Below are 144,179 nucleotides of genomic sequence, written 5' to 3'. Positions count from 1 at the left end.
TATTGAATAGAATTGGGGAGAAGAGGAGTTTGTGGCACAACTTGACTAGAAGAAGGGATCGGTTGGTAGGACATGTTCTGAGGGAAAAAGGGATCACCAGTTTAGTATTGGAGGGCAGAGTGGAGGGTAAAAATCGTAGAGGGAGACCAAGAGATGAATACACTAAACAGATTTAGAAGGATGTAGGTTGCAGTAGGTACTGGGAGATGAAGAAGCTTGCACAGGATAGAGTAGCATGGAGAGCTGCATCAAACCAGTCTCATGACTGAAGACCACAACAACAACATTTTTTTGGAAGTGTAACAATGTGTGATTTACTGATTTTCCTTCAGAGATGGAGAGCATACGTGTTCGTAAGAAAATAAAGAGAACTTTTTCATGTTTTTGCACTATTCACGTAAAGTGAATTTTTAGTATTTCAAGTGTCAAAATATTTTGTCTCAGTGATGTAAAGCCTTGCTAATACAGTTACTTTATTGTTTATCCACCTGTCAGCATCTGTCTTTGTATTTCAAGTGTGGTCCTCACGCTATATATATGTTGGAGGCAACAGTGTCGTTCTGCAGCCAGCTTCACATGCCGCTTCCCTAAATTTTCTCAATAGTGGCCCTCGAAAAGAATGTCGCATTCCCTCCAGGAACTCCCATTTGAGTTCCTGAAGGATCTGCGTAACACTTGGGTGTTGTTCGAACCTAGCGGTAACAAATGTAGACAGCAGCCCGCCTGTTAACTGCTTCGATGTCCTCCTTCAGTCCGGCATGCTATGGATCCCAAACACTCGAAGAGTACACAAGAATCTGTCGCACTAACGTCCTATGTGCGATGTCGTTTACAGCTGAGTCGCAGTTCCCTTAGAATTCTCTCAATAAACTGAAGTCGACCATTCGCCTTTACTTCCACAACTCGAATGCTCGTTCCATTTCACATGGCTCTGCAACGCTAAGCCCAGATATTTAAACGACATGATTGTGCCAAGCGGTATACTACCATTGCTGTGACGGAACATAAAAGATTTATTTTTCCTACTCATCCGCATTATCTAACATTTTCTATATTTAAGTCAGTTGGGACTTTGCGCTGGAAGAGAGATTCGCGATGAATACAAGCCAAATAAGGTGCGAATGCCACAGAGTACTTTTTGTAAATCCAAATAAGGATACCACCCTGACCTGATGACTTAAATGTTTTGAACTCCTTCAGTTGTTCCTCCATACTAGGAACGCTTTTTACTAAGCCGTGCAAACGGGAGTCTCTTCGATGGGCGAACGACAATATGTTTGTACGTTTCTCTTGCATGAACGATTTCTTGAACGTGAAATTTATAACTTCGGCTTTCGTTTTGCTGTCTTCAACTGCCAAACCGGACTGGTCAACAATCGACTGAATGAAAGTGTGAGTCAATGGGTACCAAATCGTGGCGCCAGGCACGAATATGAAAAGTGGCGCACTTCCACGACTTCCACGGCCTAGCACGAACTTGCGTGTTATTCGCTAAATACTTGGGTTCTGTATGCAGTCAGCGCGTTTTTTCTGCGGCTGCCACAGTGCGAAGTCGCCGCCTGCCAGCTGGGTGTCACCCACCGGCTGCCGGCCCTGCTGTCCTGTCGACTGCCCCTGCTCTCACTGGCGACGCCCTCCTGGCAGATACCGCTGCCGAATCAAGCTGCGGACCACGACCAACGTCGTGCAGCCCCATTTCGCTGCAGCCCGCAGCCGTGTAGGCCACCTGCAACACATCCGTCCGCGCTGCTCACCTGCTCTGCCCGCGTGTCCTGCCGTCGCCATGGGACCACAGCTTGCCTCGCCTCCGCTGTAGCGGCGGCCGCAGAGTCCACACTAAATAAGCTTCGCTGGTGCCACGTGTCTGCAGCACGCGCCACGCTCTGCTGTCACTCACACACGCCTAGCTGCACCTGCCCACACTGGGTCGATCCTCAATTGGGTAAATTCGTTTCAACTTCTGTTTACCGCAAATAAGTAGAGACTTTTAGATCAGAGATGCACACTCATGAGCCAAAACATTATGACCATCTCATTAATAACTTATTTGTTCGTCTTTGAAACGAAATACATCACTTATTCTGCGTATCACGGATCCGACAGCTTGTTGGTAGGTTTTTGGAGTTATGTTGCATTAGATGTCTACGCTCAGGTCATGGAATTCGCTTAAATAATGGACCGCCGATTTGCGAACTCGATGATGAGCGCGACAGTCATCCAGATGAACTCCATAGGATTTACGTCAGGGGAATTTGGTCGCCGAGGCATCAAAGTGAGTTCATTACAATGCTCCTCGCACCTGTGCTCCTGTAGCCCGGCTCTGGTTCCAAAGACGGACAGCTGAACTGCTGAAAGATGACATCGCCATCGAGAAAGACATCAAGCATGAAAGGATGCAGGTTGTTCACAGCTGTCAGTGTGTCTTCGATTACTAAATATCTCCAATGCAAGCGCAGGAGAATGTCTCCCACAGCATAACACTGCTTCCACCAGCCTGCGTCCGTGGTGAGCTGCACATTTCGAGTCACCGTTCACCTCGACGACGTTCTTTGTGGAGACGACTGGCGACTTAGTGTAGCAAATATGTAATCCACCCGAAGAAGCAACACGTTTCCATTGATCGGTTGTCGAATCCTGAGGGTCCCGTGCCCACTGAAATCATAACTGACGATATCATTGGGTCAACATGTCAACAGGGGTGGTCTGCTGCGGAGCTGCATGTTTAACAAAGTACGATGGACGGTGTGCTCCGAGACACTCGTGCTTGCACCGGCATTGTGCTCTTTCACCATCTGTCTTACTTCACAGAGCAGACAAGCCCCAGAATCCCACCTTCTGTGAATGGTCATGTACATCCAACCATTTAGCGCCTAGTGGTACTTTCGCTGTCCTACCCATTTCCATAGATGCTCACAACAGTAACACGTGAACATTCGACCAGCTTCGCCATTTTCGAGGTACTCGTCCACAGGATCTGTGTAACAATATCTCAATGTATTTCTCCATTTTATGCCCATATCTTCGATAGTGTGATCCTCCGTCCCTGTCTGCCCGTCCTACATTCTTTTGTAACCACGTCACGTCCCCTCTGCGACACCAGGCGGCATCCAACATCGTCGTGTGCAGCAGTCACAATGTTTTCAATTATTAGCGTATATGCTTTTAAATGGACACTATCTCACTAGAATACAGACAGAGTAGACTTATGTTAATGGAGACTAGACTGGCACTTAACTTTATTTTATGGTATTAATGATTACATTCAGCGCCTTGTAGTGCTGTCATTAAAAAAAAAATCATCCGAACTCGTTAAGAATCGTAATTTTCTAACTAGAACATTTAATTTCTTGATGTAATAAGTTATTGTTAGGAAATGTGGGAAAGACGCTGCCATGAACAGCGTATGTGCTTTAAGTTTTACTTTTAAGTTCGTTTCTGACATCCACTTTTGATGCTTAGTTGATGTTTGAGGTGCAGAATATGAGGAAAAATTAGGAGACGTATATATTTTAATGTTTCTTGTTGAAATAATTAGAGGAGAGAGCGTTGAACTAATCAGCAGAACATTGCACCTGGTAAGATGTGGCATGGCGACCACAAAGAGTCCATGCTGAGGTATCGCATGTTGCTCCGCTTCACTTTTGTGCCACGATACATCCGATTTTCCGTCATCTTCCCTATAAATTCCATTCTGTCCGCACATAGAAGGTAGGTTTATTATCTTGTAAACAGACGTGAGGGACGCCGGGCTCAATCTTCCCATCTGCACCGAGTCTACGGAGAGATCAAGATCATCCGTGTGCCCCTGTCTAAACGCTAATTGTCGATGGGAGTGAGTATTTGTTTTAAAGCCACATACAGACGAGACAATTAACGTCTAGTCTCTGAAAAAATGTTCAAATGTGTGTGAAATCTTTTGGGGCTTAACTACTAAGGTCATCAGTCCCTAAGCTTACACAATACTTAACCTAAATTATCTTAGGGACAAACACACACACCCGTGCCCGAGGGAGGACTAGAACCTCCGCCGGGACCCGCCGCATAGTCAACGACTGCAGCGCCTGAGACCGCGCAGCTAATCCCACGCGGCTAGGCTCTGAATCTCAGTGGGGTCTATCAGATTACCAGTGGGATCATCCGATTTTGGCCTGCAGCTAACTGACTATACAGTCGCTAAATGCGATCAGCATTTGTTGTTGCCGAAACCCCTAGGATGTTGAGTGACCTACCCTACTGAGGAACGAAAGAGTCATAATTTCTTCATCCTCACTGTCGTAGTTCTTTCTCTTGTTTCTGCCTGTATTTGTTCGATGTAACGTCTCTATTTTGTAAAAATGACTTCGTGGTCTTGCCACTTCCCGTGTGTACACGACAGGCACCTGCGTCCGCCCCTACTTTAACCATTAGGGTACGTGACGATCGTGCCACGCGTGTGTTCACTGGAGGGTTCAGGAGGGCAAGAGCAGCTTCTTCGCTCTCTCGTGTTGGAAACTCGTTCATGAGGGCCAAAAACCATTTTTGAAGATAACGGCGCACGCTGAACCAAACGCTCGCAAGTAGAAGTAGGATGTCAGGAATCCTTCCTCTCACAAAAGAGGACATCAGTTGGTTTGACATTATTGCGAAATTGCTAACGTAAAAATGTACACGTCTGCTGCTGGTGATCTGCTGATACGACTCCACATTAACATCTGCGTTAGAAAATCTGTATCGTCTCTTAGGACTCATGAATATAATTTCACATTTCGTTTTAGATTACGTCCTCCTGCATCAGCAACTTTCTGAGCAAATCAGGACAGCTCTTGGGAGTACGTGATGCTGTCTCTATGAGCAACCGATCCAGAGAAAGTGAGGTACCGGACACAGTTAATATAACAATGCCGCATGTCGTAAATCACAAATAAATAATCACACAACAAAGGAAGTTACGAATTTTTGTGTAATGGTTTGGCCTATTTAATGCCAAATTCTACAAACGTAACAAGACTGAAGTTGCTGAAAGTGCTGATAGTTCCTTGGTTCAAGCCACATCGTATATCTGGAAGCTATTCCAATTTAAAATGTGGAAATTATGAAGTTTGTATCACGCTCTGTGCAGACCTACGGTGAGGTGTTTCTCAAAAAGGATATCTATTAAGCGGGCTTGAAACAATAACAGTAGTAGACGGTACCGCAGAGGGAAAAATGTAAGACTTGAAAGGGGAACAAACGCTTAATGGAGCAGCACCCGTCTACGTTAGCCACCCGAGGAAGAAGCTGACGGCTGTCAACTTGCTAACAGCCTCGGCAGAGGCGCCGTGACAGAATCCTTTCATCTGCAAAAGGAGTAATAACGAGGCACACATTTACGAGTTGGTCTGTAGAGACGTTCCCATGTTCGCATCCGATGGGCATTTACGGTGGAGGGTCATTAACTGAGGGCAGCAACCGCATCCTGGTGTAAAGCCGAGCAAAGCGTCAGCAGAGGTGGCCCACGCCGTGCGGCGCTTTTGACTGCCCAGAGTCGGGGCCATAGCAAACGGCCCGTCTGCGGGGCAGCGCAAACACGCTGCTCTGTTCAAACAAATTTCGGGCTTCCGCCGGTCGTCGTTCAATACTTCGCACGACATTTCAACTGGGCACCTGCCAGTCATCTCCAGGTGAGCCGTCGAGACTGGCGGAAACGTCCGCCGTTCCGCAATATATAGCTTACTGTAACTATTCTGCGCATGCTTCGTAAACTTGATAGATGAACCACACTGCCCGCCGGCAGCGCCCTCGCTGGTGGAGTAGCGGAACTCAGTCGCCCTCTGCGTTGCTGTTTGCCGCGGCCGTCGACACACTCTGTCGTCTTCGATTAGAGCAAATTGTGGAGATGATGGGATTCCATGCACTGTGCAGCTGGTAGCCGCTGTCACGGTTTAACAGATTTTCCGCCAGTCGTATTTCTACGGATTCTTTAATAATGGAGTCCCAGAAAGACGTTGCTGTGGACAAAATAATTGTTTTCTCATACTCCATTGAATATCCAGTAGAAATACAATGTTCAGCAATAGCGGACTTGCTTGGCTGCAAAAGGCGGGTGTAACGTTGATGTTCAGTGCAGCGTTCTTTCACGGTGCGTGTGGTTTGACCTATGTAATCCATACCACATTGGCACGGCACCTTGTAAATTCCGGCCTTTCGTAGTAACAGACTGTCCTTAACTGGTCCCACAAGGTCCGCAATCTTCGATGGTGGGCGGAAAACCACTTTTACCTGAAATTTTCGGAGGATTCTTGCCATTTTAAACGAAGTGTTGCCAACGAAAGGAAGAAAAGCTAAAGATTGCTCCGGCATGTTCTTCTCTTTATTCACTTCCTGCATCTTAGTTTTAACTGTTAGTGCCCTGTTCATCTGTCGGATGGAATACCCATTATCGCTGAATACTTTGATGGGCGAGTTCTTGAGGTAAGATATCTAGATCTGAGACAGTATGAACTCTATGAACAAGTGTTGTAAGCAAACTCATGCTTTGCGATGGGTGATGACAAATCGATGCTTGCAGGTACAAATCAGTATGAGTGGGTTTCCGGTAAACTGACTGCCCTAGAGAACCATCATTCTTCCTTCGAACAAGGACATCCAAGAAAGGCAAACAACCATCTTTCTCTATTTCCATGGTGAACAGGATGTTGCTATGAATGGAGTTGAGGATGTAGAAACTTCATTAATTTATCTTCCCCATGAGGCAACACTATGAAAGTGTCATCCACATACCTCCAAAAAACTGTTGGTTTCAGGGCAGCTGATTCAAGTGCACTCTCCTCAAAATCCTCCATAAAAAGTTTGGCCACCAAATGAGACAGGGGGCTACCAATGGCGACACCGTCAGTCTGTTAAAAATATTCTTGATTAAACATGAGGAAAGAACGTGCCTGAACGAAGCAGTGATATCAACAGGAAACATGTTACTAATCCGTGTCAAAGAATCTGCAAGAGGAACTTTTGTAAAAAGTGAGACCACATCAAAACTTACTAGGAGGTCTACACTGCTAAGACGAAGAGCCCCCAGTCTGTTGATAAAATCAGCTGAGTTTCGTATGTGATGTGAGCACTTGCCCACGAAAGGTCTCAGTAAGGAAGCGAGATGTTTAGCTAAATCATATGAAGGAGCTCCAATGTTGCTCACTATTGGTCGCAGAGGAAGACCCTCTTTATAAACCTTTGGACGGCCATACAGTCTTGGAGGTACACAACCATGTGGCCTTAACATCTTGATAGTCTCTTGCGGTAAGGAGGAGGAATTTAATAGTGCTGAGGTTTTCCGTTGCACGCGTCCTGTAGGATCGTAATCAATCCTCCTATAGGTAGAGTCACTTAGCAGACCATACATCGTATCTTTATACACACCACGAGGTAACAAAACAGTTGTATTACCTTTGTCAGCTTTCAATACCACTACGTCACGGTCCTCTCTTCTCTGTCTAGCGCCTTTTCTGGAGACATGCGAGATTTCGCCAGACACGGCTGTCACAATTCTATTCGGAATCAAATTCCACTTCCCACTTTCCTGGCGACCTGGTGAGTTTGCAGCACTTGCGAATACTCAGAAGCTGCAACGCAGATCGCAGTCACAGAAACTAGCAAGTGCGTGGCGTGTTAACTGTGGTGGACCCATACTGGCAAGAAACTGCATGTTTGGGGAAGCTGCAGTAGTGAACTGATTGTACAGACTGTAATAGGAAATCGTTGCAAGTACAGTAATTATAGCACAAACAGGGCAAAATAATATCGCTGAAATACAAAAACCATTAACATGTTTTTTTGAATGACATCGTCGACTACCTTGCTAAGAAAATGTGAGCAGATACATGAAAAAAAAAAAAAAAAAAAAAACGAATACAGTATACAACTGACGATGTGGGAACGCGAGCAATCGCTGTCTGCTTCTGCTTGTTACCACCGAAGCATTTCTTTGCACATCAACAAAGCTTCATGGGTATTGCTCCACTGCAATCTTATAAGTTGCAACATTTGTGCTGCGCGAAGTTGCCATGCGGTTTGAGGCGCCATGTCACAGACTGCGTGGCCCCTCTCGCCAGAGGTTCGAGTTCTCTCTCGGGCATGGGTGTGTGTGTGTGTGTTGTTCTTAGTTTCCGTTAGTTTAAGTAGAGTGTAAGTCCAGGGACCGATGACCTCAGCAGTTTGGTCCCTTAAGAATTCACACACATCTGAACAGTTTTTTTTTTGCAACATTTGTAAGTAAGAGCGGTTTATCGACTGTGATTTCGCTCTTTCTTCGTATTTATTCTTCACTAAACCGTCGGTGTTTTCACGTGGGTGTTAATTAGAGTCATTACATCTAAGTCTAAATCCTTACAGCTCACTGATGAAAACTTATCTGCCATGGGAGTATGTTCGATGTGTGTGTATAGCGTACTGGGTCGTGCGTTGGTCTGTGGGCCTGGTACTAAGATCCGCTTTAACGGCGCTAGAATATTCTTTTGTATTCGTAACACGTGTAACAGCTTGTGCAGCGTATGCGAAGTCCTCCAAGAAGAATATATTGCCTGCAGACAGCACACTGTTCAACAGCAGCGTCCTAAGTACAGTCGACAAACTAATATTAAACACGTAAACGGGTGCAGCCATTTAAAGATGGGCTCTGAGTCTGGTATGTGGCTTAATGCAGGGTGGGGCAAAGAGGAGGAAAAGACCTACAGTTACTTCCAATAGGATGGGACAACTGCCCATACAGCCGGCCGACCCATGGAACACATTTCCACGATCTTCACGCCTGAAGTCGTGGCCGTAGTTCCGCCTAGGTCATCTGATCTATCAGTGTGCGACTACAAGTGTAAGGTGTATCGCAACAACCCTCATAGTCTTCAAGAACTGCAGCAGAACATTTCGCATGAGGTTGCAGCAATTCCAGCAGTCCAACTTCTACCTGCATTCAAGAACTTGCTGACCAGGGCCAAGAACTTTTAACATCTACTGTAGTCACGTTAGTATTGTATTTACTTTTACCTTCTGTGTTTAATTATGTTTCGGAACTCCGTTCTCCGAACCACTGTTATTTGGACCACCCTGTATTATGTCACTGGCGTTGAGTGGATTCAGAGAAGGTGACCAACATCTGACTGTGATTTTAAGGGAGGTGTAAGGAACATTCAATCGAAATACATTTCAACTGCACAATTACTTCGCATTTTCTTGGAATCGATGACACAGAGAAATTTTCATATATTTTCAAGACCAACATTTCTATCACTATATGTAATGTTTTCTCGCATTAGGCAGTATCTGATTTCACCAAATCCTTGTCTCACTGAAGCAGCTTAAACAGAGAACCATGCTTCCCGTAATTTACATTTGCATTAACTGCACTGTGTGCTGCCATGTTCTTTACATTCAAATTATGAAAATTCAGTAAATGCTTGATCAGACTGAACACAATTGGCTATCTCATCAACCTGGTCAATGAAGTCTATAAGCCTATTTCTTATTATCTTTTCAGGATCAGGATCTTACGACTGGAGGGAACATCTTGCTCTTTTTGTGATTAGAGACCCTGGTTGCAATAGAGAAAAACTTGGTTGATTTAGCTGGATCTTTCAAGACATCAACGAAGTTCTGTATACTTTTTGGATCCAAAATGTTTTTCTCAATCCCTTATGCCTCAGTATGACCACATGTTATCAACTTAGACAAACGAAGAGCAATTGTTTGTAATTGTAATGTAATCCACTTCGATGATTTAGTTCCACAATTCATACTTCTGTAGATGATACGGTGTTTGACAATATGAAAAATTATTGCCAGCTCATCTGCAACGTTTCTGAGGTCTTTGCCTCCATTAACAAAATACCTGAATAAATTTGAGGATATCTCACTTCGCTTTCGATCCGATTACGTGATTCTGTACAAGAATGTTGGCTACATTCGGCATTACCTCTACGAGCAATGATGAAGTCGCTATTACACAGCGTGTGCGTGTCAGCTACGAAGTAAATAATGTAGAGAGTATCCTTAGACATGAATGTCTCTATAATCGACTTCCACGAGTCCTTGTTACTTCCGAGCATTATTTGCACCATAGCTGCTGATCGGTACGAGGCAAGCGCATCTGTGGGTTACCAGTACTGCCTGAGAAACAGAAACATTCCCCATCTCACGACAACTCTAGAGCCTCTCTAGCGAAATCCTCTTTTTTCCGCAACAACATGAACAGAAAAAAGATTGTATATCGACAATAGTATCAATTACTATAAGAAAATATTTCGAGATTTATCAGTCCTGAAATTTGAACTATCGGTAATACTTTGATGTATCAATATTTATAATAGTGATCACTGACGAAATATATGGGCGAAAGGGGGTGTTAGTAACAGAGCCGGGAGGATTAAAGAAAAATTTCTGTAATACGGGAGATCCGAGGAAAAACGATAGAGTTTGTCATCCTAGTTGAGAGACAGCTGAAATAGCTAAAACTGAACAAAGCTCCCGACCCTGATTAAATTTCTGTTAGATCGCGTATCGAATTGACAGCTGAGTTAGCTCCTCTTTTAACCACGGTATATGCTATATCCCTCGAACAAGAAACCACGTCGAAATATTAGAAGAAAGCTCAGGTCGCAGACGAGTAGAATAAGGGTAGGAAAAGAGATCCACAAAAATACCGCCCAGTATCCTTGACGTTTATTTGCTGTGAAGCTCAAACGTAACTGTGTTTGTAAAAACACATAAAGTCCTTGGAAAAGAACTGGAATCACACACTTTTCAAATGACCGGTTTCGATTCAACACGTGCCGTCTTCGTAGAAGTGTATATAACTAAAATAACTGATCAACATATACTCTACGAAATTTAACTTTGTTATTGTATCATACTACCCTTCACCTATCAGTAAAAAGCAATAGCAGAAGTAAACCGGGACTGTTGAAACCACTAATATCTATCAATTCCTTCACTATTCGACAGGAGCATGAGCTGGCAGTGGGTATCAGTATAGCTGAAATCTTGGAAGATATCTTCGCAAATAAATTGGAAACAAATTCTTTGACGAAAATTCTGATTTTAAAGAAAAAATTACCGGAGGTATCTAGAAGATTAGATTTTATTATACCAAGGGGACATCAGCGCCATTGAAAACATAACACAAAAACTGAGTTCTCAGCACCGAAAGATTATATTCGCAGCGGAATTTGAGGATGGCAACTGCAGAAATTACAGAGAATTAGCAAAGAAAGACGCAAAACATGAATGTAGGGTATTTAGGCAACCTATATGTACGGGTGTTGTTATCAATGGGCGCAAGTGCCACTCTCGACTATAAAGGTGAGCGTATTTTAATGCAGTGGTGTGTAGGCTATTAAGATTGCCGTTACGTCAGCTGAAGTTGAAAGAGAGCTGAGTATTTTCAAGTAAGTGTTTGTGGCGACTGAATATAAAGGTAGGGACGTAATGGAAATTTATATTGAGACATTGAAGAAAGAACTAAAATAAGCACAAGTCACTTCGCAATTCAGAATAACAGCAATAAAAATACTTGGTAATGACCTTCAACGGGAAGACTTCCTACAAAACCGAGAGATGCTTTCGTAAAGCAAAGTAAAAATTGTTTTTCGTAGAAGTAACATGTTACGATTCAGGCCCCGCCATAAACTCTACAATTGTACGAACCAGTTTCGGGATTAAGGCGTGTATTGGATCAAGCGCAAGTGGAGAACACGTAGGACAAACGGGGCGGAGTTTCGAAACTCGATTCAGGGAGCACACATATCCAAACAAAACGGCTTTGGAGCACATACGGCAACTATGAAAGCACTTAATCGCGAACATGGATCATAATGTCGACACCCCGCACAATGTTCAAAGGAATGATTCCTTAATGTCCTGAAGGAAGTCTCAATTGACAGCCAAAAAAAGTACGATCCGCACCTGATTTTGAGTGAGCAAAGTGAATTCAATCACAATGCGTATAGCGTATTTTAACATTCATGGCGACTTACTAAAAAGTGAAACTCCCCATCGCACCCCCCCCTCCCTCCCCTATGTTTAGTGGTAATATGGTCGAATGGACGAATGGATAGTCCGTCAAAAACTGAAAACAGATAAAGCGTCAAAACAGGAAGAAGGTATACTAAACTGTGAAAAAACAGCAAAAATAGAAACAGTGAACGGTTCAAGCTTTTTTTGTGTCATCAGTCATCTGACCGGTTTGATTAACCTCTTCAACTCAGAGTAGCATTTGCAACCTACTTCCTTTGTTATTTGCTGGAAATATTATAATTTCTGTCGTCCTCTACAGTTTTTGCCTTATACAGCTCCCTCTAGTACCATGGAAGTCATTCCCTCGTGTCTTAACAGATGCCCCATCATTCTGTCCCTCCTCCTTATCATTCTGTCCCTTCTCCTTATCAGCATTTCTCACATATTCCTTTCTTCTCCGAATATGCACAGAACTTCCCCATTTCTTACCTTATCAGTCCACCTAATTTTCAACATTCGTCTGTAGCACCACATCTCAAATGCTTCGATTCTCTTCTGTTCCAGTTAACCCCCAGTCCATGTTTCACTACCATACAATGCTGTACTTCAAACGTACATTCTCAGAAATTTCTTCCTCAGATTAAGGCCGATATTCGATATTAGTAGACTTCTATGTTCCAGGAATGCCCTTTTTGCCATTGCTAGTTTGCTTTTGATGTCCTCCTTGCTCCGTCCATCACTCGTTATTTTACTGCCTAGGTAGCTGAATTCCTTAACTTCATCTACTTCGTGACCATCGATCCTGATATTCAGTTTCTCGCTGTACTCATTTCTGCTACTCCTCATTACCTTCGTCTTTCTTCGATTTACTCTCAAATCATACTCTGTACTTATTAGACTGTTCATTCAGTTCAGCAGATCATGTAATTCCTCTTCACTTTCACTCAGGATAGCAATGTCATCAGCGAATAATATCATTGATATCCATTAACCTTGAATTTTAATTCCACTCCTGAACCTTTCTTTTATTTCCGTCATTGCTTCCCCGATGTACAGTTTGAACAGTAGGGTCGAAAGACTACACCCATGTCTTAACACCCTTTTTAATACGACCACTTTGTTCTTGGTCGTCCACTCTTATTACTGGCTGTTGTACATATTGTATATGATCCGTCTCTCCCTATACAGAATATCGAACATTTTGCACCATTTTACATCGTTGCTTCCATATTAACCGCAACGTCAGAATTGCCTGTCTCGTGCCTTTACCTTTCCTAAAGCCAACTGATCGTCATCTAGCGCATCCTCAAGTTTCTTTTCCATTCTTCTGTATATTATTCTTGTCAACAACTTCGATGCATGAGCTGCTAAGCTGATTATGCGTTAATTCTCGCACTTGTCAGCTCTTTCCGTCTTCGGAATTGTGTGGATGATGTTTGTCCTAAAAGTCAGATGGTATGTCGCCAGACTCATACATTTTACACACCAACTTGAACAGACGTTTGGTTTCCACTTCCCCCAAGGATTTTAAAAGTTCTGATGTTAACTATTTCTTCTGCCTTGTTCGATCTTAAGTCCACCGAAGTTCTTTTATATTCTGATTCTAATACCGAATCTCCTATCTCTTCTAAATCGACTGCTGTTCCTCCTATCCGCAGCTCTTGGTCTCACGGTCGCGGTCTTGCTTCCTGAGCACGGGGTCGCGGGTTCGAATCCCGGCGGGTCACAGATTTTCATCTGCCTCGAGATGACTAGTTGTTTGTGTTGTCCTCATCATTTCATCTTCCTTCATGGCAAGTTTGGACTGAAAAAAGAGGTTGGGAATTTGTACGTGCACTGACAACCGCGCATTTGAGCGCCCCACAAACCAAACATCATCACCATCAAAATCCTGTTCCTTCTTCTCTCACATTAGAAAATCGGACTCCTCATAGAGGTTTTCAATGTATTCTTTCTACCTATCCGCTATCTCGTCTGAATTTAACTGTGGAATTCCCGTTGCACTCTTAATGTTGTAACACTTGCTTTTAATGTCACCGAAGGTTATGTTGACTTTCCAGCATGCTGAGTCAGTCCTACCGACAATCATTTCTTTTTCGATTTCTTCACATTTTTCATGCAGCCATTTCGTCTTAGCTTCCCTGCAGTTCATATTTATTTAATTCCTCAGCAACTTGTATTTCTGTATTCCTCAGTCTCCAGGCACATTTATGTACTTCCTTCTTTCATCGATCAATTGAAGTATTTCTTCTGTTCCCATGGTTTCTTCGCACTTAACCTTCTTTGTACCTATGTTTTCCTTCCCATCTCCTGTTATCGCCTTTTTGAGGGATGTCCACTCCTCTTCATCTGTACTGCCTACTGAGCCTTAGAGAACTTCAAGCATATCTCGTCATTCCTTAGTACTTCCGTTTCCCACTTCTTTGCGTATTTATTCATCCTGACTAATGTCTTGAACTTCAGCCTACTCTTCTTCACTACTATATTGTGATCTATATCTCTATCTGCTCCTGGGTACGCCTTACAATCCAGTATCTGATTTCGGAATCTCTGTCTGACCATGATGTAATCTAACTGAAATCTTCTCGTAACACTAGGCCTTTTCCAAGTATACCTCCTTCTCTTGTGATTCCTAAACAGAGCATTCGCTATTACTAGCTGAAATTTATTATGGAACTCAGTTAATCTTTCTCTTCTCTCATTCCTTGTCCCAAGCACATATTCTCCTGTAACCGTTTCTTCTACGCTTTCCCCTACAATTTCATTGCAGTCCCTATGACTATTAGATTTTCATCTCCCTTTACATACTGTATTAACCTTTCAATATCCTCATACACTTTCTCTATCTGTTCACCTTGAGCTTGCTACGTCAGTATGTATGCCTGAACTATCGTTGTCGGTTTCGGTTTTCTATCGATTCTCATAAGAATAAACCTATCACTGAACTGTTCACAGTAACACACACTCTGCCCTATCTTCGTATTTATAAAGAATCCTTCTCCTGTTATACCATTTTGTGCTGCTGTTGATATTAGCCTTTACTTATCTGACCAGATATCATTGTCTTGTTTCCAGTTGACTTCACTGACCCCTTCTATATCTAGATTCAGCCTTCGCATTTCCCTTTTCAGATTTTCTAGTTTCCCTACCGCGTAAAAGCTTCGGACACATCACGCCCCGACTCGTAGAGTGTTATTATTTCGTTGATTATTCAGTCTCTCATGGTAACCTCCCCCTTAGCAGTCCCTATTCTGGAATCTTTTGCTAAAGAAGAGATCATCATGACACTTCTTCAATTACAGACTACATGTCCTGTGGATACACGTTGTGTGCCTTTAATGCAGTGGTTTCCATTGCCTTCTGCATCTTGATGCCGTTGATCTTTGTTAATTCTTCTGCGTTCAGGGGCAGTTTCCCACCGCTAGGACAAGAGAGTGCTCTGAACCACTGTCCACTCTTCCGCCCTCTTTCACAAGGTCGTTGGCAGAAAGATGTTGACTTCTTGTGCCGGAAGTCTTCAGCCGCCAGTGCTGATTATTCTTCAAAATTTAAGCAGCGGCAGGATTCGAACCCGCGACCGAAGACACTTTGATTATGAATCAAAGATGCTCCCCAAGACCACGGGTGTCCAAGGTAAACAAATGCAATTTCGAGGGCCCCTGAAAAGCAGAGTGAAACGATCATCAACGAACTTCAACGGACGTCACGTGACGTTCGCTATGACCAAATACAACGAACGATACGGAACTACGGAACACACACACACACACACACACACACACACACACACACACACACACACACACAAAAGTTGTCACTTGACGGACTGTAATTCGGACGAGCCATGTTCGAAATTCTTTCATGCCATTAATTTTTTTTTCGCAACATTATGAACTGTCCGTCCAGTCATTGAAATGTTTCTTCTCTTTCTGCTGTCTTTGCAGTTGTCGTACTATACATTGGTTATAGAATATGAGTCATGTGGTATGAATACGTTACTATTGCAAGTAAATGTGGTGAATAATGAGAGCAGGCGAGGTACCACACAGACGTGTCAGAGAAATGAAAACAACAAATAAACGGGTGTGAACTACGTTACAACAAAGGAATTGAAGAGTCAAAACTTCCAAATCGGAATCCAACTTCAGAAACGTTAGAACCATGTGTTTCGACAGAGCACAGAGAAACTGTGTGGCTATGAAACTGTTGCGTTATTTGTTGCAGCTTATGTTTTCATCATTTCCTAGCGAGTCGTATCAAATGATCCAAATTCTAGTCCTGTTGTGCCACAAATTTCTTTTATCCCCTGTTCTGTTCTGTTCAAAAGCTCCACAGTAGTCACGCGATTTACCCACCTAATTTTCAGCATTCCTCTCTAGCACCACATTTCAAAAGCCTCTCTTCTCTTCTTGTCTAAACCATTTATCATTCATATATCACTTCCACAAGTGGCTACACTCCATAAAAGCCCTTTCTGAAAATACTTCCTAACATTAAATCAATATTCGAAGTTAACAATTTTCTCTTCTTCAGAAACGCATTCCTTGCCATTCCTACGCTGCATTTTAAATACTCTCTACTTCGTCCACCATTAGTTACTTTTTTGCCCAAATAGCAACGCTCATCCACGACTTTCAGAGTCTCATTTCCTAATTTAATTCCTTCACCTGACTTAATTCGACTACATTCCGTTATCCTTCTTTTGCTTTTCTTTATGGTCATATTTTATCCTCCTTTCAAGACAATATTCTTTCAGTTTAACTGCTCCTCTCAGTCCTTTGCTGCCTCTGACTGAATGATAATGTTATCGGCAAACTTCAATGTTTTTATTCCTTCTCCATGGACTCCAAATCAAATTTTTCTTTTGTTTCCTTTACTGCTTGCTCAGTATACAGATTGAATAAGATCGGTGATAGGCTACAACCCTGTCTCACTCCCTTTCCAACCACTGCCTCCCTTTCGTGCACCATGAATCCTATAACAACTTGTAAATATTCTTTCGCTCGATGTATTTTATGCTTGCTACCTTCAGAATTTTAGTTCTTTTTTTTTTTTCAATGTTCAAATGTATGTGAAATCTTATGGGACTTAACTGCTAAGGTCATCAGTCCCTAAGCTTACACACTACTTAACCTAAATTATCCTAACGACGAACACACACACCCATGCCCGAGGGAGGACTCTAAACTCCGCCGGGACGAGCCGCACAGTCCATGACTGCAGCGCCCTCAGGCCGCTCTGCCAAACCCCTCGCGGCAGAATTTTAGTATTGGAGAGCAGCGTGGAGGATAAAAATCGTAGAGGGAGAGCAAGAGATGAATACACTAAGCAGATTCAGAAGGAAATAGGTTGCAGTACGTACTGGGAGGTGAAGCAGCTTGCAGAGGATAGAGTAGCATGGAGAGCTGCATCAAACCAATCTCAGGACTGAAGACCACAACAACAACAACCTTCAGAATTTCAAACAGAATATTCCAGTCAACATCATTAAAAACTTTTTGTAACTCTACAAATGCTATAAACGTAAATTTGTCTTTCCTTAATCTATCTAGTAAGATATGTCGCAGGGTCAGTATTTATATAATATGATATAACAACAGCGCTGAATGATGTAATTTGTTGATTAGTTCTTTTAATTTTACCTAACTATCTGAGGATGGTTGACGTTCAACCAAGACTAGAAATTTAAAAGAAAAATTAAAGCAATCAAGGTGGACAAAAAGAATCTGTAATGAGGTATCTCAAACAGAATGATCCCTTCCATGCCAACGAGTATGGACTCTGTAGACATCGATCTGGCTTTTTTCTCACACGACATTGAAAGTTGTCCGCTGTTAGACACACTTCATTGCAAGTATTCATGCGGCCACCGATAAACACTTGTCTGTCTCCAAGACCTTTCGCCATAGTAGCTTATCTTGGATGGCAACTGCAAGACAGGTCTTAAACTAGTCGTCTAAGGTGAGCCAGTGAGCCAGCTGGTCGAAATGATTGGCGCCAGAATGAGATAGCGAGGAGCGCACGGTGAGTGGACAAAGCGACACACACTACTCCTTCTCCGCTTTGCGCTGTGAGGAGGTGCCGATCTCTTCAGTGCAGACACCTTGCGTTGTGACAAAGAAATAGGCATGTTGAGATAACTCTGTTCTTCATTACGGTCAGCTGGTTGGCTGCTTCCGCTGCAGTTGGATGGTTGGGATCGTTGGAGCATCAGATGTTTTTATATGAGATACTTTGCAGTTGCATTCGACACCAGCAAGATTAGTTCTTTGCTCGAGGTCACAGTTCCATTATAACACTTGAAAATTAACATTGAAAATTGGCGTCAAAGTCTCTCTTGAAGTGACAGGTATTCCACAACGTAGTAACAGGCTAATGAGACTCAAAACCAACTATCAGGGCCGTGAAATAGATTCTGTAGTATTTGGATTCCAAAAAAAATGTAACTCAGTACCACACGTATGATCACCGTAGAAACTACGATCGTATGAAGTATCAAGCAAAATTTGCTGCATGACTGAGGATTTGCTTGTAAGGAGAATGCGGCACGTCTGTGGAGGGAGACTCACTGACAGATTTGGAAGTAGCACCAAGTGTACCTAAGGGATGTGTACTGTTCATGTTACGTATGTATGAGCTTGTAGACAATATCGGTAATCAGTTCAGGTTTTTCGCACATGATAGTGTTAGCTGTAATGAAATGCTCTTTGAAAAAGCTGCATAAAAATTTTCTCGGGGACTGATAAGATTTACCAGTGGTGGAAAGCTTGGAAACTTACTTTAAATCTTCAGATATGTAAAATTCTGCAATAAACAAAACTAAAACAAGATGTTATAATATGAATAAAGTATCAACGAATGACAACCAGAATTGGTCAGTTCATACAAATATTTGCGTGTAACAATTCGTAGAGTCATAATTTGCAATATTCAGATAGGCTTAGCCAGCCGATGTGGCCGAGCGGTTCTAGGCGCTTCAGTCTGGAACCACGTGACCGCTACGGTCGCAGGTTCGAATCCTGCCTCGGGCATGGATGTGTGTGATGTCCTTAGGTTAGTTAGGTTTAAGTAGTTCTAAGTTCTAGGGGACTGATGACCTCAGATGTTAAGTCCCATAGTGCTCAGAGCCATTTGAACTAACTTAAGAAAAATGGCAGGAAGGAAGAGGCAGTTGGCTGCCTCCACTAACCTAATTCACCTCTTCCTAGGAACTGGACATGTCATTATTTAAGCAATTAGATACAGTACCACCATAAATTGTGTTAAGCATCCTCTTGGAAAATTTTGCTGAGGGGAGTTGGCATGGTGTCGCCCTCACTAGAGGCTGCTCATTTATATCGAATATAATTTCTATAAATGTCTTCAAATTTGTACAAATTTCTTTAAATATCTACACTCCTGGAAATGGAAAAAAGAACACATTGACACCGGTGTGTCAGACCCACCATACTTGCTCCGGACACTGCGAGAGGGCTGTACAAGCAATGATCACGCGCACGGCACAGCGGACACACCAGGAACCGCGGTGTTGGCCGTCGAATGGCGCTAGCTGCGCAGCATTTGTGCACCGCCGCCGTCAGTGTCAGCCAGTTTGCCGTGGCATACGGAGCTCCATCGCAGTCTTTAACACTGGTAGCATGCCGCGACAGCGTGGACGTGTACCGTATGTGCAGTTGACGGACTTTGAGCGAGGGCGTATAGTGGGCATGCGGGAGGCCGGGTGGACGTACCGCCGAATTGCTCAACACGTGGGGCGTGAGGTCTCCACAGTACATCGATGTTGTCGCCAGTGGTCGGCGGAAGGTGCACGTGCCCGTCGACCTGGGACCGGACCGCAGCGACGCACGGATGCACGCCAGGACCGTAGAATCCTACGCAGTGCCGTAGGGGACCGCACCGCCACTTCCCAGCAGATTAGGGACACTGTTGCTCCTGGGGTATCGGCGAGGACCATTCGCAACCGTCTCCATGAAGCTGGGCTACGGTCCCGCACACCGTTAGGCCGTCTTCCGCTCACGCCCCAACATCGTGCAGCCCGCCTCCAGTGGTGTCGCGACAGGCGTGAATGGAGGGACGGATGGAGACGTGTCGTCTTCAGCGATGAGAGTCGCTTCTGCCTTGGTGCCAATGATGGTCGTATGCGTGTTTGGCGCCATGCAGGTGAGCGCCACAATCAGGACTGCATACGACCGAGGCACACAGGGCCGACACTCGGCATCATGGTGTGGGGAGCGATCTCCTACACTGGCCGTACGCCACTGGTGATCGTCGAGGGGACACTGAATAGTGCACGGTACATCCAAACCGTCATCGAACCCATCGTTCTACCATTCCTAGACCGGCAAGGGAACTTGCTGTTCCAACAGGACAATGCACGTCCGCATGTATCCCGTGCCACCCAACGTGCTCTAGAAGGTGTAAGTCAACTACCCTGGCCAGCAAGATCTCCGGATCTGTCCCCCATTGAGCATGTTTGGGACTGGATGAAGTGTCGTCTCACGCGGTCTGCACGTCCAGCACGAACGCTGGTCCAACTGAGGCGCCAGGTGGAAATGGCATGGCAAGCCGTTCCACAGGACTACATCCAGCATCTCTACGATCGTCTCCATGGGAGAATAGCAGCCTGCATTGCTGCGAAAGGTGGATATACACTGTACTAGTGCCGACATTGTGCATGCTCTGTTGCCTGTGTCTATGTGCCTGTGGTTCTGTCAGTGTGATCATGTGATGTATCTGACCCCAGGAATGTGTCAATAAAGTTTCCCCTTCCTGGGACAATGAATTCACGGTGTTCTTATTTCAATTTCCAGGAGTGTATAAATTTGTTTAAATTTATTATCTACCTACAGCATTAGAGTTGTGTTACCGCCACAAGAGGCTGAGATATCAGTTTCTCAGTCTTCTAATATTTTTATTACATGTACTGGACAAAAGTCATTATTTAAACAATTACAAACAATACCACCATCAAGTGTGTTCGCTATCCTCTTCGAATTTCGAAATTTTTGCTCTGAGAGCTTACATTCAATTCCGATATCATTTCTATAAACTTTTTGTCACCACCAAAAGAGGCTGAGATATCGATAGCTGTATTACATGCACTGGACGTAAGTCTTTATTTCAACAACTACACGCAATACCACCATCAAGTGTTTTCGCCATCCTCTTAAAGTTTCGAATTTTTCGCTCAAAGAGCTTACATTCAATTCGAATATAATTTATTGAAATCTATTAACTACATCATTAGTTTTGTGTTATCATCACAAGAGGCTGAAATATCGATAGCTGCGCTTCGCGATATGCCACGTTGTCGTCCGGCTGTATGTGTGTGTCGTGCGCTGATAATACGAACGACAGTCGACTAGCCAACTTTCACACCCACTGACGTATGCCGGACACAAACATTCTCACTTTCTCTCGCCTGCCTGCGTCACCCAAAGGCTGTATTACATGCACAGGACGTAAGTCCTTATTTTAACAATTAGAGCCGCTACAACCATCAACTCTGTTCACGAAATTTACTGTAACAGCTGATACGTTTTTATCCTGTTTCCATTCAATTCTTATATAATTTCTATGATTTTTTAAATTTATAAATGTCTTTACATTTGTATAAATTTCTTTAAAATTGTTTTGATTTGTTTAAATTTATTATCTACCTACAGCATTAGTGTTACCACCACAAGAGACGTAGGCTAGATACCCGTTTCGCAGTGTTGTAGTAGCTATTTTACATGCACTCATTCAGCTCTGGTGATAAGTTATTATTCAAAAATTTGACCCACCACTGCCATCAAATGTGTTTGCCATTCACTCGGAAAATGTGTATGAATTTTGCTGAGGGAGGTTAGTATGGTATCGACCCCACTAGAGGCTGCTCATTCATACAGGCAACAAAAGGTTTTTGCTCATTTTTCAGCTACCTAGTTTCAACTACTTTTCGAGATCATCCAATGACATTTCCTACATATATCGAGGGACGTATGTCACCTAGTTTATTACGCTGATAAAAAAACACTCACCCTGCCGGCGGTCTGTAGGGAGGGAGAATAGGTGTGCTAAACGAACCAGCCTGTTATGGGCTGCTGGAGAGAGGAAGGAGTGTACTTTATTCATTTTTTGGACAATTTATGTAGCTACTGATTTCACCTGATTTATATATTACACAGATGCAAAACACTCACTCTAACGTGCTTGGAGTCACAACATACAGTTTACAGATATCTACAACCCTCCTAAATAATGCATTGCACTGATGAGCAGAGACGCAAACAACTCGTAAATTTCGAGGTAGCGCAGTGGCTAGCATAACGGGCACGCATTCGGGAGGACGATGGTTCAATCCCGCATTGGACCCCATCCTAATTTACGTTTTCTGTGATTCCCCTAAATCGCTTCAGGCAAATGCCGGGTTGGTTCCTTTGAAAGGACATGGCCGACTTCCTTCCACGTCCTTCCCAAATCCGATGAGGCCGATGACCTCGCTGTCTGGTCTCCTTCCCCAAACAACCCAACCGAAATAATCCAGTACACACAGTGCACATCACTGAAATAAGGAATGCAAACACGCGCACAACGCTTAATCATCCAAAAATAATTCAATGCACAAACACTCAGTGCAAGTAAAATTTATCAGCTACTCGAACCCTGATTCTACTGCATGGAAAGCCTACGTGCACCGTCCCTAACGCATGGAAACTCTCCAGATGCAGGACAGGAAGGTTAGGTTAGTCTGCATTACTTATTTTGCTCGGGAAACTGACTCAAATATCCATTCTAATTACATAATTAAACACAAAAATCCGTCCTAATTACACAACTATATGCATAGCGCTGCCTAAGGACGGCTTAAAATCGCAAAAACTAGCTATACAACTCATCTTATAAAGCTTTAATTACACAACTAAAAGCATGGCACTGCACAAGAACCGCAATACTCCACAAAAACTGACAACACGTGTTATCCTGACTGGGAAAAAATTGTACCACTCGAAACCAGCGACAGAAACTCTCAAACTCTACCCTACACCTACAAGCTAGGGGAAAAACGCCCAACTCACTAGATCCTGCTGTTCACAGAGATGAGTTTAAAAAAGTTTATTAGCCCCAAGCATATACCATGTATCCCTGTTTAACGTCAGAGTTCACTACACACGCCTACTAAAATATCACCCTAACCCAAGACATTGGGAGATCCTTGTCCTAAAAGACTTCCTTCTGATCCATATACAATCACAAACTATGAGATCGAGCTACTACGCGGCACCTGCCTCGCCAAAACGCCTCACCGCAAAAGCCCCGCTGTTCCCTTCAGATACATCCTGTTCGTCCCTAATGCCTACGATCATCGCTGGAACAGTCCTACAACGCCTCGCGTTCACAGACTTTGTTTTTATGTCACGTAGTACGCTCGAGCAGGGCCAGACGAGATCCACCGTTCAGCGTTCGATTATTATTTTATTTAACATCAACTTCTCTCCTATAATAAAGCAAATCATTTCCGATCACAATAAAAGCCCTATTTTTCACGAAAATAGACAAAGTCCAGATTTATGAGCAAAACTCATGTTCGACTTAGAAACGTATCACCTCTCCTAACACATTTACGTATAAACCGATATTTCAACTCACGAATACAGATTTCCGTGGTTTAACAGATTGCAAATCACGCTCTGTAATTTACAGAGTCAAATAACATCTTTCTCATATCTAAAAAAATGGGTCAAATGGTTCTGAGCACTATGGGACTCAACTGCTGTGGTCATAAGTCCCCTAGAACTTAGAACTACTTAAACCTAACTAACCTAAGGACATCACACACATCCATGACCGAGGCAGGATTCGAACCTGTGACCGTAGCAGTCGCACGGTTCCGGACTGCGCGCCTAGAACCGCTTTCTCATAACTAGACAACCGGCAAACGTGTCTCCCATCTGCTAGATGCACACACCACAATCGACCTCCCCTCAACTAAATAAAGAGGTCAAATGCGAAGAAGCACTCGACCGAACAATTTACATGATAACAGATGGTTCAAATGGCTCTGAGCACTATGGGCTTTAACTTCTGAGGTCATTAGTCCCCTAGAACTTAGAACTACTTAAACCTAACTAACCTAAGGACAGCACACACGTCCATGTCCGGGGCAGGATTCGAACCTGCGACCGTAGCGGTCGTGCGGTTCCAGACTGTAGCGCCTAGAACCGCTCGGCAACTTCACCTGGCTATGATAACAGAATAATGACCCAAGGCAAACACACATCCATATTCAATCTTATTAAATTCCCACTTGATCACGAAAGCTGTCCAACACATACTAAGTATCAGTTCGCTATTGGGTCGTGTAGACGACTACACGGTTAAGTCAAATACATTCCCACATCGCAACAGCCCTCTCCATTCGGATGGCCTTCCACTGTTAGCGGAAAACTTGAATCATTCCCACCACAGGCCATGCATGGACAGAATCATCCTAGCAAATCGAGCACATATATATTTGATCACTATGCTTACAATTGAATGACATTCGACAATGAGCGAAGTATGCGAAATACACCCTGATTACTGCTCTGGAATTAGGAATATCTGTTCCATTCTTATCATTTGACATACTCTCCCCTTTGCTATCACAGTATTTCACGTCAAATCCAAGCCTTCCCTAGCACTGGACATAGTCATCTTCTTTAAATATCTCAGAGCACAAACATATACTCTATAAATAAGATGCTCCCAATATAGAAAATTATTCTGCTATGGAACGTGTTATGAAACCAATATTTTCAACCCCCTCAAGCCACCACGGCTAGATATTCATCCAGTATTTGTAAAGCATTCTCTCTCTCTATGCTATGTCAGAGGTTCCGTGATATACCGACTGGGCCATAGGCGATACTTGATTGAGAAAAATCACAAACAGTGCTTGATGCCGTAAGAAATGTACACTAGCTTTTCAGATCACTAGTGGTACGCTATCCGCTAGAAATGCAGTATCTGATTTTGAATCAAGTCCTTGCATTCAAGCACATACCTGCATAGGATTCAACGCAGAAGTCCTTTATTACAGCCACTGTTGTTGTTGTTATGGTCTTCAGTCCTGAGACTGGTTTGATGCAGCTCTCTATGCTACTCTATCCTGTGCAAGCTTCTTCACCTCCCAGTACCTACTGCAACCTACATCCTTCTGAATCTGATTAGTGTATCGATCTCTTGGTCTCCCTCTACGATTTTTACCCTCCACGCTGCCCTCCAATGCTAAATTTGTGATCCCTTGATGCCTCAAAACATGTCCTACCAACCGATCCCTTCTTCTAGTCAAGTTGTGCCACAAACTTCTCTTCTCCCCAATCCTATTCAATACCTCCTCATTAGTTACGTGATCTACCCACCTTATCTTCAGCATTCTTCTGTAGCACCACATTTCGAAAGCTTCTATTCTCTTCTCGTCCAAACTGGTTATCGTCCATGTTTCACTTCCATACATGGCTACACTCCATACAAATACTTTCAGAAACGACTTCCTGACAATTAAATCTATACTCGATGTTAGCAAATTTCTCTTCTTCAGAAACGATTTCCTTGCCATTGCCAGTCTACATTTTATATCCTCTCTACATCGACCATCATCCGTTATTGTACTCCCCAAATAGCAAAACTCCTTTACTACTTTAAGTGTCTCATTACCTAATCTAATCCCCTCAGCATCACCCGATTTAATTTGACTACATTCCATTATCCTCGTTTTGCTTTTGTTGATGTTCATCTTATATCCTCCTTTCAAGACACTGTCCATTCCGTTCAACTGCTCTGCCAAGTCCTTTGCTGTCTCTGACAGAATTACAATGTCATCGGCAAACCTCAAAGTTTTTACTTCTTCTCCATGAATTTTAATACCTACTCCGAATTTTTCTTTTGTTTCCTTTACTGCTTGCTCAATATACAGATTGAATAACATAGGGGAGAGGCTACAACCCTGTCTCACTCCTTTCCCAACCACTGCTTCCCTTTCATGCCCCTCGACTCTTATAACTGTCATCTGGTTTCTGTACAAATTGTAAATAGCCTTTCGCTCCCTGTATTTTACCCCTGCCACCTTCAGAATTTGAAAGAGAGTATTCCAGTTAACGTTGTCAAAAGCTTTCTCTAAGTCTACAAATGCTAGAAGCGTAGGTTTGCCTTTTCTTAATCTTTCTTCTAAGATAAGTCGTAAGGTTAATATTGCCTCACGTGTTCCAAAATTTCTACGGAATCCAAACTGATCTTCCCCGAGGTCCGCTTCTACTAGTTTTTCCATTCGTCTGTAAAGAATTCGCGTTAGTATTTTGCAGCTGTGACTTATTAAACTGATGGTTCGGTAATTTTCACATCTGTCAACACCTGCTTTCTTTGGGATTGGAAATATTATATTCTTCTTGAAGTCTGTGGGTATTTCGCCTGTCTCATACATCTTGCTCACCAGATGGTAGAGTTTTGTCATGACTGGCTCTCCCGAGGCCATCAGTAGTTCTAATGGAATGTTGTCTACTCCCGGGGCCTTGTTTCGACTCAGGTCTTTCAGTGCTCTGTCAAACTCTTCACGCAGTATCTTATCTCCCATTTCATCTTCATCTACATCCTCTTCCATTTCCATACTATTGTCCTCAAGTACATCGCCCTTGTATAAACCCTCTATATACTCCTTCCACCTTTCTGCCTTCCCTTCTTTGCTTAGAACTGGGTTGCCATCTGAGCTCTTGATATTCATACAAGTGGTTCTCTTCTCTCCGAAGGTCTCTTTAATTTTCCTGTAGGCAGTATCTATCTTACCTCTAGTGAGACAAGTCTCTACATCCTTACATTTGTCCTCTAGCCATCCCTGCTTAGCCATTTTGCACTACCTGTCGATCTCATTTTTGAGACGTTTGTATTCCTTTTTGCCTGCTTCATTTACTGCATTTTTATATTTTCTACTTTCATCAATTAAATTCAATATTTCTTCTGTTACCCAAGGATTTCTATTAGCCCTCGTCTTTTTACCTACTTGATCCTCTGCTGCCTTCACTACTTCATCCCTCAGACCTACCCATTCTTCTTCTACTGTGTTTCTTTCCCCCATTCCTGTCAATTGTTCCCTTATGCTCTCTCTGAAGCTCTCTACAACCTCTGGTTCTTTCAGTTTATCCAGGTCCCATCTCCTTAAATTCCCACCTTTTTCCAGTTTCTTCAGTTTCAATCTGCAGTTCATAACCAATATATTGTGGTCAGAATCCACACCTGCCCCTGGAAATGTCTTACAGTTTAAAACCTGGTTCCTAAATCTCTGTCTTACCATTATATAATCTATCTGATACCTTTTAGTATCTCCAGGATTCTTCCAGGTATACAACCTTCTTTTATGATTCTTGAACCAAGTGTTAGCTATGATTAAGTTATGCTCTGTGCAAAATTCTACCAGGCGGCTTCCTCTTTCATTTCTTCCCCCCAATCCATATTCACCCACTATGTTTCCTTCTCTCCCTTTTCCTACTGACGAATTCCAGTCACCCATGACTATTAAATTTTCGTCTCCCTTCACTACCTGAATAATTTCTTTTATCTCGTCATACATTTCATCAATTTCTTCATCATCTGCAGAGCTAGTTGGCATATAAACTTGTACTACTGTAGTAGGCATGGGCTTTGTGTCTATCTTGGCCACAATAATGCGTTCACTATGCTGTTTGTAGTAGCTAACCCGCACTCCTATTTTTTTATTCATTATTAAACCTACTCCTGCATACCCCCTATTTGATTTTGTATTTATAACCCTGTAATCACCTGACCAAAAGTCTTGTTCCTCCTGCCACCGAACTTCACTAATTCCCACTATATCTAACTTTAACCAATCCATTTCCCTTTTTAAATTTTCTAACCTACCTGCCCGATTAAGGGATCTGACATTCCATGCTCCGATCCGTAGAACGCTAGTTTTCTTTCTCCTGATAACGACGTCCTCTTGAGTAGTCCCCGCCCGGAGATCCGAATGGGGGACTATTTTACCTCCGGAATATTTTACCCAAGAGGACGCCATCATCATTTAATCATACAGTAAAGCTACATGTCCTCGGGAAAAATTACGGTTGTAGTTTCCCCTTGCTTTCAGCCGTTCGCAGTACCAGCACAGCAAGGGCGTTTTGGTTAATGTTACAAGGCCAGATCAGTCAATGATCCAGACTGTTGCCCCGGCAACTACTGAAAAGGCTGCTGCCCCTCTTCAGGAACCACATGTTTGTCTGGCCTCTCAACAGATACCCCTCCGTTGTGGTTGCACCTACAGTACGGCCATCTGTATCGCTGAGGCACGCAAGCCTCCCCACCAACGGCAAGGTCCATGGTTAATGGGGGGGATTAATGAATCATGTTTCTAGCATCCTCATATCTCGAAACGACTCACCTTTCTCGAGCCGATTTGCTACAGTAAAATTCCAACCTCGTTTTAGTTGGCCCCCATGCAACCGCTGCCATTTCTCAAGCTTTACAAATCTGATTGTTCCAATTTAAATCGCAACTGAGTAGGCGTCAGGGGAAAATATATCTACCACCTTCTGCAACCCATGTAGAAATAAATTAAGCTGCGTTACTGCGACAGGGCTGTGTTTTGATCATTCGACGGAAACCGGAACTGCTAGAAGGACAGTGATTTTTTTCCACCATACTGCAGTGTGCCCCCAAAACTACACACAAGTACTACAGATCCGCGTCCATTCACGTCTATCTTCGTTGTTCTGTACCATCCAACAGAGAAATACTACCAAGTATAAAGGCTCTACTAGCTTCAATCGATAGACAACTCGATAAAATTTCCACCGCATCTCTCTCCTACCATGTATCGAAAACAAAATATCGCATGCGTGCAGGCATCGAGCACATGTGACAGTCCTATAAAATACACACGTTATGATCAACTGCACACCTCAGTTTAAAGTTTCATCACCTGTACAGCAGGACAATGATAGTATCCAGAGGACTATACTGTAAGTCGCAAGAGACGTGCCCTATGACCCTGGCTCGTTGTTTGAAACATTAATTTTTCAGCTCTAACACGCTTTGTACACTGTCAAACATTTTATTTATTTTCCCCCGCCACGACTTTGAGGTCTGTGTCAGGTTCTAAACTGACATTAACACAGCCTGTCGCAGAAAAATAGACCTCGTACAGTGAGGCGATTTACGTCAGCTGATGACGCGAGTACAGCTAACCTAGATCGCGGGAGAGTGCCGCGCCTCTCTGCCAAGCCCTCCCTTGCGGGAAGTTTGAATTTTGGCTTCGCACTTTGTGACTGCTGTTACTATAACACACACTCGATGATTTTAAATAAAATTCACTTACAAGATAACGAAATTGGTATAGTTTTACCACGTTCACGTGGGTTTCCAAACTACAGTCCGAATCTGATTGCTATGCATTCCGTTTCGACTGATTCCTTATACTGCAGTCAAGTACATGATCACTGTTTCAGTGCTAACATCCCCTCAACAAAACGGTTTCTCCTACTCGAACGAGCGTTGTCAGTCAGTCATTATGTGGTAACCAACAACGTGCCAGTGGACGGAAAAGACACCTCAAATCTACAGAAATAATAAGCATTACAATTGATTAAATGAACAATTTTACCCATTCTAAATTAATTTCAACTCCGACTGATGTGAGAGCACGTTCCCCAATTTCAGTATCATAGCTAAACCACTCCTTCTCCACTATGCGAATCTGGACATATGACTGTGCAGTATGTCCATTCATTGTTAATTCGCGGACACATACATCATCAAAGTATATTAGACAGTTCTCTAGATATTTCTACACCATATTGCTTAATTTACGATCTGTGTCTATGGTTACGGGAGTCACCGAGCCTCCACGCAGTCTTATGCTAAAATTAGAGACTGAAAGACCTCTTTCACACTGTTATTGACCAACCCGCTCTGGAGCATTGGTACCTATTTAATATGCAACTGACCCGAAATAGCCAGCTACATTTCACGTCTGGCGAATGATGGATGGAGCTCGCTGAGGGTTCGCCCGTCCAAGTGTACAAGATTTCTCGAGATTAACCCATGTCGAGGAGGTTAGTACTCCTTATCTATGTATAGTAACAGATTTGAAAGTGCTGTGACCTAATAGCAGACCGTTAAGAAGAAGAAGAAGAAAAGGGTGATGTTTAGGCACGATGGAGCTTCAGGCAGATGGAGTTAGAGGCATTTTTACGTAAATCAACCAAACCATCAATTTTAAACTATTACTCCAGAGTCTAGGAAGGTATTGTTAAGAGAGACAAAATAAACAGACACACTCCTAAGGCTACAACGTTCCTCACTTAAAATGCGCTATAATGTTAGATTGCTTAAGTTTCCAACTTACCACTCGTATGGAATGCAGCCCTGTTGATATACCAATGTAAGAAATATATTTCAAGTGCATGATATACACCCTTCTTCGCTGTTTCCCTGGGACAAACTATGTTATCGAACCGTAAAACGAAAGATTTTCTTAAACCATTTTCTCTGTCTGAAACGAGCACAATGTAGTTTCCAGAGATGTATAACGATACATCTATATGTATACTATGCTTTTATCAAGCCTATATATATATATACAGGGTGAGTCACCTAACGTTACCGCTGGATATATTTCGTAAACCACATCAAATACTGACGAATCGATTCAAAAATGGTTCAAATGGCTCTGAGCACTATGGGACTCAACTGCTGAGGTCATTAGTCCCCTAGAACTTAGAACTAGTTAAACCTAACTAACCTAAGGACTTCACAAACATCCATGCCCGAGGCAGGATTCGAACCTGCGACCGTAGCGGTCTTGCGGTTCCAGACTGCAGCGCCTTTAACCGCACGGCCACTTCGGCCGGCGAATCGATTCCACAGACCGAACGTGAGGAGAGGGGCTAGTGTAATTGGTTAATGCAAACCATAAAAAATGCACGGAAGTATGTTTTTTAACACAAACCTACGTTTTTTTAAATGGAACCCCGTTAGTTTTGTTAGCACATCTGAACATATAAACAAATACGTAAGCAGTGCCGTTTGTTGCATTGTAAAATGTTAATTACATCCGGAGATATTGTAACCTAAAGTTGACGCTTGAGTACCACTCCTCCGCTGTTCGATCGTGTGTATCGGAGAGCACCGAATTACGTAGGGATCCAAACGGAACGGTGATGGACCTTAGGTACATATTAGACAGTTCTCTAGATATTTCTACACCATATTGCTTAATTTACGATCTGTGTCTATGCTGACATATATATATATATATATATATATATATATATATATATATATATATATGTATATATATGACCGTCACTAACGGACAAAGCCTCTTACAAGGGAACAGATACGCGTAGCAGAAAGATGTGACAGGGGGGATGGAGTACATTACATAACTCATAGGTCATTTAAAGGAATGTGTCTTGTTTCAACACACATGAGATGGAAATCATTGATGCAGGAGAGGTTTACAGTTAACGATCGCAAGTAGACAGTGATTTAAATCATATACAGAACACGCGGCTGTATGCGAGTCGAACGCGGGCTATGTCACGTGACCGCAGATGCAATTAACTTTATAGACGGATGGTTCTCTGCCTTCCTGAAAAGTGTCAAATACAGTAGGCAAATCGCGTGCATCACTGAGACCCCAATAGACGTACATTATAATGCTGCCTCAACGGACAAAAATTGACTGCTTCCCTCATTGCCTTCGCTTCCATGTCGACGTTTTCTCCGATTCCTCTTGCTGAAGCATACTTCATCCCATGTACAAACTGTTCTGCACCAACCAGAAGATACTGAAGTTCTTGCTGTTCTCTAAAATTAATTTTAAAATTTAGTGCAGCTGCCAACACCTATACCAAATACAGTGATCAGGGGGGTGGGGAGGCGTAGTATAGCGCTGTACTCGATTGTATCCGGTCACCCACTCATTTGGAGAGCGTTTTCTGATGCCTATGTATATGCAGGCGTCGCGGAAGGTCCCCAGTAGAGCCGCAGTAGAGCCGAGTTAGCATTCGAGTGTGGACCCGCTTCACACTATATACACTACTGGCCATTAAAATCGCTACACCACGAAGATGACGTGCTACAGACGCGAAATTTAGCCGACGGGAAGAAGATGCTGTGATATGCAAATCATTAGCTTTTCAGAGCATTCACACAAGGTTGGCGCCGGTGGCGACACCTACAACGTGCTGACATGAGGAGCGTTTCCAACCTATTTCTCATACACAAACAGCAGTTGACCGGCGTTGCCTGGTGAAACGTTGTTGTGATGCCTCGTGTATGGAGGAGAAATGCGTACCATCACGTTTCCGACTTTGATAAAGGTCGGATTGTAGCCTATCGCAATTGCGGTTTATCGTATCGCGAGATTGTTGCTCGATTTGGTCGAGATCCAATGAGTGTTAGCAGAATATGGAATCGGTGGGTCCAGGAGAGTAATACGGAACGCCGTGCTGGATCCCAACGACCTCGTATCACTACCAGTCGAGATGACAGGCATCTTATCCGCATGGCTGTAACGGATCGTGTAGCAACGTCTCGATCCCTGAGTCAACAGATGGGGACGTTTACAGGACAACAACCGTCTGCACGGACAGTTCGACGACGTTTGCAGCAGCATGGACTATCAGCACGCAGACCATGGCTGCGGTTACCCTTGACGCTGCATCACAGACAGGAGCGCCTGCGATGGTGTACTCAACGACGTACCTGGGTGCACGAATGGCAAAACGTCATTTTTTCGGATGAATCCAGGTTCTGTTTGCAGACATAGCGGTGAACGCACATTGGAAGCGTGTATTCGTCATCGCCGTACTGGCGTATCACCTTGCGTGATGGTATGGGGTGCCACTGGTTACACGTCTCGGTCACCTCTTGTTCGCATTGACGGCACTTTGAACACATTTCGGATGTGTTACGATCCGTGGCTCTTCCATTCATTCGATCCCTGCGAAGCCCTACGTTTCAACAGCATAATGTACGACCGCATGTTGCAAGTCCTGTACGGGCCTTTCTGGATACAGAAAATGTTCGACTGCTGCCCTGGCCAGCACATTCTCCAGATCTCTCTCCAACTGAAAACGTCTTGCCAATGGTGGCCGAGCAACTGGCTCGTCACAATACGCCAGTAACTACTCTTGATGAACTGTGTTATCGTGTTGAAGCTGCATGGGCAGCTGTACCTATACACGCCATCCGAGCTCTGTTTGACTCAATGCCCAGGTGTATTAAGGCCGTTATTACGTCCAGAGGTGGTTGTTCTGGGTACTGATTTATCATCTGTATTTCTTCTTGATGTAGCGATTTTAATGGCCAGTTGTGTATATCCGGACCGGTGTTACGGTGCGTATCCACAATATGGGTGGATCCGCTTCCCAACATCGGTCCGGATGTTGGATTCGTGTTGGTACGGAGAAAAGAAGATGGCACATTAGGTCACGCAGTGTACCGTAAACCAACGCACACGGACTTATACTTACAGGCCACAAGCTGTCACCATCCTTCGCAACGAAGTGGCGTACTGAGGACGTTGGTACACAGAGTACGAGCCATATCAGACTCAGACAGCTTATCCAATGAGCTACTCCATCTGCGTACCATTTTCCAACAAAATGGATACTCCGAACGGGAGATTCGCCGTGCCTTACAACCAAAGCGGGTTACCCAACGTGAGGAAGTGGAAGAAGGCGAAGAACAAAGGGGAACGGTCATCTTGCCATACATCGGCGGTGTCTCTTCAAAAATAGGAAGACTATTGAAGAGGCACAAAGTTAAATGTGTTTTTCGTCCGCCAGCAAAACTCGGAGCTCTCTTGGGCGCATCTAAGGACAGCCTTGGCCTAAGAAGATCCGGTGTTTACGAGATTCCTTGTAGCTGCGGCATGTCGTACATCGGACAAACTTGTCGCACTGTAGAAGAGAGATGCACTGAACACCGACGCTACACTTGTCTAGAGCAACCAGAAAAGTCTGCAGTGGCCGAGCATTGTCTCAGTACAGGACATTCTATGAATTATCAACATACAAAAATTCTCGCATCGACGAGTTCGTACTGGGACAGTGTTATTAAGGAAGCAGTGGAAATACGTAGCTCGACGAATCTTGTAAACAGAGACACGGGCTTTCAGCTTAGTTCAGCATGGGATCCTACACTGGCCATATTGAAGTCGCTTCGAGCAGAGAGGAATACTATTGGTCATAAGACGGACGACATTTCGCCAGCAACATAAATATTCCGTTGACAACGGGAGGATAATCAAGGCGCCTACGTGGACGCGCAGTTTTGCTTGCGGCTTCCGACAGAGGTCGCTGGGGCGGCCGATGGCAGCGCGGAGTAACAGCGGCAGCCTCCGCCCTTGCGGCTTCCGACAGAGGTCGCTGGGGCTGCCGATGGCAGCGCAGAGCAGCGGCGGTAGCCTCCGCGCGTGCGCCGAAGTATTTGGTCCTTCATCCTGTAGGTGATGTTACTGTCCTTCCAGCTATCAGTTGATATCGTCGCTATTGGCCATCGAATTTGGCGCCTCCACGCATGCGCACTTCCTGCCTAAAACTGGCATAAACAGGGGGGCCCTGGTGCTGCCTTAGCTCCCCTCTCCTCTATCTCCTGTACACTGCTGATATGCCCAAACCTCCCCCTCCTGTTCATCTTCTCCAGTTCGCTGAAGACACCGCCTTCCTAGCCCTTTATCCTACCCTTCAACGGTCCCAACGCACCCTCCAAACCCACCTTGACCAATTCACCGCTTGGTGCAACCAGTGGTTCCTCCGTGTTAATCCCTCCAAGACCCAGGCGATCATCATAGGCCGCACCACCCGCTCCTTCCGCCTCCATGATTTCTCCCTCACCATTTACGGCCGTCCTATCCACCTCACTCCTACCCTCAAATACCTTGGCCTCACACTCGACCGCCACCTCACCTGGACTCCCCATCTCCTTACCATCCAAAACAAAGCTCACAACCGCCTCCGCCTCCTGAAACTCCTGTCCGGCCGGACGTGGGGTCTGCATCCTTCCACCATCCTTCACACCTACAAATCCATGATCCGCCCCATCCTTTGTTATGCCAGCATCGCTTGGATTTCCGCCCCTCCCCTGTTCTATAAAGCCCTCCAAATCCTCGAACGCCATGTACTCCGCCTCGCCTTCCGCATCCGCCTTCCGTCCCCCACGCACATCCTCTATGACCTCATCCCCTTCCCCCACCTTCTCCTTTTCCTTGAACACATCCGCACACTATATATTGTCCACCGCCTTGATCCCCCTCACCCCCTGGTGTCTCCCTTCCTCTCCACTCCCAACCAGTTGCCGCGCCTTTACCGTTGTGTGCCTCCCTCTCTCCATCTCCACACCCTCCATCTCCTTTCCCAACACAACTTCCACCATCTACCACTTCCGGATGATGAGCTTCGCCCTGACATCTACCCTTCCTACCAACTCTAACCCCCTCTTCCTGCCTCCTCCTCAGGGCTCCCTCTCCTCCCCCTCCCTCCTTCTGAGCGGATTTCCCCTCCTACTCCTCGTCCATCTCTTGTGCCTTCTTTCAGTGTCTCTGCGCTCCCTCCTGCCCTGTCTTCCCTTTTCCTCTCCCGCCCCATGTGTCTCCTGCCTCTTCGTGAACCCACGGTTGCCCCTCCTCTCTTCATCCCGCCGCTTCCCCAGCTGCCCCATGCTCTCCCCTCCTTTTCCATCCTCTCTGACATTTCCCTCGGCAGGTCCCGCCTGGTAGTTTTATTCTTCGTCGTGTGTGCTCCAAGTGGGTTTCAAGTGTGTTGTTTCGGAGTGTTTTTAATACTGTGGCCAACTTTTAACCTGTGCATACGCATCCAGTGTCTTCTCTGTGTTTTAAGAATCGCCAACTGTGTTTTTTAACTTTCTGGTGACTTTTTTAACTGTCCCCAATGAACGTCTACATGTCAGTGTATTTTTACCTCCATTTTCTCCCCTTACTCTGTTTTATGTTCCCCTTTTTTACCTCCTTATGTATGTGTTATTTTATTCTTGTTTTAGTTGTCATGTCACTCGGCTGAAGAGCGGCGGATTGTGCTGCTGACAGCCCTCCCCTGCCCATATGGGGCAGGGGCATGAAATCACAATATAGTAGAAAAAAAAAAAAAAAAAAAGCTGCCTTAGCAGTGTGTTCGTCGCACCTGAAGATGTCGGCCAGTTGCGCTGATGAAATATTGTGGAGTTTTCACTATGACATCCGACGTCTCGCCCGAGAACCATACATACGGATGTATATAGTTCGCGGCAGATCCGCACTCCTGAAAAGCCATGAGACAAGCAGAAGTAAGCTGATGGCTCGCAACCAACAGCCGCGAAACATCTGTAGAGATCCAGTGCCATCACACCAGGAGTCCACACTTCCACGTAACACGTAACTGACTCTGCAGTGTCTTCAGACAAAGTGACTAATCCCTCCACATTTCTACCCCCACTCTTACACTCCCAATTATTGGACTTTATCTGTGCCCAGTGAAACAGGCGCTGATTTTACTTTCGTGTTGATCATTTGTGAAAATTATAATAATAAATATAAATATTTCCTTGTTTACCAGTAATTTGAACTTTTATTACGTTCTGCACCCAGCATGTGGCCATTGGCATTTATTAATTTCTGAAATCATTACAATTCGAAGCCTAGCATGAGGCTCTGCAAATTTTTTAATTTCTGTTTCATTACACTTTCAGACCGTCGTACTTTAGGTTTTTGACGTCCAGCATGCTCTAGGTTTGATTTCATCCTCATTTCATTTCCACTGTGATGATTAGAAACTATTGGACTTGGCTCCCCGTATATTAACTTTCCGTAAATACGCAGAAGATCGTACTCACTTTTTACATATTCAGGTACACGAAATACTCTCCAGTATACTGTGATATAGCTTTGTACTTACGTTAGAACGTGCAGTTCATTGCCCTGTTAGAACTTTCTTTTAGGTTTCCAATGATCTGTCTCCTGCTACCAGCAATGACATCGGCGTTGTTTTGGCTCAATCACTTGATTTCTACAGAAATCGCACTTTCTTTGCACCCAAGATATGGGAATTTGAAAGACTTAGAAGTCGATTAGTAGGTCGAGAAAATTTTGAGGGTGAATGGCGAAGCACAAGGCACTTCTGTGGAGGTATAAGTCCACTGGATGGCGTACTCCAGCAAACTCCGGAGAACAGTTGATCGGCAAAAAATATCACAAATATCACCGCAGCTCTGTTAGCTACCTGCAACAGCTCACGTGGCTGAACTAAGGTACCACCGTAGATAAAGTAGACAGGAGTCTCTGCTCTCGAGCAGAGATGTCTGCATGTGACGAGGTAGGGTTCTTCCCACGCAGGTCCCGCCAACGGGTGCACGTGCTGTGTTGCTTGCTGATGCAGGCAGCAGAGCCTCCACTCGAACACGTAATTAAAGGATTTAAACTCTTGTCCTCTTCCGGAGGAAGTGATACATTGCACGTTGGGCGTCGGACTCTTGACCAGATGAAGCTGCCTGGTTGGATGTGACAGACAGCGAGCGCAGTACGAACAACGATTTCTGCACCCAGTTTCAGGAGATGTACTGGAACGTGGCCGCAAAGGCGTATTTCGGGAACAGCACGTGTTACAGCAGCGGCAACCCATGCAACGTACATATAATATCGTTCTTGTGAAACACAGGTAGCTCTTTGTTCTCGCACTGTAATGAGTGCTATCGATAGCAGATGTCATATTTATTCAATATTTTTATATTACCGGAATGCTCTTGACACCATTTTCACAAGCGTCTTCTCATGAAACTACGTGCCTCCGGAGTATCGTCTCTGTTGCGTGACTGGATTTTTAATTTCTTGTGAGAAAGGTCACAGATCGTAGTAACTGACGGAAAGTCATCGAGTAAAAGAGAATTAATATCAGGCTTCCCCAAGGTGTTATAAGCTCTCTGCCGTCCGGAGTGGCCGTGCGGTGCTAGGCGCTACAGTCTGGAACCGCGGAACTGCTACGGTCGCAGGTTCGAATCCTGCCTCGGGCATGGATGTGTGTGATGTCCTTAGGTTAGTTAGGTTTATGTAGTTCTAAGTTCTAGGGGACTGATGACCTCAGAAGTTGAGTCCCATAGTGCTCAGAGCCACTTAACCATTATAGGCACTTGCTGTTCCTGACCTACATAAACGTCATAGGTGATACAAGCTAAGCAGCCCCCTTAAATTGTTGTAGATGATGCTATCATTTACCGTGTTCTAAATCCGTTACATGATAAAACCATTTTTAAAATGGTTTAGGCAAGGTGTCTGTATGATTTGAACATTGTCATTTGACTCCAAATAACTAAAAGTGTGAAACCATCAACATGAATACTAAGAAAATCCGCTAAATTTCGGCTACATGATAAATTACACAAATCTAAAGACTGCGAATTCAACTACATACTTAGGGATTACAGCCATGAATAATTTAAATTGGAACGATCACATAGATAATGTTGTGTATGAAGCAAACCAAATACTGCGATTTACTGGCAGAACACTTAGAAAGTGCAAAGGTCTAATGAAGACACTTCTTACAATGTTTGTCCGCCCTTTTCCTAAGTTCTGCTGTGCGGTGTGGGAGCCGCGTCAGGTGGAACTGACCCAGAATATCGAAAAAGTTCAAAGAAGGCTATCTCTTTTCGTAGTATCAAAAAACTGTGGAGGAAGTGCCACGGACATTATACATGAATTGGGCTGGCAATCATTAATACAAAGGCGTTTTTCGTTGCAGCAGGATCTTCTCGTGAGATTTCAATCACCAACGTTCTCATCGGATTGTGAAAATATTCTGCTGCCGCCCGCCTGCAGAGAGAGAAATAGTCATAATGAGAAAATGATAGAAATCAGAGCACGCACAGAAAGATTTAAATGCTCAATTTTCCCTCGCGCCGTTCGAGAGTGAAACGGTAGAGAAATAGCTTAAAGGTGGTTCATTGAACCCTCTGCCAGGCACTTTGTTTTGATTAGCAGAGTAATCACGTAGATGTAGATGTAGATGTAGGCACAAATACTATCCGTCACACCGCCACAGTCCTATGATTAACATTTTTGCACGGACTACTCAAGTCCAATGCCCTCCCCAACACAAACTTCATATCTTCAGCTTATTTTTGTCTTCTTAGATCGTCACTATTGCGAGGCTGTCATGCATTGGAACAGCAACCCAGCGTTGGACGTAATGGGGAAATATAATCTTATAATTAACTTATGAGATATGTAGATCTACACTTAAGTAAGGGTTTTCCCAAATACGTCCAACGCTGCGATGCTATTCCAATGCAGGAGAACCTCGGCAATAGTGGCGATCTAAGAAAGGGAAAATAAGTTGAAGATATGCATTGCAGTTTGCTATGGGGAGGGCTCTGGGGTTGTGTAGTCCGTACAGCATTGTAACGAACGTACTGTGGTGGTGCAATTATTAGTAGTCCTTCATAGTAAGCAAGAACGCGTTCAAGTCCTGGCTGTAGCCCAAATTTTAATTAATTTCTTCAGATTCCATCACTTAAGTACATTATTGTAAATCGGACTGAAAGTTAACTCACGTAGAAGCGTCACGTTGTTTTCAAATGCAGCCGTATGCCAAGGCCCTGTATAACTATACGGCACAAAAATGTAGCTCATGGATGCTTCGATTTTATACATGTTTATCCCTTTAAGCTTAACGATGTTCTTCTCAGAAGGTTTGAGGAAGTTGTCAACAGCTTCTTTCATGTTGAATTTTGCGATAAACTTGGAGTAGCGAATAAATTAGAACATCATATTCGTTTGACTGACAATATTCCGGTTAGGCAGTCCCGATATCGTCTCTCACCACCTAAGATGAAAGTATTGCTGGAGAAGGTACAGAAGATGTTAAATCAAGGGGTTATCCTTGCCTGGACTTCTCCGTATGCCTCTCCGATATTCAGGGAGGTGGTTGCTTACCGTCGTTTGAATGAGAAGGTGGGGTTGGAATCAGTTCCGTTGCCTGGTCTACACAATTCCTTTACTTGGTTTTAAGGCGCGTCTTGGTTTATTGTTCTTGACTTAAATCAAGCTTATTATCACATTCCGTTGACCGAGGAGTGTAAACATGTTACAGCGTTTTGCACCAACTGGAATCTATTCGAATTTAACCGGGTCCCATTTGGGCTGGCTACCAGAGCTGCTGTGTTGATTCGTTTATTAGATAGTATACTGGGTGAATTTAAATTGCGTTTTGTTTGTAACTGTTTGGATGACCTTGTGATATATAGTAAATCGTTTGAAGAGCATTTGAGTCATTTATATCAAGTATTTACTAAGCTTCAGCAGGCTGGTTTAACCGTTAAACTCTCGAAGGTCACACTTGTGAGGCCACAGATTTCCTTTCTCGGCCATTTTGTTTCAGGCGATGAGGTTCGGATCGATCAAGAGCGCACTAAAAGCCTTGCGCGCACTCCCACCTGCTACTGATAAGCGGGGAGTCGCTAAGTTTATTGGTATGGCAAATTATTTCAGGAGGTTCGTTCCGAATTTTGCGGCTTTAGCTGCCCCTTTGAATCAGCTTCGTAAAAAAGGAGATAAATTTACTTGGGGTCCCACCCAACAGGTGGCGTCCGAACAGATCAAAACCGCCATTGCAAATCCACGTTGCCACTCTTATTACAACAATGGTAAGGTCATCGGCAACCTTTGGCCTATGCCTCGCGCTGTTTGGATGATACTGAGGCAAAATACTCAGTTTACGAATGTGAATCCTTGGCGGTCCTATTTGCATTAGAAAAATTCCGGTTTTACCTTGAGCGCAAAACTTTTTTGCTGGAAACGGATAACCAAGCCTTAAGTTGGGTTTTGGCTATGCCACTCAAGACCGGTCGAATCGCCCGTTGGGCCGTGAGAATCTCAGCCTTTAAATTTAGGGTCAAGCACATCAGAGGTTCTGAGAATGTGGTGGCTGATGCTCTCAGGCGTATGTTTGACCCACCATCTGATGGTTCGGAGAAACAGCATCAGGGTCCACTTCAGGGTCAACTTTTGGTTTTGAGGGAGGTACCTCAGTTGTTTAGTAATCTTGAAGAAAACCAGAAACAGGATGAGGAATTGGGTCCCATCAAGCAGCGCATTAGGTCAGGTGAGGTTATTGGAAATTACAGCTTGAGGAAAGGTATCCTATGTAAAGCAGTGGGCCGATAGCGCCACCCTCGAATTTGCCTGCCACGAACATTAATCCAGCCAATATTTCAGTTTTTTTTAATTACTCTTCGGTGAGAGGTCACTTAAGGACATATAAAATGATTCACAAAATTAAGCAGTACGTGACTTGACGTCATCTGGAGCGCGACTATTGTTTGGCCAACCTTGTAGAATTTTATATAAGATTGCATTTCATGGGCTTTTATTTAAAAGATCATTTTAGGATATAAAGCTGACACCCTTTCACCGTAAGACTTTTCTTAGAAGTTGAAATCAAGTTGCACCTTCGGTGAAAAGTTTAATATTTTAATTGTTAGTGTTTTGTACCATTTCCATCCCTCCTCCAGGGGGGGAGGGGGGGGGGTGCATAGTTTGTGTGCTTGTGTAAATTTTTAAAACTGTTAGTTTAAAGTAATCTGGTGTGTTGCAGATTTGCACCAGTGTAGTCTTCCAGAGGCTGTTGTGAGCGGTCGTAACTACGGCCGTGTCAAAAGGGAGCGGGAAGGTTCTCTGCCCGAAAGCTCATACAGTCAGAACTTGTTTGTTTCTGCCTCTGAATAAACTGTAACTTGATATTTGGAGGGTGCTTTCTGATTATAATTTTAAATCTGTTTCTTTTAAAAAATGCTTTTAGACACTATTAAAGTGAATAAAATTCCAATTTGTTAAAAGGTATTTGGTTATGATTTCATCAGTTACTCACTGGCAACTACTTCCATGCTTATATAGTGTGATGAAATGCGTTAATGTTCTTGATGAATGGCTAGTAAATAAAATAAATTCTTAAGAATATTCTTTGAAAATAAATCACTATTCAGTCCCTCATACTTACATACAAGTTATGTGCCAAGAAGAACAGAGTGGTGCGCGGCGTGATGAAGCAGTCATACCACCAGCTGACGAAGTCACCGATGAGCAGGCCAAGATGAGCACGCCATCATGACTCTAAAGATCCGAAATGACTTCCCCACACAATCAGAGAGCGTATGTGGAGCAAAGGTTGCAACGCGGAACAGAGAGACACTTTGAGGCGTCTGAAAATTGTAGGACGTGTCCACCAGCCGGTATTAGGAGTCAACTTCGTTCCGTCCACGAAGCTTAACTTTGCCAAATTTAACCGGTTGTTCGAGAACTCTAAGTGCTTACATGCGTCCGAGTTAATGGTATCAGTGTACTAGCGATCAGTCGGAGGGTAGCGGTGGAGATCATAGATGCAGATCCGATCGTGACATTTGGGAGCAGTATCCACACGTTGCTGAGCCAAGAGCAGAGACAGGAGTTGGAGAAAGTGAAGATGGAACTCAGACAGACATTCTCAGTCCTACCGGGAAGAATTCGGGAAGCGGTGTGCAAGTTTAATAGCGACGTGCGGTCGGCCCCGGATTATGAGAGCTTACCCAGCCGCCTGGTAGCTCTGCAAGGCCACGAGGAAAGCCGTAGGCACAGGTGGCGGAAGGGCGTGGAACCACATCGCGTACGACGTACAAATATGTAAACTTACCCGTTGTTGTGCCTGAGAAAGACGAGACGATCCGTTGTTGCCGAGATGCGCTGACCGTAAATGAGCGCCGTGACGCACGCGGAGCAAGGTCGGAAACGATACAGGTCATCCTGCGCCGCCAGTTGTGCGTGAAACTTGGTGTTCATCTCATCTGTTGACGAAACCGCGACTTTTTTTTTTTTAATTTAGTGGCTTTCAGAACTTCGCCTTGTAGCCATGTCAAAAGTGGAAATGTTATGACACGCTGAACAATCGGTATTTCTGCCGGATGTTCCCGCTGTTCTCGTGCGATACTTCGACTGTGTAACTCGCCGTCTTCTTCAGGTGCTACCTTTGGTGGAGCGAGTCCATTATTTATGGCTGGCTGGTGCTGGGCGCTCTGCAACCGGTCCGCGCCGCGTCAAGGGCTGTGCCCGCGGTCCGCGCCCACCAGACGCGGCCCCAGTGGTCCTCCCTGGACGCTGGTGGTCCGACTGCTGTTCGTGCCCGCCTCGGCCGTCCTCTGGGGTCGTCATCCCCATCTGACGTTTGTCAAATACGATATGTAATGACTGATGCTCTGCCTCATGGCCGTTTTCTCTGTCTCGACGTCTGCTTCTTGTGTAATCTCCAAGTGTGCTCCGTTGATTTTTCAGAAGCTGAAGAGCCTTATCCCAGGCAGTGCTGAGCTAGTATCCAGTGACACAGTTGATGAGATTCTCCGTGACCTCAGTCTCGACGGTTGATTTATGACTCTGTCCAACTATCTCGGGATCTGTGTGTCATTATAGTTCATCAAAGTGACCAAGTTCTAGACAATGGTCAGCTATGGCAGATTTAGTTGCCTGTCTGAGTCTGGTGTGCCTCTAGTGTGCTTTACATCTGATCTTCAGGTGGTATAACCGATGTATGTCATCCCACACTGGCATGGGCTGTTGCAAATACCTGCCTTGAGTAGCCCAGATCATACTTATATTCCCCAGCATTGTCCCAATTGCAGTGGGTGGGAAAAATACCCTCTCGATGTTATCTTTCATGAGAATTTTGCTGATCTTGATAGAGATCAGTCCAGAAGGTATGCCATCTTCTTCGCCTCTTCTGGAACCATTTAACAGTACCTCTGTCTTGTTCTCAGTGCAGCCTAGCAGCCGGCCGCGGTGGTCGTGCGGTTCTAGGCGCTCCAGTCCGGAGCCGCGCTGCTGCTACGGTCGCAGGTTCGAATCCTGCCTCGGGCATGGATGTGTGTGATGTCCTTAGGTTTAATTAGTTCTAAGTTCTAGGGGACTGATGACCACAGCATGTGAGTCCCATAGTGCTCAGAGCCATTTTGCAGCCTAGCGTCAGACATGCTGTGACCGTGTTGCATGGAGGCGCAGGACAATTTATAGGCAGATGGCGAGGAATCTGCTGGCGCGGCGTTGTCTTTGGTCAGTGCCGCGGCTCCTTCGTAGGAGGGTGCGGCAGTCGGCGCGTCTCTGCTGCCATTCTTAGCGGGGCACGTATGTCGATGCCTCAGCGCTCTCATCGAGTGTAGTTGCGCTTAAGAAAGGCTCGGCGCTAGAAACCTGCATGCTCCTATTGTTTGTTGTTGAGATGGCGTGTAGGCGGAAAACCCAACAGCGACAGCAGTCTGAGGGATGCTCCGTAAGGTGGTATTTGTGCTGCCCAAGAGTCACGAGACAGGTGCCCTGCCACTAAGCTGAAGAGCTCACAGAGAGGCAGACCGGTTCTTCATCCACAAACATAGGCATGGCTCTCATCCTGAGCCTCCATTGTGACCGGCTGGATTGCAGCTCACAGAGTAGAAGTTCCCTCCACAGCTGGACGACTGCAGGCTCGTAGCAGTGCACTGCAAGATGGCAGAGGGCTTGGTGAGCCCTCTCCATATTCCCAAGGTACTCCCGCAACTAGTTGCGCTTGCCTTCCATCGCTTTCCGTGATGCAGATTGAGTGGCCACACTCTGACAATGGTTGGAGGAAAGGCGAGGATTTATAACGGTTGATGGCGTGATGGCACCATACTCGCGACGGAAAATTCATTTTCTGAGACTGTCGGCGTCCTTGGAAGGCCTAATGTTTATTTGTGAGCTTCGCAACGTTGTTTTAAGAACGCAGCCTGAAAGACGTTCTTGTGGCGTCCCTAGAGGTAGTTACAACACATAACTCCGTTTAAAGAATAGTGTTGTATCTGATGCGTACTGCTGTGGAGGTTCTGAATTAGCGGTAGACACTCTCTCTCCCGCAGTCTGTAGCAATTAGTTACCTCCTTGTCTGTAGTTCGTCACTTCTGAGTGCTGACATTGGTCACACCATTGTTGCATGTTCGACGAACGTTCTCCACTTAGCGTCGTCCCAGTTGGTTTCAACGAAATGCTGCTGTGCAACAACGCTACGGGAATGTTTACTCGCCATGCAGCTGTGTTCAGGGAAGCGTAGTCGTAGCACAATGGCAGGAAATTTCATTACGACTTGGACAACATTTCCACTTGCTGTGATGAACGCAGCGCTCCTTAATTGTGTATAAATGTAATTTAGTGCCTGAAACAAAGAGAACGAATAGCATAGCGTCTCTGATTCCTAGGTTAGTGCTGAACACGTCCACTACGTCGTGTCTTGTAAGTATGTAGATGCAAATTAAGTGGGATGATCAATCAGTATTTGAGATGATGCATAGAATGCTCGTTGGAAGTGTTCTGGGATAGTGCAGTGACTCTGTAAAGGAAATCCAATAGAAGACGATAATTGGAGCTATTGCAGAACATTATTCCAGAGTTCTGAATCTTTATGTAGGCGGTATGACGACAGACATCGAAGAAATTCGGTATCATTACAGATGGATTGTATAAGAGAAAGGCTGGAGGTTAAACAGGAATTCTCGGAAGAGACACGACGTATTTCTCGAGTAATCCTGTTCTATAAATGTGGCAAACCTGTATTCGGAAATGACTGTGCGATCATTATGCTGGTATATCTCGCTTAGGCATCAAGAGCTAGAAATAAGAGAAATAAAGACGCTTACAGAGACATACAGACTGACATTTTGCTCAACGAATACGTAAATGGAATGGAAAAGAGAACTCGTAATGTCGGTACGATGTGCCCACTGCTAAGACTGTACAATGGGTTACAGTCCAGTACCCATCGAATGTGAGAAGTTTCCTCTTGTTCATTGCGATGCCGCTACTCACATAATTTACGGCAGTGGAGTTGTGTCCCACTTGTCGACATTTGCAAACGCCTCGGCGGATGAAGCTTTTCCGCAGGCAGGAGAACGGCAGGTCTTGGGAGAGGGCGCTGCCGCCGCCGCTCCTCCCCCTCCTGTCACCACCTCGCAGCTGTTCTCAGGCGTGCTCTTCTGTCCCCATCTAATGCAGTGGGGTCCGCCCACTCTGGCTTTCTGTCAAGAAGTTTCGTGCCCAGGGCGCTGTCATCAAACTTAACGACAATGCGACCAGCCAATTTGGCGACAAATGCAGGGTGGAGCAAACAATAGCGGCGCAGAGGACAGAGTTCCAGAGTGCAAAGAGACACGCAGAGACAAGGAAATGTAGGACTAACCCGACCATAGCAGATGTTGAAAGTGACCACTATTCATCTCTTGGCATTTTTGGGCCCTGGGCAGCAAGTTGATGAAGGCAGATCGAAGATGGACTGCTGGAATTGCTGTAGCCTTATGCTAAATGTTCTGCAGCAGTTCTTGAAGACTATGGGCGTTGTTGCGACACACCTTAGACTTGAGGTCTAAGGTGACCTGGGTGGCCAGCGACGGCCGCGACCAAACTGACATCTGCTATTTCTGTCAGGCGGGAAGATTGTGTAGTTGTGATCGAAGGCTTGGCCGGCTATATGGGCGGTTGCTCTACGCTGTTGGAAGTGACTGTAGGTCTTTTCCTCCTCCGTTAATGCTGCCACAGATGTCTATAAAATGTTGGCAATTTAACATGAACATGCCGAGGTCAGCAACAGAAGATATGATCAAAAATGCAGCGTGAAGACACTGCACACCAAACCCCAATTTCTGATCATTGAGTGGTGTTTCATGGAAGTTGAGTGATTTCCGTGCTGCACATAACCTGTGTTTCTGTTAGGTGACGTAACCATTCTGGTGAAACCAGGTTTCATCACACATAAGGAAAAGATCCGTGTTCAAGCCATTCATTGTTACCTCAGTGAAAAGCCACTAACAACATTGGAGCACTGAGGAGCATCTGGTGGCTACAATCCATGAACAACACTCGGCAGGGATTGATGTGCTGTTGCAGGTGGAGTATTCGTCCGAATGATTGACCTTTTTGTGTCGTCTCGTTGTCACTGTAGGCAAGTACCAGGGGAAGCAAGGAGAGGATGTTGTTGGTGGCCAGTATCCTCTGTCTACAATACAAATTGCACACATGTAATAGCAGGTTTCTTTATTCATAAGAACAAGATGTTACTTAAGATAGACCAGGTGTTGTGGTGCAAGCTCTTCCGTAGTCTATCTTAGTCTCACTGTTGGTGAAGTACAAGTCCCACTGTGTACACTACTCTGGTCGCTAGGTACTGACTGAGCTGGAGACTAACTGCGACTGTGACTCCCATTGGGCTGCGATTGATAACTCGACTCGTCGACTCACTGGATGACTGACTGACTGGGCCCTCTGTTCTGCAGTGGCGTTGTAAATACTGTCGGTCGAAAGGGCGTTGAACGCTCTTTCCTTGAGAGTTAGTCTTTGGCCTCTCTCCTGATAGGTATGTTACTTCTGCCTACTATCGATCTCCTCCCAACCTCTTTCCTGACTAGCGTGCCGGCAACATCTTACGCTAGCACTTCCCTCCCCCCCCTCCCCCCGCCCACATCCCGCACTGTTGTCGTGTAGTGAGGCTGCATATGACGGTGGGGAGGCAGGCAGGATGCTGGATGTAAAAATGAGCTGGGAGCTGTAGCTGTGGAGGACCAGTGTACTCATGACCGTACCCCACCATCCGGGTTGCGGCAACAGGAACATCCTCTGGAAAACTGCTGCCAAGGCACATGTTCAGGCTGAATGTGCGTTCTGGGGCAATGAGGGAGATAGCAATGGAGACAGCGATGGCGGGTCCAAGTGTGTCGGGTCAGTGAGGGGGACGACAGGGGCGAGGACGTATCGTCCATCCGCTCCTCCTGGGGTGCCCTGGTGGCACCAGCAGGCGGCTGCAAAGGCCAGGCGGTACCAGAGGCTGTGATCTAAATACTGACAGTCGAGTGGGCGCTGGTGGCACGCTTCTTGCGAGTTTGTCTTTGGCCTCTCCCCTGATATTCGCGTTGCTTGCGCCTACTATCGATCTTCTCGAAACCTCTTTGCCGCCTGGTATGCTGGCGACAGATTATGCCAGAACAGACATGATATGCTCGTCCCTCCCAAAGAGGCTTAGGGTTGATTTAGCAGGACTTTGAAATATATTCTAGTGAACTACAGCCACATTTTCTGGTGCGTGGGCGTGTTTCGGAATGTTTTTTAACTTGCTCAAAACAGATCCCGTCTGATGCCGTTTACGGACGAAGCGTTGCTTGGCACTCTTTGCTGTCACCTTGACACTGATAAATTTCACAGAAACAACGGACCACACTTTTTCCACGACTTTTTTGTCACATAACTTTGCACAACGAACACCCACTGCTCCACTGTATCATTGGCCCTTTGCACTGCTCCACTTACACTGACACAGCCCACACTGTGCAAATACGTGGTGTGCCTGTGATGGAGTGTGGTTGTGTGCATACATTCACGTCCAACTGTATCCACTCATCTGGGCCACTTTTATTTGCCTCACCCTATATTTATTTATTTTACACCAAAAAACCAATCCATACACTTGCATTGTTTAAACTGTATATTTTATCAAATCATACATATTTTATTCCACGTCTTAGCTGCATAACTTTAGAACATATTTATTCTTTAAGGCACAAAACGCGGAATGTTCTCAATCAAACGTTAATTGTAAAGGGTTGCCTGAAAAGGAATATATTGTTATGTAAATCTTTATGGTACATCCCTGGAAGCAAACAGTGTCAAAAGGAAAGTTAATAATTCACAGTTAAAAATCGAGGAATGTAATTTTTTAATTAACTAGTTCCCACTGACAATTTTGTGTTTAATTATTTTTTTGTCCAAATGTAATGATTGGAAATTAGATTAGGTCAGTAGACGGCGAGAGCAGTAGATGAGTTTTGCTGTTTGGCAGTATAATAACTGAAAAAAAAATGGCTCTGAGCACTATGGGACTCAACTGCTGTGGTCATAAGTCCCCTAGAACTGAGAACTACTTAAACCTAACTAACCTAAGGACAGCACACAACACCCAGCCATCACGAGGCAGAGAAAATCCCTGACCCCGCCGGGAATCGAACCCGGGAACCCGGGCATGTAATAACTGAAGATGGCCGAAGTAGCAAGGATATACAACGTAGGCGGAGAACATAAAAAAAAGCGTTTCTGTAGAAGAGATATTTATTAACATAGAAAAGATTTAACTGTTTGGAAATCTTTTCTGAAAGTACTTGTATGGAGTGTAGCCATGTACAGTAGTGAAACATGGGCGATAAAAAGTTTAAGCAGGATGATAACAGAACACTAAGGACTCTCATGGATATCATGGAGTGCCTATCAGAATATTAAAGTAGTGTGCTGCACATGTTAGCCCTGAATTTAGGCATATTTGTAATTTTTCTTTAGGAATGGTCAGTTTCCTGAACGATTAAGGTACTCAGTAGTAAAGTCCCTTTTATAAAAAGGGCGAAAGGGATAATGTAGACAAATTTAGACCTATTTCTATGCCATCAGTGTTTGCTAAAGCTATTGAAAAGACTGTGTATTTAAGGATAATTCATCATTTTATATCACATAAATTGCTATCAAATGTACAGTTCAGCTTTAGAAGTCGTTTAACAACTGAAAATGCTATATTCTCCTTTCTCTGTGAGGTACTGAATGGATTAAACAAAAGGTTTCGAAAGCCAGGCATATTATTTTTTAATTTAACTAAGGCGTTCGATTGCGTTGATCACAAAATATTGCTCCAGCAGTTGGACCATTACAGAATACGGGAAGTAGCTCACAATTTGTTCACCTCTTACTTTAACAACAGACAACAAAAGGTCATTATTCGCAGTGTTGATGATGGCTGTGACGTGGGGTCTGAGTGGGGTACGGTCAAATGGGGGGTGCCACAGGGACCAGTTTTGGGGCCACTTCTTATACTTATTTCTACAAATGATACGCACTCTAGTATTATGGGTAGCTCTAAGATATTTCTGTTTGTTGATGGCACTAACTTGGTAGTAAAGTATGTTGTGTGCAACATTGGCTCTGTTTCAAATAGTGCTGTTCATGATATAAGTACATGGCTTGTAGAAAATAAACTAACGCTAAATCACAGTAAGACTCAGTTTTTGCAGTTGCTAACACACAATTCAAGTACACCCAACGTTTTAATTTCAGAATCTGATCATATCATTAGTGAAAATTAACAGTTCAAATTTCTAGGTGTTCAGATAGATAGTAAATTGTCGTGGAAAACCCATGTGCAGGATCTTGTTCAAAGACTTAATACTGACATTTCTAGTATTCGAATGGCATCTGAAATAAGTGATCGTTCGATACGAAAATCAGTGTACTTTGCTTATTTTCATTCATATATGCTGTATGGTACTATATTTTGGGGAATACCCATTCTTAAAGGATATTTTCACCCAGAAACTGGTGGTTTGAGCAATCAGTAGTAAAAGTTCGCGAACCTCTTGTCGACCCCTGTTCACTACTCTGGGTATTTTGACATTGCCATCTCAATATCCATAATCTTTAATGTCGTTTCTTGTTAACAATATCAGTTCATTCCCAAGAATAAGCAGCTTTCTCTCAGTTAATATTCGGCAGTAATCCATCTTGCAGAAATCCATTTTCAATCAGCTACCACAACAATTCAAATATCTTAACAATAATTCACACCCTGTCAAATCTAAAGTGAAGAGTTTCCTCCTGGGTGGTTCCTTCTATTCTGTTGAGGAGTTTCTTGAAAAATTATGCTGATCCTTTTGTTATATTGTTGACATTGTTTACTGAAACTGATGGTTCGCCTTTTTTTGGGTCTCATAAAGATTTTATTTTTATCTGTTATTACTTTTATGTTGTAAATTCATGTAATGACATGTTCCATGTGTGGTGTCACCGCCAGACACCACACATGCTAGGTGGTAGCCTTTAAATCGGCCGCTGTCCGTTGGTATACGTCGGACCCGCGTGTCGCCACTATCAGTCATTGCAGACCGAGCGCCGCCACACGGCAGGTCTAGAGAGACTTCCTAGCACTCGCCCCAGTTGTACGGCCGACTTTGCTAGCGATGGTTCACTGACAAATTACGCTCTCATTTGCCGAGACGATAGTTAGCATAGCCTTCAGCTACGTCATTTGCTACGACCTAGCAAGGCGCCATTATCAATTGCTATTTATCTTGTGATGCATGTACCGTCAGACCGATGTTCACCAATTATGGATTAAAGTTAAGTATTCAAGAAGCTACGTACCTATTTTGCTAGTCTCTATTCCTTTAACTGTTCCCGACCTCACGCCAGCCTGCGTGAGCTTATACGCGTGTCTTTCGGCTTCCTCTCATAGTGGCTTGGCTGTCTTGCCAAGTCACAACACCATGGCCTTGGAGATTTGCTCTTCAATTTGGTCCTACGGAACTTGACGTGTAAATAAATAATTAAAAGCCTTTGAAATGTGGTCACCAGTCCCCTATAACTTGAAACTACTTAAACCTAACTAACCTACGGACATTACACACATCCATGCCCGAGGCAGGATTCGAACCTGACCGTAGCGGTCGCGCGGTTCCAGACTGAAGCGCCTAGAACCGCTCGGCCACTCCGGCCGGCAGTGCTAATTGGTCCTAGCTTCTTTTACACTGCCTTAGGCCACACATGTCCAGCCTATATCGGTTTTAAATTATAGCATTATATGCAGTGTATCATGCCGAATGGGAGCGTGAGATGTATGTTGTTGTGGGAAGAGCGGTTAGTCTCTCTTTCTGCTTCCAACTGCGGATTGTCCTCAAGGCTTGACAGTTGCAACCAAAATAGCAGCTTGAAGAACACGTGGTGGATTCGGATTATTTAGTCGAGTGTAACAACGAAAGGAAACTAATCTCCACGACCGTGGCAGCTATATGAGTCTTTTCACTTACTATCCAGCATTAAGTAATTTCATTCACATACATTTTGTAGGCGCTTCAGTTGTACGTGAAGCGTGCCTAGGGTTGTCAATTTTCTTGTACGCAAATAACATATCTTGCATCAAGGAGCGAGGAATAAGAAGTATATTTCTACAAATGAAGTAGTTATATGAAGATGGTATCTGTTCTTTCGGAAACAAGAGACACCATCGGTGACCCTGCAGCTAGTTGGAATTAAATTACAATGAAATGAATACCCCTAGCTGCATACAGTCAACGGGGACAGTTGAAAATGTGTGCCCCAACGGGGCAGACACTCTATCCATCTGAGCCACCGAGGACAGAGAGAATAGTACGACTGCAGGGACTTACCTCTGGCACGCCTCCTGAGAGACCCTCATTCCGAACTTATTGTCCCGCACTACATTCATAGTGCTCCTGCGCATTATACTCAGTACTCGCGGCTTTTTTCCGATTCCCGTAAGAGTTCGGGCACTGTTTTGCATCCACACAGGGACAAATGGCCTTAACTCTATATATATATATATATATAGTTATATATAGGGTGGTCCAAAAGTCCGGAAACACCCTCATACAATTCAAATGGAATAGCAAACAAGGAAACAGAGTCCCTACACACGAGGAACGGGAAGGGGGAAACTTTATAGGCTATGCCAACAACATGGCGAGCATCTTGAAAGCCGCCATCTTGGATTCAACTCCAAAATTTCAAATGGGAATGTGGCCATGTGACACATCAAACAGATAGAGAATTTCACTAGAAAAACATTGCCATTGTTATTTTAAACATAGCTTTATTCATTCTCGGGTTATAGCCAGTTACATGTGGCAGCGGTGGGACGCTCGGCAGCATGTGTGTTATGTGCCGAAGAGACATTACGCCGATGTTACACAGTCCTGCGAGGCCACCAACAGTCATGGGAATGGCTCGATATGTTGTCCATTATGTTAGATTGTTAATGCTATCCTCCGAACCCAATGCTGATGATTTTGACCTACACATCTGGCTGAATTTGACCACACGTATCAACAATGCACTGCTTTGTATGGTGCTTTGACATAACCCCAAAGATAAAAATCCAAAGGAGTCAAATCTGGTGAACGTGGTGGCCACTCCACAGCACGCCTACGGCCAATCCAGATTTGAGGGAACTGCACATCCAAGTATGCTCGCACATTGTGCCCGTAATGTGGTGGGGCTTCATCATGCTGGAAGAATTCCGGAAATGTCCCGTCCTCCGTTAACAACGAGGGAAACACTTCTTCATCCAATAATCTCAGATAACCGTAGGCTGTTAACGTACCATCAATAAAAAAAGGTCCAACGACTTTCGTACCCCACACACCACACCAGATCATCACTTTTTGTGAGTCGACCGTTTTGGAAGCATCAATCAAAAATGGTTCAAATGGTTCTGAGCACTATGGGACTTAACTTCTAAGGTCATCAGTCCCCTAGAACTTAGAACTACTTAAACCTAACTAACCTAAGGACATCACACACATCCATGCCCGAGGCAGGATTCGAACCTGCGACCGTAGCAGCCGCGCGGTGCCAGACTGTAGCGCCTTTAACCACTTGGCCACCCCGGCCGGCAAAGCATCAACCCAGTGCGGATAGTGTCGGACCAGTATCTGTAATCTGCTTGTTCACTTCACCATTGATAAAGAAATTGGCTTCATCACTGAACAGCACCTGATAGGGCAAACGTGGGTTTATCTGCAGCTGCTGTGTCTCCCATTCTGCGAACTGTACCCGACGGTCTGGGCCATCCTCGTTCAGTTGTTGGAGCAGCTGAGTATTGTACGGGTGCCATTTGTGCTGCGATAAAATTCGCATTATGGAGGTTCGGCTAACTCCACATTCTTGTGACCGGCGACGAGTACTCCGTTGATGCCAACACGCTCACTGTTGTTGCTTTATCGGTGGCGGATTTTGGTCTTCCAGCGTTATGTTTATCTTCAACAGAACCTGTTGCTCGGAATTTGGCCAAAAGCTTGGCAACTGCGCTATGAGTGATGGGCTGTCTGGTTGTGACGACTGTTGAAATCCTCAGCAATGACCTGTGTGCTTCTTTCTCCTGATATCAAGTTGATTTCAATGCGTTCTTCATGTGTTAAGGATACTTCGTAACCTGTAAATAAGGAAACAATGATTAAAACGTTAGCATGAGTAAATGATACCTAACAGTTAAACACATGTAACATATCAGACTCCATTTTATGAGCGTCCCACTGCTGCCGCAAGTAATTGGCTATAACCCGATAATGAACAAAGATACGTTTAAAATAACAACGGCAATGTTTTTCTAGTGAAATTCTCTATCTGTTTAATGTGTCACATGGCCACATTCCCATTTGAAATTCTGAAGTTGAATCCAAGATGGCGGCTTTCAAGACGGCCGCCATGTTGTTGGCATAGCCTATAAATTTCCCCCTTCCCGTTCCTCGTATGTAGGGACTCTGTTTTCTTGTTTGCTACTCCATTTGGATTTTATGAGGGTGTTTCCGGAGTTTATATATATATATATATATGAAAATTCGAAGCAAGGATGTCGAGTGCTGGCAGGAAGGTATAGGCGTCGTTCTGCTTTCCATGACGCCTTGTTTCGTGTCAGGCTAGAAAATTGTTTTCACTTTACTTGCCCAGTTGTCTGTACTGGACACCGTAACGGCGGCCTGTTGGTCTCTGTCCACGAAGTAATCGATAGCACTACTGCAGCTCTGAATACAAAAGAAAACACTGTTGCGAAGATCGGCTAAAAAATTTCCGAGGAAGCGAAGAAAGATGCAAAAACATCGAAGCTTGAAACTCTAGCGGAAAAAGTTCTATGGATAAGGAGATCCAATACCGGTTCATTTGCTGAAGATTCAGTACACTGTCATCTTTATAATTATTAAGACAGCTTGCATAAGCTCGGATTTGATTATTGATATTTGCGTGGCTGGGACCTGTAATGGACTGTAAGGACATAGATGCGTGCCGAAACGAAGTGATGCGGTTTCATGACACGCTAGTCAGTTCTGGTCACTTTATTAAGCAGCGCTGGACGGATGACAACAAACGGTGTAGCGGCGGTGACTTAACGGCAAGAGGATCAGACTTATTCTTCCGCACGCAGGTACCTCATAAGGTCTCACGTGTATTAACTCAAAGAAAACGCCAGATTATCATTAAGAAATGAATCGTGTTATGATTAGGATGTGGCTCCAAGACCGGGAAAAACGTTGGCAACTGTTGCTGATAACGCCTCTTACCATTCATTTCTTGTTGGCAAGGCACCTACCACGTCCAGGCGAAATCAGGAGGTGACTGGCATAGAAAGAGGGAGGTTATGGGGATTGTAAACGATATGGAAACACAAAAAACATATTACCATGGCTACTAGGGCGTAGGAAACACCGAAGGCATTGAAAACAGCTTCCAGGCCTCTCGGAATTGATAAGTACAGGTACTGAGTGGTTTTCAGACGAGTCTTATACCGTTATTCCTGCAAAATAGTGGCAGTTACAAGTAACGGTGGTGGAGGTGGACAGCGATCAGGCGCCGTTCTCCGTAGAGGGTCAATAACCATCGAGATATGGTAACTGTGGTGGGCAGGGATGTGCGACAATTTATCTTCGTGCTCACGAATCCGGTCTTGGACAGTGCGAACTGTGTGAATAGGGACCCCGTCATCTTGGAAAACAACATCGCCATTGGAGAACAAAAAATTGTTCAAATGTGTGTGAAATCTTATGGGACTTAACTGCTTAAGGTCATCAGTCCCTAAGCTTACACACTACTTAACCTAAATTATCCTAGGGACAAACACACACACCCATGCCCGAAGGAGGTCTCGAACCTCCGCCGGGACCAGCCGCATAGTCCACGACTGCAGCGCCTGAGACCGCTCGGCTAATCCCGCGCGGCGGAGAACGAACTTTGTACCATGGGACGGTTCTGATCACACAGGAGGGTCACATAATCGTAGGTAGTAATATGACCTTGCGGTATAACCATGAGGCCCATGCAATACTGATATAAGGTGGCCACATCATCACCGATCCCATGCCATGTTTCACTCTTAGGACGGAAACCCGGTGAGAAGTTGGAAACTGTATTAAACGAGGACCATCCGACCAAATCGCTTTCTTCCACAACTCTACATTCCAGGTTTTATGACTTCGGCATCACGTCTTACTTTTATGGGCATCACTGATGAGTGGTTTTGATCTTCAGCAGTTTGAGTTTTGCAGCTGTCGCACTCTTATTTTTCGTCAAAAACCTCCTCAATGACAGTCCGTCGCGATCACGCAAGGCACACTTTCGTCCGCGTCGTGACTTGGCGGATGACGTTTTTGTGCTTTCCTTGCATGCGTACACGTACCTTGAATCAATGCCTCTTGAAACATCAACCACTTTGCATCGCTTCGTTACGGAAGCGTCCACCATACGAGCACGACGCAATGCATTCAACTGCAGAACATTGTTCGGACCACGACGGACGTTTCCAACGAATTGAGGACATTGAACAAGCTCCGTTAGTGGTCAGAGACGACGGTGTAGCTTGTAGGCTTGGCTGACGGCTGCCCGCATTTATGTCGAAGCGCGCAGTTCGCGCGATGTCCTCCCCCCTTCCTACAACCCCCCCCCCCCCCCCCCCCCCCCATAGATCGGACCAACCCCTGCTGTGTTTCTCCACCAACGAAATTTATCTTGCAAAAGCGTTTGGTGATACAATTAGTGGACTACACAGCATTTCATCTCAATGAAGTTGATATGACCCCAAATTAATGGCAATATTGAACAGAATAATCATAAATTTATGTCACAACAGGAGCTGTAACAATGAATGGAACAATTCGACGATGATGCAATAGCATCAGGGGAAGAGAATGGTGGAATGAACATGATTTGATAAATTCAGAATGGATAATTATTTCTTCAAATAACCGAACACAATGTTACTTCAAGCTTTTGTGGTAGCGATGCAAGTCATGTCACGATAGTTTTTCCACCGTAACAGCAGAAATGATTCGTAGACTTATTCAGCAGAATGTTTGTAGTGTGCTACACAACAAACTTATATCTTTGACATTTTAATAAGAATGGAAAATTCAGGAACTAATTTCAAATGAAGTTCATCTCAATAATTCATTCTATAAAACGCAAAAGGAATATAAAGATTTAATAGAACTGTTTGTATCAATACAGCTCACTGAAGTATAGTGCCGAAAAAAAAAAAAATCCGCTGGAATTTTTGTCTCATACTTTCTGAATATATAAAGTTGTGGCAGAGTATCATCGTGGCTGTACGCCAAAAAGTGCCTTCTCATGAAACCTACTAGTGGCTGGTGCAACATGGTTATCTCAAACCGCTTACAAGTACATCCCCTCCATTTGTTGATATGGAGAATAATAATTTCGGTATTATTTCATTTAATGTCCAAGACATATTTTACATGCCGATAAAATTAAAAATAGCTAGAATAATGTGAAACTACAACGTGTTTGGATTTCAGACCAAATTGTAGTAATAATGCATGCGAGATTTCTGCTAACAATATTTTGATGTTCAGTACCACAGTTAGCTGGTTTTCTGTAACCGGCTTGCTGTAACCCTCGAGACCTCACATTGACGATGAGACACAAAAATTGCTTCGCCATTGCATACTACAAGCTCTCTGCCAGCGTTTCTCCAGCTACTGTTAAGAGGTGGCATGCCTTTCCGATGCACAAAGTGACTTGCCCCTCTCATATTTATATCTTACTCTGACTAATTCGATTTGGAGTAGTATAGCCGAGTATGGTTATGACAAGGCTAGTATTGAGAACTCAGAAGATATTTGTATTTTCCTCTCTAATTGCATGCGGTGAAAAGTTGCTATTGCTTCACACATGGACTTCCCACGCAGCATCTCTTGTCATCCGGGTTGTCTGGTGACAGGTGGTTTCTGCTGTTGTTGAAAGGGTTATGCCGATGGGTGTGAGGGAGTCGAGTCGATGCTGTCCAGATGCCGACATTGTCATAAGAGCGGGGGCGACACGCCCGCAGGGGCTGAAGGAGTGGCCGGGGTTAGAGATTCTATTACTTCACAGAAACTTTGTGAAAACGCTGTCTGGCGGGCTACGAGCGAGGCGTGGGAATGTGTTCCCAGGCAGTCTTGGCGGGCAAACTCCCGCGATTCCTGCAAAATCATAACTGTGATCGGCTAGCTCAGGGGATAGCTCTGTGACATAGCAAAATCGGCGCAGAAATTGACACCAAGTATCTCCATTGGTGGAGTAGTAGTACTTTGGCAATATAGTAGAATATTCCGCCGGTTTTCGAGTTGCTGTTTGGCTCGATTAACCACGGTTACTGTCGTGGGGGCGGTAATGTTCTCTGTTTGGCTTGTATGGGTGCTCTTGGAGGAGTTCGCTCTCGCCTTTCGGTCGGAGTAGGTTACAAAACTAAGCTCTTGCTGCTCTGGACAGCCTGCCTTGCATTGGCTGTCTAATATACTTTTATTTAATTGTGATTGTCTGACGAAGTTGCTGAAGCTTTGACTTCCGAGTACAGTTGGCAGTTGAGCGTTCTGCATACAAGTGGTTAATGTTGTCCGTCCTGAGCAGTTTTGGCTAAAGTTGACTGTATCAGAGTTACTGTTCAGATCAATCACTGTACCGTCAGTGATTGTGTGACAAGCCTTCTACGTCTCCCTCAGAGGCGCATTTGTATTGCTAGGACGTCTTTAGTCTGGAACAACCAGACCAGGATAATTTGTTTTGGGCTATACTCGCGACATTATCATCATCATGATGGGACATCTAAGCAACCAGCCATCGCCTCTGGTACACCAGATCGTGTCCTTGCAGTTAAGAAGACAGCCTGGTGATATAAATCCACAGCACCGGCGGATTAGGGAATTTTGCTATGTGATACTCAGAGCTCAGCAGAGCACGTCTGTTCCCGTCTTTTCTAACGTGGTTCTGTCTTGGGTGTTCTTTGTCTGAGTTATCACTACTGTAGCAGCAATTAATGTTGGGTTCGCTGGGTGTTTCTCATAAGATCTTAGTTGCAGTGAATTGGCTCCCCTTATCACTTCGTCATACATGTCACAAGCTAGTTTATGGACAATTTATTTATTTATGTATCCAATTGGACGTATTGTAAATGTTCCATGTCTTTTGTTTATATTTTGAGTTTAGTGATAATAAATGAAATTGTAATTTTGGACAGAACTTTCATTCTGTAGACCGGTAGAGCAACCCTTTCATTTCTCACCACGTTAATGAAACTTTTCTTTATCAAATTAAATTCTATCAAATTAAATTATTGCAGGTGCCAAACTGTTTTCTACTCCATTTGCAGGGTCGATTACAGTCAGTTCCCGTTTCTTCTTAATCCATGTGCAACAGCAAATGTACGAGTTAGAAAATGGGGGGCTTAGAGCATCATTTCCATGTGAAGATTCTAGAAGAATCTAGTGTTAAATACACCCTAGTCCTGGCACCTCGCACTGTCAGTGCATGTAAATTTCCTTGGCAGCCAGGGTCTTATAAACGATGCAGTGCTGCCGGTTTACTGTAATACTCGAGATCTAATAATGAAAAGGAGACAAAAAATTGATTTGCCTTTGCACTCCACGGAAACTCTGCCGACAACCCTCCAGCTACAGTCAACGCATGTAAGTTCCATTGGGTATCCAATGGCTTGTAAACGATACAGTAATGCCGCTTTACTCTAATGGTCGTGACCACACATTGACGATGAGACCAGAAAATTGCATCGCCATTGGATACTACAGGATCTCTACCAATATCTCTCCAGTTGCGGTCACGGCATGGAAAATCTCCTAGATATCCAATGGCTAGTCAGCGATGCACCGCTGTCGGTTTGCTATATCCCTGCAGACCTCACACTGACGATGAGACACAAGGATTACTTCGCAATTGCATACTACAGGCCCTCTGACGCCGTCTCTCCATCAACAGTCACTGCATGGAAACTCTCCTGGGTAACGAGGGTCTTGTAAACGATGCACCGCTGCTGGTTTACAGTATTCCTACAGAACTTACAATGACAATGAGACAAAAAATTGCTTTGCACACCACGGGCACTCTGCCGACAACTCTGCAGCTACGGTCACTGCAGGGAAGTTCTATTGCGTGTCCACTGGCTTGGAAACGATGTACTGTGCTGCTATAGTATGACACTCGTGACCACACATTGACGATAAGACAAAAGAATTGCATTGTCATTGTAAAGCACAGGGTCTCTATCAATATCTCTCCAGCTGCGGTCACCACATGGAAAATCTCCTGGGTTCCTCAGTGGCTTGTAAACGATGCTCCACTGTCCGTATACTACAAGCTTCGAGACCTCACACTGACCATGCGACACAAAAATTGCTTCACCATTTCATACTACAGGCTCTCCGTCTACGTCTCTCCAGCTACGGTCACTGCATGGAAACTTTCCTGGGTGTCCATTGTCTTGCAAACGATGCACCGCTGCGGAGTTGCTGTACTCCTAGAGACCTCACAATGACAATGAAGCACAAAATTGGTTTGCCCTTGCACTCCACGGGCACTCTGCCGACAACTCTGCAGCTACTGTCACCGCATGGAGCTCTATAGGTTGTCCAGTGGCTGTACATGGTGCACTGATGCCACTTTACGATAACCGTCGTGACCACACATTGGCGATGAGCCACAGAAGTTGCTTTGCCATTGCATACTACAGGCTGCCTGCCGACGTCTCTCCAAGAATGTACATCTGCCCTCCGGATTTGGCTCACCATTGCCATTGTATACGCATTGAGGACATCGTTGGAGTCATTACGCTGGTGTATATCTATGATATGTTGGTGGCATTGAGCTACAGTCACTGCAAATAATATGTTCTCGCTGCCCAGTAGCTTGTAACTGATTCAACGCTGCCAGTTTACTGTAACTCTCGCACCCTTACATTCAAGATGGATATAGAAATTCCTTCGCCAATGCAAACTACAGACTTTCTGCCGAATCCTGTTCAAGACACTAATGCTTCCCTGAGGATCTGCCTCACCACTATATGGGTGCTGCACTATGCCATAAGCCTTGAGGACATTGTTGGAGACATGCTGCAGCCGTACATCAATGATATTGGTACTGGCATTCTGCTACAGTCAGCCCATGGAACCTGTCCTGGGTCTCCAGGAGCTTGTAACCGAAGCAGTGCTGCTGGTTTACTGTAACACTCGCACCCACATAATGACAATGGGAGACAGATATTACTTCGGCATTCCATACTACAGGCCCTCTGCTGATGTCTCTCGAAGACACTAATGCTCCTTTCAGGAATTGCCTCGCCATTACATGGGGGCTACACTATTGCATATTGCTCGAGTACAATTTCTGAGACATTCTGCTAGTGTACAGTGATACAGGCGCTGGTTGGTCTGAACAATTCTATAATGATGATTTGAAAAGAGTAAAATGTTAACAGTTAATTTATATAAGTACCAAACAGCTTAGTCATTTTATATCTTAATCATGACTTGGGGAAGTGGGGCAGCCTTTTTCTCAGCTCTGAACAAGTTAACTAGATGACATTAGTATAACGACTGTCTAGATGAGTTGTGCTGCAGTTTTATCTCAGACTTCTTGTCTTCAAGAAAATAACTGTATTCAGAGTTTATACTCTTTTCGCCTTCCAACATATACGTCATATTCATCATTGCTGTCCTTTACAATAAATATTTATTCATATAACAGATACCATCATAAGCCATACAGCACTCCTGAATACGCTCAACACCTACCGCGTTTCAATTAAAAAAGAATCAGACTGTGCAGAGGCCAAGCCTGTGCCACAGGAAGATCAAAGATTGTTTAACGATAACATTACTTGCTCTCCCTCTACCTGACGTGCGTATCAACAACTTACAGAAATCAAAATGTCATGTCCACCTTTTATGGGGTATTAGTCAAGTATATAGCAGTCCCAGGTTAAGAATTAGTTAGTCACTGCAGAGATGAGCGCAGTATGTCACTCAAATATGGGGTCGGAGTGTGTAAAATGTCCCCTAAGAGTTACGAATGTATAGCGAATTATAACACGTAACATGCTGAAGAAGTACTGTATTCCTGTTTAAGGTATGCCATACCTGAAATTCAACTCCAAATTAAATGATTACGTTTCAGATAGACGTGCACAGACTAGGAGAAAGCCTCACACGGAAGTCGGTGGCGCACCGCGGCCTTGCGCTGGCAGTCACATCGCGAGCGGCTCGCCTGCGGACCCCTGCTTACTCGCCGTTTAGTCTGCAGTGTGTTCCAAAAGCCCGTTTGCGATAATGCCATTGTTCAGGGGATCGTATATCGGGTTCTACTGATCACGGAGGTATTAAGGAATTAAGTGGTCTGGGCAGGCCCTCCGCGTAGCGACCATTTAAAAGCCTATCGGAAAAAAGGGCACACAGTAGCTATCCTGCAATACCGGTCGAAATTTAAACATTACGCACTTCCTCCAGCCCATGAAAATTGAGCAAACCACTTGATTCTTAAGCACTAAGGCTTGGGTGAGCCTTACACGGCTTATAACAAAGCACCTTATGTTCATTGGTTGCTGAGAATGTCCCGAAATATCATGTGTTTGGTTACGAAAAGCACCAGTTGTGGGTATTGAAAGTTCTACAAATCTTGTCCATGGCATAACGCTGAAATTTCACCATATGTTCTTAGGATGATACTTCTCGGCGAATAAATTTTTTTTTATACAATCATCCGTTACAGAGATCCAGAGGTTGAAATTAACCATAATTATGTAAGTAACATAAGCACGTAATATCCGGTCTGAGGTGTAAATGTTTTAGCTGATGTAGTGAACAAAGGGCAAGATGCCTTAAAAGAACTTAAAAGTCACAGATAGAAACTATATAAAACTAGAAAAACTAAAAATTCAGTAAAATATATCTAATAGCATTTTTTCTCTTTTCAATGAATTGTGATCGATGAGAGAAATATTCAGAAAAGTGTAAAGCAATGTATTTCTTGTTCAGCTTTTATTATACATACTTATTTCCAGTTTATATATGTGAAAGGACCTACATGTACTTAAATAAACTGTCAGACTGTTACTGACCTACAGAATTCGTTTTACATGTAAGGTGGCAGAATAAATGAAGGTCAGATTCGCACCTTACATTAGAGCTTTATACATCGCAACGAGAAGGTGAATATGACACCTAACGTAATTCGGCGGTTTTGAGCAAATTTGCCTACTAGTATGTAATGCAAAAAGGGACTACAGTCAACTGAAAATAATTAACACACCATTCCTATATAATGTATGTCTTTGAGTGGAAGGTAGAACAAGCAGCATGAGTCGTTTTAGGGACAAGGGCAGAAGTGAAGGCTTTCCGCAGGTGTTACCACAGAAACCACTTAAAGGGCTGGCAGGAGGAAAGTAAGTGACCCTGACCAGGTGATTCAGGCAGGAGAAACGCATGTAGTGGCACATCTGCAGAGGGACAGAGGCAAAGCTTTAGAAAGTTGTGTTTCAGAATTCCAAAGGGATACAAACAAAAACCAGTGATGCATTTTGATCATGTGCTCAGCAAGTGCCACACAGAATGGGCATAAAATGTCCGATTGACGGAAACGCAATAGGAAGGAGAAAAATACTGAAGTTTCAACACAGTTTAATAGAACAGACATTGCGATTGGTAGAGAGTTTCCACAACATAAGAGGAATTTTTAACAGTTGTTCTCAATCATAGAATAAGTAACCACGTTACGAATGGTGACCCTGCCAGGATGGCAAGTGGTCTGCCTGGATGACAATTAAATCATATTAACTTTTCTCTATCATTGCCTTTCAAAAATCATCTCTATTGATCTGTTTTATTGCTTTTAAAGTTTTGTTGATATCTTTTCTCAGTTGTACTTATCTCTTCCCCCTTTTTTCTCGATAGCAAACTTTTATTCTACTATCTTCCCTCATCATACTCTTCCATACAGAAATCTTTTCTGGGATAACCTGATATCCTACTACTTTACCTCCTTCTATGAAATAACATGTTTCTTGTTTAGCTTAATATCTCAACTCTCTTTCATAATTATTACCTCCTAATGACTTCTTATACGTATTTCCCTCATAGTTCTGTTTCAATATCAGATTGTGGTACCTTCCACATATCCTATATGCTTTAAACACTACCCAAAATATCTCCTCAATTATTTGTTCACCGCCTTTGATGGAACAAATTAAAATGCCTGTCTCCTTTTCTCCTAATTATTTATTTCCAATCTGCTTCTTCACTTACTTTCTTCTACAAAAATCAACTTTATCCTCCTTTACACTACATCTTTAAGAGAGAATCTTCTACTATTTCATTAAACTATTCACATACTGATCTCTAATTTTCTCCTTAAATTCAACTCTCCCAGAAAACACTCTCCCCAGAATACATTTCGTTTGCAGAAGAGTTACTTTAGTTGTTACTTTCCTGTCTTTTCATCATAATTATTCTTTTACCCTCTTCTGAAATATTTTTTATTGAATTAAATGTACAAGTTAAGAGTTTTATCTGTGTGCAATTTTCTCTCTTTCCTACTCTTTGATTTCAGGACATTCAATACAACTAAATTCTTGAGTGGACTCTTTTTTTCTTTTGTCTAACCTTTGTATACAGAAAAGAATTTATTTTCAACGCTGTAACCATCCTATTTATTGGTGCTAAATTTCGATGTTTTACTTTAGTTACTGGCGGGACTTCACTTCTAAAATACGCTATATCTTTTACAATTTGGTCCTCATCAGTCTTTTTACTACCGTCTATATTCGCCGTTTATGATTCCTGTTCCTCATCATCGTTGGTCGATCCCCAGTCTATTGAATCCCAGCATGCTGGTGTCTGTATTCGATCTCCCCTCAAACCCACTTCAAAATCTTGCTTATCAAACCTAAGTCTATTTACATGTTTGTTTATACATTTAACTTCATTGTTCGATCGAATTATTTGTGATTGGTCTTCGTGCCATTCATCTCGTCAATTTTGTCTTTTGCCTTGGTTTGGTGGCCTCACCTCGACTTCCTCTACCGGTTAATACTGCATGTTTTGTCCCGCTAAAGCTTGGTTTTCCCAACTTTAGTGCGTTCGAGCTGGACTTTGCTGCTGAAAACATCTAAACCTTCTGCCTTCGTTTGCATAGGGATTGTATCTCGGATCATAGTTACCACCGTAGTTTCTAGGATCGAGTCCCCCATTGTAATTCCGCAGTCTACCAAAACCATAATTGTTATTTACCCTCTGTGCGTTACCAACACCACAGTTATTATAGTTATCCCATGGGCAATTACCACTCCTTCCAAAACCATTACCTTTTCCTACGTTATTATTACCATTGGAATTATTATTAAAACCTGGTCGGTTGCTGTTATTCCCCCTACCATTGTTTTCTCGGATTGTACATTGTTTTCTTGCGTCATCTTCACTGAATATGAATTCAAGTGCTCTTAACATTGCTTTAAATGCTTGCATATTATCTCCTGCCCTACCAACCAATGACTGGTGATAACGTAACGATGACTTCATTGTGCACATCCGTATCAGTTCCCCATCACTGTATGGATTGTCTAAACATTGATTTTTCTTTGTCATATCTTCAAGAAATCTAACGAGTTTCTTTTCTCCGGAATTTTCGAACAACTCTTTCTGTAACAACTCATACTTTATTCTGTTTTGTGTTTCTGTGGACCAGTATCACTCCGAGAATGCACATTTAAATTGTTCATATAAGTGACAGTTCGCCGTTACTCTTTGCATGGTTTCCGCTATTGCGCCGTCCACATACCCACAAATGAAGTCAAGTTGATGGCTTAGTGGCCAATGCTCTGGTAAACCGATCTGAAATTGATTTATAAATATGCGTGGATGTAAGCCGTTCCCGCTTTCTTTGTAATGTTGGAATTTTCTGACTGTCAAAAAGTGATCATTGCCAAATTTTTCTCTTCCACCATACAGCTTTTGTGTTTTCACAATATTACCCGTTCCTTTTAAATGTGTCATGTTTTCTTGTACTCGTCCTACAACATTTGGGCCTTGAGCTGACCTATTTATGTACCATTTGGCATCGTATCTAAGCAGTGGTGTGCAGTTGTCTGCACCGTACCGTTCCTCGTGTATCGGACTGAAAGATTCATTTACATTTCCCGTTAATGGTTCCGTGTTTTGCCTTTCTACTACAAAGCGGTCTGTAACCTGTTATGCTGTAACTGGAAATTGTGGAGTTGGTACCCGTGTCGTCGCAATTTGCTTATCACCTGCGTCACCCTCGTACTGTCAGGCGGTCGGCTGCCGCTCTGCTGGAATGCGCGCGTTTACCGCTTTTTCGCTCCCTTGTCTGCCGTGACCGCACATCACCTACTTCGCTCGCCTGTGTTAACTGTTCTTTTCCAGCTAGCTTTTGTTTCGTTTCGGTGATTACTGACGCAACATCTTGTGGATAAACGACTGGAATCTCATGACGTTTTTGTGTTTCCGCTACTGCTACGGAAGATTGGCCAACTGACTTGTTGACCACGGGTTTTCTGTCCATTACTATGTCGGATGATAGGCCTACTACCGATTCCGCCACCTCACTACTACTTTCTGTACGATTCTCGATACACTGTTTCAGTTCTGTGCGAAGGTCTTCAAACTGTTTCTGATTTTTTGAGACTATGTTTTCAATACGTGTGTCGAATCTTTTGAATGCGGCTCGCGTGACTCGTTTTCTGACATTGAGCTCTTCCACGATTTGTTGCGCCTTACCAGACGTCTAACACGCTAACTCTTCCACTCTTTGATTGACGTTAGACACTGTATCCTGCACCTGGTCAACGTCAGAACGCATCTTTTTCTGGTCAGTCATTAACGCTTGTATCAGCTTGCGTGGGTCTATCGCCTCTCTCCGGATTTCGGTAAACTGTTCATTCACTTCTGTTCGAAATTTTTGCTGATCTTTCCTGATTTTTTCGAACCCAGCATATCTCGCTTCCCACGCCCGGGTTCCCGGGTTCGATTCCCGGCGGGGTCAGGGATTTTCTCTGCCTCGTGATGATTGGGTGTTGTGTGCTGTCCTTAGGTTAGTTAGGTTTAAGTAGTTCTAAGTTCTAGGGGACTGATGACCATAGATGTTAAGTCCCATAGTGCTCAGAGCCGTTTTTTTTTACTACACTGACGAAGCCTTTCTCTCATTTGCCGAGAGACAGTTAGAATAGCCTTCAGCTAAGTCCATGGCTACGACCTAGCAAGGCGCCATTAACCGTATCTGAAGATAGCCTTATTTGTATTATCAAGAGCGATGTACCACAAGGATAGAATAAAGTTAAGTGTTCGAGGAGCTGCATACTTTTCTTATTAGAATTCACTACTTATCCTGTTCTAGAATTCACGCCCGTCTGCGTTAAATAGCGTGCATTTAGGCCGCCTCTATCTACAAGGTGTTGGCACATTTGCCAACACATCATTGGCGACGAGACAACGGAAAGGGTTTTGTTCTTTCTAATTGCTTACATTTACTTGTGTCATGGCTTCGCCACAATCTCCAGATGTACTGTCCGAATTTTATCGCTTGCAGAATCAGCAGACGCAGGCGTTATTGGATGCCCTTGGACAGCTCGTCCAGGGTCAACGTGCCATTCAAACCGCTGCGGCGGCCGCCGTTTCACCGCTACCGCAGCCACAACTCGCAGTTGCACCGCCTTTTAGGCCCTACGACCCAGACGTGGAATCGTGGACCGAGTGGTCCCGCCAGTTTGGATTCCATCTCGCCGCCTACAGAATTCAAGGTAATGAGCGGCAGCCGTTTTTGCTTTCGTGCGTAGGTGTGTCCACCTACCGTGTGATAGTGAAATTGTTTCCCCGACGCGACGTAGCAACTCTGTCCTACGAAGAAATTTTGTCGGCATTGGACGCCTATTTCAAAGAAACAGTAAATGTAGTTGCCAAAAGGTATACGTTCTTTCGTACAAAACGTACGGCCGGTCAAACTAATAGGGAGTGGGTTGCAACTTTGCAAGGCCTTACAAGGGACTGTGCTTTTGAATGTGACTGTGGCCTTCCTTATTCTGATGCAATGGTACGTGATGCAATTGCACAGAACGTTTCTGATGTTCGCATACGGGAGCAAATTTTGAAACTAGTTAATCCCTCCCTTCAACAAGTGATAGACATATTGGATAGGCAAGACACGCTTGACTTTGCTCAGGAATCGTTTGGACCTTCGCCAGCTGTGTGTCGCATTAACCGGCCCGCCGGGCGCGCTGCAAGGAACTGTAAACAGCCTTCGCCCACGTCTGCACAACCACGTGTCCCGCGAAAGCGAGTAAATGCAGTGCTGAAATCATTCCCGCGGTGTGCAAGTAGACATTCGCGTGACAATTGCCCGTCACGCCAAGCTATTTGCTTTTTCTGTCGTAAGAAAGGACATGTTCAAAGTGTTTGCCAGAAAAAGCTCAGATCAGACACTCTTAATCATTCCAGGCCCTTTGCTTCGCGCCGGAATCAAACCAAGAATACTCAGGCTCGTTGACCTTCGCCCATGGACATTCATGTAGTTAATTCCACTCCGCCCAGTGACACTTTCTCTAACAGTGACTGTGTTCGTCCCACAAAACGTGTGCGTCGACGTCGCCGGAAATCACGTCAATTAACAAGTGATTCTGTACCAGTGTCTGTTCAAATTGCACGAGACAGTCGCTCTTGTCGTCAGCAGGACAATAAACTTTTTGTAGATTTGGACTTTAATGGCAAGGTCATACCATTCCAGCTCGATACCGGAGCTGTAGTTTCATTGTTCAATCACGACACGTACAAACAACTGGGCAAACCTCCGTTGCGTTCCGCAAATGTTAAGCTAACTACATATTCAGGACAGAAAATTCCTGTGTTAGGACAGTGCAGCCTTCTTCCAACATACACCGCATGTTGACGTGCACCCTGGACTAGGTTTTCAGGCGTTTCCTAGCTCCCCTCGGACCGAATGGCCGGGTGCGGGTGGCACAGCCTCGCCTGTTGTTAGGCTGCCCACCTCATCGCATACGTCAACATGGGGTCCTCCCCACGGCGGGCGGAAGCCTTATAACACGACCGTTCGCCGATTTGCGGGGGAGGAATGTGGTGTCACTGCCAGACACCACACTTGCTAGGTGGTAGCTTAAATCGGCCGCGGTCCATTTAGTACATGTCGGACCCGCGTGTCGCCACTGTGTGATCGCAGACCGAGCGCCACCACAAGGCAGGTCTCGAGATACGGAATAGCACTCGCCCCAGTTGTACGACGACTTTGCTAGCGACTACACTGACGAAGCCTTTCTCTCATTTGCCGAGAGACAGTTAGAACAGCCTTCAGCTAAGTCCATGGCTACGACCTAGCAAGGCGCCATTAACCGTATCTGAAGATAGTCTTATTTGTATTATCAAGAGCGATGTACCACAAGGATAGAATAAAGTTAAGTGTTCGAGGAGCTGCATACTTTTCTTATTAGAATTCACTACTTATCCTGTTCCAGAATTCACGCCCGTCTGCGTTAGATAGCGTGCATTTAGGCCGCCTCTATCTACAAGGTGTTGGCACATTTGCCAACACATCAAATAATGCGAAGACACTAACTATCTGATTCTTCATCCTCGTCACCTGTCACCATTACATGAAAATCATCACGTCCGCGTCTTTCACGTGGCGTTCCACCGACTTCCGTGCACCGTGCGGACGCGGGACTTACACACATTCCTTCTGGTGGAAATTGTCCCGTTTGGTCCAAAATTACTATATTCGGTTGAACATACCGAAGTTATTCGACCTATATTTCTGACCCACAAGATCCGTCTTTGCTTGTTTTTGTGAATTCTCAGACTGTGATACCAATCTTGAATCTGCTATCATAGGTTAGGGAAAAAAACAGAGTAACTTCACTCGAGAATTGGTTGTATTATTTATCCTATATATTTTAATGAACACATTACACTACAATCTTAACCCTCCAAAATGAGGAGTCCACGGGAAAAGCCTGATAAGTGAAAAATTCCAAAATTTCTGTTTTTTTTTTCATAATTTAGTAGACCAGCCAGTGTAGCTTTAGCTGGTTTTACAGAACTGATCAAAAACCTGATGAGTCAACAGATATTCTGGTATCTTGTAAACATGTGCAGGCGAAAAACGGGGGAATATCCTGACAAGTCCAGAGAATACAACGATAAAATTTTATAACTTAATGTTTCCCAGACCGCGCAGGTCTGTTTTCACTAATGTTATCGTTGATTTATCATTGTTGTGTATAAGCTAACCATTGTTGTTAGCTTTGTGGAGTTTGTGAAGGAAGTTAGATCTAGCATTGTGTTCTGTCAGTGTAAAATGAAAAAAAAAATGACCCATCTACTTGCGAAGAAAACTATAGAATGTCATAATGTCATCAAAGAAGCTGACAAAGAAAAGGAAGAAGTATGGTCGCGTTAGAGATGCCTCAAAACGTTTAAGATCGCAGTCACATGAAACAGGAGAACCATGCAAGTGCAAAAACAATTGTTTTGATATTTTCAGCGATGAAAATAAAAGGAATATTATTAACAACATCAACTACTTTCAAAATCATGATGAAATAAACCTCTACTTAAGTGGTTTTATCACAGTGGTCCATGTACAGCGCAGACGTCCTAGAAGTGAAGAGCTGGAAGCAAAGTCTCGTGATGCATCATATAAATTCAGTGTTTGTGTTACCATTAATGGAAGTGTCCACAAGTACACGTGTGCAAGCAATTATTTATGTCGTTACATGGAATAAAGAAGGGCAAGGTAGATGATTTACTGAAGAAACTTAAATCTGGAGTCTAACCTCTACGAGATGGTCGAGGGAAACCCAGATCCCGCCCACAGGCTTTGAAAGATGAAACACGTGCAATAATAAGAGGGCACATTAAATCATTTAAAGGTCGCAACAGCCGCTACAGTTTGACGAAGTCAGAAAAAATTTACCTGCCAGAGCCTTTGAATATTAAAAAAATGTTGCATATGTTCAAGGAGAAGTTTCAGGATCAGATCGTGTCGTATGAAACATATCACACTATTTCAATTCAAATTTCAACATAAGTTTTGGATATCCACGATCTGATGCTTGTGGCTCCTGCGATGAGCAGCTAGCCAAGAAGAAAAATTTGGAAAGGGAACTAACTTTAACATCATGCGTTGAAAATAAAGTAAGGCTTCATTTCGAACTTCGGTCCAATGAAATTGCCCATGAATTGCATCTCAGATAACGAAAAGTGTACTAGGACAGGGGAAAAAAGGCAAAGATGGAATGTCAAAAAATCCATGAAAGGTTGCAATTACGATGGACTATAGCAACTCTTTAGTTGTCCAAATATAAAGACAAATGAAGGATATTATAAACGACAGCTTTCTGTATTCATATTTAATGTTCATGTTTGGGCAACAGGGGACAGCTAATTTTACATGTATCCAGAGAGCACAGACCAAAAAGGGGCAGACGAAGTTTCATCATTCCTTCATCATTTGTGCACAGTTTTCTAAATCCAGAAGTCAGACATCTGGAGATCTTGTGTGACTCCTGAGGAGGGAAAAACAAGAATGCCACTGTGTTCAGATTCCTTCACCATCTGTTCCATACAGAAAAGTGATTAGACTATGTAAAGAAGATATTCCCCATAAGAGGTCATTCGTACCTCGAATGTGATAAAAATATTGGTATGATAGACAGGAATGTCAATGTAGTGTTGGCGGAAGAGCCAACACCGTGGTACCAGAGGAGGCCGAAATGCACGCGTTTCAGCTGACGCAGGCTGGCGTGACGAGACAAGAACTATACTGACGTGAGGTCTGGAACATGACAAGGAATTAGAATTCAGAAAGCGGACGTAAGTAGTTTGATACTTAACTTTAATCCATTCATGATGAACGTCGCTCTTGACGGTACATGATTCACAATATCAATATCAATAGTAACTGAATATGGCGCCTTACTAGGTCGTAGCAAATGACGTAGCTAAAGGTTATGCTAAACTATCGTCTCTGCAAATGAGAGTGTCTGTAGTCAGTGAACCATCGCTAGCAAAGTCGGCTGTACAACTGGGGCGAGTGCTATGGAGTCTCTCTAGACCTGCCGTGTGGCGGCGCTCGGTCTGCAATCACTGATAGTGGCGACACGCGGGTCCGACGTATACTAACGGACCGCGGCCGATTTAAAGGCTACCACCTAGCAAGTGTGGTGTCTAGCGGTGTCACCACAGTCAAATTCCAACGGACTGGTGTCAGGTTTTTCAGAATTCACGCATACACCCTTCGCCTTTTGTTATCATTGATGAGATAATCAAATACTGGAGAGAGCATCTGGATAATACAATATACAATAAGAAACTCCCTTTCCAGTCCAGGCCAATAAGGGAATTGGAAGCCACACGCCACCATGCAGCACTGGTTCGGTATAGAGGAAGCTACAATGGAGCATATGAGCAAACTTCATTACTTTTTCGTGGAAAGAAAGGGCAACATTCTAGCCTGAAAGAAGGAGAGTTCAGCCTACCGTCTGCTAAATATAAAGGTATAGTAATTCTTTTACAACAACATGATTTGAAAGTTCCTTTTATTCATTGAAATAAGTATTTTTTTTATTATTAGGCATATAGCTATTTAAATTAAGGGATTCTAATTTTTTGCAGGTGATCTCAAAGTGTCTGCTAAGAAATATAGAGGTTTACAAAACTTGAAAAGATTTTGCTGTAGTGAAGTGCAAGTGTATTTTGATGGTCTTTTGCATTAATCCACCATCGACAAAGCACAGGACCATTTGTAGAAGATTATTAAATGAGTATATGAAATAATTTGTTGTAACATGAATTTGAAATCTTGTAGTTACCTGCAATATGTTATGGACTTGTCGTATTTTTCCTCTGTACGACCTGCCTTCATAATAAGAATGAACCATATTATTGTAAATCCTATTCAGATGTGTATAATTTTAGTAGTACTCTTTCTCTGAAAGATATATTAAGGTCTAAAACAAAAATGAAGAATATAACTTGAAAAACTAAAATTTTATGAGTCTTGAAAATTTAAATTCCGTCTCTTGAAAAAAATAAGAATTGTGACTTATCAGGTTTTTCCCCTGGACTCTTCAAACGTTAATATTAGTTTTTCATTAACTTTAACATGTTGAAAAAATGTAATATAAGAAAATATTATTGACCCATCAAGATAAACTAAAAAAAAACGTTAATAAAGATCTATAGCTAACGACTTCTTATACCTATTTCCCTCATATTTCTAATTCAGTAACAGATTGTGGTACCTTCCACAAATCCTATATGCTTCACATATCCCCAAAAATATCTCCTCAATTATTTGTTCACCACTGTACTTGACGGAACTAAATCAAAATGCCTGTCTCCTTCTCGCCTAATCATCTATTTCCTACCTACATCTTCACTTCTTTTCTTCTACAAAAATCAGCTTCCTCCTCCTTCACACTATGTCTCTCCACCTCCTTCACACTAAGTCTTTGAGAGGAATCTATTGCTATTTCGTTAACAATTGTCAGGACAACACATCTCACCAACATTAAAAACGAAATAATCCTAAACACAAATATATTAAATATTAACTCTCAGAAAGTATATTAAGCCTAAACACAACAATATAAAAGTTTAATTTGAAGTTTATTTACACAATTGTTCCTACATATATGTTATGATGTTGGTCTGTACTACGAAAATCGTCCGATTCTGGTTCAGTGTTTGGTACTATTTAGGATGACAATCAGGTCTACAGTGGATGGTTAGTTATGTGACAAATTGAGCAACAGATTACCCAAGGCCCCTCGAGTGTACAGTGGACGCCAGCTGGTAAACCAACAAAGTTTATGCCTCTGCACACAGCATTTACCTTAAGCTGCGACGAGATACCGTCTGCTAGGTCGCTCTCTTCAGCTGAAATTCCTACAAAACTAATCAGACCTGAACTTTCCAGCAGAAACTTTCCCATTGTTTCCCATTATGCAAGAAAACAGGTACTCAGCACTAATTTTAGTCTGTCGCGATATACACGCGCATGGTTGGATCAGCGTGCATATTATAGTGCCCTCTCAGTTCTCGAAAAAACAATTAACTAATTGGCTGGCCCGTTTCTCCACCTTTGGAACTAAACGTTGCTACAACTAATTTCTAGCTGGATTTCAGACACTGTAAACGCAGTGTTCACACAAATCTCTGCATCTTACAGAGTGTCAAGCGCTCCATTCTGCACTTGATGCAGTTCAGAGAAGTGTCCCCCAGAAATTTCTCTCTTGTCTTACTCATGCTTGAACTGCCTCCCCAACCTGAATGCATTTCCTTCACGTCACGGCCTTTTTCCACCAATAGGAGTGTTCCTCTTATTTTGTGGAAACTCTCTCTACTAATCGCAATGTGCTTTGTATTAAACTGCATTGAAACTTCAGTATTTTTCTCCTTCCTAGTGCGGTTCCACCAATCAAACTTTTTGTGCCTGTTCTAGGCGCCAAAAGTACATTGCCCTTCATGTGTGTTGCACTCGCTGGACACGTGATCGAAATGCATCACTGGTTTTGTTCGTATCCCTTTGGAATTCCGAAACGCAGCTTTCTAAAGCTTTTTCTCTGTCCCTCTACAAATGTACCACTACGTGTGCTTCCCTCACCTGAATCATATGGTTGGGGTCGCTGACTTTCCTCCTGCTACCCCTTTTAGTGGTTTCTGTGGTAACCCCTGCTGCGCACCTTCACTTCTCCCCTTGTCCCTTTGGCTTTCAAACTAAATCACCTCAAACTGATTGTTTCACCTTCCGCTCAAAGATATGTATTATATAGGAATGGTGTGTTAATTGCCATTGATTGACTGTCTTGCCTTTTTGCATTACATACTGATAGGTAAATTTGCTCCTAACCGCAAAATTACGTTAGGTGTCATTTTCATCTTCTTATTGTGATGTATAAACCTCTCATGTAAGGTGCGAATCTGACCGTCATTTATTCTGCCACCTTACATATCCTCCTCCTCCTGCCTTCAATTTTGTGCTGGATCATTCGGTGGTTGAGTAACTGACGTCAGTGCAAAATTGGTTCCAACTGCTGACTGTAGCAATTGACATTTTTACTGAGCAGTTTCCTATTTTAATATTTTGTATAATTTATACAGTGGTTCGATTAAGTCTCTTTCTTTTATATCAGACTTGATTTTCGAATCTTTTGTACAATTCTATGGAAAGACTTTGAAAGTAAGGGGAAACTACAGCCGTAATTTTTCCCAAGGGCATGCAGCTTTAGTGTATGGTTAATGATGATAGCGACCTTTTGGGCAAAACATTCCGGAGGTAAAATAGTCCCCCATTCGGATCTCCAGGCGCGGACTACTCAGGAGGACGTCGTTATCAGGAGAAAGAAAACTGGCGTTCTACGGATCGGAGCATGGAATGTCAGATCCCTTAATCGGACAGGTAGGTTAGAAAATTTAAAAAGGGAAATGGATAGGTTAACGTTAGATATAGTGGGAATTAGTGAAGTTCGGTGGCAGGAGGAACAAGACTTTTGGTCAGGCGAATACAGGGTTATAAATACAAAGTCAAATAGGCGTAATGCAGGAGTAGGTTTAATAATGAATAAAAAATAAGAATGCGGGTAAGCTACTGCAAACAGCATAGTGAACGCATTATTGTGGCCAAGATAGACATGAAGCCCATGCCTACTACAGTAGTACAAGTTTATATGCCAACTAGCTCTGCAGATGATGAAATAATTGAAGAAATGTATGACGAAATAAAAGAAATTATTCAGATAGTGAAGGGAGACGAAAATTTAATAGTCATTGGTGACTGGAATTCGGTAGTAGGAAAAGGGAGAGAAGGAAACGTAGGTTGTATACATGGAAGAAGCCTGGAGATACTGACAGATTTCAGATAGATTATATAATGGTAAGAAAGAGATTTAGGAACCAGATTTTAAACTGTAAGACATTTCCAGGGGCAGATGTGGACTCTGACCACAATCTATTGGTTATGAACTGTGAATTAAAACTGTAGAAACTGCAAAAACGTGGGGATTTAAGGAGATGGGACCTGGATAAACTGAAAGAACCAGAGGTTGCACAGAGTTTCAGGGAGAGCATAAGGGAACAATTGACAGGAATGGGGGAAAGAAATACAGTAGAAGAAGAATGGGTAGCTTTGAGGAATGAAATAGTGAAGGCAGCAGAGGATCAAGTAGGTAAAAAGACGAGGGCTAGTAGAAATCAATGGGTAACGGAAGAAATATTGAATTTAATTGATGAAAGGAGAAAATACAAAAATGGAGCAAATGAAGCAGGCAAAAAGGAATACAAACGTCTCAAGAATGAGATCGACAGGAAGTGCAAAGCAACTAAGCAGGTATGGCTACAGGACAAATGTAATTATGTAGAGATTTATCTCACTAGGGTAAGATAGATACTGCCTACAGGAAAATTAATGAGACCTTTGGAGAAAAGAGAACCACTTGTATGAATATCAAGTGCTCAGATGGAGACGCAGTTCTAAGCAAAGTAGGGAAAGCATAAAGGTGGAAGGAGTATATAGAGGGTCTATACAGGGGCGATGTTCTTGAGGACAACATTATGGAAGTGGAAGAGGATGTAGATGAAGATGAAATGGGAGATACGATACTGCGTGAAGAGTTTGACAGAGCACTGAAAGACCTAAGTCGAAACAAGGCCTCGGGAATAGACAACATCCCATTAGACCTTGGAAGAGCCAGGCCTCACAAGACTACCATCTAGTGAGCAAGATGTATGAGACATGCGAAATACCCTCAGACTTGAAGAAGAATATAATATTTCCAATCCCAAAGAAAGCAGGTGTTGACAGATGTGAAAATTACCGAACTATCAGTTTGGACAAGAAGAGAATAGAAGCTTTCGAAATGTGGTGCTACAGAAGAATGATGAAGATTAGATGGGTAGATCACATAACCAATGAGGAGGTACTGAATAGGATTGGGAAGAAGAGGAGTTTGTGGCACAACTTGACTAGAAGAAGGGATCGGTTGGTAGGACATGATCTGAGGCATCAAGTGATCACCAATTTAGTACTGGAGGGCAGCGTGGAGGGTAAAAATCGTAGAGGGAGACCAAGAGATGAATACACTAAGCAGATTCAGAAGGATGTAGGTTGCAGTAGGTACTGGGAGATGAAGAAGCTTGCACAGGATAGAGTAGTGTGGAGAGCTGCATCAAACCAGTCTCAGGACTGAAGACCACAACAACAACATCAGTTTAGTAAGTCACAGCTGTAAAATACTAACGCGAATTCTTTACAGACGAATGGAAAAACTGGTAGAAGCCGACCTCGGGGAATATCAGTTTGGATTCCGTAGAAATGTTGCAGCACGTGAGGAAATACTGACCCTACGTCTTATCTTAGAAGAAAGATTAAGGAAAGGCAAACCTACGTTTCTAGCATTTATAGACTTAGAGAATGCTTTTGGCAATTTTGACGGGAATACTATATTTCAAATTCTGAAGGTGGCAGGGGTAAAATACAGGGAGCGAAAGACTATTTACAATTTGTACAGAAACCAGATAGCAATTGTAAGAGTCGAGGGGCATGAAAGGGAAGCAGTGGTTGGGAAGGAAGTGAGACAGCGTTGTAGCCTCTCCCCGATGTTATTCAATCTGTATATTGAGCAAGCAGTGAAGGAAACAAAAGAAAAATTCGGAGTAGGTATTAAAATCCACGGAGAAGAAATAAAAACTTCGCCGATGACATTGTAATTCTATCAGAGACAGCGTAGAGGGAGACCAAGAGATGAATACACTAAGCAGATTCAGAAGGATGTATGCTGCAGTAGGTACTGGGAGATGAAGAAGCTTGCACAGGATAGAGTAGCATGGAGAGCTGCATCAAACCAGTCTCAGGACTGAAGACCACAACAACAACAACAACAATTATAAATCACGACATAAGGTAGTCATGAATTTTGGCGGCGACAAGGTAAGTAGTTCATCTTCAGTGTGTGTATTTTCTATGTGTAATTTTGGAAGGGTTTTCGTATTTCAGTGGGTGAATTTGTGTTGGGAGTAGGCAGCAGTACAATAGTGATTATTAAATTGAATGATCAAATAGGCGCGGAATTTATAAGTAATAATTTTGGTTTTCGGTTGTATAATTTTGAGTAGAGGTAGTTACTGTATGGTGAATATCGGAACTGCCAACGGCTCGATCCTTACGTTTGTCCTGTGCATGTGTTGGTGCAGTAATTGTGTGTGCATGTTGATTAATGGATACAGTTGTGGAATATCCTTTTCTTCCGATCGAAAAGTAGGCACTTGTGGTACCATTCTGTAGGAGACCATAGTCTTAGTAAAAAGTCAATTGCGTTAACTGTAAAGAAAGATACAAAGTCAGATCCGTTAAATTATACATTATTAATAAGCAAGTCAGATGCTTTTAATTTACATTGTGGAATTTGATGGAAATTTCATGCTATGTAAAGATCAGACGCGGTGAGATTTGTGTAAAGAATAGGATTGTTTTGTTCTTAAAGTTATACGAAATGCTTAATGAATGAACCGATTTGTTGTACAAAAACTCAAATTTGAGTCGGAAGATTCATTCTATAAGAACAGCCAAACCATTATTTTGTTTTATTATCAGTTGAAAAAGAAATTTTATTTAATAATTTTAGTAAGTGTTTGAACGTCAATGATTGGGCCAAGCAGAATTGACACAGCTTTCAAGATACGGCATTTATGCAAAGATCCTGCAAATAAATCCGTTGCGCGTGGTGTTAAACTGAAGCAGTAGTGGGTACCTTGCAAACGTCTTGGTGTCCTTCGACAATCTCTCATTCCCTCAAAAATCTTCGTCCACGTTATTGCGTCTCCTACTCCTAATAGAAAACGTTGCTGGAAGCCCAGTTGCTGAGTCATTCTGATCAGTCTTCTTAACTCATACCGCACGGAGTTGTACACTGCGCGTTGGCGGAAGTCATGCGACGCCTCGTAACACCGTGTCGGACCTGCTGTTTGCCCCGCGTAGTGCAGCAACTCGACGTGGGGTGGACTCAACAAGAGGTTGAAAGTCCCTGCATTGGCATCCATGAAAATTCCGTCGTTGTTTGGGAACATGAGGTCCACAAATGGCCGCAGACGGTCTTCAATTAGCCGGAAATAACGATTTACGGTCAATGAAATATTTAGTTGGGCCACACCGTTATGGAGTCACCACCAGCTTGCAATGTCCCTCGTTGACAATTTCGGCCCATGGCTTCGTTGTGCCTGCACCACACTCAAACCCTACTGTCAGCTCTTCCCAACTAAAATCCGGACTCATCTGACAAGGCCATCATTTTACGGACGCCTAGGGTCGAAGCGCTACGGTCACGAGCTCCGGAGAGGCGCCGCAAGCGATGCCGTGCTGTTAAGAAGGCACTCGCATCGATGGCCTGTTTCCATAACCCATTCACAACTACTTTCACCGCACTTACGGAAGGGATCTGTTCTCCGTAATTCCGAGCCGGCGGGGGTGGCAGAGCGGTTCTAAGCGCTACAGTCTGGAACCGCGCGACCGCTACGGTCGCAGGTTCGAATCCTGCCTCGGGAATGGATGTATGTGATGTCCTTAGGTTAGTTCGGTTTAGGTAGTACGACGTTCTAGGGGTCTGATGACCTCAGACGTTAGGTCCCATAGTGCTCAGAGCCGTAATTCCGACATTGATTTTTGCGGTCATTTCACGCAGTGTTGCTTGTCCGTTAGCTCTGACAAATCTACACAAATGCCGCTGCTCTCTGTCGTTACGTGAAGGACGTCGGCCACTGCGTTGTCTGCGGAGAGCAGCAATGCCTGGAATTTGATATTCTCGGCTCACTCTTGATACTGTGGATGGTGGGATACTGAAATCGCTAACGATTTTCGAAATAGAATGTCCCATGCGTCTACGTCCAACTACCATTCCATATTCAAATTCTGTTAATTCCTTTCGGGCGTCCATAATCACATCGGATACCTCTTCACACGAACCACCTAAATGCGGATGACAGCTTTACCAAGGCACTGCCCTTTTATACCTTGTGCGCGCGACACTACCGCCATCTGCATGTGTGCACAGCGCTATCCCGTGACTTTTAGTCACCTCAGTGTACGTTACAGTTTATACGACGATGGCGTGCTCAGAAGAAATGCCTCAGAAATTTTTATGCCAAAATTCAAAGATTTTTAAATAAAAAATGCTTGACAACATTGTAAACTTTATTCTTCGTGTCTACATATTTACTTGTGAACACAATCACGCTGCCGATGAACACATTTCTCCCAACCGGAGACGAGTTTGTTGATACCGTCACCGTTGCCTGTCTGAAGTTGTTGACGGAGCCACAACCTCACATCTGCTTGCAGCCCTTCATTACTATGAAAGCGGAGTCCTCGAAGGTGTTTTTAAGTTCTAGAAACATATGATAATCGGATGGAGCCGAGTCGGAAGTGCAAGGAGGATGATCGATGACAGTGAAGCCAAGGCGTCGGGTTATTGCGGATGACGGAAGGCTCGTGTGTAGAAGGTCAGTCTCATGATGAAGGAGGGGGCGGTCCATATGTGGACGATCTCTTCGAATCCGAAACTCTATTACAGCACGCAGACAGCCACGTTACACTCTGCAGTTCGGAACCGTCTAGAGGCAGATGGTTGCATGTATGTAGACACGAAGAATAATGATATAGAATGCTAAAAAAGTGTGTTTTATTAGAAATGTGTACGAGTTTTTACATAAAAATTCGGTATCATTACTTTTCAGCACGCTCTCGTAATGACCTAAAATGTGTTTAAAAATAAATTCATGACTTTCAAAGTACTTTGTCTGGACATTACCCGATTTCATATGAAACACAATGATTTGACATGCAACACCTAAAGTAACTGGAGAGATTAGGAATCCCATGTTGGTCGGAGGCTCGATGAAAGGAAATGTTGGCACTCACTAGCGCTTGGCAGAGAGTGGGCAAAGTTTGTGACAAAAACAAAAATAAATCTCTCTGGCCATAGCGCCTATAGAAAAAGATATGTAGATATACAACTCTTTCAAACATATTAACATATTTCAGATAACAGAGGTTCGCAAATGAAGGGAAAAGTGAGGAAAATATGTTTTAATACGTCAGAAAAATTCCCTTACAATTCGCAACAAATCTGTAAATGGTACAAGCAAGCAAGTCATCGCAGTGTCTCGAACAACAGCGAGAATACATGTGTATACCGTGAACCTCTGCAGTCAATGAACCTGAGTGGTGGAGAAAGTGACTCGTTAAGTCTTCCTATCTTAACAGCAGAAAAATGCTTAAAGCCGGGCGAGGTGGCCGAGCGGTTCTAGGCGCTACAGTCTGGAACCGCGCGACCGCTACGGTCACAGGTTCGAATCCTGCCTCGGGCATGGATGTGTGTGATGTTCTTAGGTTAGTTAGGTTTAAGTAGTTCTAAGTTCTAGGGAACTGATGACCTCAGAAGTTAAGTCCCATTGTGCTTGTAGCCATTTGAACCATTTAAATGCTTAAAATTCGCCACAGACTGCTGCCTTCCCTCACATGGTGTTGCGTTACATTTCATGTAGAGACAAATTACTATTAATGAAATTGATGCTAGCAAGTTAAAGTAGTGTTGAAGATTAGCGAGAACCGCTCTTTCATGAAACTTGGTCTAACTTCACAAAGCGGTAAATGATACGAGCAGTACATTGCCTCCTCGACGGCAGAGGTGTGCTCACTTCGGCTAATACACACACACACACACACACACACACACACACACACACACACATATGCAACACCATCTGGCGGCCGCGTTTGGCTACAGTTCTTCTGCGCCGCAGTGTCTTCCACAGAACAAGCTGTTACTCCTAACCTCACCTAACCCCGCCTCCTTTCCCAATTGCACAGTTACACACGGTACCCGAGGAGAGGTCCATCGGGAGGAAGATTGGGCAGCACTGGCTCCCAGACACCTCACCTCCGTGTAGGGCGGCAGGACGACGACACATTTACTACATTTACATCGATATTGTACAACCCGTCTGACAGTGTGTGACGGATGGTTCTTCCGGTACCACATATTCCCCTTTCCCGGCTCCATTCGTGAATGTCGCGAGGGAAAAATAACACTCGATGAATCTCTATATTAGCTGCAATTCCTCGGATTTTCTGGTTGGTGTCATTTCGAGAGCAAGTAAAATGTTGTTTATGTCACAGTAGTACGTCACGTATGTGATTCAGCGTATTGACCATTGCAGCTGTACTGTACGAGGCGTCTCCAGCAAGTAAGATACACACGTCGTCCCCCACCAGGAACACTGTGCAGCCAGAGTGGCCCACAGTCGGAATAGAGCCCGCGCTCCGGGTGTCCTGCAACGCAGCTCAGCTCCCGTGCCGTGCGGTTGACAGGTGGTCACAGCGTGCACCAACTGCAAACGCACTCCTAATCTGAAGTACCCTGGGTGTTACGGTAATCTTGGGGCACACGCGTCCACCTTGATATTCAGGCGGTATATGGACCAAGCGCAATGCCACGTTTAGTCATAGTGAAATGGTGCCAACAATTTGACCAACCTTGTCCGGACGTGAGTAATGCTGATCGGGACGATCGGGAAGGAAGGCGACAGGCGTCGGCCACAGACGACTGTGTTCTGGCGAGACGTTCACACAGCGGTTTCCGAATCGCTTCGTGACCAAGGAGTGGACTCGTGTCACCTATGGATTGCACGATGATTCGAACGTTTCGACGTTGTTTTACGCGATGGCATACAAACTCATCTTCTCTACTCATTATACAACTTTTATCAGCGACACGTCTCAGTAGCTATTCCCGATAATGAATACCTGACCATCTTGTGTAAGGTCTGTGAATACGTCGCCGACGTGGGGTGGGATGCTTTAATCATCATGACATTTCGTTGATCAACAAGCAAAGACGCGAGTTCGCTCGTGCTCGATGTTCTAATGTCTCACATCTTTCATCCTGCATCACACTTTATCCCTTTAACATAAACATTCATTCGCGCCCATGTTTAGAAACTCATATATCCGAATACATACCATCATTCAACAACAACTATCAACTGCTCTTATCTAATAACTCATCCATTAGGACTGCAGGAGAGAGCTACTTTTTTATTTTTTTACAGTGGTAGCTAAATTGAGCAATCCGCTTAACATTACCAATCGCGAAAACTATCTTCAAATACTTAAACACACTTTCTCAATTACACAGCGTTCCCGCGAGTACATGAGCTTCAATATTACATTTCTTAATCCAATAACCACCAAAACAAGTACTAAATGCTCAAACTAATCCCATTGCACCTTATAAAGCCCGCGGCCGAGCGCCGTCGTCGGCATGTCAAAGCCACATATCTGTCCATCTAAACAGCCGTCCACTCAGCCTCAGGATCAGCCTGCCGAAGTGGTCTCTCTCTATACCTGCTCTCCAGCTATTGTGCGTGACTTCACGATCCTGTGGACAGCGTGCGGAGGGTGGTACCTGAGTTATTTTGGGAGCGGATCTGGAGGCTCTGCTATGCGTTATTTGGGTAGTTTACGAGTACTGAGCGTATCTACACATCAGTGTGAAAAATTATTTAGTAGCAGTTTGCTATTGGGTGTACTGGAATTATGAATGAGTGCGTGTCCATGGGCTGTGCGACACGTGTGTCAGTTGAGAGTGCCCTTTCTGGTCGGCTGTCACAAGCGCTCGGAAGCTGAACTTGAGTGAAGGCTCTGGAACGCTCTCCTCCGCCGACTGCAAGCTCGCGGCCTGGGCCTGTCTGGGAGCGTAAGCTAAGGCGCATAGGCGACATCAATTTCTCTGGTGTTGGGTGCGAATGCGACTGTGCTGAGGTCATGTTTGGGGGAGGCCGAGCAGAGACTTTTTGGTCGGTTTAGCAGCTGGGGGTGTTTGGGCGCGTCTGTTGGACTATTTTTTTCTTTTTGCGGGCATGTCTGTGCACTGTGCTGTGCGTTATTTAGAGAGTTTAAGAGTAGATAGCTCGTCTGCCGACATTGTGTACTGCATTATTTAAGAGCAGTTTGCTATTGTGTGGTGCAATTAGGAGTTATTTACATCTTTGTGGCCTGTGTGAGAAGACCTCAGTCGGATCAGTGCGGGTGTCTTGTGACAAATGTACTCCATGACTAAATAAAAGGGGCTCCAAACAAATAGAGTGCAGTCCTTCATTACTTCCCCGAGCAGCACAGCGCAGTCTGAGAGGTTTTTACGCAAAAACTGCAATCTGGTCAGGCAGTGAGTGAGTCAACAAATAACTGGACAAATTTATCTGTAGATGAATTTCAGGTCTGGATTGGAATGAATATCTTGATGGGTGTGCTTGTGTTGCCGCGTTTAGTGCACTACTGGAGTTCAGAACCTGCCTCATGTCAGTCTTACATATCGGAACCTATGAGGTGCAGAAGTTTCAAAAATATATATCCCAAATAAATAATGTACACTCCGTCCATCAGCCTATGGACTGAAATTATTTAGGAAAATTACGAGTTGTTTGGCTATTTGGACGTAAATGTTTTGCATTATTTACGAGCGTTTGTAATGTCTGTAGGCTGTGCTATGCGTTATTTTTAATTGTTTGCAATTAGGAAGCGTGTGTCTAGAGCATTATAAATGAGTTATGTAGGAGTGTTTGGCAGGTTTGTATGATGTGGGACATGTCGGTGTGATACATATACTCCATTCCTAAATAAACTGAATTAGTTCCTCCATCGATGGACCTAGTGCAGGGTGAGTCCTTTTACCAGAAACGTGTGGGAAGAGGTTGAGTGCTGGTGGCTTAGTTTGAAACAATTTTCTTAGGTTGGTGGCGGAAGCGCAAGTGAGCTTTGTTTACTGGCAGAATTCCAACTTGGCGCTGGTTCCTAGGAGGAGGTGGCGGTCTGGTCCTCGAAAAGTAGTTGGAATTAGGGAGTTGAACACGTTTGCTTACGTATATGAAATTGTAAATTGAATTATTTAATATAGCGGGGTAGTGAGAGTCAATTAGCGAGCGTTCTCGCGACGAGCAAATGCGCTGTTATACGGTCATGGTGGATTCCACTGTCGGTCAAACTCTGGCGCCAAACGTATCCTTTGTCCGGCACGTGGTCGACAGATTCCATCGTGTCCGGCGTTCAGTGCTCGCGGGAACGGCAGGATGTTTACGTAGCAGCGGCTAGCGCGGGCTGGGCCGCCGGTCGACGCGCGCCTGCCGCCCAGGGCCTTCGGAGAGAGCCCGCGCGTCAGCCTAACAGGGTAGGCCGTGCGTACGTCAGCTGCGCTCTGCAGTTCTTTGTGTGAGGGTGGAGAAGTCAGTTGGGACACACTTGCATGAACGTAATGATTGAAATAAGTAGTCTTTTCCCCACCTTGTCTCTTTGGGTAGTACAAGTGACGAGCTTTTAATAAAGTATGTGCGAGTGCTGATTTAGAAATACGTGGCCAGATTCGACTGGCCGATCGACGGGTGTGACGTCGGGGCAGATTCCACTTTCGAGCAAACAAATTTGGCGGCAAACGTGTGGCGGGGCAATGCTTGTCCCACAAAGCGGCGTTGTGGATCGCGAACCGACAGGCCGATGTTTACGCCGGCCGAGTGGCGCCTGTGACGTCAGCGGCGGCTGCTGGCTGGACTAGCGACGCGCGTGGGCTACCGCCGACCGACCTCTGCTGGCAACGACGTGAACTAAATCATTTGGTCTCTGGAGTGCGCGGTGTGACCATCTCGAAGTCAGTTGGGAGACACCTGCATGACTTTAATGCCTAAAATAAAGTCATTTCCCCACCTGGTGACTTAGGTTAGTACAAGTGGCGCGATTTTAATAGTTTACCGGCGGAAGCATAAGTGACAACGAAAATTCAAACTTGGTGGACGTAACCCAAATGGCTTTCTTGTCGCCATCTTAAATGACGTCACGGCGACGTCCTCGGGTAGCTGAGATACGAACTAACACACAGTTGGACTCCAGACCTCGTAGCAATCACGGTGGGTGCTGGTGCGATCTCGAAGATGTGATGTTGGAGAACTAGTGATGACCGTACTGTTTGAAATAAAGACCACGAATTCACAGGAGTTGACTTAGATTAGTGGAAGTGCAATTTATTATTATTATTTCTATCTTTTCTCAGACGTTATGTCTGGTCAAAAATGGAAAGTGACGCGGACCTTGATCAAGCGTGAGTTCCTTTCAACTGTACGGTATAAGTTATATTGCATTTACGAACGTTCGGGTAATTGAACATGTATCAATAATTACGGATTTCTGTAGTTGTATATATAAGTTTGGATGTAGCTGTGTTGCATTGATGTACTGGTAGATATTGTGTGGTATGACTCCTGTAGTTGATGGTATAATTGCTATAATGTTAACTTTATCCTGATGCCACATGTCCTTGACTTCCTCAGCCAGGTGGATGTATCTTTAAATTTTTTCTCCTGTTTTCTTTTGTATATTTGTTGTATCAGGTATGGATATTTCGATTAGTTGTGTTAATTTTTTATTTTTATTGGTGAGTATGATGTCAGGTTTGTTATGTGGTGTTGTTTTATCTGTTATAATGGTTCTGTTCCTGTATGATTTGTATTCATCATTCTCCAGTACATTTTGTGGTGCATACTTGTATGTGGGAACGTGTTGTTTTATAAGTTTATGTTGTAAGGCAAACTGTTGATGTATTATTTTTGCTACATTGTCATATCTTCTGGGGTATTCTGTATTTGCTAGTATTGTACACCCGCTTGTGATGTGATCTACTGTTTCTATTTGTTGTTTGCAAAATCTGCATTTATCTGTTGTGGTATTGGGATCTTTAATAATATGGTTGCTGTAATATCTGGCGTTTATTGTTTGATCCTGTATTGCAATCATGAATCCTTCTGTTTCACTGTATATATTGCCTTTTCTTAGCCATGTGTTGGATGCATCTTGATCGATGTGTGGCTGTGTTAGATGATACGGGTGCTTGCCATGTAGTGGTTTTTTTTCCAATTTACTTTCTTCGTATCTGTTGATGTTATGTGATCTAAAGGGCTGTAGAAGTGGTTATGAAATTGCAGTGGTGTAGCTGATGTATTTATATGAGTGATTGCTTTGTGTATTTTGCTAGTTTCTGCTCGTTCTAGAAAGAATTTTCTTAAATTGTCTACCTGTCCATAATGTAGGTTTTTTATGTCGATAAATCCCCTTCCTCCTTCCTTTCTGCTTAATGTGAATCATTCAGTTGCTGAATGTATGTGATGTATTCTATATTTGTGGCATTGTGATCGTGTAAGTGTATTGCGTGCTTCTAGGTCTGTGTTACTCCATTTCACTACTCCAAATGAGTAGGTCAATATTGGTATAGCATAAGTATTTATAGCTTTTGTCTTGTTTCTTGCTGTCAATTCTGTTTTCAGTATTTTTGTTAGTCTTTGTCTATATTTTTCTTTTAGTTCTTCTTTGATATTTGTATTATCTATTCCTATTTTTGTCTGTATCCTAGATATTTATAGGCATCTGTTTTTTCCATCGCTTCTATGCAGTCGCTGTGGTTATTCAATAGGTAATCTTCCTGTTTAGTTTGTTTTCCCTTGACTATGCTATTTTTCTTACATTTGTCTGTTGCAAAAGCCATATTTATATCATTCCTGAATACTTCTGTTATCTTTAGTAATTGGTTGAGTTGTTGATTTGTTGCTGCCAGTAGTTTTAGATCATCCATGTGTAGCAAATGTGTAATTTTGTGTGGGTGTGTTCCAGTAATATTGTATCCATAATTTGTATTATTTAGCATGTTGGATAGTGGGTTCAGAGCAAGGCAGAACCAGAAAGGACTTAATGAGTCTCCTTGGTATATTCCACGCTTAATCTGTATTGGCTGTGATGTGATATTATTTGAATTTGTTTGGGTATTAAGTGTGGTTTTCCAATTTTTCATTACTATGTTTAGGAACTGTATCAATTTAGGATCTACTTTGTATATTTCGAATACTTGTAGTAACCATGAGTGGGGTACACTATCAAAAGCTTTTTGGTAATCAATGTATGCGTAGTGTAGCGACCTTTGTTTAGTTTTAGCTTGATATGTCACCTCTGCATCTATTATCAGTTGCTCTTTACATCCTTGTGCTCCTTTGCAACAGCCTTTTTGTTCTTCATTTATAATTTTGTTCTGTGTTGTATGTGTCATTAATTTCTGTGTAATAACTGAAGTTAATATTTTGTATATTGTTGGTAGGTATGTTATGGGGCGATATTTAGCTGGGTTTGCTGTGTCTACTTGATCTTTAGGTTTCAGATAAGTTATTCCATGTGTAAGTGTATCACGGAATGTGTATGGGTCTGCAATGTAACTGTTAAATAATTTAGTTAGGTGTGAATGTGTTGAGGTGAACTTCTATAGCCAGAAATTTGCTATTTTATCTTTTCCAGGGGCTTTCCATTTGTGAGTAGAATTAATTGCTTGGGTGACTTCATGTTGCAAAATTATCACTTCAGGCATTTTTGGTATCATCTTGTATGTATCTGCTTCTGCTTGTATCCACCGTGCATGCCTGTTATGTTGTACCGGGTTTGACCATATGTTACTCCAGAAGTGTTCCATGTCTGTTATGTTTGGTGGATTGTCTGTTTTAACGTGTGTGTTATCTATTGTCTGGTAAAATTTCTTTTGGTTTGTGTTGAATGTTTGCTTTTGTTTCCTTCTATTTTCACTTTTTTTGTATCTTCTAAGTCGTTTGGCCAATGCTTGTAATTTCTACTTCTTTTCATCTAATTGCTCTATCGCTTCTTGTTGTGAGATTTTACCTAACCTTTTTCGTTTTTTTTCTGACATTTCATTTCTTATAAATTGTGTTAGCTGTCTGATGTCTTTTCTCAGTTTTTCTATTCTGATCTGTAGCCTGTGTTGCCATGCTGGTTTTGTGGGTTTCTTCTGTGTGTTGGTTGGTTCTGATCTCTGCCTAGTGTGTATATTTAGTGTAGTGAGTGCTCCTATATAAACCAGTAGTTGTAACTCTTCCATAGTTGTGTTTTCATTTATTTTGTTGTGTATGATTGTGTTGATAGTTTTTATTGTTGTTTCGACTTGTGGGTTATTTGGTGGTCTATGCAAGAATGGTCTAATGTCTGTATTTGTGTCCTTGTATTCTATATATGTCAGCTGAAATTTTTCTTCTATGTCTATCATGTGTGTTACTTTGAGTTTTATTTGTGCTTGTTCTGGTGGCTGTCTTAAGATTTCGTTTTCCTCTGATTGTTTAATTGATGCGTGTTGTTCTTTGTTTGTTTGCTCTGGGATGTTTGAGTCCATTACTGTATTTTCTTCTTCTTCTGATTGCACATTATTTTGTTCCAGTATTTGTTGTACTTGTTGTTTGAAGTTTTCTGATTCTGACTGGGGTATCCTGTTATTTTTTATTATTACACAGATCTGATCAGCTAGTCGTTGTTCTGTTAAAAATTTTAATTCTGGGTATCTGATAATAAATTTTGTGTATACTTGTGATCTGTGTCCAGTTGTGTTGGTTCCTAGGTTTGTTGCTTGGTAATAACAGAACATGAGGTGTCGATTAACTTCATCTGACCATCTCATCCTCTGTCTTTGTTTTTCTTTTAGGGTGGTTGCAGGAAGCATATCTTGCAAAACACCTCTATTTGGATTTAAATCATTTTCCAGTTGGCTAGCAGTGTTGTTACCATTTTGGGCGGGCATAGGGTTCAAACGTCGTCCCAGACCATGACGGCGCTTGTCCGAGGCTTCTTTAGTTCTGTCTTGAACCAACTAATCACACTAAAAGGAGGGTTAGCTCTATTAGTGGTTTGTTCTTTTCGTCGCCTTTTACAACTGGCAGAACATACCAGAGGCCTATTCTTTTTCCGGGCTTTCTTGCAGTCAAAATCAGGCATATTGAATAAATAATAATAAATGACTGAATTTGGCGCGATTTTCTATGTTAGTGGTGGTAGGCCAATAATAATAATAAATAATAATAAATGAACATAAATAATAATAAATGATAATGAATGATAATAAATGATAATAAAAGATAATAAATGATAATCAATGTTAATAAATGATAATCAATAATAATAAAGACAAGTACGGTTTTTTCATGCATTATTCTGTTGGAATTCAAACTTCCCGCCATTTCTTCTTCTGGAGGCTTAGGTTAGGGGATGTAGCACAATTGGTCTATTTTCCCGCCAAAATTCAAATTTCCCGCCATTTTTTCTTCAGGTTGGTTAGTGGACGTAGCACAATTGGCCTATTTTCCCGCCAAAATACGCCATCTTGAATGAAGTCATGTGATGTTGCCAAGTCTAGATGCCACCATATTGGATGACGTCATCGCCGCCATCTTGAATAAATTTGGCAACAATGGAGAGTGGGGTGATTCCAGCCTTGCCCCACTACTCTCATCAAGTTCTGAAATTGCTCTCTTCCTGCTCTGTCGTCGTTTTGCTAGTGCTATTTTATATTCTGTGGTTGCTGCTTTTGCACCCACATTTTCTTCTCTCTGGTTTCTCTTGTCTTCTCGCTACTTGTATTTATACACTACTCAGTTGTCTTGTCGTTTGAGCACTGTTTAGTTTACTATGGCTACTAAGCCACAATCGCCTGCAGCGCCGCCTGCAGAGTATCTCACTCTGTTCATTCATTTTCAGAGTGATAGAATGGAGCAACTGCTTGTAATGCTATATGGCTGCGTGACGGCGCAGTTGATTCGAAGCAAGACGCCAGACCCAAGGGCAGCTTGACCGCCTGCGTATTTGCCGCAATTTCGTGAGTTTGACGAGGTGAAGGAAGCTTGGCCAGAGTACTTCGCACAGTTCAGGGCGCACATCGCACCTGATCCTCGTACAAGGTACTGAAGAGCATTCTCTTACGTCTTGGTCATGGCGGGAGTGACTATTTATCGCCTTTGCGCATAACCTTGTCTCACGTCCCGCCCCGAACTACGAAGACCTACCGCAGACCCTTACGAAGGTTTATGAGGTCAGGGTTCAAATGGCAGTTGCCAGTTACAAATTGTTTAGGTTGCGTGAGCAACAAAGACAGACATCCCGTCAGTAGGTGAGTGAATTGTGAGGCCTTATTAGACAGTATAGATTCAAATGTGACTGTGGCATACACAGTACTAATGCCCAAATTCATGATACCATCAAGCGCAATGTAACACACTCTCGAACTTGGAAACAGATTCTTAAATACCAAGATCATTCCTTGCAACGGGTTCTGAAGATTTTGGACTCGTTTCTGCGTACAGCCGTGACAAGCAGGCGTGGCCACCGGCTCACAAACAAGCGACCCGGCCGGCCACGACGACAGCGCTCACTCAAACACGTGACCCGTCCAGCACAAAGCCGTCGGCACACGGACCGTGCTGTCGGACGTCAACGTTGAGCGTGCTGAGTTCGAAGCGCTGCTGCTAGCTCAGGAAGGATGCGACTTGTGCACAAGCTACATGGGCCCCCAACGTGATATATGCGATCGCAACGCACTCCAGCGGCAGCTGCGGGATGTTTCTAGTTCGTAAATCACACTGTTTACTGAACGGCCGCGCGTAAAATTCCCACGTTAACTCTATTACAACGCACATTTCCTCCACTGTCCATATGCTAGTCACGTTGTTCTATATGTAATATACACAAAATAAAAACTTCAATACCCATCTACATGGTTTAACACGAAAAGCAAAGTACCATGTCCAATCAATAAGGACACAGGCTTATAAAAGTTCCATTACGAACAGTGCGATAAAAATTTGCAATACTTGTCCACATGAGATAAACATGACTTCATCACTCCCACATTTTAGTAAAACTCCGAGGTCATTCTTACTTGATCACTGTTCCTACCCAGTAGCAGTATCTTTGCAACATGTGAATTACGAAACGTAACAGAAAAAGGAGCAAAATACCTTCATACAAGTAGTGCTAGCTGTCCTTGTAGATTAAGCCAATCGAACAAACTCATTCCTCACAAAAGGGTTAACTTATACCTTCATCAAATATTGTAGCATATACTTACATTAAACTAATAATAAGGCAGCAAAGCTATTAAATACGCGAATGTTAGGAAAAAAATTTAGTTAGACGTAGCGAGACGCGAACCACCGCCGTGTCTTACCCTTTTTTTTTTTTTTTTTTTTTTTTAGACGAGGGCCGAAATGCGGTAAAAAAATGCAGTTGGACGCGAACAGGCGACCGTAAGTTTACAATGCACTTTTTTGTTTAATAAAAACGTGAATGTTAGGAAAAAAATGAATTTGGATGTGTCAAGACGCGAACCACCACCCCAATAAACAATTCATCATTTTTTTTCTGAAAACGTGTATTGAAGGCAATCAATTAAAATAAAACAAAAGAAGGCATTTCCACAAAAACACAACGGTGAAATCAGAAAAACGTATAGGAAGGAATGGGGCGTCAGTTTTAACGTGCCCGCACATTAGTTCTTCCGCCACTTAACCACGTCCAATGTGCGGTGGCCATATAATGGGAAAAGTCACACGGATCTGCGTCATATCCGCTCAACATCACGTAATGGACATAATGGCCAACAAGCCACATGACAGTATTGTTCTTCGATCGAGGAAAGAAGGTTGAATCGGGACGCACGAGAATCTCCCCCGAGATAGCCGCCTCCGACGTCCCGAGAAGAAAAGCCAGTTGTCGGCGAAGCTATCTCCAATGGTGATGACCGCAGGAAATTTACCGATGAGATAATGTATCAGTATCATGGCAAGGCTTGCAGCGATCCGTTGCACTCAGACCAATATGAAAAAGTCGCACGTTGGTAGGTACAATATCATGAACAACTTGATACCACGAGGACGCCACTTCCATCGGGAAAATCGGGAGGCTGATGTTAGACCAAACAATCTTCCAGTTCGTTTCTGGAGACAGGGCTTCCACAGAGGGAAGACTATAAGGAACTGGCCGGCGGCTTAACAGCATTTTTACGGAGAGATTCGCTTGGGAATAACTGACCTGAAGAAAAAATTCCCTGGCGTGCCGTAATTTATAACTAATCCTACCAATATCTACTGGAGGTGTTAAACTCGTCGTTCGGATACAGTCATAAAGGCGAGCTGTAAGTGGCTGGAGGGGGGGGGGGGGGGGGGCGTTGACACGTTCACACGGTGCCCAAACCTCACTGCAAACGGGGCCGCGCCATGACCTCATAACGCACCCGAAATACAGAGTGGCGCCAGATAAACCTGCCAGTTAAACTTTGCAACTTGAAGGACATCATCGCAGGAAGTGGAAAGATTTGTGCAATAAAATAAGCATTACTTAACACATACGTTTCCTGGCCCAAACCTTATGAAGAAGTGAATGGGAGCGACGCTCGTGTAAAAATCAATGAAAGGCAAAGCGCTTGGCACGGGAATGGTGGAAGCAATCGAAATTAAGTCTCGACATTCAGCAACGGGAGTCAGGAGAGGACGACCCGGAAGACAACTTTGATGGCTCGCGATAATGGTAGTCAATAATATCGATAGTCGGCTGTTGACTGCTCGCGCCACTATTTTATAATCATAGTTGAAGAGGGTTATTGGGCGGTCCTGATCCACACGCAAACGTCCCGGCTTTTTGGGAATCATGATTAATTTAGCAACCTTAAATCTGGGATGGAGAAGGCCTCCCTGGAACACTTCATTCACCATTCCTATTAGGGGCCAAAATCAAATATAAAATTCTTTGGGAAGGCCATCGGGGCCAGGTGATTTATGGGAGGGAGAACGAGCCACAATATCAAGTATATCATCGCGATGGAATACAGTAAAAAACTCTTCCAGGAAAGCTGGTGTAACAATACGATCAAGGAGAGAGGTGAAATCAACAGACGGTGGACCGTTTGATCCACTTCAGCATAAAGCTCGGAATAGGTAAAGTTCACACATGATATCAGATTGGGAGGACGACTCACGCCCATCTAGAGAACGAATGGTAGAAAGACACGTCCTTTGAGATCGCTTGTGAAGCCGGAGAAGATGATGGAGAGAGGTCAACTCATCCTGTACGACTGAGCGAGGCTGGGAACGCAGCCGGACCCCGTCCATTAGCCTGCGTTTGAGTTGGAGAAGTTTTGCCTTCACACGGTGGACGTCGACGACCCTCAAGGGGGCATCACGAGCATTAACGTGAAGATCGCGAAGGACTGCATAATAAAATTCCCTAGTGCGCCTTATTTAAGCCGCTTTTCCAGCGCTAAAATGCTTGTGTGTATTTCGAATCCGGGGTTTAGCAAAGGCGACCCACCATTCGAGAAGTGAGGAATAACGCGTCAGGGATTGGGTTGTCCGCCACCATACGTCTGCGATGATGTCTTCCAGAGAGGGGTCCGTGAGATGTAGAGTGTTTAGCTTCCGTAAAGGGCGCGAAAGATGGACCCGCTGCGGGACGTGGTTAAAAGTCATGGAAACAGCACTGTGATCAGTGAAGTTGGCAGGAAGTACATCAATCGATAGAAGCTGATTACATATGGGGGCAGATAAATAAAAGCGGTCCAATCGGCTACTTGAAGTAGCTGTAAAAAACGTAAACCGCACCAATGTAGGATATCTGCAAACCCAAGCATCCTGGAGATGCAAGGACGTCACCATATCATTAAGTTCACGACAAAATGTATAATTGGCGGTCTGATCAACACGCCGTAAGACGCAGTTAAAATCGCCCCCTAACAAAACCCTGCGCGGGTTCCGTCGGAGTAAAGAAACAACTTCTTCCTTATAGAACCGCGCGCGATCGGATGAACGACCGGATCCACACGGAGCGTGAAGAAAAATTAAGGCGAGGTTATACCGCGGCCATCATCTAGCGTTTCGAAGTCCGTCAGCGGGATTCCATCTCGATAAAGCAAAGCCATACCGGTAGAATTTTCAAGCGCGACATTGAAAAACATAGAATATCCAGGAAGACAAAACACATCAAATAATACCTCTTGTAAATACACGATATCAGCTTGGGAATCGTAAACAAACTGTCGCAACGCAGCAAGCCGTAATTGGGAACATATCCTATTAACATTGAGGGTTATAAATGTATACGCCTGCACCCGTTAACACGTGTAAGATCAATAAAACAACATTAAGGAAAAGCACTATCACGTCCGTCTCTCCCCAACGTCCGGAGGCGGGGAAAAGAAGGGATACTGCTAGTCCTCCCCACCTGACGCCGAGGAATCCCCGCTTTTCCTTTTACGACGCGCCGCGGCACGGGCAGGTTGAAAACGCTGTTTCACACCACTCCGTGAAAACACACACTCTTCATGTGGAGAGGTTGGGGGCACGTCAAGCTCCGATTTGACAGAGGAGCCACCGTCACCGCACTTATCGGAAATCAGGGAACACAACTCAGAACGACCAACAGCAACATAAGGTACAGAAGAGACAGGTAATGCAGTGCCGGTGTCGGGTGGCATCTCCTGAACATCAGGAAGAGAACCCGTAGAATCCTGTTGCTCGACCGTCTCAGCGTGGAGGAGGGGTGGTACTGCACTGGAACACTGTAAAGGCTGGCCAGCAGGAGACGTCTCTGCGGGAACAACGGAACCCACGGGAACCGTCACGTCGACGGATGAAGTGGGGGACGCAGATTGGACGCACATTTCAACATCAAAAGAAGCAGCTACATCCTCTCTGATAATAATGGAATCACAATTAACATCAGTAGACAACGCATTACCGCCAGAAGGTGCACCCTCTGTCAACGCCGTGTCAGAAGAACGAGACTGGAGTGGGGCGTCCTCGAAATCTGTACCGTCCTCAGTCCGCCGGTGTCTGACTTCCGCTGCAGGAGCCGTCGTCCCCTCGTGGACAGAGGCCGCACTGTGACGCGTCAGTAACGGTAGAAATCCGCGAGGAGTAGGGGGCAACGTTGCCCCTTCATCGCTTGAAGCTGGAGACAGACTGACAGCTGACTGCGAAGTTACTGTGTCTGCTAACGTTAAAGGAGGACGTTTTTGATAAGACGACGTCGGAACAGTAGTACGGCGCGGACAATTAGATCTGAGATGAGCGCTTTCGTTACAGAGAAAACAAGTTCCTTCTTGCCCTGTATACGTAACATGGATGCGGTAACCACAAACAGTTAAGTGGGAAGGAATATTCTTCTTAACGCACATGTCCACAGTCCGGATACCATTATAACACTGGAAGCGATGTTGTGCTGACCAGCGTTCCCATCGGATATGGCGTATGACTCCAAACGGAAGCATCGCTGTTTTAAGAAGTGAATCGTCCACTTCAGGAGGAAGGTTATAAGTTCTAGCCGGAGTATACTCGAGTGCCGCATTTTCAAGGAGCACTTGACTAACAAAGCCATCGCGATGTGTAAACAACACTTTAGAACCAACCCGAGAGAGAAGTCTTTCTACTTGAACGGAATCATAAAACTTCACTAAAAATGCATACAAATCAAAATTAAAGTAAGCAGTATCTACCTGATCAGGTGTAACACGGATAACATCAGCCAACCAAACGCGAATTTCTAAGGAGCCAGGTTGAACACGACGCGTACTCTTGTCAAAACTGAAACGGACAGTAGCTCGACGAGGAACAGATTTAGGAGACTCGACAGACACCATGGCGCGGGCAGTAAACACCGCCGCCAAGAGGAAAAGACAATAAACTCCGCTACGCTACTACGATGTGACTCCGGCCGAAACACCAACAAGACCGAGTAGCTGCGGCGCTGCGGCGCAGGCGGAAGTTAACTACGACCTGCTCGCTCGACGCGCAAGGCGACACTTCTCTCAATGAGATTCAGTAATGCTACTCTCTACACTAAACCGACAACAAATGTTATGAAGTAAATCATAGCATGTTGCCACTTACTAAAAGCTTTAATCGTAGACATGTTACTAATTTAAATTTAATTACAATAAATTGTACCAAGAACAATGCAATTTTGGTGAAAACTCAGTGTGTAGTTGCCTTTAAACGGCATACTCTCATAATACGCAAGTTACAATATATGTTTTGCAACGAATATAATGTTTCTCATTATTGTATTGCAACGAAGCACACAGTTCGGGTTTTCGAGTGATTGTCAATTTGCTGGTGCTCAGAAACGGCATATATACGTATAGACTTGAAATGAATGCCAACGTGCTGGAAGGAGACGGCGTGCATGTGACGTAGATAGCGATCTGCGATCTCATTGGTCAACGCTAAGACGCAAATTCAGAATATCTGACATGCCAGATGTTGCTGTGCACGTTCGAAAAGACTCCCGAACGAGCTGTCCCATGTTACGATGTCAGAAACTCGGCACGCTCAAGGCTCAACGTTCGGATGCACGCTCCGGGTGCCGACGGCTTAAGGTGTGATGTCATGCCCCCGCTGTAACATGGCACATGATCACAGATCTTGCCCCTGGCATGAAGGGACTTGCTGTTTTGCGACAAACGGGGAGATTTACAAAAATGTTGAAATACGTGTGAATTCCTAAGGGACCAAACTGCTGAGGTCATCGGTTCCTTCACTTACACACTACTTAAAGTAACTTAAAGTAACTGATGCTAACAACGACACACACACCCATGCGCGAGCGAGGTGTCGAACTTCCGTCGGGAAGGGGCTTCGCAATCCGTGACACTGTATGTGTTGTGTTGGCAGAAGAGCCAACATCGTGTTACGAGTGGAGGCCGAAATGTACGCGTTTTAACTCACGCAGGCTGGCGTGAGGAGGGAACAACTATACTGACGTGAGGTCTGGAACATGACAAGGAATTAGAATTCAGAAAGCGGACGTAATTAGTTTGATACTTCACTTTAATCCATTAACGATGAACGTCGCTCTAGACGGTACATGATTCACAATATTATCTGTTCAGAATAGTAGCTGAATATGGCGCCTTGCTAGGTCGTAGCAAATGGCGTAGCTGAAGGCTATGCTAAACTGTCGTCTCTGCAAATGAGAACGTATGTAGACAGTGAACCATCGCTAGCAAAGTCGGCTGTACAACTGGGGCGGTGACACCACAGTATGCATACAGAAGCGTAAGAAATCGCCTTCTGTTACAATTTAACAAAAGTATAAATCCCAAGTAGAGTGTACTGTGTTTTAAAGCCCCTCAGTGTCGTTACTGCAAACTAGCAGTGTCTTAGCCGTTGAGGAAAGCTCCCAACTCATCGGTGGTGCTACTTGAAGATATTAAACTAAACTTTCTTTGCTGGACAATCCATCCGTTTCCAACTTGTGACTGGCGCTTCACTGACTTTGCTCAGTTGTAGCTGCTACGAATAGCTTGGGAAACCTAAATTGTGCTAATCGCGCCTTAGCTGACGGCGCAAAACGGTCAGAAAAGACCTGTCTTAGGAACTTGTAGCCTTCCTACAATTTTCCAGAATTAAAGGACGACAGTGACATTTTCATATATAGATAGTGCTAATACTTTTGGTCTAGACTGTTTTGATTTGTTTGTTTTAAGCGTTCAGGACAATGTACTTTTTGTTTTTTCCTTTAATCATCAGGAGAGCGTTCCTAAGTTATGTGCAGAATTTCATGATTTGTTTTTTTAAGGTTTAGACAAAGCCAACAATTTGTTGCCCATGTCTCAATAAAGAACAGTACACAGCCAAATTTTGCTACAACTTGTCTCCTTTCTGAGGGTTTTCGAGAACAGGTGGCTCAGGAACTCACTGCTCCGCACGAGAGTGGGCTCGTAGCACCCGTTATCAGCAGCCAGTAGGCGTCCTCTCTCGTTATTCTAAAGAAGCCGTGCGGCAGACTCCAGTCGTGCGCCGACATTAAGAGAAGTGTGAATCCTCAAACAGTCGCTGACAGTTACCCCATCCGCGCTCGGAGCCAGTCCGCGGCGTGACGCTACGCAGACACTGCCTGGTTGCGGCTCAAGGTTTTCATCGTTCTTTCTTTCGTACAGGCAGACATCTCCTTGTGGGCATTGTGTCAGGTGGACTCTTTCTTATTGCACTATTTGTACTGAGTTTTTGTACGTTTAGTGAAATACAAATTAAATAAATCTTCTGTTCATTGTGGTAACTTGTTCGCTAATCAGTTTTGCTCCTGTCAAGCTTTCCTGCGACGACAGTTGCCGCACCACCATGTAGCCGACTTGCCCACATAGTTGTGTACAACTTATGTACAACGATGTGACGCTACAGCCGCTGTCCCCCAGCAATCGCCAGCCATGCATCGACGTACTCTGCTATTTATTGTAGCCCTCTAAGGATTCAGTTCTTTGAGCCCTCTCCACATTTTCTCCCCATTTCAGACGTAACTTGCCCCGGTATCTTTTCTGCAGGCCTCTCGCACAAGTCGGTGTGCGGGATGGATGTGGAGACACACACACACACACACAGAGAGAGAGAGAGAGAGAGAGAGAGAGAGAGAGAGAGAGACAGACCGACACAGACAGAGGGAGGGCGGGAGAGGATGGGGGCGGGAAGCAGCTGAACCCGCCTCTCCCCTACCTTCCTCTCCGCCTACACCCTCTTACAGTTACGCACTTCTCCTAAATGCATTACTTCTCTTTTACGCCGGCCGGAGTGGCAGAGCTGTTCTAGGCGCATCAGTCTGGAACCGCGCGACAGCTACGGTCGCAGGTTCGAATCCTGCCTCGGGCATGGATGTGTGTGATGTCCTTAGGTTAGTTAGATTTAATTACTTCTAAGTTCTAGGGGAATGATGACCTCAGCTTTTAAGTGCCATAGTGCTCAGAGCCATTTTTTTCTCTTTTACCGACTATAAATGATGTGTGTCCTTCTCACGTATCTCGATATCCCTACTCTGATCGCTACTAATTTCGTTAAGCAATGAATTAGTCATGTGTCATAAAACATAGATTTCTCTTTAAAAATTGTCGCCGTTTATTCTCGTTCTCGCAATCAATACCAGATTCAAAATGTGATGGTGGCCTGATTACCTTGTAGTCTTCCTCCCTAGCGTTTTATCCCGTGTGCTCTTTGGACCTTTCTTCAAGAATAGGCGCCGACCGTTGTGACGGAGAGGCTCTAGGCGCTTCAGTCCGGAACAGCGCTGCTGCTACGGTCGCAGGTTCGAATCCTGCCTCGGGCATGGATGTGTATGATTTCCTTAGTTAGTTATGTTTAAGTAGTTCTAAGTGTAGGGGACTGATCACCTCAGATGTTAAGTCCCCTAGTGCTCAGAGTCATTTGAACCATTTCTTCAAGATTAGGCAAATACTATTTCATTACTTTCTGGCTGAATGACGCCACAGTTTTAATGTAACCTGAGGGAGAGCAGTGGAGCGTGCCCTCTGTCTCCAACTGTGTTCCGTGTACGCGACCGTATTTCAACAGGTTGTGAATACATTATATCGTGTACGAATATACAGAGGGGTCCAAAAAAAATTAACCGCTGTGTAAAAGTCTATAACTGGCAAACTAATTGACGGAGTTGTCTCATCTTTGGTAGTGTAATAGTTTGTAGTTCTGGCAATCGTCACACAAGCGTTGTGTTGTTTTAACAGATGATAGTCACCAGATAGTGTTTTGTTCTTAGTTGCACCTAGTTACTCGAGTAAACATGGCTGGCGCAAGGCTTACATTAGATGAAAGGAAGTCAGTTTTGAAGTCGTATTTCAAGTACGAAAATATTAATGAGGTTCAACGGCAATGGCGAAGTATCGAACAGAGCCACCGACACGTTTAACGATTCGCCGCATTCGAGACAAATCTGAAGCCGAAGGCTGTGTTAAAGATGTACACAAACAACGACCTGTAACACTAACAAGTCCAGCCAACTCTCGTCGTGTGTTACGACAATTCACTCGCTCACCACAGAAGTCTGTGAGACAGTGTGCCCGTGAAACTGGAGTGAGTCGCTCAAGTGTTAGGCGAATTTTGATGACAGCAAAATGGAAGTGCTACATCCCACGATTCCTACACGCAATATACGAGGACGACCCAGATCGTAGAATGGAGTACTGCGATGGTTTACTAGCATGGTGCGCAACGATGAAGAGTTTGCAGAGATGATTGTGAGATCTGATGAGCACAGTTCAAACTCAATGGTACAGCAAATCGTCACAATTGCATCTCCTGGGCCCCCGAAAATCCGAACGTTCATGTAGACAAAGCCGTGAATTTGCCAGGAGTAAATGTGTGGTGGGGGTTGTCTTACCGGGACTTGATTGCGCCATTCTTCTTTGACGGCACAGTTACCAGTGAGGTTTACCTTCAGAAGCTTCAGACATCCATTTTACCTGCCATCCGAGACTTGTATGGAGACGGAAGAGTTTACTTTCAACAAGATGGTGTCCCAGCCCACTACCAAAACCGTGTTAGGGCGTACCTCGACGAAAATCTACCAGGAAGATGGACAGGCCGTAGAGGTGCTGTGGAGCGTCCACCACGTTCCCCAGACCTAACTCCTCTGGACTTTTACCTGTGGGGAACACTAAAGGACGTCGATTATCGACAAAAGCCACGCACATTGGATGAACTTCGAGAATCCATCGTACATTAACGTGCATGTATCCAACTAAACACGTTGCAGTCAGTAGTTCATGCTGCAGTTCGGCGGCATCGTTTGTGTGTGGATGTCAATGGTGATCATTTCGAACGCCTACAGTCATATCGTTAAGTTGGACTTTAAGCTACACTTTCACCAAAAATGACAACTCCGTAGATTAGTTTGCAAGTTATGGAATTTTAAACAGTGGATGCATTTTTTTTGGACCCCTCTATATTTTAATCTTAATATGTCACCACTGAAACTTGACGTACCAATTTTTAATATTACTTATACAAGGAAGCCAATGAAAGTTACTTAATTCGAAAGTGAGATGTACACGCATGCGAAAACTTTTAGTCTGTGTCTCATACTGATCCCTACTTCTGCCTCGAGTAACGATCAGGCGTTATGGTAGAAACGACACACGAACGTAACAGCGTTTAGTAAAATCGCTTTTTAGATACGTTCGTGTTTAAATGTTTAGCTGGTGCATTTGCAGGAACACTTTAGCACACCGGACAGCTGCAGGGCCGCAGCTGCCAGGTCGTCGGTGTTGTCTGCAGCCGAAAACAAATCACACTGTACACGCCGTTGTTTATTCTGCGTACTGTTTTACCTTCTGAGTTTCAAAGAACAATTCCTAGCTACTCCCGCATTTCTAATTAACATTAATAAGTTACAGGGACAAAAATACGAAAATGTTGGGATTTTATTAAAGCAACCAGTTTTTACGCATAACATGGCATGTTGAATCTAGCACTGTTCGATCTTTCGCATATTTGAAATTTTATATTTCTGAACGTAGCAAACAAGGTCATTTAGCGAATGATGGAAGAACATAAACGACTCGCGGCAGGAGAGCACCGGGGTGGAGCCTGTGACGAAGCACCCGCCTGCCACGCACACAATACCTGCGCGGCCGGCGTTATGAAAAATGTGGTTTACACCGAAGTTGTGTGTGCTAAATTGTAAGATAAAATAATAATTTCCATAATTTCTGCCTTTAATCCTCTCATGTTTCCTGTTCGTCCTTTCTTACACTTTTCCTTATAGCATTCAGGTAAGAACTAAAATTCTGCGTTACGTAAGTAAAAACTATGAACTTGCATACGAGTAAATACCAAGCACCCTATAAAAAATTTAACTTTCGATATTTTATAAACGCAATTGGTAGAATGCCGATCACAAGCGATAATAGTACTATGTAATATGTGAATACCACGTTATCCGTTTTTTGCTATTGCTTTGCACCATTGCTAAAGTTTTCATCCTGCACTAGTGTGTGTCTTTGAAGCAATAAAGGAAGTATAGCGAATCTTCAGAATATGAATAAAAATACAAAAGAAGCAAGTACCAATGCATGGAATCGTATATTACATATCACTTGTGGCTGAAAGCGAGGGCGATTCTAAACAGGTGGGCGAGAATCTATGACCGACTTATCATAACTTTGGGTTAAGGACAAAAGAAAGCAATGATGGGATTCCTGTACAACGGTAGACAGGCAGAAGCGGTAGTGGTGGATTAATCCTGCTATCTCGGAAACAGCAGTCCAAGACAGTGGAAGTAGGTCAATATGCAGAACAGATAAGGAGGAGTCGCGCTGATGAAGCATTCTAGGGAAAGGAGCTCAGTTACGGCTTGAAAGTGAAAAGAAGTTTTAGATCGGGTTCACATGTTTTTGGGCGTTACAGAGGTAGAAAAAGGCATAGCAGAAATTTGAAAGCAGAACGATATCGAAGGATGTGAAAACTTAATTGGACAAGGAAGGTACGAAGTGCAGAGCGAAAGGAAAGAATAAGCGACAGAAAATGATTCTAAAAGTCCCAAACATGGCGAATGGACGTCCTTTCGGAACAAGTTACCATGGAACAGTTCACCTGACACCGTGAAGTGAACTGACAAAAAGGAGGATATGTATATATCGAGGATATCAAGTATAGAAGATGTGAAAAGTGGGAGGATTAGAAGAAAACGTGAAGAAGAATGACATCAATCCAGTAGAACTTAGGTAACTGAAACAGGAAAAGACTTGGAAGAGGCACAGTAGCATATTAAGATATAAAAGGGGAGGTATGTAAGATGAGAAAGAGGGCGAAGGAGATGTATGAAAGAAGAAAATGAGTATGGACTAGAGGTTTAAGCGAAGGGAAACAAGAACAAGAAGACATCACATAAAGGACAAATACAGAAACATTATAATGCAATAGAAAATTTGAAGTCAATGGATCACTGGTATAATTCTAAGGACCTGATGCTCAACATAGCACACAATATCGGCAAGATATTTTTCCTGTTCGTAATCATCTAGTAGACCAAAAACGCTGAGAGGGTGTCGACACTGGCTTATCCATTCGTAGCTCTGGTTTGTCGATAATGAGATGTACACAAAAATATATAACATGCCTTTAAGCTCTACTACAGGGTCTTTGAGCTCCTGTACGTACAGAATCTACTGACCGATGAGATGTTATAGCAAGCACACAACGACCAACGAGCGCTTGAGTGAGTGACTATCGCTGTTTGCCCCGCAGCGACTGCGTGTGCCGCGTGTTTAAGCTACCCTCCGCCGCACGCCGAGCGACGGCTTACGAGCCATAAACGACTCGCGGCAGGAGAGCACCGGGGTGGAGCCTGTGACGAAGCACCCGCCTGCCACGCACACAATACCTGCGCGGCCGGCGTTATCTCGTGGCCATCACATCGGACACCGCTTTTATCTTCGATTCGGACCGCAAAACCGCAGTTCTTTATTGATCCCGGCCCTCAGCGCTTGCAATCGGTCGCCTGCTGCGCGTAATACAAACACATGATGTTGATGGCTTGGTCCTCGTCTGCCATGTTTCCCATTCTCCGCCTCTTGTGTATGCTGTACTGCGGAGATCAGCCCATTGTGTTACCGCGTCCATGTAAACGTGTATGGACTCATGTGCATGTATGCGTGTGTGTGTGTGTGTGTGTGTGTGCGCGCTTGTTTTTGTGTGTGTGTGTGTGTGTGTGTGTGTGTAGTGCGTGGTCTGAGCGTGTCGGAGTTGTTGATTGATGGGTAATAGCGGGGATAACAGGGCGCAGAATAGTAAAATAGAGAACTGCATTTCGCTTCATTGCTACTGCTGCGCAGATGGAAACCTATTTATAGTTATTATGTTTTAATCATCTGGACAATTTTACTGTGTTATTCTTCGCTTTCTCGCAGCGTATATGAAGAGAAATTAGTTCACAACTGCACTCCACTATTTCTGTTTCCAAAGCGAACAATATTTCGACAGCCCACCACGTTGCCATGAATGTTGTACACACAGATCTGGAAGTACACATGTGTAAGGATTTCTTAATTTTAATTTGATTGACTTGTGTGCTAGAAGCTTTGCGAGAATTTCCATAGCTCGTTACCGTGCAGAAACTGCTTTCTTCAATTCGTGTGCCTTGTTGCTTAATTATCGCTTGCTTCAATAACAAACTGCCAGTTGTCACGTAGTAGACGGTAGACAGCACAAGCCCACTTAAGCAGAGGTCACGCCATGATACAACATGTGCTTAAACACACGGGAAGTCGTGATATGTATGCGCTAGCATTCATAGCTTCCTAGCAGCTCTTTATTTTACAATGAAAATGACACAAACTGTAAAATTTGTATACGTTGTCTGACTCCCTCATAAAGAGATTTCAATATTGTGTAATGCTGTAGAAAAGTAATTTCTTTCTTGTCGTTGTTACCAAGTGTGTAGAATAAGATTTTGAGTAAATATAGAATACGAAACCAGACTTTCAGTAAATACGCGGTTGGAAGTCCATACATCCACATAATATATGTTACGTTTTTATTGTCAGAACACGTATCAGACGAAATGAATGACCTTTGTACTAGATTGTGTCTCGACATCATGTTAGTAAATGTCAACAGTCGTCCGTTTGACATCTGTTGCTGGAAAAAAGACTTCTGGTAACGCGTTGCCTCGTCCTTTGACCACCTCTTGTAACCCAGAAAACCTGTTCCTCAGTTGCCCAACACCTGTCCTCCCGCTGGCTATCCCTTCCCCACCTCCAACTCATATTCGTGACAGTCCTAATCTGCTCCCTGGTCTATTCGCTTCTCTTGCTGTCTCAACACTCCATTGCTTACTTAGCAGCCATCTGCGTTTGAATGCTTGTCGCATTACAAGTCCGAGTATCGCTGCCATTACTTACTGATCTCAATTTTCTTTTATTTTGAAATAAATTGGAAATAAGATTTGAAAAGTTTGTGTATTTGACCAAAAGCACTTCACACCATATACACTCTTCCGTTTAGTAACTTTGCTGTCCATTTAGCCGTTGTCTACTTCTGTAATGAACATCAAGAGTCAACTATTTCTATGATTTCGTTTCTAATTTCCACCGTTTTCTTTTTGGTGTTTCCAAATACATCCTTTCAGTCCTATAACTGATTTTCAGGCCCATTTTAAAACTTTATGTCTGACACTCATCCACTATTTGCACTTAAAGCAGGTAGCAAGTAGTTCAACGACATTATAAAAACAAGAGGTGTTCAGGTGTGTAGGACCAACATGATATTCTAATTGTGGTTTCTTAAGATTTCCCCTATAGCTGCTGAGAGTAGGTTTGTGTCTAGTGGAATCACCTTGCTGGCAACCTCTTTCGATTCTGGATTTCCGACTTCCCTGTCGAAGACCACAGAAAATTATCCAGTGCAATAAATGAAACTATATTTTCTGCTGGGTCACTTCTATTATTTTATCGTTAGTGGCTATGCACTGTCAGCCTTAGTACATAATGAAGTTGAAACTAACCCACAGTTAGAAGCGAGGCAGTTTCCATTCAACTAGGCTTATTTATACCTAATTAGATAACATTCCCCGTTTAGTAAACTTAGTGCAGTTATCTAGCAGCAATAAACTACAAGTCAGGACCAACTAAGTTCAAGTTAAGTTGTATACTCATTCACACAGTTATTAATGTTTACTAGCAATTCCCTATAAGCCACTATTTGATTTAGTATTTACTTTTATAAATAAGAAATATTAAGATGGCATTTAGAATAAGGTCCATTCTCGATCTTCGCGCTCATCCTCATGCCTGCACACTTACAATTAAAAGTAACCTTAATTTGAAGGTTGGTTTTCACATTGCAGAGGTTCACTTGCGAAATCCTGCTAATGTGCTTGTTAGCCTTCCTCCAGCTGATGATGTATAGGAATCTATTATTAGTGGTACATGCAAAAATTTAAGAAAAACAAATAATTCAAGAGGATGATTTGTATTGAAGTTAAAATTCCAACACATTAACGAAATAAAATTTTATGCATATATATTCGATCCTTTGTATTCTTCTTGTCTTTCGATGTTATGAAAACAGAATTATGATCTATCACTCCCTCTTAAAACACTTGTTTCAGTCTCTTTATGATTGGGCCTGCAGTGAAATATATGTCTTGAAAGGACATTAGTACGATTCCAGTATCACTACTTAAGATATTTATCGAGTATTACGACAGCTGTTTCGGAAGATATCCATTTTCAAGTGCGTCTATGTTGACCTGATGTAAATAAACCATCTGGTGTGACTATATCTGGTGACGACTGTAGTTAAATGTCACATAAAGTTCTAAAATATCGATTTCACGTCGATTTTGTAATGTTTCATACAATATGGTGTCAATACCGTATCTATCGTGGGGCTAAGCGGGGCAGTGTCCCAGGGCCCTTAAGTTCAAGGGGCCCCTCGACCTCCATGAACGACATTCGAGAAAATTTGTAATATCTAAGTTGAATCAACAATTGCCGGCCGCGGTGGTCTAGCGGTTCTAGGCGCTCAGTCCGGAACCGCACGACTGCTACGGTCCCAGGTTCGAATCCTGCCTCGGACATGGATGTGTGTGATGTCCTTAGGTTAGTTAGGTTTAAGTAGTTCTAAGTTCTAGGGGACTGATGATCACAGATGCTAAGTCCCATAGTGCTCAGAGCCATTTGAACCATTTTTTTTTTTTTGAATCAACAATTTCCGACTTTTAACTTTTTCGACCCTGACCAAGAAACCTCTAATGGCCCTAACTGAAGTCCACAAATGTCTTGCACCTCAACAACATAAATATAACAGCGTGTATTGCTTGTCCGCTAAGACTGGACCCAGCTGCCGTTAGGATGTTGTCGGTCGAAGTCTGAGTTCCCGTGGCAGGCAATCTTTACCAACTAACAGTGAGTGGCGCTGAATTACTAACAGTGTGTTTGACAGTACAGTATGTGACCACATTTGAATTTGAAGTCACTACAATGTATTGCACTGTTGCTGCCGCGCGTCATTTCTGACATCGGAAACTGCAGGCCTCGCAAAGCGCTGACCTCCCCGCGTCTGCCGAGGCCTTGCTCCGCACGCTTCCAGAATTCTCAGCTGCAGCAGGCGGTCACGTCGTATTGGACAAGCAATGACACGGCATTAACCATGGTAACTCAGCTGCCCGCAAAGGACCCTGAATCACGTTTTGTAACCAACTGGACATTGAGTTTTATAAAAAAAGAGAAAATATCGATCTTCTTCCTGGATGGTTTTGTGGATTCTTTTAGTGATAGGTTCGTTATGTGTAGCAAATAAGAGCTCCATTGGTGACCTATATAGCTCTATCCACCAAATTCAGATATCGAAGAAGTTATAAGACTAACGGATGAGTTACTGACATACGCTTTCCGCTTGGCTGTGAAAGTGCGTATTCCCGAAATTTTACCGTATATTAATTCATTGTCTTAAAATTCGTTAACATTTGTTCTTTTGTTGTTTCTCTGTCAGTCGTCGTTTCTACACATTATGTGTAGGTGTTCACTTTACTATGAGGTAGCTGGCACGGGTGGCTGGTCGGCGAAAATGTGGCAGTGCTATTTGTGCGGCTGTGAGATTTTTTTCGCTGTTATCGGGGACATTACAGCACAATTTGTCCTACTATTATTTTAGTTGAGTGTACTCTAGAGGGCGTGCTTTAAGCTCTACGTAAACGACAGGCCAATGAGGTAACAGCAAACGCGGAAGTGTACATAGCGTAATGTTTAAATCCCATTTGATCTTAACGACGTATAAGGCCAGTGCAGTGCAGTGAGTATTCCACTCGAGCACTTACAGGTAACTATGTATTAGGACTTTTTGTTTGGTCTGCAAAGTTTCTGTTAATGTGAACTAAAATCATGGGTAAAGAGAAGAAATCCAGTGGTGCGTGTAAGCGAATACAACACCAGGAAAAAGAAGAGAACAAACGAAAATCAACCAAAATTTACGAATTTTTTACTCAGCCTTCTACAAGTACTTCCAGACCAAACATCTGTGCTGATTGTGACTCAGGTAATATGGTAGCTGTTGAGAAGCTTTTTGAAGACGACCCGACACCAACTGCAGCTAAAACTACTGCCGGCCATGACAACATCTGCACGGTATACGAAACAGGGAAAGAATCGTCGAACTACACGCTCTTCGAAAAAGTAAATAAAGCTGGGAAACTTCACAAACAAGACACTGAGTGATAAAAAAAACGTCTAATTTTTGTTATAGGACCGTTACCGCCTTCAGGACCACTTCTAAAGATCCCCAGCATAACAACAAGTGTTTTCAACATCGTACTATGATTCTTTCAGTTTCTCAGTATGAACCAGGTAATCCTTTTTTGCTGCGTTATTCCAAAATTCTAGATACTACCTATTGCCAACCTTGCTGGTTGTTTGCTTCGCAAAGAAATAATGTATGGTGTTCAGGTAATCGGGAATGGAAGCACTTATCAGAAAGAATTAAGGAACACTGTTTCTGGTGTGGCCTTATGGAAGGATGTGCTGTGTACAAAATTTGAAAAAGAATTGATACTATAGAAAATGAAATTCATAAAGAAGCGTCATTTTGGAAAATGATTCCTACAGTGTTATTTGATATCATATTAGCAAAAAGTTCGTTAGGTTTCAGAGGACACAGAGAACTAAAGTCAGTTTTCTATCTGTTGTAAACCTTGTCACCCGGTATAATCACATCGTGCAGTAAGTTTTGGATATGCCCAAAGGTAATCATTTTTACTTCCAGAACTTTTCAGGGATTTTATTTTTTATTTATTTTTTCAATTTTTAAAATCACGCCATTCTGTTTTTAGGATGTACAGGGTATCTGAATTCAACAATTCAAAATGAAATGATTGAGTGCTTAGTACAGGAATAAATTAGAGCATCACAGTTTTTCGCCACCAAAATAGACACCACACAGGATATGTCGAAGATAGATCAGCTAAGCATTGTTCCGAGATATGCAGTAATAACCACATCGCAAAATGAACAACCAATCGATATACAAGTATAAGAATTGTTCCTGCAATTAATAATTCATCAAACATGGCGCAGCAGATTTAGTCAACCAGGTGAATAAATTACTTTTCATTCACAAAAATATTGATCTAAAAATTTTTATTGGTCAAGGTTACATTCATCCAAATGCGGAGTATGTTCATTTCGCCAATCATAATTTGAAACTATTAAATAATAAAACAAAAATGCAAATTTCGAGTTCGTATTCATTTGTAAATCCATGTACCAAATATTGAATGACATCCAAAACGTTACAAAAGCGCGATATCGATTTGGGCGAGGCAAGTACAGCTTTATCAAATGTTAAAACAATAATTGATGTTTTGTAGAAATGATTTCGAATCAATCAAGTCCAAAACCAATGAAACTGTAAAAAAAAAAAAAAAAAGACATAGATCCCAATCCTCACGAAAAGAAAGTTAAGAAACATTTTGAAGAACTAACTTCTGACCACCGGTTTCGGAACAGGGAAGAAATATTTAAAGTTGCCATTCTGAAAAATGTAGTGGACACAATAATAGCTCTGTTAAACGCACGCTTTACTGGCATGAGCGCAGTCTATCAAATATTTAACTTCTTAACTCTTTCATTTTTGGTCACTGTAGATGAAGCAACATTATCAAAAAAATGTGGAGAATTGCGGAGTAAATATCTTGTTATACTAGTCCCTAATTCTTCATTCAATTTATTAAAACTTATCACCTTGTTCTGCCTAAATTGACTGCGACATGGACTGTGTGCCAATTATGTAAAGAAATTGTAACTAAATAAGTAGCGCTAGAATGCGACATTATGAAAGTGTTTACCGCAGATTTATTGTTTTTCCGTCACTTCTAGAATAATCGAAAGATCATTCAGCAAATTAAAAATAACCAAAGCTATTTTAAGGAACAGTATGAGTCAATCTCAGCTCCGACATGTGGCACTAATAGCAATCGAAAACAAAGCCGCATCGAGTCTAGATTTAACGGTACTTATTGATGAATTTGTAAAAACTATAGCCAGAAATAGACTGTAGAATAAGTTGTTAAAATAAATTGTCTACTTCGTTTTATAGTGTACCTACATTACTAACAGAGATCTGCAGCTCGTGGCCTCGCGGTAGTGTTCTCGTTTCCCTAGCGCGGGGTCCCGGGTTCGATTCCCGAGGAGTCAGGGATTTCCACCTGTCTCGAGATGACTCGGTATTGTTGTGTCGTCTTCATCATCATTCATCCCCATTACGGTCGGAGGAAGGCAATGGCACACCACCTCCACTAGGACCTTGCCTAGTACGGTGGTGCGGGTCTCCCACATCGTTCCCCTATGCTCTGTCATGGAGTATGGGACTTCATCATCATCATTATTAATTGCAATCTACTGCAGCCACTAAAACATGGCCTCGACTCCTGCCTCCGACACTTACCGACACTTACCGATCGGAAATCGTAACTGTAAACGAAATCAGGCTGATCGGTGTTTTAGTGAGAGTGATTTGCTGGCACTGATGACAGCACGCCTCCCCACACCTCTGCGCCACCGCGGACGCACAGGTCCTGGCTTCACTGTTCCCAGAGAGCTCTGCGTTAAGGGGCTGAGTAATACTTCTTTACTGTTTATTTTTCACTAGCTTCTGTCCGCGACTACGTTCGCCCAGATGCTTTATTTGTTCTCTTTTTAAGTTTACTACTTTATTCATTTTGATTTCAAAGTTATAGTGCAGTTTTATACATTTTTTTAAGATGTGATTAAGAAGTGCCAGGGATTATGAATGACTAAAAATGGCTACAAATCAGAAAAGGAAATGTGTTGTGTGCACAATCGAACAGAAACCGTCATTAATTAAAAATTCTGGGCTAAGAGGCCGTGGTGAAACAGTAGAAATTCTTCCTACTGACGTTTCGTTCCTAGTTTATTTGCAATAGGAACTAAATCATTTGCGAATAGCTTTTAAGGAAAATAGATACGCTGAAAATGACATGGATCGAGCACTCCATCCCAGAAGAAAAGTGTCCGAAAACGATTAACAACAACGGCCACCGTCCGCTGGGAAAGTTTTTCTTCCTCTTACCCACAAAATTACTGTCCGATTCAGAAAATTTCTGGCCAAGTTTCGAGTTGAAATAATCTGTAGACCCGCCAAGAAGATTAGTGAATGTTTAAGATTATAAAATCCCCTTTAGCTGTGGCAGGGCTTATATTAGAACAGAACACAAAAGCAACTGTTATCTGGGACGCAACGACAAATCGACTGTAGCAGAAAACGTTTTTGAAGGCGGTGATCACAAAATAAAATTTAGTGAAACGAGTGTGCAGCTAAGACATCACATCATTGTGCACCTATCTACAGAGAAGCCATAGAGATTTATAAAGACCAATAATTTTAACAGAACACTTTGTAGCAGTGATGCGACAGTCGATTACCTTTAACCGAAAGTAATGACGTTAGTCAGCGATAGTTCCACTGTCGACAGCACGTGACAAGTGGAATGTACGTCTATGCGCTCTGAATGAACAGGGCCTCCACGAACTACCAGCTAGTTGCCCGGGGTTGGCAACGAAACGTCAGTAGGAGGAATTTCTAATGTTCGACCACGGCCTCTTAGTCCGGAAGTTTTAGTTAATGAAGACAGCGGACGTGAAAGCCTACACTGTGTAATGTTGTTGCTTTAATCTGTGGTGTAAGCGGTGCTGATAGACAATAAAAGCGGTTTAAAAGCTGTGAGCTGTCTGGGGAAGTTAACCTTGCATTACTAAGCAACTGGTAAGCTAGACTGGGTACCTGGTGAAACAAATTCCCAACCAGACTAACATTAATTATAATCTTTTAATAGTCATACGACAACCGGTGATTATATATAAGAGAATTTAAATAAAAAGAAATAAATCAGTTTATATTTGGAAATTTATTTTAACATTGATCATTGAAATTTCAGCATATTAAACTTTAGTCATAACTAAGCTGGTGCCTTATTTACGACTGTGAAAATGTGAGTTTGTAATCTTACGGAACACATCAAATATGGAGCCAAGATTGGGAGACTGCATACAACACTGCATTCGTAAAATAACACACGAAGAACGTTGAAACATATGCAAGAGGAAATTAACCACAACCAACCGATTCAATTTTCACCCAAAGAAGTTACGTTCGTAGCGCAATCCTGTCCATCATGTAATTACCACACACTGGTATACTAAATTCATACTAACTCTCTGTGAAATCTTCCCGAAAAGAATAGCTGAGGGCTACTTTGATGAATACACCACATGCTTCACGTGGTCAACTTGGTTTACACAAAGAGTGTAACTCCACACTAATTTTGATAATTAAAATAAATTATATCGAAAAGTAATTTACAAAAGAAAAACCTCGAACTGGTTACTAACGTCTTACTATTAACCTGGTGGGTCAAACAATTGTATAAGCACGTGGTACTGGTCTCACAAAGTACACCCCATGTGGGTTGAACATAAAGAAAAGTTGCTATATTGAAAAATATTGTCAAGACGAGACGTTATAATCTCACGCACATTCGCATTTAAGACTGATGAACTTAGTTAGAGTTACTGATCAACACGTGGTTCCACTTTACTCACAAAGTAGTGACAAAGCAACTACCGGAATATATTCTGAACTTCACACTCGAATTACACTGTGTTGCAATTTAAGATAACATTAGATATTTTAGAGCTAAACCTGAAATAAAGGGGATTAAATGTTCAATTAGGCTGAACTTAAGAAATCCATTGTCCTACAGACTTAGCAGTCACGCGCTTAGCCGGAGATCTTACCACTTCAGACGCTCGCCGCGGATAGACTGACCTGGACTCCTACCAAGGGTGCTTCCGTATACAAAACGGAAGTGACCAGATATGCAGCTTCCTATACCAACATGACAAGGGACGGACAGGACCATACTAAGGATAGAAACCTCTTTGCTTTTAGAAAGCGTAGCTACCTGTTCCGACGTTGGTCCTACGTTCTCTAGCAGACAGGCTTGTCTGCTACCATCGAGCATGCAACTAGAAATACATTTGCTCATTCATCCTCTCACAGAGAAGGGAAGGGGGATGACAGTATCTTATCATATACAGCATACAAAAGAAAGCGGATGTAGGTTCCGTATGAGACTGTGAGACATGAATTACATATAAACTGTGTTTTAAAGTGTAGTAGTGTGACAGATCGTTCTTGTTTATGTGTAAAAGTGACATGTTCCGCTACTCAGTCTCCTCCCAGATAGTCAGAAACGCCACAGTAAATTTAGAAGAGGAATTTATGCCGTAAATTATAACAGATTTAAGAAATTAACATGAAAGGAATCCAACAGAGACCTTTCATAACCCCAACGCTCCGGGAAAATACTGTGCAGGGAATTTTCTTTCCATGCTAGGACATTCCCAAGCAGGCTTCTCACACCCAACTTAAACCAAAAATGTAAAGAAAAGGCAAAAGGTCACCAGCTACTTGCTAAAACACAATAATTTCAACACATTGTTAGAATCTACCAATTTCAAAAAGAAAAAAAAAACAATCTGTGACACCATTTTAAAAGATAGTGTAGACCTAATTCGGTCAGCAAGTAAAAACAATGGTTCCTGTGTCATTAATATGAAAACAATTTCTGGTTGTTACCCTTATGGAGTTCACCAGTATTTGCTCATTGCAAGAGCCAACTGATCACAGGAAAATTTATGACTGTTTATTAACAAGCAAAATTTATGAAAATAGCAAAGGTGCCACAGCAATTAAAAAACATGAAAATAACATGAAAATAACGTCAGTATTATGAAGCAGAACATTGCACTGCACAATCTGCAAAAGCAAAAAAAAAGATAAGAGAAAAAAACATGTTTTATAAAGTGGTTGTCGCAAAAAAATTCTATATCTTATAAAAACTAATAATTTGTAGAATTAAAATAACTTTGTGGCACTAATTTAATCACTCTACCATATTTCAGTTAGCAAACAATGATCACTGTGTCATTAAACTGAAACTACAATGAATTATGTGATTGTTACCCTTAAGGGGTTCCTCACTATAAATATGCCCCATGCAAAGGCTAATCGATCACAGTCCAATGAGAATGAATAGCTATCTGACTGATAAGCGAAGCAATGCCACAGGAATGAATTTACGAAACAAGATATCACAAGTCTAATACATCACACAAGAACAAACATTGATCAATAAAACAGCTCTGAAAGTACGATAGTCAACGTCTAAAAAAAAACCCAATAAATAAAACACCTGCTAAATACAAGAGTCAAAGTCTAAAAAAAAACAGTAAATAGAATACCTGCAAAATACAAAAGTCAGTCTAATAAACACCAATAAATTGAACCCCTGCAAAACACACGAGTCAAAGTTTCTCTGACAGAAATGCACGTATATGCATTGAACTAAGAACCGTATAATCACTGTTCACTGACACACTCAGTAGTTCTACTGTTCGGAGGCACAATAGAAGGGGAAGGTGGGGGGGTGCGTCACCGCAGCTGTCAGTAGGGATTTTTGTCCATCTGTTGCGTGCAATCCCGCCCTCTCTGCCCGCTCATGAAGTTTCTCTTGGTGGCCCGTGTCACGTACATCTCGATTTGGTTCCATGTTTGTGTTGTCAAATTCGTGTGGTGTCCTCGTTTGATATTCCTGGGCAAGGATGACACCTAATGGCTCTTCTTTGTGCCACCCTTAGCTACCAGAGAACATCGAACTATGATTTACTGTCGCTTGACAGTGGGCATCCGCCAGGAAATGTTGATAGTCGTCGTTGACGTCTGCAAGTTTCTCTGGACAGTACCTGTCAAAAGGCTCCACGCCCCTTGTGTTGTTACATTCTTGAGTTATCCTCAATTGGCTCGCCGGATTGATATTCCTTGGCAAGGATGACACTTAATGGCTCTCCTTTGTGCCACCCTTAGCGACCAGAGAACATCGAACCATGATTTACTGTCGCTTGACAGTGGGCATCCGCCAGGAAATGTTGATAGGCGCCGTTGAAGTCTGCCAATTTCTCTGGACAGTACCTGTCAAAAGGCTCCACGCCCCTTTATCCCGTCTTCGGTCGTTTCACCGCGGCCGTCTCACCACGGTCGCGTGCGTGTGGTGCGTTGCCAGCAGATGGATTTCCGCGCGGTGCACCGCTCGGCCATCTCAGGTCATCGCCTCCACGGAGGGTCGCACTGGTGCGGCCGGCCATTAGCTCCGGGTGCAAGGGAAAGTGTTTCCTGCGTACCCTTCTTTTGTGGTCGACCGCGCTCCCGAAGTGGTCCGGTTGATAGTGTGTCCTGCTGGGAAACCCGCCAGTTTACAACTAGCCCTCCTCCTCGCTGCTCCCGCTGTCATGTAAGAGTTTAGCCAGTTCACTTTCATGTTCTCAACTGCATTCACAGAAATTGTTCATCATAGTTACGTGATTACAAAATGTCATCATAATACCACTTAGTATTGTCTTTCACAATTTTTAAGAACAAAAGTGATACTTAATTTTTTTTAATTAAAAAAAGTTGGATGAATCGACAATATAAAAATAAAAGTTAAATGACTTGACAATACAAAAAATAAAATTGAAATGACTTGACACTATAAACACAAAAATTGAATGAACTGACAATATAATACCTAAATCCACATCACTAATGTGGTGCACTTCCGTTTTAATAAATCAAATGCTACTTATGAATTCACTAAAATGAATAGGATTATGCCTTGTGCAAGTATAGGTCAGGGCGGCATAGGGTTCACATGTTATTTACACACACACACACACACACACACACACACACACACACACCCCTCTTGTCTATACTACAAACTAACTACCCATAAACATGTATTACTCAAAATTCTACTTCTATCCACTACTAGTTAATCCAACAAGCTAATTCAATGCTATGTCAACAAAGTGTTTACACCACTACAACATTGTTCTAATTCGTCGTCCTCCTGACGCTCGCCGCATATGTCTTGTCACATGATAAATATGGAGAAACGTTCCTTAAACACACACAGTAAAAAGAACAATGGTTATTTACACGCCAAAACATTTATACCAGTTGACACACCTGATAAGAGACTCGCAATTATACATTTATCATACTCATATGTTTACACACAAAACAGTAAGACAATTTCATCTAAAATTACGTTATCACAAGAATTAATCACACAGATGACTCTGAGAAGGGTAAAAATATTTTCATTTTACAGGTTATACTACATTTTCTTACCAATTTCGTTCCTTCTTTAAGTTACCTTTCGCTTCCAAATCAGTTATTTCGCCTGTGGTGGTTATTCTGGATTCATTTCTCATGAATGGCAAAATTGTGGTCGCCTCTATTCTGTAAAACAGTTTCATCTTAACATATTGAACTTATAACAGACAAAAGATCCGAATCCTCCTGTAGTTTAAATGACAAATGTTTTGCTTCATCCATATTACCTTAAACCAAGCTTTCCTTCGGTCCCATAATCAAAATTATTTAATCTTCCTCTACCTTCAAGAGGGAAATTTCCTCAGTACAAATCATATAGGCTGCAGTGCATCCCACACGAGCGAAAACAGCAAGCTGTAATGCTCACAGCATCAGCAAAACACATAAACGTCGCTTTTCTAGGACAAGTATTAACGCAGAATAATTTTTCAGGCTTTGGCTCAACATCAATCAAAACTACAGAAAGGATTCATATTTCTGTTCCATTCTCCATTTGCTGAAAAACTGCTCGTATTTGACTGCCATAATACTATTTCAGGGCCACGTCAATTACACAAACCACAACTCTTCTTTCACCTTGAAGGGAATCAATCTACTTACGAAATCCACATACAGCACTTTACGTACTCAGCTATAAAGAACAAAAAAGATATATCATCAATATTAACATATCATCGCATATTGGGAAGCCAATGGTTAAACAATCGTATTATCACATTCTGTTTTCAAGATTCTAAACTTAGTCTTTCCTTTCTCAGAGTTCTCCTATCTTAAAATATTCATGCAGCACACATACTATAGTAAGAGATCCTCATTTATACTGACAGATATAGAATAGTAATAGATAGGTAGTAGCACTGAAAGCAGAAAATCTGAAACAAGGCTACTAACAGCTGGGGACCTGGGTTTGCCAGTCCCATAATACCCACAGATCGGATATTCCCCTGAGTTTTACATTAATTCAACACAGATCTTGCTTCTCTCAAGAGCGACTCTTTTCAATTTACACAAAAAAACCACAAACAGCATTTCACTTGTTCACAAAGAAACCTTTTATCTTCACATTTGAACCAACCTAAATCTCAATTGCACAAGGAAAGAAAAAAAACTAAAAACATCACTTCAATCACATAGAAACATCTTTATCATTATTTTTCCGAACATATTATTCAAAATGCATTTATCACAAATGTAAACTAATCAATTGTATCTCTTCTCCGTCCTGTCTACTGCTCCTGTCCTTTCTATTCATTTGCCATGTCGCCCATTTGTTCCGATTGGGCGCCTTCTGGGCTGATCATTTGTCATTGCCGGTTTCGTTCATTTCCATTTGCTGGATTATGTCTAGGGTTGGCCGGCCGAATTTCAACATCATGTGGTGCTCCCCCTACAATCCTATTTCCACCGTGTTCATCGTAGTATCGATTCTGGTTGCTGTACCTGTTGCGTTCACGATCTTGTCCCCATCCTCGATCATTTCCGTTGTTCCACCTGTGTTCGCGACTGTTACCCCAGTTTCTATACGGCCGGTCCCGATTATTGTTCCGTTCGCGTCGCGACGACCAGTCACGCCGTTGATTAGTACTACGGCCACGACTGCGGTCGCACTGCTGTGCCCCGTAATAACTTTGTACCTGATAAGGCAGGCATTCTCTTGTATTATATTCCAACTCTCGGAGAAGTGTCTTACACGTTTCCACATCCTCTTTACATCGTCCCGCAAGAATGACGTGGCGCAGGTGCATCGGCAATTTGGTGATGCATATCCTAATTAGTTCTGCAGGCCCGTATGGGTCGTATAAAAATTGATTTGTCTGCAGCATGTGGTCGAATAGGCGTGCTGGGCTGCCGAAACCAGACTGGTTCAAATTTGGCAGCATAATTATGCCATGCTTGACCCTATCTTGTGCCGCTTCCGACCAATAGGCGGACAGAAAGGCTTGTCGAAACTCCCGAGTGTAGTTGCAGTGACGCGCTGCCGACCTCATGCGAATCGCCGGTTCGCCTTCCAAATAGCCACCCATATATTCTATCTTATGTGAACTTGCCCAGTCGGGGGGAAGACAGAACTCAAATTGCTCGAGCCATGCTCGTGGATATATTTGCGAATTTCGAAATATCTCAAACTTTCTCACCGTAAGGAAATGTTTGAAATCAAATCCCTGCATTTCCTCCCAGCGAGGCCCTTGAATGTTTCTATTTTTCCTCATGTCTGCCCCTCAAAATACATTCTTCCCTGTCTCTAAAATCTCCCTCGTGGCCGGAGTCCCTCTCTGCACTGTTCGTATGGCTATTATTAGTGCTATTGGCGAGTTCGGAATCACACCCAATGCGGCTTTCCAGATGCGCCACGCGTTCTTGTAATTCGCCTGTTACAGCTTTGTGCCGCCTGTTCACTTCGAACTGTCCCTTCTGAAATCTAAGAAGCGAACGCACTTCTTCGGTCCCTGCGACCGCTACCTGTGTAGTATTGTTATCGCTCTCTGTCACCTGCATCGTGCCTTCGATGTCCGCTAATGCCACAATTTTATCATGTATTTGTCTCTTGTCCTCATCCGCAGTCTCCTTCAATTGTTCTACTTGCTGTTCGAGTGCGTGAATCGCTTGACTGTTGTCCACTACTGTGTTGCTAACGGACGCGGGACAATGCGTTTCCGCCTCCTGGACCCTCGAGAGTACCTGCTTGGGTTCCCTTTGGCATTCTTCTCTCAGCGCTTGGAAATTCCTAAGTAGCTGTTCTTCGCTCTCTTTCGATTCTGCATCGCGACTCCGCTTGCTGTACCTGTTGCAGACGGTCATCGATTTGTTCAAATGTACAGCCTAATTCTTTCATAATATCTCTGTTTATTTCACTTGCCAGATAGTTTATTCTTTGTGAGAAATCATGGGACACACTCTGCATCGACTTGTCGACTTTGTCTGCTGGATTAGTTTTTCGTCTATTTGTTCGCCTAGCTCTCGGATCTATTTTTCAGATTTCCGCGTCATTTGTTCGCCTAGCTCTCGAATCGATTTTTCAGATGATTCTTTTTGTTCTCGGAACGATTTTTCTTATTTCTCTGCATTTTCTTTATTTTGTTGCAATAAGGCTTTCATGAGTTCTGCCAAATCAATTTGATTAGTAGGAGGAAAATTAATTTCTGGCTCTGCTGTGAGCCCGTTCGTCCTGTTTTGCATTTCGTCTGAAGTATTTCCCGTTGCATTTTCGGAACCGTCCGACGCGTTAATATTCGAAATCAAATTATCCCCTTGGTCCATGTTGCTTAAGTTGTTGAACCGCCTACTTTTAGCTTGGTTAGGTGTCTGCATTAGTTCAATTTATACCTGGTACGCAACACACTAATCACAATAAATGTATCCCCTAAAAATTACGACAGTCTCACGAAAGGTACCCAACCTAGTACGCACTTTATCACACGCAAAACAAATTTTTATCTTTGATCGCAGCAGTGCAATTTACAAGCGAGAAAAACACACACACACACACACACACACACACACACACACACACACACACACACACACAAAACACACAGATATAGAAAACAAAAGAACAAGACAAACAACACAACGCCGCTCAACAACGTCGTGAATCTTTTGAAAGTCTGCTCAGAAATAACGCAGAAGTTGTTTGAGCGCTGTAGGGAAAAAAAATAAGAATATACAACGCTCGCAATCTAACGTTTCAGAGATTCCAGAGTCTAGCGGAATCACAGAACAGGGTCGCCATGTGTAATGTTGTTGCTTTAATTTGTGGTGTAAGCGGTGCTGATAGACAATAAAAGCGGTTTAAAAGCTGTAAGATGTCTGGGGAAGTTAACCTTGCATTACTGAGCAACTGTTTCACCAGGTATCCAGTCTAGCTTACCAAATTCCCAACCAGACTAACATTAATTATAATCTTTTAATAGTCATACGACAACCGGTGATATATATATACATATATATATATATATATATATATATATATATATATATAAGAGAATTTAAATAAAAAGAAATAAATCAGTTTATATTTGGAAATTTATTTTAACATTGATCATTGAAATTTCAGCATATTAAACTTTAGTCATAACTAAGCTGGTGCCTTATTTACGACTGTGAAAATGTGAGTTTGTAATCTTACGGAACACATCAAATATGGAGCCAAGATTGGGAGACTGCATACAACACTGCATTCGTAAAATAACACACGAAGAACGTTGAAACATATGCAAGAGGAAATTAACCACAACCAACCGATTCAATTTTCACCCAAAGAAGTTACGTTCGTAGCGCAATCCTGTCCATCATGTAATTACCACACACTGGTATACTAAATTCATACTAACTCTCTGTGAAATCTTCCCGAAAAGAATAGCTGAGGGCTACTTTGATGAATACACCACATGCTTCACGTGGTCAACTTGGTTTACACAAAGAGTGTAACTCCACACTAATTTTGATAATTAAAATAAATTAGATCGAAAAGCAATTTACAAAAGAAAAACCTCGAACTGGTTACTAACGTCTTACTATTAACCCGGTGGGTCAAACAATTGTATAAGCACGTGGTACTGGTCTCACAAAGTACACCCCATGTGGGTTGAACATAAAGAAAAGTTGCTATACTGAAAAATATTGTCAAGACGAGACGTTATAATCTCACGCACATTCGCATTTAAGACTGATGAACTTAGAGTTACTGATCAACACGTGGTTCCACTTTACTCACAAAGTAGTGACAAAGCAACTACCGGAATATATTCTGAACTTCACCCTCGAATTACACTGCGTTGCAATTTAAGATAACATTAGATATTTTAGAGCTAAACCTGAAATAAAGGGGATTAAATTTTCAGTTAGGCTGAACTTAAGAAATCCATTGTCCTACGGACTTAGCAGACACGTGCTTAGCCGGAGATCTTACCACTTCAGACGCTCGCCGCGGACAGACTGACCTGGCCTCCTACCAAGGGTGCTTCCGTATACAAAACGGAAGTGACCAGAGAGGCAGCTTCCTATGCCAACATGACAAGGGACGGACAGGACCATACTAAGGACAGAAACCTCTTTGCTTTTAGAAAGCGTAGCTACCTGTTCCGACGTTGGTCCTACGTTCTCTAGCAGACAGGCTTGTCTGCTACCATCGAGCATGCAACTAGAAATACATTTGCTCATTCATCCTCTCACAGAGAAGGGAAGGGGGATGACAGTATCTTATCATATACAGCATACAAAAGAAAGCGGATGTAGGTTCCGTATGAGACTGTGTGACATGAATTACATATAAACTGTGTTTTAAAGTGTAGTAGTGTGACATATCGTTCTTGTTTATGTGTAAAAGTAACACGTTCCACTACTCAGTCTCCTCCCAGATAGTCAGAAACGCCACAGTAAATTTAGAAGAGGAATTTATGCCGTCAATGACAACAGATTTAAGAAATTAACATGAAAGGAATCCAACAGAGACCTTTCAACATGACGAGAAAGTAAGTGTTTTGCAAAGTGCTGACAAAGTTGAGTCAGTTACTATAACCTCTGAAATGGGAGTTTGCGTGACAACAATAAACGACTGGAAAAAGAATTGTATAGATCTTGAAGCTTTTTCGTTAACTGTAGATAGTGAAATTGCTTTAAAAAGTAAAAAAGCTTTGAAAAAAAGAAGCCATGAGCTCTTGGCTGTCGCTGTGTGGGTTTGGTTTTTTCAGCAAAGCCGTAAGTGGAGCCGACTTTTAGGCCATATTGTAAATGAAAATGCCATTCAGTTCTACCAAAAACTGTGGTGAGAGGGCATGGGAGGAGGTGAAGAAGGCACATTCGAAACAACTGAAGGTTGGCTTCGCCGATGGAAAAAATCGTCATGGCATTAGACATGTTTTAGCTGAAGAACTTTCTGCTGATGATGATGATGCGGGTAGCGAGTTTCTTGCAAAGTTTTGTGAAAATAGTCTCAGAAATTAAACTGGCTGCTGACGAAGTCTACAAAATTGACGACACTGGGCTAAACTATAGAATGCTCCCTCAAAACACCCTTCCCTCAAAGGATGGAACAGTCACAAGCACGAAACTAGCCGAGGATATTCTGATCACTGCAACATGCAGCAACGCAAGTGCCGACCGCGAACTGCCGTTGCTTGCAATCAGCAAATCTAAGAAACCAAGAGCCTTGAAAGACGTAATCACATCAGGTCTTCCCGTTTATTACACAGTTCAAAAAGGCGCTTGGGTGAATGGTAACGTGTTTAAGTCATGATTTTTGATGCACTGAAAGAGTAAAGAATAGCGAACAATCCGGCAGTACGGTAGCCTGTCAACTGACCATGTGTGAGACGCGTAAGCGCAGACGAGTGTTGTCTAAACACACGATCGGTTATATAATCGGAGGAGTCGGTCAATCGAAGGTCGGATAGTAGAGGTTCTACTATATAAATGAATAAGAAACTGTTCGGTAAGGTAAGTACCTCATAGAAGCTTGTGAAACGACATGGTTCAAATGGCTCTGAACACTATGGGACTCAACTTCTGAGGTCATTAGTCCCCTAGAACTTAGAACTACTTAAACTTAACTAACCTAAGGACATCACACACATCCATGCCCGAGACAGGAATCGAACCTGCGACAGTAGCGGTCTCGCGGTTCCAGACTGCAGCGCCTAGAACCGCACGGCCACTTCGGCCGGCTTAAACGACATGAACTGAGTTTCAATAAAGTGTATAAAGTATTAAACTTTACACCCTCTTCTGTGGTATGGTGCCGCAGTGCTATCTTCTCCGAAGGCCGAATTTTCTGTGTAGGAGGTACACGTTTCTTATATATAACTCCATTTATTGACGTTTAGGTGACATGGGCACGTTATAAGGTCCATCAGGCCTCCAAAACTAGATTTCCTCGAGACTCTTCAGTCCCTCACAGTTGCAAATGGGACTTCAACTCTGTGCCACTGAGCGGGTCCCCGTATTGTTGCCAAATCTCGAAGCTGAACCGCGGTAGATCTGAGCAGGGCGATATTTCTATTTCTTTGCTAGTACTGTTTTTGATCGTAAACCAACTCCGTGTTGGGTTCTTCATGTACTTGTGCAGTACTCGTCAACCAGAGTGAGCTGAGTGTTAGTTTCAGACCTCTGTCTTTGTAATACCTTGACGTTGGTATTACGTGTGACTTCCCAGGTAGGAGAGCCGTACGGTATCATTGCGTGTATGATGGCTTTGTAAATTCTTAGTTTCGTTCGTTGGTACATTTCTTTGCTGGCTAGAAGTGGACAGATCATGTAAATGGTTCGTGGTATTTTTAATTCCTTTTCCTTAATATGGTGCTTAAACAATAGATTTTTGTCTAGCGTGTTCCGAGATATTTCATTTTGTCCACGTAGTCAACCTCTCTTCCGTTGATGACGATGTTCGCATTCAGACTAGGTCGTTCTGCGGTAAGAAGTATTGCCTTGGTTTTTTCCACGTTGATTTTAATTTCATCCGCTTTGCCCAGTTTTCTGTGACGTCAACTTGTTCCTGTAGCCTTCTTACCGTGATGTCCAGCCTATTGCTGCTAGTGAGGAATACAATATCGTCTGCCAATTGAGCGAGCAATGAGTGTTTCTTTGTACCGAAGTCGTTGACACAGACCGTGAACTGGATGGATGATACCAGCGATTCTTGGAGTATCCCTTCTGCTGTCTTGAATTCGGATGTTTCTCCGTCGGCTTGGTCGAAAATAGTTCCGTCTGCAAGGTAGCTGTCTAAGAGCTGTATATGCCAATGTGGAATATCAATCTGTCCACGGACGTTTCCAAACTTCATCGTAAGCTTCCGTCACGTCGAGAAATACGTCAGCTCTGAACTTAGAGAGGTTCATGTTGTTCGCAATATATTCTGAAATCCTTAAGATTTGTTCTGCTAAGAGATGTGTTTGGTAAACAAGCGAGTGTAGTCATACTACTAACCAGCAGGGGTTGCCTTATCTGTCTTAGAATAACGTGCTCCAAGACCTTGGACGTTGTAGGCAGGAGGCTAATAAGCCGGTGGTCACTGGTGACTTTTGGTCGTTTCCTGTTTTCGGGATGGAAACTACTTCGCACATCTTCCAGCTAGTTGGGAAACGACTGAGCAGCAAGCAGCCACTGAAATTCCGAGTGAGTAAGACGATGGGCTTCCTGACGGGATGATACAGCTTACGATTTGTTCCTGCGTGAGCACATGGATCATTTCAAGACCTCTAATTACTCTCCGAACTTCTGGCGGTGTCCTTAGTTTAGAGTGATCTTGTATGGGCGCATTCTGAATTCGGTGAAATGCTCTCACGATATGTTAATCATTGTCGACGTGATCTGGTTGCTTTCACTGTTTTGTTGTTCGTACATCTTGGCGAACAGTTCTACCTTCCGAAGTGCGTCAAAAACAGATCATTGTTTTGCGGTATGGTATGTTTTCTTAGGATTTCGTAGGTTTTTAATGAGTTTTCAGTGCTCGCATGATTGGAGGTAGAGAGATGCCATTTTGTCCTCCCACACTTCCACTTTTAGTCCTTGTGCCCTCTTTCATAATTCTCTGGGGTGTCTCTTCAACCCTCGTCGGTTTTGTGGGTCCCGGTACCGTTGCCAACGTTTCCGAATCTGATTTTTGCAATATTTGGTATATTGTATCAGTGGTGAGAGTTCGCTGAACCTCGTGTGCTGGAAAAGGACCCTCGGTGAAGCAGTCTTGCGGGTGCTTTTACTTTGTCTGAATGGAATTTTATGGCATCTTTGGTCACTGCAGTAGCGCTTAATTCGATGGCCAGTCGGACGTTACTGCTGAGCCGTATCTCGTAGTGGCCCGAGTCAGCCCGGGGCGGTGCAATGGCTTCCCGCTGGTTCTGTGGCATTGCCGATTTTTCCTATGACTGGCGTGTGTTCCACTGTCAAATCATTCAACGTATGGAGGCATAGATCAGCGCCCAGGTTTCTACTTATGGCGATGTCGAGGATATCTTGTCTGTGATTATTAATCCTCCGAGTCTGCCTTGTCGGTTGTGGAGCCTCTAGCCCCGTTGGTTGTCCTGTCGGGAATTTCAGGTGGTGCTTTTAACATTTAAGTCGCCGCAGAAGAGGAATCATTTATAATTATTAAAAATTTACAGGAAGTTATTTTCATTAATGTCTCCTCTATGTCTTAGGTAAGCCACCATCAGCGCAATGTCGCCTCGAGTTGATTCAATTGTTACAATTGTTGCTTCAAGAGATGTTAAATGTGGCGTTTCTTCTGGGTTGTCCGTGATGTTGACCCTCAGTTTCATCGCCTGAGAATACTGCAGATGAGTTTTGGAAAGTCTCCTTTGTGGTGCGCAATGAATTAATTTGCCTCTTCTTTCTTGTCCTGTATTCCGATCGCATCGAAATTGCAAAATTTGTGGTTTGATGTTTGCGGAGGTCTACCTGCCATTTCCAGAGCTGAAAAATTCCATCATTCCTCCAGGTCTGGCCATGACGTCAGAAATTAAGTTGGGAGTGCTGTTGAAGTTCTGAATGGTCTTCGTGACACGTCGATGACTTTTGTCCATTGAAAGTTTCCTAGAAAAGATATGTGGTTGGTGAACACCATCGGGCCATCGGAGAGTCCACTGCTCTGATGGTTTCCCAATTGGCGGTCTTCGTTGTGTGCCTGTTAACACATCAGTGTTAAGGTGGTTTTGAGCGTGATTTCGACGTCCCATGTTTTGTGCTTCAGCAGGGATTGACATAGGCTTAACCCTTATTTTCTACCTCTTTGCAATATTTTAAGATTGCATGGTTGTTCGTAATAAGATCATGTGGCTTTTTGCAAAGCTTTACAACCTCTGAATGACACAGTATGGCCTTTTTCACAGCAGCTGACGCACCTTGGAAGTTCGCCTTTGGGGAGATGGCACCCTTTTGCCCATTCCCTGCCGCACACATTTCTGCAGCATCGAACAGTAATTGGGTGCGTGAAACAAGTCCTGGTATTGTTCACAATGAGGCGTGCCGTCCTTGCTCTCGTAGGTTTCCACTGTTACCTTCGTATCGAACATGTATCTAATGTCATGTATAGCATCATTTGATTTTTTAGAGTGATGCAGAAGACTCATATAGCTATTTGGTTTCTTCACTGCGCTTGTGGTTCGTGGCGTAGGTCATCGCTGGGTAGCTGTTGACAGTTCTGGTTGAGAGTCCGTTACGTTTTTGGCTTCTGATTCTGTGGTTTTTATTGTCTCACCGAGAACTTCGATTCTGTTCGTTACTTCGACTTGGAATTGTGTGGCATTGCCGGCATTGGCAGTATTTGAATTTTTCCTTGTTATCGTTATCCTCCTCGGTGGAATGTGGAATTCGTCTCCATCGTTGCCAGGTTCTTGGTCTGATGATTGGTGTGGTGGTTGTTCTTCTTCTTTAAAATGACGTTCATCATTCTCAGTCATGGTCACCTCTTCGGTAATAAGTCAACGTTTGGCTGCAAGGATTTCCTCTCATGTGTCACCTTCAGTTTGGAGTTTCGTGTTTTTCCGTTTAAGGTTAAGGCACAGCTGCATTCAGCATCTGACGCCTGGCTGTTAACTTTGAGCTCAGACCCACCAGCGAGTCCTGCCTCTGCCCTGGTATCTGATCTTGGCCTAGAGGATCACGGACTTTCCGCCTACAGATGGGTCTCCTGTACTACCCATTCCCAAGTCCAGCTTGACTGGACTATCTCGCCCGTAACTATCACATTCTAATGTATGCTACAACTCTGCTTCCACATTGCAACGTGTCACCCGCCAAGCAGTGACTGATGAACGTCGAACCTGCAGATATAAATTGTAATAAGGAAGTTAATCGCAGTTTAGTTGACCAAAATAAAAGGAGCATACCTGATAAACTACTGAAAGTGCATTAAAGTTGCTAAATAAGAGAGCATATTTTCATAAAATAGAAAGTTAAGACGAAGCTTGGAAGTTTCCTAATTTTCTCTTTTATGCTTTTATTTTCGGACGTAATCTCTGAAATTTAATGGTATATTTTTCAATTTTTATTTTAGGATGCCACTTCTAAGCATTTCAGTGATTTTTACCTTACATTTAGCATATTGCCACATAAATATACCATGATACTTCGTCACTTGTTAATTTTATGATATTTGATATTAGTAGGTCAGTTCTATAAATTTTGTGTGCTTTTAGATCTGTAGGCTAATGTATATTTGTAGTTTTGCATATTTTTACCTTAACTTTAACATGCTACTACTGAAATTTATTGTCGTAATTCTGAAATGGATCATTTAAAAGTTAGCAGAAGTCTACTGAATTTATATGTAAGAATACTAACATTTAATGTGACATATCTAGGATGTAGGTTGATACTGCTCTAATTAACATGATATACACAAAAATTTGGTAAAACGCAATTTTTAATACAGGTCTTGTTATAGGAAGTTGATTCTACGAAAAAACACAAATGTAGTAAACTAATAGATATGTACACTATTTTATAGTTATCACTATAGTAAATTGAATACAATATTCGTTTAACTCTTAATTTTATTTCAAATACATTATGTTCAATAAATTTCTTTTAAATAAGTATCTTGTTAATCATTCTTTTTCTCTTCAAATAAAAACTGAAATGAATCAGTTGGTTACAAAATTCAATAACACATTTGAGTCTAGGCAGACTGATAAGATATAAAAGCTCCTGATATTGAGATCATTAATAAAAATATTATATGAAAATAGACTGTATTTTATACGTAAAATAAGATAACATGACAGGAAAGTCAAGAAGATTGGTGAAAACTGCGCTGAAAGAGCTATATGATAAACTTCTGTTTCTGACATACAGATGACAGGATATTAAGAATGGAATGTATATGAGTGAAATGGAATTTTCTTTGTATGTCTGCATTTTAAAAAGTGTCGACACTCCTGTCTTGGGATTGGGAATAACGAAACAACTGCTTGGTTATAGTATCATTCGGTAATTGAGGATTTTTGTGGTCTGTTTCATGTGTGTTGCGATGCAGTGTGTTTGCAGGTTTCAAATTACTGTATCACCTTCTTCACATGACAATGTCAAATTAGATACACTTAGGATCCAGACATATCATCCGGACATGTCTAAAGTTTGTGTGGTTGTGCAGTGAGGTATCAGAAAATCGTGACCACGTGATTAAGTCTCTAGAGCTGATATGTACTGAAAGTCGCTGGCAGATTAAATCTGGGTCTTCTATCCTGATCATTGTCGTTAGCTGGTGAAAGGTTCGTTGGTTTGTGGGATTAAAGGGACCAGACTGCGACGGTCATCGGTCCCTTTTTCCAAATCCTAAAAACACCCACAGAGAAGAAAAACGATGAACAGAATAGAGCACAGACGACACATAACAAGAGAAACGTAGATAAAGACCAGACAAGACGAACTAAAATCACACAGAATGTGACGGTAGTTGGCCGACCATAGGAACAAAAAAAAGGAAAAGCCAAGCACCGAGAACACATTAAAAACTGAGTTTAAAACCGTAGGCCAAAGGCCAGAAGAAACACAAAACAATAAAATAAAACACAAACACTCAGATTAATTGATAAAAACCCCCTGCCCGAATAAAACGTAAAACTAAGCCAGCCATAGCAGGGTCATCAGATGAAAGGGCAGGGAGCGTGTCAGGCAGTGCGAACGTCTGCCTGAGCACAGCTAAAAGCGGACACTCCAATAAAATGTGCACCACAGATAAAACTAAGCCGCAGCGACACAGAGGTGGGTCCTCACGGCGCAATAAGTGGCCGTGTGTCAGCCGAGTGTGCCCAATGTGCAGCCGGCAGAGGACAACAGACTCCTGGCGGGAGACCCGAATGGACGACCGCCACACAGTCGTCGTCGCCTTGATACGACGGAGTTTGTTTGGTACGGGCAGGTTGCTCCATTCAGCGTCCCATAAATCGAATATTGTGCGGCGTAATAGTGCCCGCAAATCAGTCGCCGGGAGGCCAATCTCCAGAGGTGGTTTACTGGTGGCCTCTTTCGCCAGGCGGTCAACATTCTCATTGCCAAGTATTCCAACATGGCCTGGGGTCCACACAAAGACCACAGAGCGGCCGCAACGGTCAAGAGTATACAGGGACTCCTGGATAGCCATCACCAGACGAGAACGAGGAGAACACTGGTCGAGAGCTCGTAAACCGCTCAGGGAATCGCTACAGATCACGAAGGACTCACCTGAGCAGGAGCGGATATACTCTAGGGCTCGAAAGATGGCGACCAGCTCAGCAGTGTAAACGCTGCAGCCAGCCGGCAATGAACATTGTTCGCAATGGTCCCCTAGAGTTAGCGCATACCCGACACGACCAGGAACCATCGAACCGTCAGTGTAGACAACGCCAGAGCCCTGATACGTGGCTAAGATGGAATAAAAGAGGCGGCGGAAGGCCTCCGGAGGGACTGAGTCCTTTGGGCCCTGTGCCAATTCGAGCCGAAGGCAAGGGCGAGGCGCACACCACGGCGGCGTATGCAGAGGGGCCCGGAAAGGAGGTGGAGCAGGGAAAACCCCTAGCCCGGAGAGAAGCTCTCGGACGCGGACCGCGATCGTATAACCAGCCCTGGGCCAGCGCTCTGGAAGATGGACGAGCGAGTATAGAATAGTAGCCGATAGTTGGGATGCCCGAGCAAGCTGAAAACATGGGCAGCATAAGAAGCCAGCAAACGTTGGCGGCGTAATCGCAGTGGAGGGACACCCGCCTCCACAAGTATGCTGTCCACTGGGCTGGTCCGGAATGCACCAGTGGCAAGGCGTATACCGCTATGGAGGATTGGGTCCAACACCCGCAACGCAGATGGGGATGCTGAGCCATAAGCCAGGCTCCCATAATCCAGACGAGACTGGATTAACGCCTGGTAGAGCCGTAACAGGGTAGATCGGTCGGCGCCCCAGCGGGTGTGGCTCAAGCATCTCAGAGCATTTAGATACCGCCAACACGCCTGTTTAAACTGCCGAATGTGAGGCAGCCAAGTCAGTCAGGCATCAAAAACTACACCCAAAAACCTGTGGGTCTCCACCACAGCAAGGAGTTCGTCGGCAAGATAAACCCGCGGCTCAGGATGGACTGTTCGGCGCCGACAGAAATGCATAACGCGGGTCTTGGCAGTCGAAAACTGGAAACCATGTGCGACAGCCCAAGACTGCGCCTTGCGGATAGCGCCCTGTAGCTGACGTTCAACAGCTGCAATGCCAGTAGAGCTGTAGTAAAGGCAGAAGTCGTCAGCATACAGGGAAGCGGAGACAGAATTTCCCACCGCCGCAGCGAGCCCGTTAATGGCTGTTAAAAACAGGCAGATACTTAAAACAGAACCCTGTGGCACACCGTTCTCCTGGACGTGGGAGGAACTATGAGGCCGCGACTTGCACGCGGAAGGTACGATACGACAGAAAATTGCGGAAATGAAATCGGCAGAGGACCCCGAAGACCCCATCCATGAATCTTAGAAAGGATGTGATGACGCCATGTCGTATCGTACGCCTTCCGCATGTCGAAAAAGACAGCGACCAGGTGCTGACGGCGGGCAAAGGCAGTACGGATGGCCGACTCCAGGCTCACCTGATTGTCTGTGGCGGAGCGGCCTTTACGGAACCCACCCTGAGACGGAGCCAGAAAGCCCCGAGACTCCAGTACCCAATTCAAGCGCCGGCTCACCATCCGTTCAAGCAACTTGCAAAGAACGTTGGTGAGGTTAATGGGATGGTAGCTGTCCACCTCCAGGTTTCAAAACGGGGATGACAATGCTTTCCCGCCATTGCGACGGAAACTCCCCCTCGACCCAAAGACGCTTGTAAAGGTCGAGGAGGCGTCGCTGGCAGGCCACTGAAAGGTGTTTCAGCATCTGACAGTGGATGCCATCTGGCCCAGGAGCGGTATCAGGGCAAGTGGCAAGGGCACTGTGAAATTCCCACTCACTGAATGGAGCACTGTAGGATTCAGAAGTGTGGGTGCGAAAAGAAAGGCTCCGACGTTCCATCCGCTCTGTAATGGAGCGGAAGGCCTGGGGGTAATTCGCAGAAGCGGAACTCATAGCAAAATGCTCTGCTAAGCGGTTTGCAATGACGTCGGAGTCAGTACAAACTGCTCAATTCAGTGAGAGCGCAGGGACGCTGACAGTGTTCCGATAGCCATAGAGGCGTCGGATCTTGGCCCAGACCTGCGATGGAGAGACATGGAGGCCAATGGTGGACACATACCGCTCCCAGCACTCCTGCTTGCTTTGGCGGATAAGGCGGCGGGTCCGCGCTCGCAGCCGTTTGAAGGTGATGAGGTGTTCAATGTAGGGATGTCGCTTGTGACGCTGTAGCGCCCGCCGGCGATCTTTAATCGCTGCAGCGATCTAAGGCGACCACCAAGGCACAGTCCGCCGCCGAGGGGACCCAGAGGAACGGGGAATGGCAGATTCGGCGGCAGTAACGATGCCTGTGATGACCGATTGAACCACCGCATCAATGTCATTAGAGAGAGGCTCAATAGCGGCAGTGGAGGAGAACAAGTCCCAGTCAGCCTTATTCATAGCCCATCTGCTAGGGCGCCCAGAATAGTGACGCTGTGGTAGTGACAGAAAGATCGGAAAGTGATCACTACCACACAGGTCGTCATGCACACTCCAGAGGACAGACGGTAAGAGGCTAGGGCTACAGATCGAAAGGTCAATGGCGGAGTATGTGCCATGCGCCACACTGAAGTGTGTGAAGGCACCATCATTTAAAATCGAGAGATCGAGCTGTGACAATAAATGCTCAACGGTGGCGCCTCGACCTGTTGCCACTGACCCACCCCACAGAGGGTTATGGGCGTTGAAGTCGCCCAGTAGCAAGAAAGGTGGCGGCAACGGGGCTATCAGCGCAGCCAGGACATGCTGCGAGACATCACCAACCAGTGGAAGGTAAAGACTGCAGACGGTAACAGCCTATGGCGTCCACACCCAAACAGCGACAGCCTCTAAAGGTGTTTGGAGAGGGACAGACTCGCTGTGCAGAGTGTGAAGGACATAGAGGCAGACACCACCAGACACCCTTTCATAAGCTGCCCGGTTCTTATAATAACCCCGATAGCCATGGAGGCCGGGGGTTCACATTGCTGGAAACCAAGTTTCCTGAAGAGCAATGCAGAAGAAAGGGTGAAGGCTGATAAGTTGTCGGAGCTCCGCTAGATGGTGGAAAAGACCGCTGCAGTTCCACTGGAGGATGATATTGTCCATGGCTGAGATAGGCGTGAAGGGACTGGGAAGGCAATTTACGCCGCTTGTTCACTCACTGCCACCGATTCAGTACCCGTGCGAGTGATATCCATGGCGTCTTTGGTACCGGCGAGATCAAGGTCCTCAGCGGACGCCAGAATCTCGACCTCATCCTCAGACGCAGAGCTCGACGGGTGCGGTGGGGTCGGTGCCACCTCAAGTTCTTTCGCCTTAGAGGTCTTTCTCTTTGGGTTTCACCGGCTGGGAAGGCTTCACCGATTCAGTCTCCGGGACAGAGGAGGATCGTGAAGCCCTACACCTGGCCGCTGGTGGGGGACTTGTGCCACTGTTGGCCGTCATCCTTCCCGCTGGTGGAAGCCTGGGAAGGGAGGGACCCAAGGGAACCCTTACAGGCGAGAGTAGCCGAGGAAGTTAGACGCTTCTCCGTCTGAGAAGCGGGGACGGACGTCCCCGATGGGTGGGAGGCTGTTGCTCCTGAGGTAGGTGGTGCAGGAGCAACCGGTTGGGTAGAGCCCCCCACGGGCAAGGGGGCAGGAGGAGTCTTACTGCTTATCGAGCTGGCTGGAAGACTCGAAACTGATGGGGCCAGCTCAGTTGTTGTAGCAGCTGCGTAAGAAGATGTCATTCTCACAGGATGGAGTCTGTCATATTTCCTTTTGACCTCAGTATAGGTCAGCCGGTCCAGGGTCTTATATTCCATGATTTTGCGCTCTTCCTGAAAGACTTTGCAGTCAGGCGAGCAAGGTGAATGATGCTCTCCGCAGTTGACACAGATGGGAGGCGGGGCACATGGAGTATTGGGATGTGATGTGCGTCCGCAATCTCGACATGTGAGGCTGGAAGTGCAGTGGGTAGACATATGGCCGAACTTCCAGCACTTAAAGCACCGCATCGGGGGAGGGATATAGGGCTTGACGTCACAACGGTAGACCATCACCTTGACCTTCTTCTTTTTTTATTTTATTTATTTATTGTTCCGTGGGACCACATTTAGGAGAAGTCTCCATGGTCATGGAACGAGTCAATACATGAAATTATAACACGATTGTAGAAAGAGATAAAATGAAATATAAGAAACATATTCAGGCGACACGTCGTTAGTTTAAATAAAGAAAATCAAGAATGTAACACTGGAATTTGCTTAATTTTTTAGCTCTTCCAGGAGCTCCTCGACAGAATAGAAGGAGTGAGCCATGAAAAAACTCTTCAGTTTAGACTTAAAAGTGTTTGGGCTACTGCTAAGATTTTTGAGTTCTTGTGGTAGCTTATTGAAAATGGATGCAGCAGAATACTGCACTCCTTTCTGCACAAGAGTCAAGGAAGTGCATTCCACATGCAGATTTGATTTCTGCCTAGTATTAACAGAGTGAAAGCTGCTAACTCTTGGGAATATGCTAATATTGCTAACAACAAACGACATTAAAGAAAATACATACTGTGAGGGCAATGTCAAAATTCCCAGACTATTGAATAGGGGTCGACAAGAGGTTTTCGAACTTACACCATACATAGCTCGAACAGCCCGTTTTTGAGCCAAAAATACCCTTTTTGAATCAGAAGAATTACCCCAAAAAATAATACCATATGACATAAGCGTATGAAAATATGCGAAGTAGACTACTTTTCGTGTTGAAGTGTCACTTATTTCAGATACTGTTCTAATGGTAAATAAAGCGGCATTTAATTTCTGAACAAGATCCTGAACATGGGCTTTCCACAACAGCTTACTATCTATCCGTACGCCTAGGAACTTGAACTGTTCCGTCTCGCTTATAACATGCCCATTCTGTCTGATTAAAATGTCAGTTCTTGTTGAATTGTGGGTTAGAAACTGTAAAAACTGAGTCTTACAGTGATTTAGCATCAAATTATTTTCCACAAGCCACAAACTTATATCATGAACTACATTATTTGATAACGTTTCAATATTACACACAAGATCCTTCACTACCAAGGTGGTGTCATCAGCAAACAGAAATATTTTTAAATCACCTGTAATACTAGAAGGCATATCATTTACATAAATAAGAAACAGCAGTGGCCCCAGCACCGACCCTTGGGGAACGCCCCATTTAACAGTGCCCCATTGGGACTGAACATCATTACCACTCTCAATATTGCGGAGGATTACCTTCTGCTTTCTGTTCTTAAAGTAGGAGGCGAACCAATTGTAAGCTACTCCCCTTACTCCATAATGTTCCAATTTCTGCAGTAATATTTTGTGGTCAACACAGTCAAAAGCCTTCGTTAAATCAAGGAAAACACCTAACGTTCGCAACCTTTTATTTAATCCGTCCAAAACCTCACAGAGAAAAGAGACTATAGCATTTTCAGTTGTTAAGCCATTTCTAAAACCAAACTGTACATTTGACAGCAAATTATGTGAATTTAAATGCTGCAGTAACCTTGTATATACAACCCTCTCGATAACTTTAGCAAACACCGATGGCATAGAAATAGGTCTATAATTGTCAACATTATCCCTGTCTCCCTTTTTATAAATTGGCTTCACTACCGAGTACTTTAATCGGTCAGGAAACCAACCACTCCTAAAGGAAAAGTTACAGATATGGCTAAGTACTGAGCTAACATACGTGGAACAATACTTCAGTATTCTGCTAGATACCCCGTCATATCCATGAGAGTTCTTGGTCTTTAGTGATTTAATTATTAATTCAATCTCCCTCTTGTCAGTATCATGGAGGAGCATTTCTGGTAACAGTCTCGGAACACTTTTTTCTAAGAGCGCTATATGATTCCCTGTTGGGACTAGGTTTCTATTTAGTTCACCTGCTATATTCAGAAAGTGATTATTAAGTACTGTACATATTTGCGACTTATCAGTAACACGGACATCCCCACTACGCACTGATTCTATATTCTCGATCTGTCTCTGCAGACCAGCCACTTCCTTTACGACTGACCATATGGTTTTAATTTTATCCTGAGACTTAGCTATTCTATCTGCATACCACATACTTTTTGCTTTCCTAATAACTTTTTTAAGCACCTTGCAATACTGTTTGTAATGGGCTGCTGCATTTAGATTCTGACTGTTTCTAACGTTTTGATATAATTGCCACTTTGTTCTACAAGATATTCTTATCCCTTTAGTCAGCCACCCAGGCTGCCTGTTTGTGCTAGTACCCTGTTTTGAACGTTCTAACGGAAAGCAACTTTCAAAGAGCACGAGAAAAGTCTTGAGGAAAGCGTTATATTTATCGTCTACTGTATCAGCACTATAAATATCTTGCCACTCTTGTTCCTTGATAAGGTTTACAAAAGTCTGTACAGCAACTGGATCAGCTTTCCTAAAAAGTTGGTAACTATAACATGTGTTGCAGCACAAAAATCTTTTAGACTTAAAATTTGTGCATCATGATCTGAAAAGCCATTCACCTTTTTGCTAACAGAATGCCCTTCTAATAATGACGAATGAACAAAAATATTGTCTATGGTTGTTCTACTGTTCCCTTGCACTCTCGTTGGAAAGAATACGGTTTGCATAAGATTATATGAATTAAGGAGGTCTACCAGCATCCTTTTCCTTCCACAATCACTTATACAATTAATATTGAAGTCACCACATATAACTAACGTTTTGTATTTCCTATAAAGTGAACCAAGAACCTCCTCTAGCTTTAGCAAAAATGTTGTGAAATCGGAGTCTGGGGATCTATAAATAACAACAGTAAGAAGTTTAGCTCCACTAAATTTAACCACACCTGCACAACATTCAAACACCTTTTCAGTGCAGTACTTTGAAACATCAATTGACTCAAATGGGATACCGTTTTTCACATACATGGCTACTCCCCCACACCGCAAAGAGCTCCTAGAAAAGCTGCCAGCCAACCTGTATCCTGGTAAAGGAAGCCTCTGAATTATCTCCTTATTTAAGAAGTGTTCAGATATACCAATAATTTCAGAGTCAACATCTATAAGCAGTTCACTAACTTTATCTCTAATACCTTGTATATTTTGATGAAATATACTAATTCCCTCATTAATCGGATACCCAAGCTTTGTTGAAAGTGGTTTCTTTGTTAGAGAGACTTCCCTTAAGCAGGAATACCTATCAGCTGACTTCAATCTAAAAAAGGTACAGCTCTAACACCCACAACTACCGGAATTTTCCCATGAGTGATCCCACCACCCCCACCTATGCTGTCACCTATAAGTTTTGCCAACCTCCCCTTCCCATACCTGTTGAGGTGCAGGCCATGTCTAGTGAAACCCGTCCTACTGATAGACTCCACCGACACCACTGAAATGTGACTCATGCCTTCTGTCATCAGCGCACCCCCAAGTCTCATGTTATTACGCCTGACGGCTGTATTAAGATGAGGCCGATCGTGACGCTGAAACAGTTCCACGAAATGCACATTCGTGTTGCCAGTCTGAGTGGCTATCTTTTCCAGGTCACCATCTATGTCATACTCCCCATCCCTATCAATACTATTACCAGCCCCACCCACAATCACTACCTGATCCTCTTTAGTAAAATCCCTACATAACCCCCCTATGTTAAAAGTCACCTGAGCCAATCCTGCATTGGGCTTCACAATGCTGGTGACGTGGTACTCACTCCCCAAAACTTCCTGCAACTGCTGGCCTACACCTCTACCATGAGAACTACCTAACAGCAGAACCTTCTTCTTTCTCTTAGACTTTGCGACTGTCCTAGCCACCGTAACTGCTGAGGTCTGCTGCATACTTCCTACATCTACAGCTACTAGAGATTCCTCTCCACTAGACTCTGACAGTTGGTCATATCTATTACAAACACCAATAGTAAAACTATCTGAAAATCTCCTTCTCCTAGCAGATCTCTTGCCAACAGCCAGCTCCCATTCCCCAACCCCTTTCTCCGTCCTCACCCTATCTAGCTCCTCCTGTGCGATTTTCAACTGCACCTGAAGGGCACAGATCTTACGCTCCTGCTCCTCTATCAACTTACTCTTGCTACATAACCTGCAGTTCCAGGAGAGGATCTCACCAGAATGCCCACTGGCTTCCCCACTGCATTCGCCCCAGTGAAAATACTTCGAACAAGTCTCACACCGCAATCCACTACTCACGAACCTACGGCAAAGCCCACACTTCTCACTCATGGTAAAATTGTACAATTATTGAAACAAGAAAACAACTTTATCTAAGTTCCGCTACTACAATAAGAAGATGTTAAAAACTGACTACAATTATCAGAAACTTGCTCTACAAGGGAAGTAACTACTATTCTTGACAGTATTAATCAACAACAAATGAGAATATAACAAAATACTAACACAGAAAGAAAATCAAACGTCTAATGACAGTAACGAAACTGAAAGCAGTTCGCAAAAATTTCTTCTGAAGTTATTTCACCGGAAAACACCAAGAACACCGGTTGAAGACTACTAGAGTTCCTAAATAAACTACTATACACAAACAATTAATTAGTACTTAGCTTTCGATGCGCCGCTACAGCTGCAACTGGTCAGCGCGGAATGTAAACACGAGTAAGAGGTTAAGTTGCTCGATACGAAACACTCACAAATATCAGGCCACAACACAAGAAATGCAGAGGTGAATGAAGAAACTACTAATAAGTCACTTATATAGTAAACATTATCACAAAAACAGTTAAAATATATATCTGAAACCTAAAAATAGATGAAAACTTAGAGAGCGATCTCACACGCAGTCACGCGCTTATGACGTCCGCAAGGATACTTCCGGTAATGTATCACCCTCGAAGGCCAAGATGAAGGCACCGGTAGCAACCTGATTGTCCTTCGGACCCCAATGAACGCGCCGGACGAAATGAACACCTCTACGCTCTAAGTTGGCGCGCAGCTCGTCATCAGACTGCAAAAGTAGGTCCCTATGGAAAATAGCACCCTGGACCATATTTAAACTCTTATGTGGTGTAATGGTAACGTTAACATCCCCCAACTTGTCACAAGCAAGTAACCTGCGTGACTGGGCGGAGGATGCCGTTTGTATCAGTACTGACCCAGAGCGCATTTTGGACAAGCCCTCCACCTCCCCAAACTTGTCCTCTAAATGCTCGACGAAGAACTGAGGCTTTGTGGATAGAAAAGACTCCCCATCAGCTCTTGTGCAAACTAAGAATCGGGTCGAATAACTGTTACCTCCATCCTGAGACTTACGCTTCTCCCACGGCGTGGCCAGAGAGGGGAACGATTTCGGATCGTACTTCTGAGCATTAAATTGAGCCCGAGAACGCTTAGAGACTGCTGGCGGCTGGCCGCCAGCGAGAGATGATGTACCACGCTTCATTGCGGGTCATCCGCCCTGATGCCACTTACTCCGACCAAGGGCCCTCCCCACGGGCGCCACCCAGCTGCAGCAATAGCCACCTGGCAGGATGGCCATTGCCGGGAGTCCTGATGCCCCAGGGAGACGGGCATCTACTCCTTGGCATACGTGGGGAGTTAACGGCGCAGGCATCAGTAGAGCGATCCCTGTGTTGTCAGGGGGCTACAACCAACAGGGTACATGGCGGCCCCACCACAACGGACTGGCTACCATGCTGGATGTTAGGTGACATGTGGTCCATGGTCGCCATCAGTGCAGAAAGTGTCACTGCACAGTGCAAGGTGGAAAGTGCACGCAGGAACGTATCCATGCCCAAGAGATGGAGAGTGGGCAGGACTGCAATGCAACGACAAAGAAGCTGGAGAAAGATCTGATCGCTAGATGGACACAATGCACCAAGTAAGGCGCCCTTCCCGAATCGGCTCGCTCTTCGGAAAAATTTTGAGAGATGGAGGTCAAACCCGACAGGGGACCATCACATAATGCCGAAACGTTTGAGACTCCTTTTAGTCGCCTCTTACGACAGGCAGGAATACCGCGGGCCTATTCTTACCCCCGGACCCGCAGGGGGAGCTGGTGAAAGCTCTACCTGTCAGCTACCCAGAAAAGCTCAGTGGGTAGAGATAGGTTCAGGTCCCAGTCTTGGGGCCAGTTCTAATCTGCAAGGAAATTTTGAATGAGCCCACATGCTGCTGCAGATTAAAGATTCAATATTATGTTTTGAGGTAACGCACCTGTTGTACTCTATCAGGATTTGTTAAATTAAGGAACAACCAGAAGGATCAAGACTGGACCCATATAATATTTGTTGCAATAGAACGACTGGAGATCTAGAGGATGTTCTAAGTGGCTAGGGGCAAAATTATAATGACTGTACTGTATTGTAAACTATTGATAAATATGGAAACAATGACCAGGGAGAAATATTTCACGACGGTCTTCGCTTAACGACTAAGAGCAGTGGCAATGTCTTAGATTTGTCAGTGCTAACAGAGAACCAACACTTCGTGAAATAACCCTACACATCAACGTGGGACGTATGACGAACGTATCCGTTAGAACAGTGCGGCGAAATTTGGTATTAATGGGCTGTGGCAGCAGACGACCAACCCGAATATCTTTGCTAACAGCACGACATCGTCTGCCGCCCCTCTCCATGGCTTGTGACCATATCGGTTGGACCCTAGATGACGGACAAACCTGGCCTGATCAGATGAGTCCCGATTTCAGTTGGTAAGAGCTGATGTTAGGGTTCGAGTGTGGTGGAGATCCTATGAAACCACTGACCCAGGTTTTCAAGAAGCCGCTGTTCAAGCTGGTGGTGGCTCCATAATGGCGTGGGCTGTTTTTACATGGAGTGGACTCGACCCGCTAGTCCAAGTGAACCGATCATTGGCTGGAAATGTTATGTTCGGCTAATTGGAAACCATTTGCAGCAATTCATGGATGTCATGTTCCCAAACAACGATGGGATTCTTATGGATGACAGTGCGACACGTGTCAGGGCCACGTTTGTTCGCAACTGGTGTGAAAAACATTCTAGACAATTCGAGCGAATGGTTTAGCCACCCATATCGCTCGACATGAATTCCATAAAACATTTGCGGGACATAATCTAGAGGTCAGTTCGTGCACAAAATCCTACACGTGCAATACCTTCGCATTAATGGAAGACTGCAGAGACAGCATGGCTCATTATTTCTGCAGGGACTTCCAACGACCTGTTGAGTCGATGGCACGTCTACTTGCTACAGTAAGCCAGCCAAAATGGCAAAAGGTAGCCGGACACGATATTAGGAGGTATCGCATGACTTTCGTGACCTCAGTGTAGAGTGGCTGTAGCCCTTGGCTTTGCTTATACGAGGTGCGACAATAAAGTAATGAGACTTATTTTCTTTGCAAGATGTGGCAATCCTGCAGGCTTGCGTAGGCACAGTACCTTTCCCTTTGGTCTAAAAGCTGCTTCTCGTCCAAGCGGCACATCGATGCAACTGCTCAGTCGTGAGTTGTGTTTTAATAAGTTAACATGTGTTTGTCTCTCTCGTCACGGAAATGGTACTGAATAATGTTGCTCAACGGTATGCTATTTCTTTTTGCGTTAAATTGGGTGAAAAAGCGACGACAACTTATGGTAGGCTTCAGAAGGCTTTTGGAGAGGAGGTTATGTCAAGAGCTCAAGTTTTTCGTTGGCCTAAAATGTTTAGTGAACGCAGAACGAATGTTGAAGACGGAAGACCGCAGTGGACGACTATCAACCTCTCGGACGGATGTCAACTTGGCCAGGGTGCGTGAACTCGAGAAACGGTTCGTCTAATAATAACTAAAGATCTTGGTATGAGAAAGATTTGTGCAAAAATGGTCCCTAAAAATCTCACACCACAACAGGGAGAAACACGGAAAAATGTGGCAGCCGATCTGTTAGAGCAAACGGAAATCAATCCAGAATTGTTGAGCCGTGTTATCACTGGTGATGAATGTTGGTTTTTCCAGATCCAAAGCCAAAACGCCAAAGTTCGCATTGGTGCTCATCGGGATCACCCAGACCAAAAAAAAAGGTCGTATGTCAAAGTCAAAAGTGAAATGCATGCTTGTGTGCTTCTTTAATTGCGAGGGAATTGTTCATAAAGAGTGGGTGCCTCCTGGACAAACAGTTAACCAACATTACTGCAAAGAAATTTTAGAAAGACTTCGTAAAAGAGTTCTTTGTGTCCGTGCCAACATTGCTGATAATTGGATTCTGCATCACGATAATGCGCCATCCCATACTGCTCTTTCATTACAGCAATTTTTAACATCAAAACAAACTTCAGTACTACCACAGCCACCTTATTCACCAAATATGGGATTTTTTTTCTGTTTTCAAGAGTGAAACGGCGGTGAAGGGATACCATTTTCAAACAACACAAGATGTCCAAAAAGCTGTGAGGAGGGTCTTGAAGGATATTACAGAAGATGAGTTCCAGAAATGTTACCATCAATGGCACAAGCCCTGGAAAAAGCGTGTGCAATCAGAAGGGAACTACTTTGAAGGAGACAACACTAAACTTGACTAAAACGATAAGCAACAATTTTTTTTTCACATCAGTCTCATTGCTTTATTGTCGCACCCCGTGTATCAGTAGTTTTCTTATCACGAGTAATGGTGAGGAAGTAAGGTAGTGATTTATGAATATCTAAGTATGTAGTGGAGCAGATATGTATGTGTATATGTATAAACGCATGTAGTGCTAGTACATGGTATGCAATGAATGTGTTTCTATTATTTTGCCATGTATTTAACCTTAGTGAAAAAGTCTTAAAAGCTATAATTTTTTTTTCTTTCTTATCAATAACTTAATATACGATCTTAACACAGGCCTGTAAAAAACGATTTTGGTCTTGCCATCTTTTGCAGCAACGTAAGGATTTGGTGGGTTGGTTACACGTGAGCACGAAAAATGGTTCTAAGCACTATGGGACTTAATATCTGAGGTCGTCAGTCCGCTAGACTTACAACCACTTAAACCTAACAAGCCTAAGGACATCACACACATTTATGCCCGAGGCAGGATTCGGACCTGCGACCGTAGCAGCAGTGCGGTTCTGGACTGAAGCCCCTAGAACCGATCAGCCTCAGCGGCCGGCACACGTGAGCACGCCACAGTGTTGCCCATGAGAAAAACATGTTTCTTCTAAACCAGAAACTTTCAATGTTTGCCCCTGAGCTTCTTTTTTGTGGTCATACTACATTTTATTTGTGGTGTGAACTGATTTAAAGAGGCCGATTTATCGCTATAATTGTGATTCATGGAATCAAAATATGGAGTCCTTTAGCAGTGGCACCTATTATAATAGCCAGACCAATATTTCGACCCCGATATGTAAATGTAAGCATATCCCGTTACGCTACACCTGTATGGTCACATGTAGCTTTCCGATTGAGAGGACTGGAAGATCAAACTTCGAGCTGCAGATGTTAAGAAAACAGTCCTGACAGTTATAAAGAGCAGATCCGTCACAGCTTCTGAGGTGCACCCCCAGTGCTGCGCCAGCCGCACACTTGTCCACAGACGCAGCGTCGCTGTTGAGCGATGTGTGCTGATCAGCGTGGCACCACACCCGTGCAGCGTGCTGTTCCAGCAGCTGTACATCATAACACTGAGGAGGCAAAGGCCACGGCTTACGTCCTCATACCGTGCCGGACCTCCTTTTGCCTGGCGCAGTGTAGCAGTTGTACGTCCGATCGACTGAAAAAGTCCCTGGGAAAATATTGAGCCATACTGCTTCTAAAACTCTTCATAATTGTGAAAGAGTTGCCATTGCATGTTTTTGTGCACTAACTGACCTCTCGATTATGTCCAAAAATGATCGATGGGATTGATGTCGGGCATCCTGGTGGCCAAATAAAATCATTGACATGAATTATGAAGATTGTTCTTTACATCAATAGTGAACAATTGTGGCCTGGTGACACAGTACACTGTCATCCATAAAAATTCCGTCCTGGTTTGGAAACACGAAGTCCATGAATCGCTGCAGATGGACTTCCAGTAGCGAAAAATAACCATTTACAGTCCTTGTTCAGTTCAGATGGACTATTCTATTCTGTGTAATCACAGCCCACACCTTTATGGGGACACCACCAGCTTGTACAGTGCCTTGTTGAGAACTTGGGCCCATGGTAGACTCGAACCCTCCTATCAGCTCTTACCAACTGAAATCACGACTCATCTGGCCAGACCACGGTTTTCCCGTCGTCTAGCGTCCAAACGATGTAGTCACGAGCTCTGCAGAGGCAGGCATTCGCGTTGTTCGTCTGCTGCCATAGTCCATTAACACCAAATTTCGCCGCAGTGTCTTAACAGATATGTTCGTCAAACGTCCCACGCCGATTGCTA

This window comes from Schistocerca serialis, chromosome 6, assembly GCF_023864345.2.
Source record: "Schistocerca serialis cubense isolate TAMUIC-IGC-003099 chromosome 6, iqSchSeri2.2, whole genome shotgun sequence".
NCBI classification, from domain to species: Eukaryota; Metazoa; Arthropoda; class Insecta; order Orthoptera; family Acrididae; genus Schistocerca; species Schistocerca serialis.
This window is presented reverse-complemented; position numbering follows the sequence as displayed.